General features: G+C 39.9%; 5 protein-coding genes across 11 annotated transcripts in view; 4 read left to right on the plus strand and 1 right to left on the minus strand.

The window, feature by feature from the left end:
* Positions 1 to 37237: 37237 nt before the first annotated feature.
* On the plus strand, positions 37238 to 70235 carry lama4 (laminin, alpha 4). The gene is made up of 40 exons (XM_005457921.4): positions 37238 to 37828; positions 43830 to 43931; positions 44009 to 44136; positions 44217 to 44297; positions 44667 to 44881; positions 45490 to 45590; positions 46519 to 46699; positions 47687 to 47770; positions 47875 to 48026; positions 48636 to 48746; positions 48998 to 49109; positions 49247 to 49411; positions 49999 to 50192; positions 54251 to 54367; positions 54983 to 55131; positions 55568 to 55709; positions 55802 to 55895; positions 55999 to 56115; positions 56720 to 56905; positions 57069 to 57208; positions 58814 to 58978; positions 59556 to 59701; positions 60540 to 60702; positions 60793 to 60926; positions 61199 to 61370; positions 61576 to 61707; positions 61803 to 61945; positions 62360 to 62489; positions 62651 to 62788; positions 62931 to 63064; positions 63970 to 64134; positions 65932 to 66079; positions 66186 to 66379; positions 66481 to 66670; positions 66755 to 66910; positions 68066 to 68225; positions 68688 to 68815; positions 68923 to 69016; positions 69505 to 69624; positions 69704 to 70235. The coding sequence occupies exons 1-40, from the start codon at positions 37736 to 37738 to the stop codon at positions 69847 to 69849; spliced, it is 5622 nt and encodes a 1873-aa protein (XP_005457978.1). The 5' UTR covers positions 37238 to 37735; the 3' UTR covers positions 69850 to 70235.
* A 961-nt stretch (positions 70236 to 71196) lies between these two features.
* Positions 71197 to 85045, plus strand: tube1 (tubulin, epsilon 1). Of its 3 annotated transcripts, XM_003453013.5 has the most exons (12): positions 71197 to 71384; positions 71557 to 71630; positions 74061 to 74113; positions 74212 to 74269; positions 75600 to 75715; positions 77306 to 77427; positions 78723 to 78910; positions 79036 to 79208; positions 79691 to 79831; positions 81521 to 81661; positions 82344 to 82518; positions 82945 to 85045. In XM_003453013.5, the coding sequence occupies exons 1-12, from the start codon at positions 71360 to 71362 to the stop codon at positions 83101 to 83103; spliced, it is 1425 nt and encodes a 474-aa protein (XP_003453061.1). In that variant the 5' UTR covers positions 71197 to 71359; the 3' UTR covers positions 83104 to 85045. The 3 variants fall into 3 exon arrangements, with proteins under 3 accessions (XP_003453061.1, XP_025754894.1, XP_005457979.1); XM_025899109.1 differs by lacking the exon at positions 71557 to 71630 and having other exon boundaries at positions 71199 to 71384; XM_005457922.3 differs by lacking the exons at positions 71197 to 71384; positions 71557 to 71630 and adding an exon at positions 71651 to 72822.
* Positions 83342 to 90478, minus strand: ccn6 (cellular communication network factor 6). The gene is made up of 5 exons (XM_003453014.5): positions 90329 to 90478; positions 87613 to 87892; positions 85838 to 86074; positions 83927 to 84120; positions 83342 to 83822 (listed from the first exon to the last, which is right to left on the minus strand). The coding sequence occupies exons 1-5, from the start codon at positions 90374 to 90376 to the stop codon at positions 83541 to 83543; spliced, it is 1041 nt and encodes a 346-aa protein (XP_003453062.1). The 5' UTR covers positions 90377 to 90478; the 3' UTR covers positions 83342 to 83540.
* Positions 90479 to 96157: 5679 nt separating this feature from the next.
* On the plus strand, positions 96158 to 114421 carry si:dkey-119m7.4 (solute carrier family 22 member 6). Of its 2 annotated transcripts, none has more exons than XM_013276211.2 (10): positions 96158 to 96787; positions 98742 to 98845; positions 98987 to 99141; positions 99817 to 99985; positions 100382 to 100505; positions 104337 to 104446; positions 107859 to 108070; positions 108188 to 108296; positions 110733 to 110945; positions 112211 to 114421. In XM_013276211.2, exons 1-10 carry the CDS (start codon positions 96437 to 96439, stop codon positions 112290 to 112292), a joined length of 1629 nt encoding a protein of 542 aa, XP_013131665.1. In that variant the 5' UTR covers positions 96158 to 96436; the 3' UTR covers positions 112293 to 114421. The 2 variants fall into 2 exon arrangements, with proteins under 2 accessions (XP_013131665.1, XP_013131666.1); XM_013276212.2 differs by having other exon boundaries at positions 104340 to 104446.
* Positions 114422 to 119971: 5550 nt separating this feature from the next.
* Positions 119972 to 144179, plus strand: part of fynb (FYN proto-oncogene, Src family tyrosine kinase b) — a 79007-nt gene continuing 54799 nt past the window's right edge. For 2 of the 4 annotated variants that reach the window (XM_005457926.4, XM_003452986.5), the window contains exons 1-2: positions 119972 to 120128; positions 137336 to 137404. The gene's annotated coding sequence lies outside the window, so the exon portion shown is untranslated. Of the gene's footprint in view, positions 120129 to 137335; positions 137435 to 141358; positions 141496 to 144179 lie in introns of those variants that run through there. The other 2 variants (XM_025898807.1, XM_025898808.1) reach the window with 2 other exon arrangements.

Genomic DNA, 144179 nt, shown 5'->3' on the forward strand with positions numbered 1-144179 from the left:
ATTCCTGCACTTATATCACCTGTCAAACACAAGCAAAGTAGGGCATCAACCTTTCTCTGCACATTTGTTGACTAGTAATAAGCCAAAGTACATGGGCAAGAGCTGGAGCTAACATGTGTCCAGATGAGGAGGTGAGTCATGTGAACCATGCCTGGCATTTAAGTTGCATGCTGCTGAAAATTCACCAGTGTATAAGGCCTTGGGTTTGCCTTGAATGTTTTATTTTTTTTTAAAACAAACCAGCCATAGGGGGCCGCAAGCCAGTGTCAATCCCAGGCACTGAAAAATTGTAAAGGTTGTGTGAAAAAGGGCATCCAGCATATGTAGAAAACCAAGTGGAAGGGAATCATGACCAATAGCGCAGGGGGTAGATTCAAGCTATTATACCATGGTTTAGATAAGAAGAGAAATAGAGTAGGGGTAATGTAGAAGGAAGAGCATGTGAACAGTGTTGTGGAGGTGAAGACACTGTCAGGCAGGCTCATGAGTTTGAAGTTGGAAAGTGAAGCTATGTTCCCCTATCATCCTGCCAGAATCCCATCCCCAAAGACTGTCTGCTCCCAGACCACTAAAAGAAAAACCGAAAACCAGCAAAAACAAAAAAAATTTAAGGATTTTCAGGATATTTTGGCTGAAGGTTAACATTATCCTTTTCGTAACATCCAACAGGTCACTGGTGAATCAGTTAGTGGAAGGGTTGGGATTCACTTTAAGTACATGCTAAACATGCACAATTTTATGAACTACAAGATGTTAACTTTTAAAGCTAGATTTCTAGATCTAGTTTTTTGTTCTTGTGATGTAAAGAATAGTTGCAAATTCTGTGTAAAGGTAAAGAAAATAATTATCCCAAGAGGTTAAGAGGCTGTTACGAGGTTTAAATCTAGTAGAAACTGTGCAAATATATAACCTTTATTCATTGGAAACATATGTATCTATTTGGTTCTTGCAAAAGGGATACAAAAAATTCTATGGCAACACAATGCGTGTACATTCCCCAAGTGCATGCAATGTGACAAGCCCAGGCGGTACCTAAAGAGGGATCTATTTTAACTACCTCAACCTACAGGTTTTTGCAAAACATGCCATTCCTACTAAAGGGGGAAACAAAAATTTGTTTTGCCACTTACAAAAAAGACACCATTAGGTGCAATCAGGTTAGGAAGGAGGAGACATTAGCAGCCGGTAAAGGATTCCACCGAGTGTCGCTGGAGCACTTGCCACTTCCATTCAGCAGGTACACTCGCTACTTGCATTTAATATGACAGAAAGATAGTGCTAATGTTTGATTTGTGCTGTGTCACTGGATAAAATGCTGTGTCACTACTGTTATACTGTAGTTCACCTGGCACCTTGTTTCAGTAGCTTCAGCATTCAGCGAATGGGGTGTACTTCAGATATTTCAATTCCAAATATTTTGAGTTCTCTACTTTAAATGACTCCACTGACATCAGGGCCACACACAGAAACACTTCTGTACAGATAAATGACGCATCAGTACAAAGCGCCTCTTCCTCACCACTCTTTCACTTTCCCGTCAGACCCAGCTCGTGGTTCAACTACAGGGGGTGAACGGGCGACCCTTCCTCTTTCTCAGGTCACAATAGCCTTTGATAGCCAATGGTGGGAAAGAGAGCAAAAGGGTCCACATTGCACATTCAGCTGAATCTGGGCAGTTGTGGCCAGAGCAGCCGTAGCACTTAAATAGATGCAGCCATTGATGATTAAATCAATTTGGGATGGTGACGGCGTAGCAAGGCTCCACACTTTAACAATTGCAGATTACAAGAGTACTACACCCCTCCCCCAACATACCCCACTCCGCCAATCCAACCTCACACTTGCTTCTTGGATAAAGTGTGGGGACTTCAGAAGGGTTTAGAAGGGGTGGGGTTTGAGGGTGAAGGGGGACTTAAGAGAGGCGGGGAGGGTTTAGGGTGACAAAAGAGAAAGATCTCTGATGAAAGAGAAAAGGGCGAGAAGAGAAGACACATTCAGTACAGCTAAACACACAATGCTGTTTCACTTGCTTCTGAAAGAGAAAATAAAAAGACAGAGCTAAACATTACTCAGTGATGAGAGAGCTGCTCCACTCAGCTGCTCCTCCGTCAGTCTGTCATTCTCCTTCTTGCTGCTCAATATGCGTGCATATGAACACACACACACACACACACACATATCTATATATATACATATATATATATATATATATATATATACATATATATATATATACATATATATATATACATATATATATATGACATAAAGGGCTGGCAGGTTTTTTCAGTCCCAACCAGGTGCTTTTACTGCTGAGCTGCTGAGCAGGTGGTCCTCCTACTCTCATAGTTTGGTTTGTGACACAGCAAGTTTGCATGGATTTTTATAACATTTTTTGAATTTTGTTATTTTGTTTTGGGGGTTCTTTTGTTTGTGTGTGTGTGTGTGTGTGTGTGTGTGTGTGTGTGTGTGTGTGTGTGTGTGTGTGGTAAGAAAACAGGGCTGTCTGAGAAAAGGATCAAGGGTGCCCTCTTCAGATAAAAACTGTAAAAAAAAACAAAGGGCAGTTCTGCATTGCCATCTCAGCATTCTTGCCTCCACTCTGCTACATGTGCAGAGAATGGCGTCAGAATGGTGGAGTAAAACTCAAAATGCAAGATATGACAAGTTGATTGGCGTGTAATTTTGTGTTCTTATTAAACATCTCGCATTTCGGTTCATGTTATGAAGGAGCAAGACAGTAGCATGTTTGTGTGTTGGTGGAGGGGAGTGGGGTACTAGCTGACAGATGCACTAGAAGCCAGAGGTGGTCCATGGTCACCATGGCAACGGTGTGGGCTGAAAGAGCTGTGAGCATATTGAGTTTGCAAAAAACTGACCCCAGAGATCTCTGAGTGGATTTAAGATGGCTGTCAAAGGAAGATCTGACTGGGATTTCATTTGCTTTAATGGCAAGAAGAAGGCACGTAAGAAGGCACACTACAGAAGGATAATCAATCACTTCATTTAGGCTTCTGGTGCGTTCTTTAAACAATGGGCAATAGATGAAGCGCAGTTTCCTTTTTAGAAAAAGATCTATTGATGACTTCAGTCTGAACACGACTTCCTTTAGTCTAGATCCAACTGTTATTCCAGTGCCTCTCAGCTTATACAGAGCTGAACTCCTGTTGAACGCTGCCTTTGCGCAGACCCCTGTTGCCATGGTCACAGCAACTACATGACAAAGCAAAGGAAATGGCTGATGCCTGTTCCAGATGTTGTCTTTCCAGATGTAGTCTTTTTTTTAACAGGCAGGAAAGATAAAGAAAATATTTCAAATGTGCCAACTTCAAAATATAGCAAAGATATATTTAATTATATTTAATTATATTTATCTATATTTGTAATTCAGAACATACAGTTACAGAAACGACCTGTAGTTGCTTCATTAGCATCCAACAGCAAAAATAGCAAGAACTGACTATTTTTTATTGCATATAATTTAAAAAGAAGCATTTAGAATGTGAATGTGAATTTAATCTGTTGCATAATACAAAGTTCTCCAGTTCCACCACTTTAAAACCTGCTAAGGTAACTCCAAAGATTAGTCAAAATGGACATAATCCAAAGGTAACTGCATAAACAAAATCATTGCTAACACCTGCTAATACTAAGTCAAGCGCTATCAGAATGCTGATGCTTGTTTTAACACATAGCTTGTGCTTGCAAGCTAGTATTGACCAGAGCAGTGAGACATATACTGTCATGCTTTTTCATCACACATGCATCAGATAGGTTTTAAGTGATCCACACTTGATATTATTCTCTGTATGTATTATCATAAGGTTTACCTTACAGTTGTTGTGATTAGGCACTGTATAAATAAAATTAAATTGAAATGCACAATGACAGCAAATTGTGAGAGTTTGAAACCTTAAGCCTGTATTTTCTAAACTAACGTTTAATTAAACGTAAGTCAATTTCATGAGGTATTTTGGTTCCATAGTGGAAAAAAGGGATAAATAATACACTACAAAATTAATGAGACCCATCTGGCCCAGTCTGGCTCTATGGATAAGAATCTTAGCATCTAAAGTACTTGAAAGTATTTGTGTGGTTCTGTATATAATTAAATTAATAAGCAAAATTAGAAACATCACTGTTTTTATTGGGGGATTTTATGTGTCTCTGATGATTGAGCGGATAAGTATATCTGTTTAGAGGACACTGTGAGTTTTTAGAAATTACTGACAATAGATGTAAAAGAAAAATAATAAGCAGAAAAAAGTTAAATGAGTTGCAAACATAAAAAGGAAGATGTCTGTAGTCAACCTATAACATAAAGCCTATATGTGAGCATGTTTCTCTAACAGCAGCAGCAGCACCTGCCACAGAAACACCTCCAGCATTCCACCAACCTCTGTGTGGGCAAAGGCCACCTATTACAGTGGCACATCAAACAGCGTGGCCTCCCATTCATCCCGTTCCATACTGTTATGCTTATAGATTCATTAAACCTCCTTTTAGACCTCCACATGACTTCACATGCTATCCAGAACTGTTTCCATCAGATGCGACCAATAAATGCATGTGTTTGTGTGGGGGTGTGTTCTTTCAGACTGTGAACAGATGTAGTTTAGATGGATACGTGTGCCAAGTAATACACTGTAGTAGCAGTGATGAATCAACACTGGAGTCCTGCTTTTTTTTGTTTCTTTGAAAATCTCAGCGGTTGAAATCAAGCCTGTTAGGCTTTAGCATGTCATAAACAAGGTCCCTTGTGGCAGTGAGATAAGTCTGGAGCAAGGTTGGAGTCTAGCGCAGTGCTGCAGTCTGACAACAATGTGCAACCTTCCTGGTGCCGTCCCTTCTTTTATTTTACTTCAAACACTTGAAACCACATGTGAGAAAATATTCCTAATTGAGAAGTGAACATCAAATTCTGCAAGCTCTGCTTGGAGCTTGCTTTCACTCGGGCAGAACTTCTGAGACTTTTAAGCAACTGCAGTTAATTTATGAATTTCTGTTTTAACATTTGAACGTTTCCACTCTCTGTAGCACAAGTCCAGAACAGCTAGTTATTTCCTTGCATTGTATGCCAACAGAAGCCACCTGGACGTACCTCCCCTGAGTTCCAGTCTACTGCAAGTGGCTATTTTATTGCTCACAAGGCTCATGAAAAGAGCCTTTGATCTGTAGGACCTGTCTTGAACATGAAAAAGTTGCATTCACACTTCTGTACATTGCTGAAACAGCTGTGAAGTTATGCCTTTGTGAGGAGCCTCTTTTTATCGTCTCAAAGCTCCTGGACACAAAACCACATTTCCCTTTTATGGCAGAAAGGAACTTGTTGAGCTGAGCACCCTGAATCCCTTTCTTCCTCCTGTTTGTTCATCCTGTGTTCCTGCTCATAGAATACGCTTTAGAAAATAGCTTAAAAGCTTTATGGAAACAGAATATTATCATTCCAGTGTAGGTTCTTGCATTCTTCATCTTTCAATGGACCTTTTGGTGGTTAAATGAGAGATTGCTCCCACTCATGTGTTTTTTCCTCGAGAACAAAGACCCTCCTTCCACTCTTTATCCTAAATGAACTTCACCCTTGGTTTCCATTCAACTCACCATAGGTTGGAGCCACAGGGCATAGCTAACATCACCTAAGTTTTTTAAAAAGATGTAGACATTACATTTATGAAGGCAGTGTTCATGGATTGTATGTCACAGTAAGTGCCATGGGCAATGTCTGACTCCTGTTCAAGTATTGCACTTCAATCTGCCAGATAACGGACACACATCAGCCACACAAACACTAAATCTTTTGTACATCAAGTGACAAAAATAAAAATAAAAATATATTGAACACCGTGTGTTTGAGTTCCAAAGTCTAGGATTGCAAAAGGTACAGTATAAGGTGAAAATGAACATAAATGGACTGGAATGACTTTCTGCTCTGAGTGCACAAAGCACTACATTTACCCATTTACACAAAAATTAATTCTGTGCCTTTAAGTACTTTTCTAACTGTCACACATGCTGTACTTCACAAAACTGACCAGAAGGAAAAAGCTGAGATATTAGCATTACTTTGTGTGTTCAAGTGAGCGCAAAAAAGTTATCTGCTATTGACTCAACTCAACATTCTCTAGGGTGGCAGTCTTTTCAACCTCTCATTAATGGCCACTCAAGGCGGGCCCCAAAAGCAGCAAAGTTAATCCTCATAATTAAAATGAGCCATGGAAATGACATGTTTGTAATCTTTACAAAAACACTTATTGTCCCTCTTGGTTATTTAAAAAAAAATTTAATAAACGATACATTTGGATAGTGTTAGGGGTTGAAGTTTGGAGGTGTGGCCAAAACAGGCCTTTCAAAATTAGTTTCATTTCCACTGATTTGAATGAATAAACTGGATCTCTCAGTCATGGTTGTGCCGTTAGTGTCTTTGGATTATTTTAATGCCATTATGTGACAAAAACACAGACCATCCACACATTCAGTAAGAGAAAGTCTCATATTTGGTCAGTTTGTTTTCCATCTGAAAATATCTCCATAATGAAGAGTACAGAAGGTTTCATGGTCAATCTTCTACACACATTTGCTGATATAAAGAAGCAAACAGCAGTGATAGAAACTACTGTAGTTCAATTTCTTGACTTTTTTTGTCCTATCTTTACTTCTGTCATGTGGAAACATTGCTTTGTGCACTGAATGCTGCCCAAATGGTCCCAAATGGTCTTTGGTATATTAGGCTGAAGAAGACACTGTGATAGATGGAAATTATTATACCTATATTATATATAGGTATAATAATTTTCATTGTTCATTACGTCTAAGTAATGTGAAAATGTGTATACTTACAGAAGAAACCATCTAATTCTGTTGTCAGCCTGACAAAGAAGCATTTCAATTTAATTTTTCACAAAAGTTAGTGGATCTAAGTCCCACTAACAGTTACATGAGGCATTCCCAAATATTCAAGCTGTAAGGTTGGCCAGTATTTAATTAAGCAAAGAAACAGCTCTCTCCTCTGCATTTGGCAGTACTTGATAGTTCACCGATTCAGCTCATTAGCAAAGAAATCTCCATGACAGCGGAGAAAAATGTGCTTTCAAAGGCCAAAGGGCAACGTTCCTTTTGACTGCTCTCACACAGGCAGTTCCTCTGTCAACCCTTTTCAGTTCCTTGCTGCAGACAGCACAAATGGTCATGACAAATATCGCATCTGCATATCCATGGTTCCTGGTTGCCGCTTTCATTGTGTGTAAATGAAAATGGTTGCTGGACCATGACATTTGCAAAATGCACTTTTCCTCAGTAATCAAACTCAAAGCCAAGTCTTGATCTTATATTTAGCATTAAAATAAAAAGATACCTCAAACAAGTTTATTAAATCAGCCAACACACAGAAGAGAAGAGAAATTAATATATATATATATATATATATTTATTTATTTATTTATTTATTTTATTTTTATTTTTTTCTTTCAAAAACAGGAATCTGAGGAAGAACTCCAAACTGGCAGGAAGGGTCCAGTCCAGTCAAAGGAGAATCCAGAGACCCACTACAGTGACATTTGTAGTAGCTACGATGATCTAAAGTGTGGAAAACTGAACTAGTCCTTAAATACACAGGAGCTTGATGAGGGAATGATAAGCAAATGTGTCCAGGTGGAGTGGCCAACAGCTAACTGGAAAGCCCTTAATTGTCAAAAGACAGATTGAGATAGAGCAAGAAAAAAAGGAGGTGGAAAGTGGGCTGTGCCAGGCCATATCAGTGACATAATACTGATATACACATGTGTCTGTCTATGACTCTCACCAAGCATTAGACATTTGGAGCAGATTGGATGACTGAATAGTGTACATTTGTTTCACAGAGCAACATCAAACATGTGCTTTGCCTTCTTCAGATATTACATGTATTTACCAAATATTCAAATATGTTGGTCACACCAGAGCCACGCTAGGGAAGATACACCCCTTCCTATGAATCCCATTGCATAGAAAAGTGCTGCAATTCAAGCAGGCACACTCAAGGAATACAGATAAATGACTTAAGTAATTATTTTGTTCTCTACCTGGTGGATGTTAATTTAAATAATGTTGAATATCTGACACTTTCTAGATTAATGAACTATAATAAAAGATGATCCTGTTATACAATTAAAGTAACATTAGGATTTAGCGGGAGGAAGTTCTATTTGTCAAGAAACTCTACAACAAAGATTTCACAGATGTCTTTTTGTTCCTCAGACAGAAAGGAAATGAGTGTTTACAATCTGCTTAAAGACTTCTCCAAACATGGTAGAGACACAAATGGTGACCAAGGAACACAGGTCATTGCCTTCCTCCTCCCCCACAGCTGTAGCTGAGCTTCTGTAGCCTAGTCAGTCTTGGGGCCTCCCTAGTTCCTGACCCTGGAAGCCAGGGAACTCTGGGCTTCCTGGTCTAAAAGAAAGTAGTCATGAAGTGTGAAATATCTGCAAGGTATTAGTATTGCCCAGCCACAATGGCAGAGCCCAGCACACAATGCATGGAAGTTCTGCACAGTAGTGCAAGATGACATATCCGGCGTGGGCCAAAAGAACACATCATCCTATTGTATACTATCATTGTGTGGATGGGTGGGCGCTCTCATTGCAAGAGAGGCTGGAAGAGAGGCAATGTGTGCTCTTTGGCTTTATCTCCAACTGTCTTAATCCCTATGTTTTCATAGGGGCACTCTGGTTCAGACTTGGCCCATAGAACAGTTACAAAAAAAGCAAAAAACAACTGACAAAAGCTGGCAAGAAATTTCCTCCCACTCGAGTCAGGCCATCATGGCAGCAACTTTTATTTATTTGTGTTTTGACAGTGAGCTAACCTGAATTTCATCGTATCTGCTCTTCTTCAAATATACCATAAAGCAGATTCTTCCTATCTCTAGAGGAATGCTCAAATAAAATTTCATTTCCTTGGCACTGTGACAGGGCCTTGGGTCAGGTTAAGATTCTCCTTCAGCAAATGCAAAAGTAAATGTTATTATACCACTAATTATTGTACTGTAAAGCTATCATAGCACATGTTCGTCTGCAAGTCAAGGCCAATAGACAGGAAGCACAAAATTAAGTTATTAATGCTCTCTTTTCACCATAAAGCGGTACTCAGGACAAAGGTCTATAAACAGCTTGGATCTGGTTCAACAGGTACACTGATGCCTCAAATGAAAAGTGTGGGAAAGTCACACAAATGGTTTTCATAAAATGTTAGACATGCAATAACTTGCATGTTTAAACATGCACACTGGTGTCATTTTGAGCTTCCTGGATTGTTTTGTTTATGTTGTAATCTCCTTAGTGGAACTGGAAGTACATTATAAACTTCTCTTTCTAACAACACAGTAGCTGTCGCCCACAGAAATCAACAACCTTGAGCAAACAACTAAGATGTTAAACAAGCTCAGGCTTGACTGTGGGCTCACTGGAGTTTGTTTTAAGCCAAATCCTGGCAAGAAGAAAAATACACAGTATTGCTTAGTGTGGCCTTTGCAGAGTGCCTTCTACCATAATAAATCAGGAAATGCTTGTATTTGAAAGGCACAATGCTACTATTACAGTACTAATGTATGTAGCAGCATTAAAATTTGTTAGAATGAAACTGCAATATAGATATATAGATATCATATAGATGTAGATATTATTGGCCAAAGTTCTGACCTTTGTTTTCTGACCTGAGGGATGGCAGGCTTGTGTTCACAGGGTCAGAACACTGTGCTGCTCCTCTAGTCAGTGTGGACAGACTGAGTGGGAGCCAAGCCAGAAGAGCAGCCGTGGTAGCCGGGACCTTTGCCAAACAATGTGGGCGTGCATTTCAGCTGGATGCAGCAGGAAGCTCATTCACACCTTTTGACTCAAATCTAAAATGGGCAAAGTTCCCTTGTTACCTGACAAGTATTCTGTTCAAAGTCATTGTAATGACACAGATGAATGGTTTTGTTGTCCATGGACAAGCAGTAATACTGTAACCAAAGACTGGACAGAGAGCTTTGATGAGCTGATGACTTTTTACATTTAATTTACTTTTATTTTTGAAAAACAATATTTTATCACTGCTTTAATGAGGATACAGGTTAAATCTAATAAAGCTTAAGGGGTGCAGTAAGTTTTTTGAAAATAACCTTATTAGTCTTTCTAAGAAGATTAAAATTTATGCAGTTTTAGAGGTTTCATCCATACTTACTGTTCATTCTTGACTTTGGAAAAAAGCAAAACCTTTGTCAGCATATTCAATTACTTCTTAGTCTTTGAGTTTCTGCCTTTATATTCTTCCAACATGTGTAATGAATCTTGGCAATTTATCAATAACCAGTATATTGATTTTTTGGCTCATTTTGATCTCACCTGAAGTTCTCTTTCAGGTGGCCTGTGACTGACAGGGACCTGCTGGCCCTGGCTGGGCTACACCAGCAGTACTAACAGGAGGGATATTGATCCTCTCCCATCCCATGTTTTCCTTCCACTAAGACAATCTTCAAACAATGACCTCACTACTGTGGCAACACAAAAAAAATCATGAAGAGAGTCCAGGCTGAGGTAGGGACAGTGTGAGCTGAAGTCAAGGGCAACACAGAGCAAAGGGAGACTGTCATCACACAGGAAGCAATCATCAGACATTTTTTCAAATATTTCAAGTGTTCTATCAAAACAATCTCTGGTTTGTTCTTTGCAAAGAGAGAAGAATTGTGAAGCAGCCTCTGGTGACTGCACAATATTAAAGAACTGTTTGTCTGTCTTGCAATGTGGCAGCTCATAAAGTGAATTTGAGTTGTGCCACTTCTCACTTTTTAATGCCAGATTGACCCCCTGAAAAACCAAGAAGTGAAAATGCCCTGCTTCTTGTCTTTAACGCTTTGGGCACTGTTAGCAGTTCTGTTTGTTGTTCCGTTTTTTGGGGTTGTTTTTTAGGTTCTGCTGTTTGCATTTGTGGTCAGTCTTTGGCTTCGCATTGTACTATACTTACTACATATTTAGTCTTTTACTCTTTTGTTTTGTTTTTTGTGTTTTTAATGCATAACCAAGCAGTTTGCTGTAATGCACTTTGGTAGGTTCACAGGTACAGTTATTATCATCCACAACATCATCATTATCACTCACTTCTCTTTCGAATAGTGTGTTGCTGATGGATAACAGCTTTTGTTGAGATGTATTAATCATTAAAAGCTCACATTCTTTTGGCTGAATGATTTATGGAGTTGTTATCACCAACACAAGGACACAAAACCATGGAATTTGGGGAAGGTTGTGGAAGGGTAGACAGCGACTGAACATCCATATTTAGCCACTAGGACATACTATCAAAAAACCCAAAATCAGTTTCCCTCAGTTTCTGCCACCTCCAGCATGATATATTGTAAAACATATTTTCCCTCCCTTCCCTCTCCAGCTGTGAAAATAATTTCCCTGTCAAACATCTGTTGGAGGAATGTGAGGACAGAAAGGGGGCCCACTTCCTGTCAGTAAAGCTACAGAGTGGTAGACTCTCCTAGCCCCCCAGTGCATACACAGTTGCTGCCAACAGCTTCTCACAGTAGTTTCACGACCATCCAACCCCACAGGTGTCCTATCATCCTTATACTCATTGACAAACATATTTTTCTGTGTGTAATAATACTGTATTGAACAGCAGTTTAAACCAGCTGGACCACAGTATAACCAATGAAAATGAAGAACTCTTTGACCTGTAGGAGAAGAAGAAACGTTTCCTAGTCCAGTGAGTTCGTTTTTAAATTAACTTGTCAAACTTGAACCGATGAACTGTTTTGTGAAAAGGGGTTCCCATAAAAAGTGAGGCAACCCAAATCTTCCCTTTAGTTCTATGGAGCTTGATAGACTTTTTTATTGTTTTGATTTCCACAAACTCCAAGATCAATCTTGTTTCAAGCTGCAGCTGTTTCATGGAAGAAAAACGACTCAGTGCCAAACTCTGCTTTTTCAGATAGGTTCATGATATTTATGATACTTAATGTAAATTCCTGAGTTAAAAATAGTCTAAAACTTTCCACAATTAACAAATGCTTTCAACAGTGTGGAGTATTCATTTGTCTTCCTGTGCCTGCATTGCATTTCCTCGGTGTGTCTGTGGCTCAGGAGGTACAGCAAGTCATCCACTAATCAGAAGGTTGGTGGTTTGATGTGTTCACTGGAGTCTGAATGGTAGATAGCGATAGATGTTAGGTGAGGTGAAGTGCTTCCTTTCTTCTATATCTGTTCTGTATATTGTTGTTGTTATCTGTGATATGACCTTGTTTTGTAGCCTTTACGCATTTAGTTTGCTCCATGCACGTTTTGCATTTATGTTGCCTTTATCTGAGTGCAGGTCAGATAAGGTTTAGCAGAAGTCCATCATTCACTCAGAAGGCTTGCACTAAATGCTTTTTGACCTTCCATCAGTTGTCTGGGTAACCTCCAAGGTCAGACAGGCCAGGAAGCAGATGGGCAGCAGACTGAGATATCACCACGGGCTGTGGTTAGTTGTGATTGGCCACGTTCCTGTGTGTCTGGGATGATGAGATTGTGTTAGGAGGACAGAGAGTGAGGGGCCTGCTGTTTGGCTTTGGCTACACCGGGGCCTGACTGGAGCAGCTGGGCTGCTGCACAGCGTTCCCATTATTCATGTGAGGACCTAACTCGCAATGCTACACGGGACTGCCCTGTGTGTGCTGCACCAACTGCTTCTTACTGTACTAAGAAGCAGTTGTCTGTCAAGGACACAGCAATGAAGAGGGTGTGTGGAGTGGATAGGCGGGTTTCATGCTGGGAATCCTGAAAGACAACAGCAACACTGTGTATCTCTGAGTGTAGATCTGACACAACAGATACTTTTCTTGTCATGGAATTCAGTATGGAAACTGGCTGTAAAATTTTGTAACTACATGCAGGAGCTTCATCAATTACGACATCAGCATCTTAACAATTTCATCCAACGCAAGAAATGTCATTGACTAAGTGTCCAGAGCAACCCTGGCTCTAGCTGTGGATGTTGTTTGAAAATCTTGTAACATCTATATTTTTCATCTTTTGTGAATTTGAAGGTCTTTTGTCTTTATCAGAGGATCAGCTCATTTATATTGTCAGACTTTTAAAGTTTACTATTGTCGTGAGCTATATTAACGACAAGCATTAAATTAGATCCATGTCCCAAGTATAAATACCAGCGCAGCTATTCACTGCATTTCAGATAATGTAAGTCCTTGCCCTAACCCAGGACATAAAGCAACTACCACGGATTTTAGTTTCTCCTTGGCAGTCACTTCAGTGCATACACGCTCTCGCAGTTATTTTCTACTTAATTTTGTCAATGAACAATCAAAAGAGCAATGATCTCCTTGACTGACGGCATCAGGTAGCTGTTTTACTGATTTACACTTTGGCAGGGACATAACCAACACTCTATAACCTATTTGTTTCTAGGTATAATTCCATTGATTTGTAAAGTAAGGCATATTTCTGTATTGTCCCTGATACACAACAGTGCAGATTACAAAGCACAGACCCAGCTGCATCATTATATATTCCACAGACACTCTGATTACAGTTGTTGCCTCCTACACTTCCTTTCTGTGGAGCACCAGGACACTTAAGCCTCATTTGGTTGAAAAGCTTGTCCTGCCTTTGCCTTTCTTTTAATGAGAAAGTACCATTCAAATGTGGACAGTGAGCATAAGGCATTAGATCTGGGCTAGTCATCACTGTCTGTTTCCTCTGCCCTCCTCTCAGGGTAATAACCTCCTTCCTTGCACGAGTTATGTGGGGGTGCAGTTTACCAGAGTACAGTTCTAAAATATTGTTATTACAAGGCCACTAACTACAAGAAACGCTGGACCAAAAGTCTCGCATCTAATCTTAAGTGCAGTGTGATGATGATCTTCTGCGTTTCATCCATAGACTGCTATCATATTTGGAGGAGAGGGTGGAGTTCTAAATGATCAACTATAGCTCACAACTTTGAATGGCAACCTGCATCCGTAAACGTGTAGACACAAAGTTAAATTCGATTCACAACAACAGTCACCTCAAGGCACTTTATATTGTAAGGTAGACCCTACAATAATACATACAGAGAAAAACCCAACAATTATATCACCCTCTATGAGCACTTTGGTGACAGTGGGAAAGAAAAACTCCCTTTTAACAGGAAGAAACCTCCAGCATGACCAGGTTGGGGTGCTACAAACTTTGGTCTAATCCAAAGTTTGTAGCACAAACTTCTTTGACAGTATGTAAAATGAAGCAAGTCATGTTATTTGTCAAAGAATTCTATTAAATGCTTGAAAAGTCCCTACAATCACAAAATTGTCTGAGAGGTTGATTTAACAACTCAAATTAGCAGAAGTAAGTACTGCTGGACAACTACCAGCAATAGTCCCATTGTCAACATGCCTGACTTGGCATCCTTAACAAACTCCAAATGGGTGAGTTATAAAAAGAAATAAGTTTTATAATGAAACAAGAGCAGGCAGCATAAAGTGGTCAAAAGAGGAGCCTCATTTTTTCACCCCAACGTTTGAACCTGATGTCCAGTACCTCAAAAGATACAGCAGTGTGAATACATGTTGCCCTCTTCCTGATTTCCTTTTTTTTTTTTTGTCTGCTTGTCACACTTAAATGTTTTAGATCATGAAACGAATTTAAATGTTAGACAAAGATAACACAAGTAAAGACAAAATGCAGTTTCAGATCTCTCAGTTTGAGGAAAGGTTATAAAGCCATTTCTAAAGGGACTTCAATGGACCACAGTGACAGCCATGATCGACAAATGGCAAAAACACAGAACAGTGGTGAACCTTCCCAGGAGTGGCTGGCCAACCAAAATTACCCCAAGGGCGCAGCGACAACTCATTCAAGAGGTCACAAAAACAAAACCCAGAAAAACATCCAAAGAACTGCAGGTCTCACTTGTCTCACTAAGGTCATTTTTATAAGTCCACCATAAGAAAGAAATTGGACAAAAATGTCTTGCATGACCGAGTTTCTAGACGGAAACTACTGCTGAGCAAATGGAACATAAAGGCTCATCTCAGTTTCCTAGAAAACATCTTGATGATCCCCAAAGACTTTTGGCAAAATACTCTATGAACTGAAGAGATAAAAGTTAAAGTTTTTGGAAGCATTTCAGAAAAGGAACATCTTACCAACATTAAAATATGGTGTTGGCAGTGTGATGGTCCGGGGTTGCTTTGCTGCCTCAGCACCTGGAAGACTTACTGTGGTAAATGGAACCATGAAATATGCTGTCTACCAAGATAACCTGAAGGAGAATGTCTGGCCGTCTGTTCATGACCTCAAGCTGAAGCCCACTTGGGTTCTGCAGCAAGACAATGAGCCAGTCCACTTCTGATTGGCTTAGGAAAAACAAAATGAAGACTTTGGAGTGGTCCAGTCAAAGTCCTGACCTGAATCCCATTTAGATGCTGTGGCATGTCCTTAAAAAGATGGTTCATGTTCAAAAACCCTCCAATGTGGCTAAATTGCTACAATTCTGCAAAGATGAGTGGACCAGAATTCTTCCACAGAGCTGTAAAAGATGCATTGCCAGTTATTGCAAACATTCGATTGCAGTTGTTGCTGCTAAGGGTGGTCCAACCAGTTACTAGGTTTAAAGGGCAATCGCGTTTTCACAAAGCACCATGTAGGTTTGGATTTGTTACTTCTTCTTTTTTTACCTTGAAGATGTTTGATAAACACTTTCATTTAGAAACTGCATTTTGTGTTTACTTGTGTTATCTTTGTCTAATATTTTATTTGTTTGATGATCTGAAACTTTTAAGTGTGACAAACATACTAAAAAAATAGGAAGTCAGGAAGGGGGCAAACACTTTTTCACACCACTGTAGGTTAATATTCTTGTGCTTCAAAATAACAGAATAGCCTGAGATGGAGTTCATTTCTAGGCCAGAATTAATCTTTCAGTCCATCCAGGGCGAACTTTTCTTTTAACATTAAGTAATGATGCAATGTGCTATCAATAGATGTGGTCACCTAAGGATTTAGTTCACAAGCCACCTCAGCTGAACTAAAAACATAACTTGTTAGTGTGTGAATGCAGGTGGTAGTGTTTTCAAAGGGTGCCTTACTTTGGAATGAAACTCTTTGCTTCCTTAGTATGAGTCACATTATAATGCAGATTTAATATTTGTTCAGAGACTGAGGGGATATAACCAGAAACACCTGTGTACATGCTGATCATGTCCCAGTGGATAGAAAACAGCCTGTACATCAGCTACTTTTACAGCACATTGTTTTCCAAAGCCTACAAAGAAAAACATTGGGAAAGAACCAAAAATGTCTTGGATGAATCACATCATTAATAATAACAAATAAACCCCTTTTTTTGTGCCTTAAAGATCTGCTTCATGATCAAACCTTTTACCTTTGAGTTTGTTGGACTGTTTCATTGTTGAAGTTCTTTCTTAACTCCATCTTTTAAAATTGAAAAAAAAATGCAGGAATACAAAATGTGCCTGGTTCACTTAATCATTAAAATGTTAACCCATATTGGAATTTATCACACATTTTCCTTTTCTTTTTTCAAATGGCTTCTTACATGAATATGAATTAAATATGTGATGGAGGGATTGATGTGTATGGATTTTCCATATGGACCAGCAGAAAATGGAAAAATATGTCCAGTTTCTGTTGAGTTATACTGTTATTGTAGTACTATTGTTGTACTCCGGTTCAAGACCAGCATTACATAGTTGGTCTAATCCAGCAAGCTTGTTTTTAATACTTCATCGATAATAATTCCATAAATCCCTTTTCTGTGGGAAATTCTGAAAAGCATGTTACAGCATGTTTGCTCTTGATATCAGCACACTGGGACTAAGTAAACAGTTTTTTTCAGTTAGTATGAGTAGTGAAATTTTCTCCTAATACAATATATGGCAGATATGTAATTTTGTTGCAGGTACTGTAGGCACCAACTGCAATTACAGCAATTGCAGTGGGTGCAAATACATTGGATTGGTTACCAGTTTCACACTTTTTCATTGTTAAGCACCATGATTTAAGCACAGACGAGTGAAGTGGTTGTTATCTAACAAAAATAGTACATTTCAGCAGTTTCTAAGTTGACGTGTTGAAAGCAGGCAGCATACCAACCTAAGCCCCTTTGCGAAAGGATATGTTTTGATGTATCATAAGCAGATGCCTTCATTGCTTACACCCTGCCCTAACCAAACATCTGAATTACCTCACAACAACTGTACATATGCCACACTGAGTTCCACTTAGTTGTAAAAGCACAGTTAGAACATATTGCTAAACACCAAAGCAAAGTTTGTTATGTCACAGTTTAATCTAATGGTGTGTTCAAACTGAATAAGATGTAATTGTTCCATTTGCTAGTATTATTACTAGCACTGATTCAAATACTCAAAGAAGCTCAACACAGTATAGTAATACCTAGCTTTCAGGGAGAGCCAAGCACTGAAAAACATTGTAGATAAAGTGGAATATACAACAATTTTTTTTTCAGCTGGATTTTATTTGTACAAAAACGAAAAATCAGTGAGGCAATATGGAATCTTTTATTTGGAGATTTGTTTAGTAGACCCGAAACACTACATGTATTAAGGATAACTTACACCATAGAGCCCTGCTTTGAAAAAAACTGTCACAGATTTAACTCTGACAACTGTGAAGCTGGATTTAAAAGATGACAGTTTGTAGTGCATATTTTTAGAGCATGTTCAGCGCCATCTTGCACAAGTGCAGAATGTGATTGGTTTGTGACTGGACTGGTTAGTTGGTTAGTGCTACTAGACTTACATTAGTTGGTGCTAGCTAACTATTGAGAGAAGCGATAACTCATTGGAAAACAAGAAAACTAAAACTGAAAAGCAATCTAGGGAGTCACTTTTCTACTGCCCCTGACTGTAGAAATGGGTTTTATGTAAAAAAAAAACAAAAAAAAAAACTGAGGCTATACTGTCCATTTTCACTCTCTTTGTCTTTAGCAGTAAGTGTTTCTTAAATGTTATCTAACTGTGTGCAAGAAAATTCATGTGTTAGCTGAAATGTTAGGGTCTGTAGCACTTTATAAATAAGAACTGTGTGGAGGAGAGCTTTTTGAGTCAGGTGGTTCACCGGACCAACATGCTGAAATCTGGTACTGTCACCTCTGCATTTGATTTTTCCTCATCAAGTCAGGTGAACAGAGCAACCAGCACTATCAGCTGAAAGACCAGACGTCCACAAGATGTGATCAGCACTATTTTATGCAACATTAGGGTGCAATTTAACCCCTAGTTATCTCAGGATTGAGCCTCTTTTACCAAGCACAACCAAGCTGTTTAACATAAGAGGTGTTTACATGTGCATCACACACAAAAATAGGTTTCTTACCACGATCAGGAAACTTGTATGTACATATGTATGCAGTAAATTACAGTTTTTGAAATAAATGATCCAAAATATGAATAAGCAAATTAATCCAAGAAAAATATCATTATTGCTGCATCATCTCCAGTGTTTCTTCTACCTTTCTAGGAACTGAGTGGAACATATATATATATATTGTCACATTAAGACGCACTAACAGCTGAGTGGCATAGTGGCAGTATGACAGTTATTATTTTACCTCCAGAGACTAAAACAGTTTTTTCTGGTAATTATTATAGCAAATATTGAAATATGGTGCTGTTTCAAGCATGATTTCAGGGCTTTTGTTTTGCAGTTTTTAGACCAATTTGTAATATGTTTCTCAAACTCTGAATATGTAGAATGAGAGCTGGATAGCTAGTATTCTGTTTGTATTCTGATCTAGGAATTTGGAGTATGTTGACAGCAGCTATGCATGTAACGATCAGCCCTCCTCTCATATGTGAAATGCAGGAAACATAAACATTGGCAGTTTATCAGTTTACCGGTGATTTTGCTGATGTTTGTTGCTATTTGCGCCCATGGTCTTCATTTTGCATGACTTATGCTGTATTCACGTGTGTGGAGTTATTGTGGCACATCTTCAGTTGCAAACCTGGGGCACATCATCATGACTTTTTGGGGTCTTTCGAACATCATACACGCTCTGTGATGACCCCTAGGCACAAGGTGTCTCTGTTTTGGATTTGGTGTGGCGGTTTGTACTGTGCTTGGTTCTCTTCAGGAGCTGATTGTGGTGGGCTGCATGAGCTACACCTTGGCCCAGTGAGTCTGACTATAAAATGTCCCTTCTTTCTGCAGCAGGCCTCTGACTTCTGTCTGGTTATCTAATTTGCTCTCCGTCCTGATTTGGACACCAGTTTCCCAGACTATACCAACTCAGCTATAATATGTGCTTTTGAGCCTTTCTGCTTGACTTTGCCTCACACCCATGCATTCTTTGCACTGCTGATTTGCTGACAAACATTCACTTTAATTATATCCTGCAAAATAAATCATTCTTTACTCGTTACTACCTCATCCAGTCTCCTTCTGTTTTGTTGCAGCTTATGAGCTGTGTTGTAACACCTTTTTCAGACGGCCCAGATTAGGTTGACCAAAGCTGAGCTTGTGCCCTGGTAGCACACTCCCACAGATCTGTTCTCTTTATACAGAGGCACCTGCTGCTTTATGCTGGCCCTTCTTTTCATTTCACCTGTGGTGCCAAGTGCAGTAACAGCCTCTGCAGCGGCACCTTGCCTTCCAGCCTTGTCTGTAGCAGTCACTAGTTCTTGGTACCTCTCCCTATTCTGCTCAAAGGTCTTCAAAGCTCTTCCCACAGCACAGTGAACATTACAGTGTTTTTTGTTGCCTCTAACACCGTCATCATGTCAAGTGTGAGGGTGGTCTTGATGGCATGCTAGGGAGACTTGGGAATTGTCTGCCAAGATTCACTGGCAGCTGGCAGCCCTGTGCAGTGTTGAGAAGCCCCAAAGGTGCCTGAGATGTTATTCTTCTCCTTCTCTGATGAAGCTGGTGGCTTTCTTTTTGTGTTTTGACCTTTGGCAGTTGGTGATCATATTACAGATGCTGTCGGCGATGGTCTTAAACCACTGGTAGTAGCCTTCTACCAGGGCAACAGCTCAGAATATGCTTGAGGGTCCCTGTCTTCTGGCAAAGGGACAATGAAAGCCAAGCCCCAGCAGAGCTGGTAAGATGGCCCAGAAAGAACATCATAGAGAATCTGAACCAAGAACCTGATGCAGTGTGGGTCTGTCTGCCGTCAGGACTCCATGGCACAGCCATGCTGTCTCTGCTCTCTGCTTCCTGCTGGTCATGACTGGCACTCCTGCCCCAGAAACTTTAGGGTTCATCTGCTTTTACCAGCATATACATTGCCAGAGAAAACAGGCTCACTAATATAGTGGTACCTGACATGATTCCGACCTCCAGTTTGTGCTGCTCTGATGTTATTGACCCTGCTGAAAATCTCAGTCTGAACTGACTGTAAAAAAATGATGCCTCTTACCGTGGCTGGAACATGGTGCCTCTAATATCAGCTTGTGAGATATGAATGACTTTGCTAAGGTCCTGACTTATTTTCATTCTACAAGCAGTGCATTTGAATACAGATTAGGCAGGAGTGACATTGAGGGATGTATTTGTCATTAATCTAAGACAAGAGCTTGACGGGAGCTGAACATTGCAAATGGATATGTCCATCATTCTGAGTGAGCACTCCGTTTAAGGCAAGCAGGTTAAATCATTCGCTCAGATATTTGAAATGGACACTTTCTCCTGTGTGGGTTCAGTTTAAGTGGGTGGATATTAATTTACAACACAAGGAATGTTGGAATGCACTGTGATGAATCACATACAGAATTGTACTTGAAGATAGTCCATCTGGTTTTAACAGTCTAAATTTGTGTTAAATGCAACCATGATTCCTTTTATACTCTGTCAATATCCAAGCAAGTACGGATGAAGCAAGCTACTGCCAGAGTTGCAGTTCCCACTTGAGGCTGGATCCAAAAGCAGCTCTTCCGTATATTAAATGCCAAAGTTTATAGCAAAAATGGTACGAAAACTGTCATTATGGACAATTTCATCCTTCTTGACAGCTGGAATAAAAAAGACACATGATATGTTTGCCAGCACAGTTGGCTACACCTCCTCCATTGTGATTGTGGTGTTGTTGCCATTTTAATTACTTTTAATACAATTATCTGAAACAGAATATGGCCTGCTGTCAGATGCAGACTGTCCAAGAGTCTTGGACACAAATTTTTTTTGTTTGAATAGACTTTTATTTAGCACTCTAATTACTCTAATATACAGTCCTGATGAAAAGTTTAAGGCCACTTGAGAAATGGCAAAAAAAATCATATTTTGCATGGTTGGATCTTAACAAGTTACCAAGTAGAGCTTCAACATGCAATAAGAAGAAATGGGAGTGAGACAAAATATTTTTTTGAGCATGAAATTTATTGAAAACAACACTTAAACTGAAACTGAAAACTGATCAGAAGTTTAGCATCACATGCCTTTAAAAGGCCAAATCTATGCAAAAATGTGGATTCATTGTCATTTTCTGTCAGGTAGTCACACTAACATTGACGTTCTGATGGCAAAGGCAAAAAAACGTTCCCCTTTTTCCATAAGCAGGGTCTCTCGCAATGCGCCATCGCTACTGACGTGGGACGCAGTAAGACGGTCATTCTGAATTTCTTGAATGATCCTGAGGATTATGAAACAAAAAAGTCAAGTGGAAGTACAAAAAAAATGTCACCATCCAATTGGCTGTCTGTCAAGACACTGGATGATCCTCGAATCAAATTAAGGCCGTTACTGGTGCCGACTGCATCTCCAAAACCATCAGACGACATCAGAGACTGAAAGGCTTCAAAAACAAAAAATGTCTGCAAAGCTCTTGTCTCCTTGAACGGCACAGAACTGACCGTTTGGACTTTGCAAGAGAGCACCAAACATGGGACATTGAAAGGTTTAAGAAAGTTTTGTTCTCTGATGAGAAAAAACTGAACCTTGATGGTCCTGATGGTTTCCAACGTTACTGGCATGACAAGCAGATCCCAGAGTACAGAAACCAGTTGCTGACATCACAGTGAATACATTGATTGCTAAGCTGCATGAAAAATACAGTTATCATACCTTATTTTTCTTTTTACTCTAGGAAGTACTGTGGTTACTTTTTCCTTCCTCTATACACTAAGAATTAGTAGAGGGAGAATACAGAAGAAAACTCCAAAATCTAAGAAATAAAAATTCAAATCTAAAGCAACAAATCCCAACAGTCACCTTAAGCTAACTGTTGTTGTATTACTATATTATGATGAGCAGGTACAGTCCTCAAGTATCCTAATAATACTGACAGAGACAACTAATAGAATAAAACTAACCCCACATGCAGCTCTTCAGCATACAAACTGATAAATTTTTACTGTGCCTGTGGAAACAATAATGACACATAAATTCCATATTAATCAGCTTAGAAAACACAGTCCTTCAACATCTTGGTCCAAAGTTGACAGCAGCAACAGTCTGACAAAAATGACAGTTAAACACTTGCGAAGGCTGCACAAAAAATGCACACATCAACACTTTCAGCAGGTTGTTACGATGTGTTGTTTCAGTACATGCTGATAACTGTCATTTTACTGCATATTTTACCATTTTTTAACCGTTGTTGAGGTGGCGTTTCTTGACACCAGCTACATGTATTATTGTCAGTGTTACGAAGGTTTAGTCTGCTAATGATGGAAGAGTTGAGGTTCAAAGTAATAGCTTCCTTGGTCTTATCTGAGTGCAGGATCATGGCAGTATCCCTGTTGTGTAGTGGGCCACACAGTAGGTTACCAAGGACCACCTTTGAGTTAGAGTTCTCCCTCAGTCTCGTCATGAAGTTGTAAATAAATAGCATGCTACTACTGGCACATTTTGCAAGTCACGATCCTGCATTCTCTACTTTTTACATGTCATTTTAAGGTTTTATCTGACACGTGACACATGATCGAGGGCATAATTAACTGCAACGCATGAAAACACATGTTGAAAATAGCTTAACATTAAATGTCACAAAGTTCTAATGTCATAGAAATTGAATGGTTTCATGATACTAGACTGAGCACCCAGATATATTAAGATACATTATCACAGATGGAAAAATCTTTAAGGGAGATTAATATTTGGATCAATCTGCTTACATATTTTCAAGGATTAAGAAAAATTCACTTGGGATTTGATCACATGCAGCATGCAGGATTTTTGTATTGCTGAATCATCCAAAATCTCATCTAAACACTGATAGTTTCTCTTTCTCTGTTGCACACCATCTTTCCAACCTTTCCCCCTTTCTTGAATTGTGAAGAACCCTCCTCCACATATCCAGAGTCGAAGGCCCAGATGAAAGTGTGGAGGAATACATTTGTTGTGAACTGACATAGATAAGGTTATCCATCTTTGTGCTTTAACAAAATCAGGTGTCTTGTAGGGATCAGACATCTGAAAGCAAACACAATTAGGGCTGCCACAAACGATTATTTTGATAGTCGACTAGTCACCGATTATTTTTGCGATTAGTCGACTAATCAGATCATGCATCCATTGGACGTAAAATGTACACCTGAAAATATGTTAAACGTTTATTTTGTGACCCAGAAAGAATAATAATTGTAATATTAAAACTAACTAGCTGCCGCCATTGTTGACAACTGCGCTGGGCCGCGCTATGAATTCTGGAACACAGTTTCTTCTTCTTCGGGGTTTAACGGCAGCTGGCATCCTTGTACATGCAGTGCTGCCATCTTCTGTTTCAGTCCGTTATTACACTCTCAAATACTACTACTTATTCCTGCGTCTTTTGGGATCTTACAAAGCTTCAAACGACGCGTCGACTATTAAATTAGTCGTCGACGATTTTAATAGTCGACGTAATCGTGACTAGTCGACTAATCGTGGCAGCCCTAAACACAATACATAATTCATCATTTTCAGCTGACACTTAAAGTTTTCCTTCCTTTGGGGAAGGTTTTCGTTTTCATCTAAGCATCTATTTACCCTGTTCGATACCCTGGGGGAAAATACAGTGCTTCTCTATTGACTGACCAGGGCCATAATTGCTGTATAGCTACAGCTATAACACTCAATAAGGGAGTTGGGCCAGTGCTACTGATTTGTGATCTGCCAGCTCTGCCACACAGGTCTTTCTTCTGTCTTAATTTTTCAAGGGGAGGTTGGCAGGAGTCCTATCCGAGAGCAACTGGGAAACAAAAGAGGAAGAAAGCCTCCTTCCTCCATTCCAGGAGGGCCCTGAGGACACGCAGCAGCTGGTTCCTGTGCTTAAATCTGAGAGCAACACTGCCCTCTAGAGTGTCTGTTGCTGAACCTGCAGCTTAACAGAGATGTTCAGGAGACACAGTGGTAAACAAGGGGCTCGCTCTGTGTTGTGAGTTTGGTGATATTGTTGGGGGATGAGAGCGGTGGGCCTGATGACAAAATAGACTGTTTTTCTCCACCAGGGTCTGAGTCAGTGCTTTGTTTTCTCATCCCATCATCCCATTTCCCATGCTGTCAACCAAGCAACCGCATCTTTGTGTCTCTCTGTGGGCGTGGAGGGCATGTGTACGTGTTCGCGTGTCTGTCCAAAATCATTAGCATAGATCTTAATGCTCTGAGGTTAATGATGACACCCGGGGAAATCATTTCAAACACAGTTCAGGGTTTCAAGCTCAGCTCTTTAGCTGATTATCTCAGACTGGGTGACAGTCATTGACTCATTAAACTGATTGAAACCCAGTCTTCTTCCTCCTCTGCATGTGTATTGTTGCTTCATCTTGCTTATCCCAGCTGTCATAGGGTAGGAGGCAGGGTATACCCTGGACACGTTCTCAGCCTTTTACAGGGCTAACACAGAGAGAGACACATAACCTTTCATAACCTTTTGACAATATAGAATCACCAATTAACCTAAACCCACTACCTGCAAGAGTACCACCGCACCACAGTGCTGCCCATGTTCTTGAGCCATATGACATTTAAGGTTTTATGTCTGGTTCTTGAGTGATGAGTTGCTATTTTCAGACCAGAAAGATGACTCTCAGAGCACTCTGTTTTCTGGTTTTGCTATGGACCTAGAGCACCGAGGTATTTTTCCATAGATATACAATAAAGCTAATAAGAAAGCCATGCTGACCAGTCAGAACCAACATTCTGAATAAGCCAAAAGTTTTGTTTTCAGTGACCTAAAGCTGCGTTTGCATGTGGACAAAGACCAAAGTCCAACAATCCAAAATATATATATACTACGCCCTACCCGATTATCCATTTTCACACATATACTGCAGCCCACAGTGTTGTCCTGTGTGAGCTGTGAATGTGAAAATGCAAATACCCAGTCCAGATGGATCAGATATTCAGTTCTCTTCAACACAAGTGCTCTTAAGTCTGCATGATGTCCAGCTCTGCTAGGTAACTGTACGGTCAGTACACAACAAGTATGTGGGCTTCATGTGTCCTAAAACCTGCATGCTGTATCTAGGCAGAATTCTTCACCAAAGTAAACAGTCTTTCCAGTAATGATAAGGTACTTTGGATTGTCTCTCCTTTTGTGCTACGTGTGACAAAGAATAACTCTGAAAGATTTCCTGAGTTAATGTATGAATATGAATATAATATAAACAGGTTTAGCGAATAATGTGGCAGCAGGCTATGCAGAGTATTCCAGGGAGTATTCTCTTTTTCCCAGCAACGTTTTCTCTGTCCTCTTGAGGGATTCTCAGAACAAATATGAAATCTCTCAAACTGGTTCTGAGCCTCCTTCCAGTTTTGCTTGCCCTAAACTCTCCAAGAAAAAGCATGCAGGACACATCCAGACAGTGATTCTACTCCAAGCTCACTCTAAAGCAGTCTTGAAAATGATGGAGGTCCAGTTATTTCCATAAATCTAATATTCTTTAAGTGTGTTACTGGTTGTGGTACATTTGGCTAGGATATGAGTATTTCATCTATTTCCAACAAAACTTGATATATTTCATTTCTGTCCAGTATTTTTACTTTCATGATTCAAGTAGTTTTTACATAGTTCCACACTCTTGTGTGTCTGTGTGTATATGGGGGGTTAATTATTTATAGTAAAATCAGCTGTTCTGTACAATAACAAAAAAAAGCTTAGTCAGTGTAAAGGTTCAATTTACTACCCACAAAACAGAATTATGTGACCCATAAAACAGACAATGTTCAATACAACTTATTCATTTCCTGAATATTCTCAAACAGCTGTTATGTCAGTTGCCTATAAATCAAGCTTCCCTGGACCTGGTGAAGCCATCTTATACTTCAAAGATGGTATCCTTGCCAAGAAAACTGCCATACAATCAAGCCAATATTTAGCCATTTAATTAGCACCTCTCATTGTTTAGAGCCATGATTCATGTCCATGTCGCTGTTTCATTTTTCTTCTCTTTTGCCTAATGATAACACTTATTTCTCTTCTTGCCTTTCTGATATTTGTCCATTATTAAAATTACTTTACTAGTTTTAAATTTAATAATTTTCTCATGTCTTTTTTGTATGTGTTCCTTTCTCCAAAGGAATAAGGGTTAACTCCAGGCAGTATTCTCATTCAAAAAAAAAGTCTAATCATATTGTAGCACCGTATCCATGCTGATAGCAGCAGATTCAACTCAGAAGTAGCTGTATATGATGCAAAAGGGAAAACAACATCTGAGAAATCATTCTGACTTATGTAGGCATATGTTTGATCAGGGCATCAGTCATCTTCCATTAGGAAAACAGACTTAACTATTTGAGTTTAAACAGATGTTTTTGAAACAGAGTATAGGTTCATTGTGAACACACAATGCTTTAAAAAAGTTACTGTGGTGAACCTGCTAGCAAACAGTTGGGAGGTTACACAACAAGCTAGTAAGCTAGTACAGAGTTCAGTTGGAGTTTATCTTCGGCTCTCCTGATGAGTAAAGCTTTTTCAGCATTCCTAACTTACTGCAAATGCTTTACTTTTTTGAAGTCTGGTGTGACCAGGAATACTTGGTGAATCTGAATATGAAACAAAGTCGCACTTCGGACTAACATGTTAGCATTTTCTCAAAAACAGAGTTGGCCTACCGTACATGTTTTAGTGTTCCTTTATACGGTGGCCCCTAGAGACAAAGCACATGCAAACTCCAAAACACGTACAAACTTCAAAAACACTTACAAACTCTGACGCACATACAAACTGCAAAGCACGTACAAGCTCCGAAGCACGTGCAAACTCCAAAACACAACGGAAGTGCTCCAGGACGCTAGGGGCAGAAAAGAAAAGAAAACTTCAGTAACACCACAAATGGAGGTCAATAGACAAAAAGTAAAGCATAAAACAAACAAAAGCTAAAGAGGCAACAGGATATATGTGGAAATAGACACAATAATAGAAAATATCAAACTAAGACAAACCATAATGACCTGGGTAAAAAGATGAGGAAACACGAACTAGACAATGGGAAAACAAAAAAAAGTGACTGCTTCAGTCTCAGCTGGCTCCAGGTTTCCCCAATCTTAGAAATAGTACATTTGCATAATGACTGAAACTAGCTATTAGTACTATTAGCTGGTACTATTAGTATCATTCACAGCGAATTGGGGAATGGTTGCTATCACAGCATTGTAAGATGGCGAAAGATGTACCCTTAGGCTCCCTTCTCAATTCAGAGAGTGTCTTTCCCTTTTCACGTAAATGGCCTCCTTGACTCCCCACTCAAACCAGCGTTCCTCCCTGTCCAGGATGTGTACGTCCTCATTATTGAAAGAGTGTCCACTGGCCTGTAGGTGTAAATAGACTCTAGAGTCCTGGCCTGACAAGTTAGATCTTTGGTGTTGTGCCATCTGCTTAGAGGTTTTTTGGTTTCCCTGATGTATACATCATGGAAATCCTCCTGGCACGTAACAGCGTACACTATATTACTCTGTTTGTGCTGGGGACCCGATCCTTGTTCACGAAGTGACGACCAGCCCATTGTTCATTCAGTGGGTAGTTTCAGTCACTGTGCAAATGTACTGTTTCTAAGGTTGGGGAAACCTGCAGTCAGCTGAAACTGAAGTCACTTGGATGAGTGACGTAACGTTTCTCCCACTGATGAACAGAATCAACTTTTTGGGATTTACTTAACTGGATAATTGAGCATGCATCAAGACATGTAAAATCCTTTGAAAATTTATAATTAACCTTTTTCATTTAAAAAAGTTTGAAATATTTAAAGCACTGTCAGATTTTTAAGTTGTGTTAAGAAAAGCACAATAAACATACAAAGTGTACAAATGTGTTTGCAATTGATGAAAAGCAGCAGCTGACTCACCTGAGTTTCTTTCAGAAGCTCCAGGATGAAGGATATTTATCGTCTCATACACCAGGTTCTTTGGAAACTTGTTGAGTCCAGCAGTTTGAGAAAAACTCCATAGCAAACATTCAGAAGCTGTCTCAGTGTCACAGATGAGTGTGTAACTGAAGTGTTTGATGATTCTGCTGCATTCTGCAAACGTGGAAGAGGTTCAACAAACCAAAGCAGCTGAAATCTGAACAGAGTCTGAGAGTGAATGGAATGGGAAAGTTTAAAAAGTTTCACGTGATGGACTCACTTTAAACCCAGTGGGAGTATCCCCCCAAGGAGGGACAAAGGGATTTGTGTTATGTTTATTTTGTGTTACATTAAGGGTTAAATCGTCAGCTAAATCCACAAACACCAATAAATACTGGAATTATGTGCCTTTTTTCCAAGCGTTTTCTCCATGCTATACTCCTACATCTGATCACAGGGTTTCCCCACCTGACAATTCTCACAATAACTCGTGAGTATACTGTATATATTATGGAAATCAAGGAAAAACATAGGTTCCAAGGTAAAGGTAAGACTGTTGCTGACATAAGTTCACGAAGGTTGAAATTCAGGAGGTTTGTATCAAAATAAGAGCCCCTCATATTACTCAGTACCCTTGAAGTTGCTCTGAGTTTGTAAAAGGTTGGTGACCCCAGCACTAAATGCTTAGTTATTGTAATTAATGTATTGATTTGGTGACGTTCATGTGACTTGACTGAAGTTGAGAGATGTTAGTCAGGTGAGAATCAGCTGAGAGTCAGCATCTCTGTGCTATGTTAAGGAAAGTCAAAGCAGGCTGTGCAAACATGCATAACACTTGAATGCATGACTGATCAAATAAGTCTTCTTCACAACACCAGCCACTTTCTTTTTTACTTGACCATATCCAGAGCAGAGGTACAAAGGGAACAACCAACAAGTCTTGGGTCTGTTATTTATGAATGTTAAAACGTACACTGTATTATTTAGTATTGTTATTGGGCTTACAGTGTTCTTGGTTATAGCTCTTACATGCATTTCAGACGAATAAAATCAGCTTAAGTGAAGTCAGACTGTGTCAAACAGTAATGAAGATGTCAGAGAGACTCAGCTCAGACTGCAGGTGTTTTCACTTGGCAGATCGAGTGGCCCACTGGACTCACTGTGAGGCTCCCTTCTAAAGATAAATGAAGAGCAATTTGTTACTCCTGCCAGACTAGACACTGACAGCATCTGGTCAGTGTGTGAAACCATTTAGATAAAAATGAATTTGGTGACCCAGAATTTCTGCAGGTCAGGCTTTTCATGACGGGAGAGATGGATAAAGTTTGTGGTGCAGATACAAAGCAGGAAGATGGAAATAAAATGAAGTAAATTTGAGTTTGTGCAGTGGCAGACAGGTTGATGGAGAGCTTGGGCTGTCTTAGGTGGAGATTGGTTTGTCTTTTAGGGCAATGTGTGATGCTGGACCCACTCAGAGTCTGTGTTGTGTTCACAGCAACAGAGTGGACAGTACGTAGATAGACTGAGGTGGAGTCTGCAGTTCTTTGATGTGTGGGGTCAGTGAGTCTAAAGTGGCTATGCAATCTAACCTTGACCATATGTATATGTGACTCGCTTAAGGCTAGGTGGAGAGGTTAAGGTAAAGAGGTTAGTGGAACCAGCTGTGAATGGGTTTTTTGGCCAGTCTTGCCTGAATGCATATAGAGTGAGCAAAACGCATTCCACTCAGTGATGGAAAAATCAGCATGCACAGGTCATTAGAAAAATATTAAAGAACAAATAAATGGTCAATTTGATGAGCAGTACAGTTTTTTTCTGTGCAAATTTCAAAGTGACTTTATTGTTAGCTGGACACATGGTTTTTAAAGAAAATAGTGAAATGTGGCCCTGTGCAGTTCAAACTTTTATTTCCCTGCTGCTTTTTATACATTTTATTCATCTGAGTTTATTTGACCAGGTGGCTGTTTTTAGAGTAAGTAGACCTGAGCATCTTTGGGCTTGAAACTAAGGGGTTTGGAGTTGGTGATACTCTTCTTTAAAAGTCCTGGGTTTAAAAAAAGATCAGATAGTGGGAACAGCAGAGAAGATCATCGGAGTCTCTCTCCCCTTTATTAAGGACATCTACACCACACGCTGCATCCGCAAAGCCACCAGCATTGTGGCTGATCGGACACACCCCTCTCACACACTCTTCACACCCCTGCCATCTGGAAAAAGGTACCAAAGCATTAGGGCACACACATCCAGACTGTGCAACAGCTTCTTCCCACAAGCCATCCGTCTCCTCAACAAAAAGGAACTGGACTGATACACACACACACACACACACACTCTATCACTCAGCTCAACTCAACTACCTCAAAGCATTGAGACTGGACTTACACATCAATCTGAAAATGCTCTTTTTTGCACAATAATTTTTATGTTTACTGTTCCTGCACTACCTACATACCAAGTATGTTTACGGTTTCTAAAAACATCTTTGCACTACTTACCTAGTTAGAATAGTTAGTTTTAGTTAGATAGTTAGTTTTTGTTAATTTATGTTGTAATTTATGCTAGGTCAGTCTGCCCTGTCTCGAGCTAGCTAGTTTAGTAATTTTCTGTTAATTTATGTTGTATGTAGCACCTTGGCCCTGGAGGAACGCTGTTTCGCCTCACTGTGTACAACTGTATATAGCTGAAGTGACAATAAAAGCCAACTTGAACTTGAACTTGAACTTGATTTGTGGTTAAAACAAACAACTATAGTCTTCGTAGCTTTAATAATAAATATGTCAGTTAAAATGATTAAAATGTAATGGTTTAAAGAAACAGTACATATGGTAGTCTGATGATAATGTCCTTTGCCATCTCATCAGGTTGTGTTTTTGGTAGTGTTTGGATGTGTGCATACATGCATGTCATCATTCTGACTGTAAACATGATCCAGTTGTTAAGTGATGATGTATGAATCCTGCTTCCGGGTCCAAACTACTCTGAGTTTATTAAGGCTGTTGTGTGTGATCACTGTCGGCCTGTCTCGGTTTTTATTACCACTATTCATTTTGAAGCTCAGTTTTTAAAACCTTACGATGCCCAGCCCATGCAGCAGTATATGAATGACTAACCTCGTATTGTGGATGGATTATCTTAGTTGTTCTCTTGACTGAAGTTTGGTCCATTTACAGCATCCAGCCATGCGATTGCATTTGTTCCTAACTTTTGGGAACCCTCATGTTAACTTTTATCGAGTGGAAAAAAGTTAGCATTCATTCTCTACACTGTTAAAAAAAAAAATCCTAGAAAAACAGTAATATTCCGGCAGCTGGGGCGCCAGAATAATACCAGAAAATAACAGAAAATAACTTTCTCATAAAAATACGGCTATTTTCAGTAATGACAATACAGTTTGTTGCCCTAATTTTACATGGGATTTTGCCTTTTTCAAGTGCTTTTAAACATTAAATTAGGAACATGTTAATGTGATTAAACAATGAAATTACCTATAAACCAGGTCAGTGAATGTGGCAATATGAATAATAATACTTAAATGTACAGAAATATACAGTTAACAGTTGGTTTAAATAATAAAGGATTGCATGCCCTGGGACAGACTGACAGAGGCGAGGCTGCCATATCGCACCATCGGTCCCTCTGGCCATCACCAGTAGGCGGTAGGTGAAGTGTCTTGACCAAGGGCAGAACGACCGAGAGTGTCCGAGCCGGGGCTCGAACCGGCAACCTTCTGATTACAAGATGAACTGCCAACTCTTGAGCCACGATCGCCCTAAATAGCAATAATTATTATTATTATTATTTGATGTAAAAAATGTTTATGAGAATCATTTTATATATTTTTCCATAGCATTACATTTGAATTTAACAGTTCAATCTTTCAAATAACGGACACATATTTGTGAAATCATGATACATTTGTGAATGCATTTTAACAATCTAAATATGCATATGTACAAATACATTTAAAAAACAAGAAAATTATGTTTTATTACATTACAGTGATTTTACGTTAATTTACATTTGAAATGTGAAATCACAGTCTATTTATGTAAATTTAATGATATTCTAGAAGAACAGAACAAAACTGTAAAATACACAGTAAAATACTTTTATATTAGGATTTTTTTTTTACAGTGTAGCTCCACTGTGTAACTCCGTTAAACTTCATAAATTGTGTTTTCATGGATGCCTGCATGTTAAACTCAATTGTTACACCTGTAGAGCAGCTACACTGATCATTTTATTAAAGATGAAGGAATTTAGACAGTTTTTAACTCTCAGTGATGCTGCAGTGTTCGTTTGACTTTGGGACCAGAAGCAGAGTTTGGACCCGGAAACAGCAGACTTAAAGACCGGATTACTTGAAAAGTTTTGAATGAATTCTAATAAAACTTTGTAGGGGTGGAGAGAGGGGACATGTTAAAAATCTACTAAAATTTGGCTTACATCCACTAAGGTCTCCAATGTTAACTTAATGATTTATCAGTTGAAAATTGACAGAAAGCCATATTCAGTAAAATACAATTCAATTGTATTTTTATATAGCACCAAATCACAACAACAGTTGCCTCAAGGCACTTTATTATTTATTATTATAAGGTAAAGACTCTACTGTATAGATATTAAAAATATGACAAGTTTGATTTTTAACATATATCCTAATTTCATGTAGAGCTTTTTAATACTATGTGTCCTACTGCCATTGTTAGTACTGACAGCATATAAGCATATAGGAAGTGGTAAATAGGGATTCTAAATAGCATGTTGTGTTATTGTAACTTTATGACTGTTATGTACATTAGAGCAACAGATTATAATGTTTTAAATATATAACTATTTTAATACATGTACAATTTTTTGGATTTTTTTTTTTTTTTTTTTTGGTAAACAAAAAAAAACCTTCTGATCAAAAGCTAACATTTAAACAAATTTACTAAACAGTAAAATGAATGCTTCAAGTTAGTTGCCCAAGTGTATACATATATATAAAATAAAGACTTTTGTTCATTCATGGATAAAAGATTTTAAAGCATAACAAGCGCTTATATTACATTCATGATTTCCAAAACGAATTTCTAATTTGGATTGGTGAGTCCACAGTTTTCCACCTCACAAGAGCATCTTCAGGATAATTTAGGCACCTGTGGTTCTGGTTTAGGTATCTTTTAACTTGCAGTGGCATTTTACATGCTACGAGTTAAGATTTAACTGAGAGTTAAGATATTATATTATACTGGCCTGAGCTTCACTCAGCAAATCACTATGGCACTGCCAGCATTTTCACATGTGGTTTGCAGCAATCTTATCTGTCGGGTAGTTTCAGTTTTACACGAGTGAAGATTAAATCATTCAGTTTTCCCATCAAGTCAGACCTCTGCTCTACATTTTTGAAATCACTCTCTCACACCCCCTCCTCCTTCCATCTGTTTCTAATCAACACTCTCTGCCAAAACCAAGATACACTTCCCTGAAGAGGCAACTCACACACAGGAAAGTCATAAAGCAGTCTGCAAGCTGGACCTTGAGTGTAGGATCCCACAGGAGTATTCTTTATCATAGTATATCAACACCTAGGTCCAGCATTTCAGAGAAATTAACATCTGTGGTTGTGTTCCAACTGGGTGCTTGAGGGAACCATGTCAGGCTGTTTGGCACTGACATATACATAACTAAAGATTTCAGTCATTGGTTGTAGTTGTGCTTCCATTGAAATGTGTCCAGTTTGATCAAGGACAGTAACATTAAATACAAGTAGGTCCAAAATTCATTGGGGAAAGACACATCTATAGGTTTCCCTCTGTACACCGCCACGTTGCTTTTTGTACAAACTTGCAGCTTTGATTCAGATTTCACACATGCATAGAAGCTCATTTTCAGATACTCAAAATTAACTGGGAAAAACATAACATAACATAATTTTAAATACAAGGATTGTTTTTAATACTTGGATGAAAACCCCAATGACTGCCTGAAATCTTGAACTCTTGAGATTCACTGCCAGGCCTTTACTACAGCCAAATGCAGTTAGTCCTAGCTGGTTGGTCTGTTTGCATGCATTTTGTATTTAATAAAGATAAGCCCTATTGGGTTGAACGCAGGTGATCAACTTGGCCATTAAAGAAGATCTTCTTTGAGAAACTCTTGATCTGCTTCTGGAGTATTTTTTGGGTCATTTGCACTGTAATGATCAATCCAGTCAGTTTTGAATCTGTGCAGAGAGTTAGCCATGTGCACTTCAGACTTCATCCTGTTCCTGCTATCAGCAGTTATATCATTCAAGCATATTTCCAGTTTAGTTGAATCAATTCAGCAAAATGCTTACAACACAGAGTCTTTCTCACACCGTTTGAATTCCTGGTGTGTAAAATAATGCACTTTTGTCAAAGCCACTAGTGCTTCTCAGTTACACTCGAGGGGTCAGCTGGCAGAGGTGTGTGACATGCCTGGTCATGACCTTAGTGAAATGGGCCTGTCCCTCCCAGCACATGATTTTTGAATGTCTAGAGTTGCTGTTACACAGTCTTGCCTAAACATAGTCCATTAGTTTTTAGTGCCTAAACCTAATCAGTGGGTAGAAGTCAAAGCACTTACCCAGTGAAAATCAGCTACAGGTTTTTCACTCCAGTGTAACTGTAGCGCTTTTGTACCCTCCCACCACTTTATTCACAGGATCATACTGAGTCTTCAACAGTCTGTCAAGCATGGTGTGTTTTTTTATTACAACTGAGATCTGAGATCTTTGCTGTGATAGAGGTTACAGTTTTCTCTGTGTTTAGAGAGTAAGGAAACACCACAGGCAGGAGGCGCAGATCTGACCCCTTGGACTTTTTGGCCTCTTAGGTGTCTGAAACTAAAAAACAGTGTGGAGAAGAATGTAGCTGGCTGCTTTCAGAATCACTGCGAATATAATAATTCATTCTTTGTCTTTCTTTTTTGGGGGAAAGAAGTTACTCAAATGTAACTTTACAGGAAGTCAGTTAGAGAAATTGTGATGAATGGTTTAATGTACAGCACAAGATCTAATTTGTAATTATTAGAATTTGCTGTACTGCAGGACAGACATCAGAAATACATGTGTTTGCTGTCAGTAACTCCCTGTGGTTGTGGCAAAGCTTTACCGATTATATTAAGTCGAAGCAGTGCAGATGGATTTCTCCCTGTTGGTTTTGGCTCAGAGGGCGGTGTTGCTCTGTGTTATACACTGTGCCACGCACACTGTATCCCTTGGCTGCCAGACCCAGCAGTGGCCTTTGATTACATGAATAGCCTTAGCTGAATAGGTTGGCAGAGAAGACCACCCAAAGGGACAACCTCGTTCCTTTGTAGAGAAGTTAAGAATGCAGTGCTGCTGCTGTGAAAACCTCCCCTATCACTGCCTATGACCCTGGCCCATGAGTGATCGTTGGTGTTTATACTGTGGCTGTGCTGAGAATACCAATGTGCAGCAGACCAAACATGGAGAGAGAGCCTCCACCCTCTGAGTGAGCTGGTGAAATAAACAGAATGTGGATGAAGTAACATTAACTTCAGCCTCCTGGTTGTTAGTGCAGTTTAAGGCTATTTACTTTTCATAGAAGTTTTATGAAGGCTGAAATTGCACTCAGAAAGTCTTCACTTAAGGACACAGTTATTCTTAAGGTAGCAATTAACTCTGATATGGCATCACTGCCTTTTCAGGCAGGTAACACAATGCTAGGCAAAAAAAAGTGATTCAGAACAGAGTCAGGACTGATACTTTATATTTTATTTTTTACTCACATTTGCCCATTTTAGTGCTATTGAACAAAAAAAGAAAGATGGAGCTTAAATAGTGTGAAAGTTTTTTTCCTCAGAAATAAAGGAACTCAGCTTTTTAATGTCCCAATTTCACAGTTTTGAGAAAAAGAAGAATTCAAACAAAAAAAATCTATGCCTAGCTTATTTGAGAATACTTATGCAGAAACACAGAAATTAGTTTAGATTAGTACCTTCTGTGTTTAAATTTGGTCAGATTCAAAAACAACACTTTAAATGAAGGACCCAAGTGCAGGACTCTAAAGACACACATGAATTCAAGAAACAGTAGAGGACACACCCAGGGAATATGGCTGAACATAATCTAACGGAACATGACGCATAGGAGACAAGGGAATGTCAAAATAAAACAGGAAGTAACATACACTGAGACCTAAGACACGTGAACTTGACACTGGGACTGGGGAGATAAAGGGAAAAAACACAGGGACCACGACTACAAAAATATCATCTAGACAAGACAGGGAAAGCACAAAGACACTAACAGGAGATGCTGAAGACAGAACACAGAGACAAGACAAAGACAGACTGGATATGGATCATGTGAAATAGCTGTAATACTTAAAATACTGTAGGAGTGAGAAGAATTCAGATTTTATGTCAATGTTCTGTTCAGAGGGGTAAACCTGGCCTGGCCTAACAGGCCTCTTAATGCTGTTGTTTTAATGCATCACTGCCAAACATAACCAGTGTTTATTGGTTACTTGAGACATGGTGCATAATGGGACATATTTGGAACTGCCTACAACACAATCTTTGTGGTGTTAAAAAAAAAAAAAGTCTATCTTGGGACCAGTGTGACTTCCAGAGTCATGAGTTATACCTACCCATCGGTTTGAATCTGAATCTAAAAATACCTTCCTCAGACTCTGACAATGCCTTCTTTGTGCTGGAAGTGTCATGCTCAGTCTCTTCCTGTTAACAGACTCACACTGTGTCTGCAAACTTTGCAGCTTTTGATGATCTAACCTTGCAAAACAAAGAGAAGGCTCATGTCTAGGACTGTGAAGAGAAGATGGGCCAGAAAATCAGAGCAGCTTTTTCTTTTCGGCCTGCTGAGCGCAGAGTGAGTGCTGAAGCTTTAGACCCTCTGCCCACCCTGGCTGACCAGAGGGGAAGGGGAAGGGGAGGGGGAAACAACAGAAGGAGGGATCCCGTGTTGAGCTCAAGGTGAAAAGGGTGCCAAAGTCCTACAAATGGAGACGAGGGTTTAACACTCAGTCTGAGTCTGACAGTTGAGTTGGGGGTGTTGAACAGTTTGGATGGCTACACTGTCCTAGCGTGCTCAGCAGACACAAACCCTCTGTGGCTCATTTCCCACTCTGTCTGCTGTTCTGTCTCTCTCACTGTTTGTCTCGGTTTCCAGTCTTCCCATCTGTATGTGATTTAGGCACAGGCTCAGGGGAGATGCAGGTCCACTAGGGGAGAGGAATCGGGGCAGGGAGGGAGAGAGAGAGAGAGAGAGAGAGAGAGAGAGAGAGAGAGAGAGAGAGGAAGGGAAGCAGTCAACACAAGTTTGTTTTACAGGACTCAGCTAGGGCCGCGATAAGAGGCAGTGGTGGATCTGGACGTCGCAAGCTGTGGAAAAGCGAAGCCAGAGGGTGCAGCCGATCAAAAGGAGCTGCCCAGGGACTTCCCTACAGCCAGAGGACACTGATTGAGACTTAAACGGAGGATCAGTGGGCAAATACAAATATGGCTGCAAAATCTCTGCCCTTCTGCTTTCTCTGCATCTTCTTATCGACTGCAAGAATAACTTCTGGGGAACAACAGCAGTCAGTTCTCAAAGTAAGTCACATTTGGTTTTCCTTCTTTTTAGCTTGTATACTGTGAATGTTATCACTTTCTGACTTTCTTTGAGTTATGATTGAGTATACAGGCTTTTGGAAAGCTCGAAATGATGTCTTGGGAGTTTGGGTTCTTTGCAAAGCTCTCTGAGGACACAGAAACTTCACAGTGGTCTTGCTCTGGGTTCGCATGTGTGTTTATACCATCAGAGGTACCCCAAGGCAACAACTCTGATAGGCTTTGAGTTACTGTATGTGATTCAGGCACAGGCTGCTCCTCCTGCCCCTCCCTGACAGTTCTCTAATGGAAAGCAGCTACAAAATGTTGAGCAACAGCACGGGGAGGGGGCACGATACGCAGTAAGGGCATGGAAGCCATTAATGACTACTGGCACACACTCTACAGTTCCATTGGCAATAGCTTTAATACTTATAAGCTCACACGCTTAACTTAAAAGTGTTGAATTTATGATCATAATAAACTTAGACTGTGGGAAAAGATGCATGGAGATAGATAATGTGAAAGTCTGAGGTTGTTGCATGTGCATTTTCACATAATATAAAAACCCTGGCATGATCATACGGCACAACACTGGTCTTCTTTCTTCTTCTTTATGTTATAATACAACTCAGGCCGGTGTTTGTTTGTGAGTGCAGACAACAGCTGGTCTTCTGGAAAAGCAGTCAGAGATGTGTTTCTTTCCTTCAGTGTTCAAAGAATAACTTGCTATTAGATCCCGAAATCAAAGTTTGCTCCAAACCCACAAGTACTTAAATCTTTGACTTCTAAAAGTCCATTTATGCATCTTCATTATAGGCTGTTCTGTTTATGACAACCCAGTGCCTGATGTAAATACAATGACTGCATTGTCTAGTGCAGCTACTAGACCTCAAGAGTGGTTATGGTTAAGGGCAGTGTTTACGGACCTTGTCTGAGCTTTGCTTTTAAATTCTAAACAACAGAAAAAAATATAGCAAACATCTGACACAGAACAGTAGAGAAGAAACTGGACTTTCATTTTCTACTCTACTGAAGGGCCTACTCTTCTATTCATTTACTCTTTGCTGGAGCCTCATCAGAGATGGTCTCAGTGAAAGAGTACTTGTCGTGAAGTCATTCTTAAGGAATAGAAACAGGGAGAAAAAGGCTGAAAGATGCCAGTGAAAGGCAGTGACAGGTTTTATCTAGTGGTGAATCCAAATGTAAAATTTTATGCTCATATCGTCATCAGTATGTACAGAAGATGTGTCTTCAGCCATCTTTAAAACACGTTCAAGGCCCTATCATAGTTTGGGGCTGCATTTCAGCCAGTGGTGTTGGAAGACTTGTCAAAATTGATGGAATTATGAAATCAGAAAAGTATCTTCTGATTGTAATAACCCTCGCACTACTATCTGAAAAACATCCAATTGGCATACCCGGATTGAGAAACACACAATGCAGCACTATCAGCCATGGACTGGACTCCCCACTGGCTCGTTGGAATTGGACAAATGCTGTTTTTGCATTCTATACTGTATTGCCAAAAAATATATGCATGTTTTAAAAAAATCACAAGTATAAAGAAATGATCAGTGGGTGGTTCAAGACTATTGTATAATACTGCAAATCACTGCAAAAATTAAGTTTTTATGGTGTCTTGGTAACCCTTGCAACACATTCTTAATATAATATAAATTTATAGTTAGAGATAATTCTAGCACTTTAAGCAAACCGGGATATTTATTAACTATAACTTTACATTGTGACAATAAATATGAGCTCTGTATGAGCAAAGTCACTTATAGTCGGGATGTGATTCTCATGACCGAGGGTATATCCGGATGTTCAGAAGAGTTATGACTAAATGACTACATCCCTTCAAGGTCAGTCTAAGTACAGCAAATAACTCCATTTGGGAGGCAAAGCGGAAATGACATTCAACCCTCAAGCATTAACATTTAATCCACTTATAGTGCCCTTGTCCTAGGAAAATCTCAAAAAGCAGGCAGAAGTGCATATATTATAAGCAACAGCACTCTACACATCCACGATAAAAGCTCCATGTACACATTACATTGATGTGGCATGGCTGTACAAATTTGAACCCATATTATGGGACAGGGTGTTGATTTTAGGCAAGCTAATCTGTGGAGCCATATAATGTTTTTTGCGTGTGATACCTGCCTTATGGTCCATCCTCAGAGCATAGGTCATCACACAGATAACACATACTGATAAATACCTAAATGTCAGAGTGAGTGAATCATTGGAAAAGTTATCTTCAGTTAAAAAACAAATCGAGGTTATATAATATACTGAATGTAAGCTTTGTCCTGCCCTCCCAGTGTAGGAGGGACACAGAGATTGTTCACATTACTAAGCGTGCTCACAGCTGGCAGAGAGCTTCAGATGTTTGTGAACGTTATTAATGCTTTCAGGTTTAAGGGCTTTTTTTCAGGTTTAAGTTTCTATCAAGGCTATCAAGTCTATTTCTATTTGGCATAATCAAAGGGAAATCTAATAACACAAACACTGTGAGGCCGCAGACTTCATTTGAAAGATGTAGTTTCTGAAACTATGCTTGTTTTAAATGTGGCTATAACCTCACTTAAACCCTAAACCCTTTCTTCTGCTCTTTCTGCACTCTCTTTTATTTATTTATTTATTTTTTTTAAAGAAGTGGCTGAAAGGCTTTAGATTTTTTTTTTTAGTTTGTTTGAGCAACATAAGCATTCTTACACATCAAAAGTATGTTGAAACCGTAGTCAAAAGCAATATTCACCTAAATACATTAATTTTGCTGAGAGTAAAATTGTAAGATTGATCCAAACTGTTTGTCACCAATTCTGTTCATAATTGTTATGGTCCAGATTTCTAGACTTAGCCAAGTGGCAGAAATCCCAAAGAGTTTATTCTGTTCATCTGGACGTAGCGTTTTCAAAGGGAGAAACATTTCATCACTTGGATGAAAGCCACTAAAAACGCTACATCCAGATGAACGGAACAAACTTTTTGGGATTTCTTTATCTGGATGATTGAGCATCCATCAAGACAAGTGGCAGAAGGCTCCTGCCTTGGTGGCTTCATCTTGGCTTTTTGCAGATGATGCTGTCCTATTAGCTTCATCAGGTGGTGCTGAGTGTGAAGCAGCAGGAACGAGCATTAGTGCCTCAAAGTCTGAGGCCGTAGTCCTCAGCCGCAAAATGGTGGAGGGCCCACCCTGGTCAGGGAGAAGTGGCTATTCAAAGAGTGCCTTGCAGTCTTATTCATGAACAAGGGGAGATTTGGCCATGTCAGCAGTGATGCAGATGCTGCACAAGTCAGTCACAGTGAAAAGAGAGCTGAGCTGTATAAGCAAAGCTGTCAATTTACCGGTCGATTTACTTCCCCACCATAACCTATGGTCACAAGCTTTGGGTAGTGACTGGAAGAATGAGGTTGCAGACACATACAATAGAAATTAGCTTTCTGTGAAGCTTGGCTGGTCTCCCCCTTAGAAATTGGCTGAGTTTGGTGATTCTCAAGATAGACTGACAAGAGTCAGATGAGGTGGTTCAGGCATCTGATTAGGATGCCTCCTGAGTGAGGTATTCTGGGCATGTCCTACCAAAAGGAAGAGCAGACCCATGGCACACTGGAGAGATCACATCTCTCAGCTGCCCTGGGAATGCCTCAGCATTTCCCCAGACAAGCTGCATGAGGTTGTGCGGAGATGGAGGTTTGGTTATCAGTTTAATTTGCTTCAGTCTTTATGCTGACCTAAGCTATCTGGTTACCACTGTTTTGTACTTCTTGGGGAAATGTCAGATTATCATGGTGAAGAACTTGAACTGACAAAAATCACTTGACAAATACGGTCATATGATATTGATGATTTGTATTTATATCAACTGTAAGAAATCTGTTTTAAGTATGAATGTGATTTGCATTTCTCTTCTGTCTTTCTGTTTATGGCCAAATAAACATAATGTATAATGTAATTGTTTGTTCTTCTGTTTAGGCCATCTTGTAAAAAGAGATACGCCCTAACATTCAAGTCTAAAGATCTCCAAGTCCTAACAGTACACCATCTGATCCATTTCCCAGACCTCAGCCCTCAGCCCCCCTTCCTCTATTGCCCTGTGTATATGAACTGCAGCTGTTTGACCCATCACAGACTGTCACACAGTTAATAGGTCTGAACTATTTCAGAAGACTTTAATGTGCTTTTACAAATGATAGATAATTGGGATCTTTGTGGTTTTCCCATAAACTTTAGGCTCATTAGTTCTAATAGCTTGAACTAACATTTGGGGCTATTTTATATTATATTTTTTTTCCTTTGAGCACTGATCCCAATGCCACAATTAATAGGAGTATGTGTATACATGGAAGGTTTACACATGAGTGTTTACGTGATGATAATAATAGATGTCTCTGTGGATGCTTTTCCTGTAGACTCAGGGAAGCCTGCAGGAAATGGATCAGCAAGAATAATAAGAGCTCCTGTTTGCAGGATGTTTCACATCAGCTTGCAACATAATAACGTCTTTGTGTCGCAGCCCATCTGTGAATAAATCAAAGGAGAGTATGAATCACATGTGGGTATACACTACTGAATGTCTTTGGAATGTTCCATCATCTGGTTATTCTGAATGCAAAGCATCAATGTCCAGCAGAGTGAGTGGAACAAGGAGATCAAACTATGGTGGTCTTGCAGACTACTGCAAACAAAGTGCTACTGTACACCTCACTGAATGGTGCTGCTTCAGACAATCAAAGATATTCAGAGGGCCGAGTGTGTGCGTGACGCCTCTGAACTCTTGCATCACATCGTCGTCAGAACAAACATCAGACAGGATGTAGTGTTTGGACTGATGTTCTGTAAAATGTCGGGATGCTGCAATTTTGTATTTATCGAGTTGTGTGTTGAAACTGCTAAATCATCCACCATCGATTAAAATGCCCAGAAGGTGAGAGCCATGACTGAGAACCCTAGGTCAATAGCATTCTTATATGTTGACAGAGGGCACAGGATATGTTAGTGGTATTTATCTGTATTTGGTTCTATAATATTTTAATGTTACTGAACATCAAGCAGCTTCTTGGTGTTTAAAGTTAAGCTGCATTTTAGCCACATGCTAAAACAGCATACTTTAAGAATCTGCGAGATGTTACATTTCAAATCAAGTCTCTTATTGTGCTCTATTTTGTGAACTTAATCTCTTAACAGCTGATTAGGGTTAGAGTTAACTCTGTGCAGTCATCATTAGCGATGACATCAGTCCTAGCCCCAACGCTAAATGCTAAGGTCAGTAGCTCAGTCCCTGAAGAAAATGCACCTGAACATTCTCCCTCTATCACCACCATCAGTCAACATTTTGCATTTAATGAAGGAATATTGCACGTGGCACCTGACATATACATCAGTTTACCATATAACTGAGTCCCGGTATAAAACGTTAGTAATGTGGCAGATTCACTCGTATTAAATTTGCTTTACCCTGACAATAGACTGTATATAACAGATGGACTTAGCCACTGATGTTTCACACACTGTTTTACACTTGGCTTCAATGTTAGTATTTTATTTTCTGTCATGTTATATTTATCTATCTATCTATCTATAGATAGATAGATAGATAGATAGATAGATATTCAAATTTTACTTATCAAAACTGAATCACAAACGTCCTGTAGCTGCTGTACCACAAACTATTTGTCAGATAATTCCATTATAAATGCTCCAAGTTCAGTGACTCAAGGAGAAGCTTAAAGGGCAGCTGCCAGCTACATTTGCCTTTGCCGAGATCCACCTGTCAAAGTCTTATGCTTCCAGTAAAGAACCCACAGTTTTAGCACTGTTATTCCACTTTTCACGCGCTGAGGATGTTGTTTAAACAGAAGTTGAAACAACCAATCAACTTAACTTCGAGTGTTCCTCGACTCTTACCTGCAGTTAGTGTGTCTACTTAACCCAACTAGAGTTTTCTACAAATTTTTACTTTACAGAAAACTGACATTTCTGTTCCCACTGCAGGTGTGTGGCAGGGGATTTTTCCTCAGTGAGCAAAGCGAATGCCTGCCATGTAACTGCAAGGGGCATGCTGACTACTGTGAAGACATCACTGGCATCTGTATAGTAAGTTGACTGCCTTTCACTCAGTAAGGTGCCCGGGTACACAAATGTTGTCGTAAACATAATATTTCCTCTCGCAGAACTGCAAAGACCACAGCATGGGTGATTTCTGTGAAATGTGTGAAGATGGCTACATTCTGACTCCTGGCCTGGGTGGACGCCACACCTGCCAACCGTGTGCCTGCCCCCTCCCCATCCCATCCAATAAGTAAGCTGCTCTGCTGTTGCTTGTGTTGCCACAAGACTGAAAGACATCTCAAAACTGTTTTCTTCTGTGTGTCCGCCTAGCTTTGCAGTGCACTGTGACAAAGGAGGTGCCACTCTACGGTGCAAGTGCCAAGAGGGCTACGCTGGAAATTACTGTGAGAGGTCTGTGCTGAGAAGGCCTTGAACAAGCAATCAGTAAATTATGTAAATCAATTATAACATAACTGCATTATCTGTGCATTCAATAAAAAGGTACATGTTACTGACTGAGCAGAGTTTCATGTCAATGCAACACATAAAATATATTTAGGTTCACAACATTCACACTTATTTTATCTTACTTACTCAACATTGGCTATTAGTGATGTGTTAACATTTAAAACTGAATAATGTCCAATTTAGGAATAGCTACAACAATCATTAACTTTGCTTGTCTTGTACCAAAGTTCAAAAAGACTATCCAAAAGTAGATTTTACTTTACTGTGTTAGACAGTGAGGCTCTCAGTCATCTGCAGTTTTCTTCCATCCAGGTGTGCTCCAGGTTACTATGGCAGCCCGATGACGACTGGTAGTTCCTGTAAGAGGTGTGACTGCAATGGTAACACTGACCCCAACCTGATTTTCAACGAGTGCCACAATGTGACGGGCCACTGCCAGCACTGCTGGGGAAACACTGCCGGTGCCAACTGTGAGAGGTGCGCCCCGGGGTTCTATGGCGATGCCATCAGTGCCAAGGACTGCAGAGGTGGGGATAATGGGTGAATACCCATACTTTGCGGGGTATTTCCTATGGGATGGCTAATGTTTGATGCATGAAAGCATTGTTGCTCAATATTTTATGGCAGCTCTCACATGATACCCCGACAATGTAATTTGTGTATTTTAAGCCAGTTACATAGATGGGCATGTAATGTAATGAAGGGAGATTAATGAAGTTTATTGATGCAGTTGTTCTGGCTGGCTGTTCGACATTCATGTCATAAACTCAGTGACAGTAGTCAGGCATTCCAACAGCTCATTGCAGACTGCACACATTGAGCTGCACTATTGTGTCACACTGTCCTGAAGTCGCCATAAAGCACTTCAAAGGAGGAATATTTTTTACAACTTATTTACTCAATTTAATCTCAGCTGCTTGAAAGAGATGACAAAAGGTGACAAAAGTGCAGTTTTTAGCCTCACACAACCTTGAAGTTGCTCTGTGTCAAAAACACATGGTCTCAATTCCATATCAAGGATTATCGTATGCCTTTAGAGGCCCTGCGAGTCCAAAAATAACCCTTTCCACCATACTCGTGACATAATTTGACCTCTGGTGTTCTCATCACTCCATACATCCCGTGTCTTTTCCAGAGTGCAAGTGTGACAAATGTGGCACCTCTTCATGCGATGACAGGACAGGAGTGTGTCACTGCAAGCCGGGAGTCACTGGACGGCTGTGCGACCAGTGTGAGGTGAGACACAGCACATGAGCTTCTTTATTGCAACTCTTATTTCTTCTTTATTAATAAAAATGTGTCCCTTAGTTTACAATTAGGCACTGACAACTAGGCTTAGGCAAGTTCCTGGGTTAGGTAAGAATAATAATAGAAGATTATGGTTTGGGTTAAAATGCACTTTGTTTTCTTGGCTACCATGGTAACACCTTCCAACTTTTTCTGACATCAAACAAACGTTCTGTCAAAATAGATAAGTTAGAAATTAATCCTCCCAAACAAACAGAAAGCCTTTTTCCGACTATTTCATATTCTGTTATGAGACTGGGATGGAGTGGCTACAGGGCAGGACCACCCTTACATCACTCAGCCAGTGCCCAGGATAAAACTTCATAGAACATATGAGGAGCAGACTCAAGAAGGCAGTTCAAAGCTCCTCCCTATGTAATAATAGAATAATAACTAGAACATATAATAAATAAGCCAATATTCTTTAGAAGAAAAGGCCAACGTAAAAGCTAAAATAGGTCTAGTTTCTTTTTTGTGAGTGTATGTTTGCGTGTGTCGATGAAAAGATGAAAGACGAAAGAAGTCGATACATGAGTTCAAGCAAAAGCACAAAAAGCTGCAGTTACAAAATGTCTGCAAGGGTCATTGTGAGGTTAAGAGAAAAGTACTGAAAACAGGGCAACTGTTACATGAAGTGTGAAAGCTGCAGATGAAAGCAGCTGAAATCTCAAGTGAGAATATAAAAAAGATGGAAGCAGTTACAGCTGAATGATTTGTCTACATTTTTATTTGTAAGATCTACAGTAGTTACTACGAACTGTATTTTGACATCTGAGCAAAGCATTTGTCTCTTATATTATCATGCTATACATCATGCTTCAGAACGAAAAGACCCAATAACTGGAGTCTAACACTGTTTTTCACTTTTGTAATCTAGGAAGGCTACTCGGGTTTCTCCAGCTGTCAGGGCTGTCGGAGGTGCGACTGTGGGCCAGCTTCCCTCCGGTCCACCTGCCATCCTCTCACCCACAGCTGTCCATGTCGCCCGGGGGCTGGAGGTCGTTACTGCGAGCGCTGTCTCCCAGGATACTGGAACTATAGCCCCTCTGGCTGCCAAAGTAAGTTATCTGCCTGTACACAGTAGGGTAGATAACTTGACATAATCAGCATTTGTTAAAAACATTCAGTGTAGATTCCCAGAGGAAAAGACTGCACTGAATGCTCACGTTCCCACACCCACTGCTGCTGTAGTCTTCATTGGACACGGTAAAAGTACAAATTTTTCACTTAAGTAGAAATACAAAAAATTGTTTTTAAAAACACTCTGGTAAAAAATTGGAATATAATAATTTTTTTTTTTAAAAATACCAATTCAACTGAATATAAATTTGCTGAGCTGTTAAGAGTGTTGCGTTTTTCAGTGTTACTTTTCAACAGCCACCTCAACACTCAAGGAAAAACTCCCTTTTAACAGGAAGAAACCTTCGATAGAACCAGGCCCATCTGCTGTGGCCGGTTTCAATTTTAAAAGTCTAATTAAAAGTAGAGAGGGTGTCTCCCACCCACATCCACACTGGGACCTGATCCCATCGGAGAAGGGACTGACATCATGAATTAGATGTGGGTTTTTTGCCTTTTTAATCTGTTGTGTAGGTGCTGGACATAATAATAGAATTGTCTTTTATGTATTCCCCTCAAATGTCTTAAACCTGATAGCAATTAGCCTTTTCAGAAAAAGTAAGGAATCCAAAGTAAAGTAAAGCACAGACACCCAAGATTCAATGTAAGGAAAGTAACAGTAAATGTTTTACTTTCTTACTTCCGACCTCGGGTGTTAATGGTGTCAGAGGAACATCTGCTGGAAGCTGTGATAGTCTCTGTGGCCAGTGACTATCACCAGAGAGTTGGATGACATCACCGCCCAATTCCAAAACTATATACATACACAGCTGCTTAAATAAGGAGTCACACACTAAAGAAACCACAAGACAGATGTGCAGGCCTCAAGCCAAGTGAACATCTGTAGATTTTACATGTCTTGTTTCCAGCTGGTGAAAATTTTAAACTGAATGAAGTGTCTGTTTTTTGTTGGGTTTTTTTAATAGAGTGTGACTGTGAGAGTGGCTTCTGTGATATGCATACAGGACGATGCCTGGCAGAGCCTTCAACGGTCAACCTGTGCAACATCAGTAAGTGCAACAAACAACAGCAGCAGCAATTCCACTAACTAAAGGAAAATTGTGTGAACAGCTGTAATCCAAGTTGAGTTTTTCCTTCTTTTTCCTGACTTTAGCTTGTGATCAGTGTATCTGGCATCTGATTAAAGACATGGAGAACTCCAATAAGACACTGGACCAGCTAAAAGTTGGAGTGTTGAACATTACCACAGGTGCTGCTGCTAACGATAGAGTGAAATACTACAACTACACTGCTCATCAACTGCAGGTACATGCACATTTACATGTATTACTGCTATAAAGATAAAATAAAACTGCACTAGTAAAACCTTTTTATACAAATAATGTGCAAAAGTGTATGTGTGCTGGGAAGTACATTGCTCATATTGATGAATCTAAGAATTGTCATGAAGCTTGACAGTTGCCGCACAAATGTATGAAGCATTTTAGCTTCTGTAGCATTACTGTTTAAGCTCATTGTTTTGGTTTTCGACCTCACAACTTTACTATTTTGATTTGATTTTTTTTTCAATTTCATTTATATATCGCCACATCACAACAATATTGTAAGGTAAAGACCCTACAATAATACAATTTGCATAGCACCAAATTAGCAAGAATTAGCAACTACACCCAAAACATTCAGTTTCTGTTCATCGTTTACCTTCAAATTAATTCTGATAGTTTGGCTTTATTTTTGCACAAATATATTACAATGTTAGCTCTATTGCAGCTTCCTTTACATTTTTAGCTTTAAATGTTTGGAATGTAAGATATTTCTACAGAGACAGACAGAAATGCTGCTATTTAAATTCTGATGCATGAATTCCTGCAGTGAGTTTTCACCATTTCTACTTCACTCCTGTCTTCCTTCCAGACTGGGTATCGAGTTTGGAGAAACAAGTCATCTGTAGTGCAGGCCCAGATTGAGGAGCTGAAAGAGGCCGCAGATGTTGTGGTACTGGACATCAGAGAGCTAGGGAAATCGGTGAGCACCATCAAACCTTTAGATGTTTAAAGCTAGTGTTTGTGTGTCTGCAGTCTAGCTATTTTTTCACTTAGAATAATGTAGAAATTATATTACTCAATATCAACTTGCAGGTCATACTTTCCCAATGCATATTCTTATGCTTTTATAAATAATAACCTGTCACAGCATTTAAGATGCTACATTTATTTACATTTATTAAAATGTTTGATTTTAGGCTTTGACTTATCTCTTTATTTGTGGCTTTTCAGGAAAGTGTGGTGAACATTCTGTGGAACATGTTGGATAATGACACACTGGAGACCTTCACACTCGCTGAACAGCTCAGCATAAATCTGACTGATCTAAACATACGCATTGAAGGTATCGAACAACTGAGCTCAAACGCAAAAGCCTGTTTTGCTGCTCTGTGTCCGGTGAATTAAACAGTGAAGTTGTGTGCCACGTCTAAATGTATTTTAGCTAGCTTAACTGGGTTTTGATGTTACACGTTCATACAGAGATGATCCACGATTGGGAGGTGTACAGTATCCAGCAGGAAGTGGATCCTGAGGTGGTGAGAAAGAACACAGAGGACGCTAAGGAAATAGTGGCTTTGATGAGGAAAATAGACCTTTCTCCAGGAGAACCAATCGCCACTGGCGAGTCCACAGAGGCCCATGACTGTAAGACACACAACAGCTACACGGCAAACACCTGCACATGATTACCTCACTATATCCCTATTACACCGTAGTGAGCAAGGGTTGGAGATGCAACATTATATGAACATTATTTTCATATTCAAAGCATGCACATTTTTTGTAAACATGCACATGTGGAAAACAGGCTGGTGGCCTTAACTATTTAGCATGGAGCTGAATGGTGGCAACCTTCTAAGGTATCGGGTTGGGTTCATACCTACCCCCTATATCCCAATGGAATCATACCACAGGAGAACTGTAAGGCCAAACATGCATGTAGGAGACTGGTTCAGTGGTTCAGTCATGACCTGGTAGATGTTAAAAGGTTAAAAGAATAGAGGAGAAACATTTGCTGCATCACATAATGCATACAAATGTATGTAGCAGGTCACTTTGAGTGCTCAGATAGAGTAAAAATTAGCTACATAAGAACCAGTCCATTTACCATTTACAATATAAATGCTGTGGATGAAAAGACTCACAAGTTCTACAGAAACAGACCCTAAGTCACTCCAATGTGTTAGCAGTGGTGATAAAATTTCAGCTAATGTTTCTGTTCGTGTTTGCAGTGCTGGGCCGCATTCGGCAGTTGGAAAAGAAGCTGATGATCACAAACAGCCGCCTCCCGTCTGTCCGAGAGATCTTGTCCCGCTTTTCCGGCAGACTGTCAGAAGCTCAAGGCTTTCTTGTGAAAGCAGACAGCAATGTGCATGAGACGGAGAATAAGAACCGAGCTAGTGTCCTCAAATTCCAGAGGCATGAGGTAATTTCCTGTGACCCCCCTCAGCTCTTACAGTGCCCTACTTCCCTCTCCCATCTACGCCCAGCACTCTGTGCTAAGTTTGATCCTCTGTTAGTTTTTAGTTCTATAGAATGGCTTCTTTCTTCTTTTTTCCAACTCAGAATACTTCAAACAGTGTTGAGGTGTGATTTTTCACACTAGTACCTGCCATTTAAAAACAGAAGTACAGCGTGTCCTTAGTCCAAAATGCACAGTTACAAAAGAGCAGTGAGAGAAGGAGATCTGGTTGTACTTTGCCGGTCATGTCAGAGAACTCTATTACTTGTGGTATTTAGGTGATGAGAACAGAAACTTAAAACCAACTGTGGGAGTTACATTAGAAGGGGGCCTGCACAGGGGAAAAAGCAACATTGCAATGCAAGTGTTTTTCCCACGATAATATCCACAGCCTACACACACAAACATGACTGACTTTCTCATGATGCACCCAGCCAACTCACAGAGTTATGACTGTGAGTCTTATCCCCAGAGGGAAAAAAAACAAAATACTGCTCTGCTAAAACACTAAGATGCACATAATGTACATGTTGAATAGACCGAGAGCGGGGGTGTTTTTTTAAACATCCGGGAAGCATTTACTCTATAACTTCCTCATTATAACCTTGAAGCATCTGCAATATCTCTCACTGCCATAAATTTCCCATCACACTATTGCATGATAGAGCAAATGTTTAAAATATTTTCAGTTGGAATGGATCTTGTTGTTTGTCATAGCAGCTTGGCCTTGCAAGACTACTTGTATAAATGAACCCTTTTCTCATCACATTGTAATGCCACTTAGTATATTTCACACTTTACTTGAATTATCAGAGACCTCAAGGGCAGTAGGTCTCAGAGTCGTAGAATAGGTTAAGTTCAAATCAGATGACACCCACTGTTGCACTTGGCGACAGCAGGACGTAAAAACTCCCTTTTAACAGGAAGAAACCTCCAGCAGGCTCAGGGAAGGCCAGCCATCTGCCCTGAGAGGTTGGATAGGAGGAGAGGAAAAGGTCATAAAAATAAAAAATATGTACATAATTAACAAAATTATGTTCTCAGTTATCGTTAAGATACCATTTGGAAATTCCAGAATTTTGTTCTATTGAGATTACACTATCTAGAGACACTATCTAGACTAACTTGTTGTGTTTGTTCAATCCAGCATGAAAGTTGATTTAAAACATACAGGGAGTGCAGAATTATTAGGCAAGTTGTATTTTTGAGGAATAATTTTATTATTGAACAACAACCATGTTCTCAATGAACCCAAAAAACTCATTAATATCAAAGCTGAATGTTTTTGGAAGTAGTTTTTAGTTTGTTTTTAGTTTTAGCTATTTTAGGGGGATATCTGTGTGTGCAGGTGACTATTACTGTGCATAATTATTAGGCAACTTAACAAAAAACAAATATATACCCATTTCAATTATTTATTTTTACCAGTGAAACCAATATAACATCTCCACATTCACAAATATACATTTCTGACATTCAAAAACAAAACAAAAAGAAATCAGCGACCAATATAGCCACCTTTCTTTGCAAGGACACTCAAAAGCCTGCCATCCATGGATTCTGTCAGTGTTTTGATCTGTTCACCATCAACATTGCGTGCAGCAGCAACCACAGCCTCCCAGACACTGTTCAGAGAGGTGTACTGTTTTCCCTCCTTGTAAATCTCACATTTGATGATGGACCACAGGTTCTCAATGGGGTTCAGATCAGGTGAACAAGGAGGCCATGTCATTAGTTTTTCTTCTTTTATACCCTTTCTTGCCAGCCACGCTGTGGAGTACTTGGACGCGTGTGATGGAGCATTGTCCTGCATGAAAATCATGTTTTTCTTGAAGGATGCAGACTTCTTCCTGTACCACTGCTTGAAGAAGGTGTCTTCCAGAAACTGGCAGTAGGACTGGGAGTTGAGCTTGACTCCATCCTCAACCCGAAAAGGCCCCACAAGCTCATCTTTGATGATACCAGCCCAAACCAGTACTCCACCTCCACCTTGCTGGCGTCTGAGTCGGACTGGAGCTCTCTGCCCTTTACCAATCCAGCCACGGGCCCATCCATCTGGCCCATCAAGACTCACTCTCATTTCATCAGTCCATAAAACCTTAGAAAAATCAGTCTTGAGATATTTCTTGGCCCAGTCTTGACGTTTCAGCTTGTGTGTCTTGTTCAGTGGTGGTCGTCTTTCAGCCTTTCTTACCTTGGCCATGTCTCTGAGTATTGCACACCTTGTGCTTTTGGGCACTCCAGTGATGTTGCAGCTCTGAAATATGGCCAAACTGGTGGCAAGTGGCATCTTGGCAGCTGCACGCTTGACTTTTCTCAGTTCATGGGCAGTTATTTTGCGCCTTGGTTTTTCCACACGCTTCTTGCGACCCTGTTGACTATTTTGAATGAAACGTTTGATTGTTCGATGATCACGCTTCAGAAGCTTTGCAATTTTAAGACTGCTGCATCCCTCTGCAAGATATCTCACTATTTTTGACTTTTCTGAGCCTGTCAAGTCCTTCTTTTGACCCATTTTGCCAAAGGAAAGGACGTTGCCTAATAATTATGCACACCTGATATAGGGTGTTGATGTCATTAGACCACACCCCTTCTCATTACAGAGATGCACATCACCTAATATGCTTAATTGGTAGTAGGCTTTCGAGCCTATACAGCTTGGAGTAAGACAACATGCATGAAGAGGATGATGTGGACAAAATACTTATTTGCCTAATAATTCTGCACTCCCTGTAATTTCCTTCCTTTTTGTGACTAACAATTTCATGTTAAAAAAATATTCAAAGTTTTCTTTTGCATTTTTATGAAATATAACCATATGTATGCCCATTCAGACATTGTCACTAGTTGCCTTTTGCAATGTGAAGTTGGTTAGCTAGTGTGTGCTCAAATATTTTTTTTAACTAGTGAATACTCCATAAAATTTCTAGGCAATTTAGAGACGGTTGAGCAGAAAATGTAAAAATTTGCTGACTTGACATGGAATGGCCCAATATCTCTCCTTTTCAGACCAGATACTGATGGATTTCTATGAGTCCTAAGATTAATTTTAAAGTTTAATTGGTCAGAACAAAGGACATAACATTTTATCTAGCTATAGCACAGTTTTTGTTTTTTATAATAGAGTCAAAATTTTAATTGTCGACATAAAAACATGTGGTCATAATTGAAATCCAGGGATGTAGCAGAGCAGCTCCTGTTGGACTCTGCATTTGGTTACTTGTGAGCATGCGTGTTATCAGGAGTGGGGATCTCCATGATCAGGGTGTCTGCCATGAATAGCTTCCTAGCCAAACACAGAGCCTCTCCTAATCCGGGGCTCTACCTAGCCTCAGCAGACTGGTCGACACCAGTATGCTGCTGTATGCTGCTGGCTGACCACAGCCAATCAGATGATCTCATCTCTGTGCAATACTCAGTCATGCGGTGAAATTAAAAGTGGGGTGTGGATGCTGAATCTATTATCTGTAACATACATGCCTAACATACTGCCTGAATGGAACAGCATAAATATTATGATTCCAATAAATAAGACTTTTTATTAAATAGCATAGCTATTAACTATGTGACATTTAAAATTACTTGCAACAAAAATATATGCAAACACGAATACTTCTACGCTGCATATGAAAGATTAACATTGCTTCCAAAGTAAAGCCAGTGATAAGGTGTCTTAGCCCTTTAGTCTTTTTAAAGAAGCAGTTATTTCAAAAATGCATCAGACTTAAAACTTGGCTTAAAGTCTGTGGGAATATATATATAACCACTTTAACATTTGTTTAGTCTTTAAACAGGACTAAACAGGCAAATCTTTAGAATCTTCTTGTGAAATTTATGTGTATGTTTGTAAACCTATTCAATGATAACCACATATTGGCACTTATTAGCAGTATTTTCATCAGAATCTGCAGGAAAGCCTAGAACATGTTAAGAATATCTAACAAACAAACCCCCAAAAAAGTATTGGACTCAAATCTCTGGTGAAAAAAAAATGGTGCTCTCTTTCTTTTCCTACGTCCTAGGCGAAGTTGCAGAGGCTAATGGAGGACCATGACACCGTCAACGACACTCTGGAAGCAGCCAGAGACTTTATCGCCCAAACAGAGAGAACTGTGGCTGAAGTGGATGCTTTGGGAAAGGTGAGGCGAATTAGGGTCTGATGAGACTAAAAATATCTCAGGCCCTATTTTTATAATGATGGTCAGGTTTCTTTATGGCCTACTGAACAAAGGCTATATATCATACAAAGGTAGCATAATCTAACACGGTGCCAACTGGGGTTGCAATATCCCAATATCCCAAGGATTAAATTGAATTCATTCCAGAAATGATTCCTATGGCTTGACCTGGTCTGTGTTACAGTGCACTGCTGGGCAATTTGATTTGGAAGCAATTTATGGATTGCTGGAAAGAAAATTGAATAAGCAGCATTCTCAAAGTGCTTTCCTGTTTTAGTCAAGTAGCTCTGTATTAAGTTACTCTGGAGGGAATTGCAATAATCTGAAAGTAACAATGTTAGCGTGTGTGTGTGTGTGTGTGTGTGCGTGTGTGTGTGTCTGTGCACATTGTAGCTTTTTGGACTTGAAATAATCTCAAGCTAAAAATCTTTTCTGATATTGTTACCTACAGTAGTTACCAGCATATTATGCTAAGCAGAGATTACTCAGTGTAATAGGCTGGAACATGAAACCACGTCTCGAGGTAATTGAGATATTTGTGTGTGTGTGTGTGTTGTTATGTGCATCTGTGTGCAGAACGTGACTGAGTACCATGCAGCAATCGATGGCGCCAGCCAAAAGCTGACAGAGAAGACGGAGCGCCTCTCACTGGTTGACAGAGATCTGGTTCAGAAGGCTGACAAACACGCTGAGGGGCTGGAGAGACAAGCCAATGAGCTGGAAGAGTGAGACACCCATCTGAAAAAAACCTATGTAGCACAGTCACACAGTTGGACATCGTAGCTTTTAGTACACTTTTGCCCAGATAGGAACCATTTATTAAACTTATTAAACATTTCATGCTTCATATAGTATTTAATTGAGACCTATGAAGTTTTTCCTAATTTCGATCATATATAATGTTAGAATAATACAGTTTCTTTGCTTGTTTTTGGTGACAATGATAAACATATGGAATACACACACTTTGAAACAATACATTAGTTGTTAAGTAATGTCATATATGCATTGTGAAGCAGGAATCAGCTGCCTCTCCAGAGAGTGGACAGATTCTGATGCTGCTGTCTTGCAGTGCGACTAGTGACAGCAGTCCGTGTTCTGCTCTGAGCTTGAGGTAGCAGACTATGAACACTTGAGTTGAATCACACTGTCTCCCCCCAGGGACCTGAGAAAGAGTGACGCCAATGGCTTTGTACAGAGGGCTATAACTGCTGCCAACGTCTACAACAACATAGTGAAATACGTTGATGATGCCAACATCACCTCACTCACCACCTTCAACTTATCCGAAAGAGCTGAAGATGTATGTCAGATCATGCAGTTTTGCGGCATTCATTTACTGCATTCAACTTTCTATCAGTCTTTGTTATTTTTCTTCATACATTTGTCTTTTAGGCCACTAGTGGGATCAATGCGCAGCTTGAATATCTCATAACACAGAGTGACAATGTTTTCAAAGAATCTGTTACACTGCGTTCAGAGCAAATTGGTACGGATCTCAACAGAATTATATATTACGGACATATTAGTGATATTTAAGCTGTATACTGTTCATCGTATTTTTGTTGTGTAATACATTTTTTCTGTCACAGAGCTAAAACATGAGGTGGCTGACAAACTAAAATACATTGAGGAGACCAAAGAGACCATGGAAAACAACATGAAAAAACTCTCAGAAATTGTGCAGGACATCAGTGAACTCCAAACAGGTAAGAATATACTTTTCTTATACGTTTCAGAAGGAGGCCTATGGCATGTTTGAACCATAGTTTATCACACAGACTGGAACAGTTGGAATAGCTAACAAGGCAGACCTTGCTAGGTTTTCCAATTGAATGTGTGATAAAAAATAAATAACATACACACAAAATGCATATTAGGAACAATATGTGTTCAGCCTTCTCAAATAAACTATGATGACATTGTGATCTGTTATCAGCTAGCATAAAAACCTAGCATATGGCCCACTTTGTCTTAAGAATAATCTTTTCTTCTTCCATACAAAAATTCTGCATTTAGGTTTGTGCAGTTTCCTAGTCTGTGTGCATGGTTTAGTAACTCATTTAGCTACATGCGCCCACAATTTCTGTTCCCCTATTTTAAAAATACGTACGGACAGCCTCACTTCACAGATATATATGTATGTAATTTTTTTCCCATAGTTTGGCAATACGGACCCAAATTAGTTCTTTACCCTAAAGTTTCCGCATTATCAGGACTAAGGAGGACATTGGCAGAAATCTCCATCAACTGAATGCTTTAGTTGCTAACATGCGAATTTGCAGTTTGTTATAAATGTGCACTAATTTTCAGACAGAACACCACAACGTCTGGAGTTTACCTCAGAAGTGGCTTCAGAGACTCTGAATCGCTCAGCGGAAGTTCTTCAATCTATCACCCCCATTAGCAGCAAAGTAGAGGAGTGGAACAACAACATGAAAAATAACGAATACTCCACAGCTGCCTATGAACAGGCTGTTGCCTCTGCAGGGGAAGCAGGTATATATCAAAATTACTACATTTTATGAGATTTGTATTTAATGAGTAGAACACACTATACTGGTTTTCATGTTAGCTATTGTTATTCCTATCGGCTTTTTTGACTTACAGTTCCTTTCCACACCACATTTAAAGTTGATTTTTCTTCATTATTTTTTGGCAGTGGAGAACCTGAATTTGCTTGTTCCTACCCTGCTGGACAAGCTGAAGCTTGTTGAGGATAAGAAGCCTGTCAACAATGTGACCACCAACATCATGAGGATCAGAGAGCTCATAGCCCAGGCCCGGAGTGTGGCCAAGAAAGTTCGTTCATTCCTTTTGACACACTTAGTAATGATATCCCAATTTAGTCATTACCACTATAGCAAAGGATGACTGACTTCCATGTGCAATCATTTTATATTTGATGACATGGCTCTGTTGTTGCACCCCTCCTACCCTTTTATGTTGAGCCATAGAAGAAAAGACAAAAGAGGGAGAACAGCAACATCACATTGATTCAGTTAGGCAAATTATATAAGGATCAGCTGGACTGGAAGTGGATTTCAAAGTGGCTTGCAGCAGCTGTGGCTAGTATAAAGCTGCTTAAAATCATGCCATGTGGTGCAGTCAATTGTAAAAAGTTATCTGACAAAATTTTAAACACTTTCAATGTCAGATGTAGGGAAAGGGGGACCCAGGCGCAGAGCTCTGAATATCAACAGTGCGTTTATTTACAGTGTGGTAAATGAAGGCGCCTGTAAACAAGTGTTCAGACACACCTGCACCCATACACACACCCACACACACACTCATATCTACAAGCATGGAGAAGAGGGGCAGCAACACTAAAAATACATATAATATAACAAGTCCATAACTGCTCAGGGATCCTGGGTCGCTCAGACCCTGACATTCAATTTAAAAAATTGTTTTGCTGGACTAAAAGAAGGGGAAAAAGTGAAGTTATTAAATAAAAATAGTAAAATAGTAAAATAGTAAATATAGCAATACAACACAAAAACAGAAAGCAGAACCACCAACTGTAGCAGCAGACTAAATAAAGCTAACAAAATATTAATAAGAGAATATAAAAGATGATGATATATGATCATGATAATTAAGGAGCATTGAGGTTAGCTTTAGCTAGCCTGTAACTAAGGCCCAATCAAACAAAATGTTGTTATACCACAATATTTAGAGGAATTGATATTAGTTAATAAGAACAACCCAAGGTCCTTGCACCTTAAACATTTGTGTGTGCATAAATTAAAACATTGACAAAACTGGCAAATATTTGACTCTGTAGACTTCCCATGAGAAATTATTTGGGCTTGTTGTACAGCCAGAGGAGCAGGGCACCTTAGTCATCAAGCTGACCATGAGTTGACCACGAGCTGACATCCAGTTGACCATGAACTTTTTTGTATGCCACCGTGTTCTGGAGTCAGATGTGAGGCTGCCTGTCCAATAGCTAAAACTTGGCAGAGACTGGGTCATGAAACAGGACAATAATCGCATCACACAACAAATCTACAACAGCTGAAAAATAAAAGAATCAGTGTTGCAATGACTCAAAGTCCAGACCTCAACCCAATTGAAATGTTGTGGTCAGACCTTAAGTGAACTGTGTATATTGTAAAAAGAAAAAAAAGAGTGGGCCTAAATTCTATACGATAATAATCTATTGAATCATTGGGTATACATAGTTTTCACACATGGTTTCTGTATTTCTGCTTATTTTTTGTTTTTCTTTAAAATTTTAGAAATGAAATTTCTTCTTACCATGTCTACACAGGTGACCACTACAAAAAGAAAAGAAAAGTAAAAACTGTCCAAACACCTGACGTGTTAGCTTTGTTCTCATTTTAAATTCTGAAGTAGTATTTCAGCATCCCCTCTTGACTCTTCCTTTATTTTCTGCCCCAGGTCCAGGTCTCCATGAAATTTAATGGACAGTCCTCAGTGGAGGTTCATCCTCACAGCAATTTGGAAGAACTGAAGACAATGACATCCATCAGTTTATTCATGAGGGTGGACCCTGACAAGGATCCCATAGAGGACCGAATCATCCTATACTTGGGAGACAGAAATGTGAGGAATCCAGGCAGAATAAATTTTGTTCCTTTCTCTTTCTGGGTCATCAGTTATGATAAAATAAATGCCAACTTTCAAAGATGAAAAGGAGCTTGTGTGCATGAATAGCATGTTGTGATCATGAGAACAGAAATGATATTGAATGGCTTTGAAAGCACCCATTTGCCCCCTTCAAAAGACGTCCAAGAGACGCCTGAGACAATGGGGCATCTGTGTGCCTTCAAAGTTCATTTACATAAATACTGTTTTCCCCTGCCTGCCAGGGTATAGAAACAGTACAGCATACCCAATGTGAGGCCTCTTTGTTCTCTTTAACAGCGCTTCACCTTGGTGATTTTACCATCACTGTAATCTATGCAGTGATGTTTTTCACTGTGGAATAATAGGCCCAGCAGTAGTTGGTCACAAATGATGCATAGTTATGCTTTTGAAACCACTGTACACTGAAATAAAGTAACACCACACAGTTAGAAACTCGTACCACCATTATAACATGCTGAAGTGTTTTAAAATGACACAGTGAAAGCCTTGGTAGTAAAATGAACACCCTGTTTTCTGCTGCTCCTGCTTTCAGGGTGTAAGAGACTACATGGGCTTGGCCACCAAGAATGACATCCTGGTGTTTTTCTATAAACTTGGAGCTGAAGACATTGAGATCCCATTGAGTTCAAAGCCTGTCAGCCAATGGCCGGCAGTCTTCAACTACGTCAAAATAGAGAGGTAAATGAGCTTTAACCTCTTAACATCCACATGATCAGTGGCAGCATATCTATAGTTAAGGTTGGGGTAGGCTGGGTTTTGGGTTATCATTTGCCCCCTTTTTTTTTTTTAGAATTTTTATGTCTTTGAAACACTCAAATTTATGTGGCTAAAAGAAAAAAAACAACCCTAATCTTTAACCAAAAGTGGTTGCCATTTTAATTGTGCTAGGCATTATTTGAAAATCATACATACAGATTTGTTGTAGCACACAAAAGTGACTGAAACCTCTAAAGCCTAAATCGTCATCAGAGGTGACCCTAACCCCAGTACTAACCCTGATTATAATCCTAGGCAACTGAAGTATGTAATAAAATATAGGGTTAGGATCCAGTTTGGGCTAGATTCAACACCTGAAAGGCCTAACTAAAATTTATATACATATATCACATGTTTCTGAACAGTAGCAGCACTATGGGGCCATTTATGTCAAAATATATAAAGTCCAGGAAAAATGTCCCATATACTAGAGCACCTTCTAGCTTTACACTCACTCAAGAAGGTGAGCGTGATAGAGTCATAGAATGATACATATTGTTGGGCTATATTTAAAATCTTTGCTATATAAGTTACTAATACACTGATCTTGACAAGGAACTGGAAATGTGTTCTTGGTCCCAGTGGTTTCCTTTCTCCTCAAAACACAAGGGAAATCCTGCTAACACACATCACAGTTAGTGTGGCTAACTTTTGTTGTGATATGTGCATTAGCAAATTTTGAGAAAGCTGAGCAGGTAGCATTCATGAAGTTCAAGCTAGGAGGAGGTCACAGTGGTAACTTGCAGATCTTTGCTTGCAGACTGGGCAGGCATGGAAAAGTCTTCCTAACAGTCCCAAGTCAGAGCTCCACTGATGAACAGAAGTTTATCCAGAAAGGTGAAGCTCCAGGCACTGAATCCCTGTTTGACATTGACCCCCAAGATCTAGTGTTTTTTGTTGGGGGTGTCCCACCAGATGTCAAGGTAATGTAAATTACAACATTTCTTCAATATAAAGAAATCTTTCTTTCTTTTAGAAACATGACATGTGACTGTTTCTTTGTTGCAAACCAGCTTCCACCTCCTTTGGATCTTGCACCTTTCGTGGGCTGTATTGAATTGTCATCGTTGAACAACGACGTCATCAGTCTTTACAATTTCAAACAGACTCACAAAATAAATCTAACCACATCTCCACCGTGTCCCAGGTAAACTTTTGCATGTCTAAATGTATGTGTCAAAGGGTCTCAAGGGCAAAAAATATACAAGTTCAACAAGCATTGACCACCCACTGTAAAATTTAAACACAACTTACCTGAACATTGCTACAGAACTCTGACATTTTTTGACATCTCAAACACCAGTTCATATTTAGTACCTGCCTGTCTGATTTTCAAGGGGTGTATCTTAACTTAATTTGTCACATAGATGGTTTGAAATTGTCTAAAGTATCAAATCATGTTTCCAACTCTGCTCTCAGGTACAAGTTGGCATTTTCACAGAGTCGCATTGCAAGCTATCTATTTGATGGAAAAGGCTACGCACTCATCAGTAATATTGAGAGGAGGGGGAAGTTTACTGTTGTCACAAGATTTGATATTTCAGTACGAACTATCGCAAGTGATGGTGTACTTTTCCTCATGGCCAATGAGGTAAGTCATCTGGAAAACTAGCAAGAGTCTCACATCTCAAAAGCTTTTTTGTTTGTTTTTTTACCCATGTGCTACCCGTCTGTAAAGCAGGTCAACTGCTAACATTTCTATTCTCATAATAAGCCCTATAATAATGATCAGCAGTAACTGGTTTATGAGAATTGTATAAGGCCAATATAAATATGTTTCATTTCTGTTTTTTCAGGATAAATTCTTTCTTTTGGAATTAAAGAACGGCATCCTGCGTCTAATGTATGACTTTGGCTTCAGTAACGGGCCAAAGCTTTTAGAGAACAACTTAGCAAAGCTGCAAATAAATGATGCAAAATACCACGAGGTAGCTTTTTGTGTCTTTATTAAAACTCTTAAATGATCCCAAGTTAAAAATGCGAATGTCTTACAATAGCTGTCTGTGATGGGACATTTCCTCAGGTGTCAGTGATCTACCATCAGTCAAAGAAGGTTATACTGTTGGTGGATAAGAGTCATGTTAAGTCCATGGAGAACCCAAAAACTACCCTGCCCTTTGCAGATATTTACATTGGTGGAGCTCCCTCCAGCATCCTGAAATCCAGGTGAGCTAAACATACATGCAAACAAAGAATAATATAATAGTATTTATCATTTAAGTCCCAAGATATAGCCATCCAGCTAACTATAAATTACTCCAAATGGAAATAACTCTATTCTTTATCATCTCTATTCTTATTGTTAACAGCTTTTTGTAGAATATATGGAGACTACATTAGAGCTAATACATCATTTAAAATTTGGGTTATTTCATCACATGCCCAGAAAGTTGTTTTCCGTCTCCAACAATAACTGCATAATATGTCATTTTAAATAAGTGGTTAGTTTTTCTCGGTTGCTTCCTGAGACTGCACCTTCCTCTCTAACAGCAGAACTTTTGGAGTAGATAGAGTTTTCTTTTTTAACTTCCTGACTTTGTTTCTTGCAGCTTTAAATTTGAAATATATGTGTTCCCACAGGCCAGAGCTGTCCTCTGTGGTTGGCCTGAAGGGCTGCGTGAAAGGATTCCAGTTCCAGAAAAAAGACTTCAACCTGCTGGAAGAGCCTGGCACCATTGGTATTAGCAGCGGCTGCCCAGAGGAGTCCTTTGTAAGTTGTGCATCTACCAGGTCACATCGTAAGTGATAACACAATGTGACTGTCCCTTTGGAACCAATACCAAATATAGTACACATCTGCACAGACAAGACACAGTGTAGTCCAGCAGCTTTAGCCCATATTGCCACTGAAATGTGTTTTCGTCTTGACAGATGTCGCGCAAAGCTTATTTCTCTGGAAAGAGTTACCTCGGTTCCACAGCAAAGATTTCACCTTTTGACAACTTTGAGGGCGGACTCAACTTCAGAACACTGCAGCCCAGTGGACTGCTGTTCTACCACAATGAAGGGGTAAATACACCTACGTGTACATACATGTTTACTGTGTGTTAGGACGCACATTTTCAAATGCAAAACGAATGCTTTTGCAATGTTAAAGCAACGTTGTCTTTTTTAAGCACTGCCTGATGAAAAAAAATTTATTTTGCTTCAGTCTGACGAGTTCAGTATCTCCCTGGAGAATGGTGCAGTGGTCCTAAACAACAGAGGCGTAAAGGTCAAATCACACAAGAAACAATACAATGATGGAAGGTCGCACTTCTTACTAGCTTCAGTGAACAATCAGAAGTAAGTATTTAACTTAACTGTTGGCAGCTGCTGTTGGTGCACATCTGTGTTAGTCTTTGAGGCTCCACATTCTGTTTCCTCTCGATTATATACATTTAAATAAAGTCTCAAAAGAAGAATGAATGCATTGGTTGAACCTTCATACAGGAACTTCCATTATGTATGCTTTACAGCAACACTGAGAAAGATCTTAGTCACAGCTTGTTGCAGTTTAATCCAAACCACATTTTTTTCCAAACAGCTAGAAAATGTGAATGCAAAAACACAACTAACCAGTAAAAGAATTAGACCACAGCCACTACATCCACCAGCTAACATGTGCTTTAAAATAAGTATTCTAAACATGATCAGTGGACATCATCTGGATTACTGTAAAGTTGCAAATGCATTTGTCATTTAGTAAGATAAGATAAGATAACCTTTATTAGTCCCACATGTGGGAAATTTGTTAAACATTAAACATTATTAATTATCACATTTTATCAATTTACTTGTTTATTGATAGTAGTTAGTCAAAGATGTTAAATATGAGGATATTAGAGTTAAAAAGACAGATGGCATACATTTGTAACATTTCAGCAGACCTTATATATCTTCAACAATTACAGCATGTGGTACACTGCATGTGGCATAGAAATGCAATGCAACAACAAATAAGAACAGCAGCACGAGAATAAGACAAACAGGCAATAAAAAACAGACAACAGCAACATGTGATGTTATGATGTATCATGAGGCGTTAGTGCAGTGCATGTTAGTGCAGTGCATGCCTGCATCTCTGATAAGATCTGGTGATCCTTTTATAAACATGGGTGACAAGTTAATGTCACATACGCCCCTGCACCCAAAGGGGCGCATCAACAACTAAAGAAAAGCTTCTGAAGGGCTTCAACTCCTTACTTCAGGTACTCGTTGCTGGTGGATGACGAAGACAAGCAGTTAAAGAAGCGGCCGGCATCGGCCGTGGGATCGTCATACGATTCTGATGTGAAGACTTTCTACTATGGAGGATCTCCAAGCAGCACTTCCAAGAACTTCACGGGCTGCATCAGCTATGCCTACATCAACAGGTAAGTCACCCCCTCTCTCCAGTAAAATAGGGGGTATTATGTTATTTCAAGTTAAACTGTGAGGAGATGGAGCTTGCTGCTAAAGGGATGAAAAATTTAGCAAATATAAAAATGCCCCAAAAAAATGCATGTTACCATATTTAGCAGCATTAAAAAACATGTTTACAGTTTGGTTAAGTAAACCGTATAGCGGGCCCTGTAGGTAATTCTACCATCTATGGTGAAAGCCGTATTATTGCAGAGTGTTCATTTTGCTCACTCGGTTGAGTAAGTGACAAATGTATTGTGAGGTTAATGCAGACACCTAGTTTGAATCTGCCCTGAGACCATTCACTGTGTGTCTTCCACTGTCCTAGTGAAGTAAATGTTAAAAAGCCATTCACAGCTAGATAGATAGATCAGTGTTTCCCAACCTTTTGGAGCCACGGCACGTATTTCACATTAGAAAAATCACACGACACACCACCAAACAAAAATGTCACATAAAGCATAATGATAGTTTTTTCCCACGCACCAGGCATAGCAGAATTGTCTCAGTTTGATACCAGTATACCTTGTTTGCTTTCTTCTGACCAATACTCATGCTAGGGCCTTCATCTGGGTCGGACTTTTCTCCAGGACCCAGGTCAGATTGACTACTTTTTCTTTTCAGATATTTATCTATTGCTATTACACACGGCGTCGTCTCACAGCATGACTATTATGTAAGTTCTTCTTCGTCTTCTTCTGTTTTACTGGCAGTTGGCAACCCATTTAATTAAAGCAGGTAGTTGTACTGCACTCTAGTGGAAGAGAACGTAATTGTTCTGCCCGTTACTCACACCGGTCACGTAAATTACTAATGAGGTGAAACCCGATAATCTTCCAAGGCACACTTGATCACTTCTCACAGCACACCTACGTGCCGCGGCACAGTGGCTGGGAAACACTGAGATAGATACATAGCTTTGCCCTAACTCCACCATCTAGAGTGGGTTATTTTTTTTCATAACTCATCCATTTGGATTTTGACAAGTACCACAGGCGGGGTCACTTTGGCTGATAAGTGTACTGACAGTGGCAACTGTAGTTGATTGTAGTGTGCTACACCTCAACTCCACAATTTAGACTCGGAGAAATGGATCACTCACTGTGTTTGCGTGGTTTGGTTAGCATTTTTAATGGATTATCTGTGTGGGTGTGTGGTACACACCATTCAGAAAGTTTGTGCTTTAGTTTTAATTCAATTCAATTCAGTTTGATTTATAAAGCGCCAAATTACAACAACAGTCACCTCAAGGCACTTTATAATGTAAGGTAGACCCTACAATAAAACATACAGAGAAAAAAACCAACAATCATATGACCCTATATGAGCAAGCACTTTGGTGACAGTGGGAAGGAAAAACTCCCTTTTAACAGGGAGAAACCTCCAGCAGAACCAGGCTCAGGGAGGGGCGGCCATCTGCCACAACCAGTTGAGGTGAGAGAAGGAAGACAGGATAAAGACATGAGTGAAAACTGATGTTTAATTTGTTACTTGTCATTAATTGAAAGGTATCTGTATTGGAGAATTGCTAGCATTAGCTGGCAACTTAGTAATTCCTCCTTTCATCTATATAAATTATATTCACTTCTGGCTATTCAAAATAATAACAAAAACAAAACAAAACAAAAACCAACTCACAATATTTTGGGAGCCAAAACACTTGCTGAAACCAAAGGTGACATTATGGTTAGTGCTTTCATCTTTTATATACAGTCTATTCAATGAATAATGTGTTGAGAGTGTTTGACACTTCTGCCGTGTCACTGTAGACTAGACCTGGACATTGAGCCTGAGGACTTTAAGAGATACCCAGAGAAGGTCCAGATTTCCCTGGAGGGCTGTCCTGTACATCAACCTCCAGCTGCACTGCTGTCAAGGCACAGGGCTAACACTTCTGGAACCAAACAGTCACAAAAGGTGAAGTGAAAATAGCACATACAGCAGACCTTAGTTAAATATGAATGTGTTCTACAAACATTTTTGGGCTGGCTGATTACCTGATATTTAATAAATGTTCTCGTAGGTCACCAGAGATAAATCTAGCCTCCCCCCAGGGCTGACTGAGCTAGGAAGTGATGACCAGGAATCAGCAGAGCCAAACATCAAGTCCTGCTTTCTTTCCTCAAGTCCCAAATCGATTCACCACGCCTTCCGGTTCGGCAGCATTGCCAACAGCAGGCAGCACTACGCAGACTTCCCAGACTCCCTTTCTCAGAGGTAGATCAAGACAAGAACTTTAACCTCAGTGTCATGTCTGCTTAAAGCTGCACATATTCTTTTGTCTCCATGTGTGATTAAATGCATATTTGTTCTTCCAGGTCCCACTTCTCCTTGTCAATGAAGACCCACTCATCTTTTGGCCTCATCTTTTATGTATCTGATGCCCAAGAGGACAATTTCATGGCACTCTTTCTGGCCCATGGGAAACTTCTGTACACTTTTAATGTAGGAGACCAAAGAGTTAAAATCAAGAGTGAAGACAAATACAATGATGGTTCCTGGCACAGTGTAAGTTCATGAATTCATTCCATCACTGAATATGCCAGCATGGGTGTTTGTTAATGTAAGAGACAACCTCTTCTCATCCCAAAGGTTATTTTTATCCGTGATGGGAATGTGGGGCGATTAATAGTTGATGGGCTCACAATGCTGGAAGACAGCATTCAGGGAAACAACGTCTCCTGGCACATCAGCGGCCCCCTCTATGTTGGAGGAGTTCCTCCAGGGAGAGCCCAGAAGAATATTCAGGTACAAGTCAAAATTTGCCATGTGAAAAACATTAAACAACAGAAAAAAATGGGACAACTGGAATCTTTTAAAGGACTTTATTTATAGCCCTATGTTTGTCCGGAACATGTGTGGACATCCAGCCCTGTCTGTTCCCACAGACAAGAGGAAACCACTATTGTGACCCTAAGAAAGAAGGTTTCCTCTCAGTTTCGAGTATTGGAGCTAAAATAGTGGAGCCACTCTTCTTCCAATTAATCCCACTGTTCAAAAATTGGCTGCTTTTCAGACGTGGGTGGAGCACAAGGCACTCAGAGATCGTTCCTGATGAATAAGAATGACTTTAGCTAACAGTTTAAAATAATAATTGCTGCATTCTTCTGATGTACTAACTCCATTTCACTGTAAGCTGATAAAATGTAAAAGGGTCATGTGATAATTCTCTGTGGGGTGTGACCCTAAAAGCAATGTCTTCAAATGACTCAGTCTTAGTATGAAAATACTGATTAATGCAGCTTTAAAGACAGCTTATATGACAACTACTATGGTCAAATGTGTGGATTACTGTTAAATGCTGAAATTACATAAGATACGCTTATAAGAGAAGAGTCGCAAAGTTTGCAAACAGACCACTAAGATTGCACAGCTACATTCACTTAACTACAACTTTGCTTAGCATTAGCAATCATTAGCCATACAGAGCCACTAGTCATTCCAGACCAAATAGGGCTGCAGGGTCCTCAAATACACTGTAGCGAGCATGAGTTTGTTGTGTTGCTTGTAAGTAGAGCTCTACTCTACCATTATAGGTTGTCTACTGAAAGGTCAGTGGCTCAGTCCCCAGCTCCTCCACCCTACATGTTGAAGTATTCCTGGGCAAGACAGAAGAAACTGAACCCAATGCATTCATTGGAGTGTGAAAGTGTGCATGAATGTTAGACAGAGCACTTAGAGTAAAAGTACTGTGTTGATGTGTATGTGACTGAGGCTTGTAGTAGAAAGCACTTTCAGTACTTAGTACATTAGAGTAGAAAACCAGTATATGAGCACTACTGTGGATAAGTGGATGTGTTATTTAGTAGTTCTTTAAAATATTCTGTGATGCTTTTTTAGGTTTGTTTCTGTGTGGATTATCTTATTTAGTCATTCTTTTTGTTATCTTTCATCTCCCTTCAGAGAAACTCTGCATACAGCTTTACTGGCTGTATAAAGAACCTTCAGCTTGATGGAAAGCAGCTCTCCTCTGTGGCAGACACATTTGGGGTCACTCCATGCTTTGATGGAGTCTCTGAGGGAGGAACATACTTCTCAGAAGAAGGAGGATACATTGTCCTGGGTGTGTTTCTAGCAATTTCACATCTGTGTCATTTTTCTGTAACCTAGAAATATGTTGTATGCAGAGTTTTGTGCAATCTTTCTCACAGTGAGTAACACCACACATATTTTTCCACTATCTGCAACTGTTTGCAAACAGTTGCAGATAGTGGAAAAATATGAGCATCTGTTAAATTACACAGCTCATTAGCCTCACAAGACCCACAGTTTCTCTCGTGTTCACAAGGAGAGTGTGGCTGGCTGAGGGAACTCGATAGCTTCAGTGCAGCTGTGGTAAAAGTGTGTGACTGTTAAAGAAGCACAAAAGAGGAAAAGGCAAAGCTGAGAGCCCCAAGAAACTCAGGACTCAAATGATTTCATACTCGCACCCATCTCAGAATAACTGATGAACATAGCTAAAGGGTTATGGGGCCATAATAAATAAGAATAACTCAGACCTCACGTCATCTTCCTCCTAATTCAGACGATTCTTTCAACCTGGGACTGAGGTTTGAGCTGGTGATGGAGGTGCGCCCTCGTGTGGCATCAGGGGTGCTACTACATGTGCACTCAGCAGATGACTATTTCACTGTGTACATTCATCAAGGAGCGGTACGTTTTTACGCAAAATACACACATTTGTGTTGGTTCAAATTAAGTTTTTTTGTTCAAAAGAACTGTCGTCTTCTAGACAGATTATAGCATTAGTGTTTTTGCAGGTGGTGGTTCTTGTAAATGATGGGACTCGTGAGTTCTTCACAAAGATGTCACCAAAACAGGGAGTGTGTTCGGGCAGTTGGCACAAAATTACCGGTAAGAATTCCTCTGTGATCACACTGTAGGTTTATTATTCAGAACTGATGTGTTCTGTGGCAGCACTGGTAATGTTACACTAACATCACTCTCTGAAAAATAATCTGACATTGTATATTGTATGTGCAATGTTACATCTTCCACGTCTGAAAAAGGAATAAACACACAAATGCCTTAATCCAGCATTCTATTTAAATACCACCAGGGGGCGAGGTCTGTGGTTTCAAAAAGACTGACTGAAAATAGCTTTCTGTGTCAAGGAGTTAATGGGCTCGGTTACTCTTTTTGTGTCCGTCCATCCATTCGCTTCCGCTTATCCTTTTCAGGGTTGCAGGGGGCGCTGGAGCCTATCCCAGCTGTCTTAGGGCGAGAGGCACCACCGCTTTTTTGTGTCATAATGAAAAAAATAATAAGTTTTAAAAATTTTTTTTACAGCAACCAGTCAAGTTTAATGTTTAATGAAAGCGTTCTGTCATGTTTGGTTTCAGTGATACGGGATGCCAACGTTGTCCAGCTGGATGTGGATTCTGAGATCAACCATGTGGTGGGACCTCTGAGCCCCAGCTCCACAGATAGCAGAAAGCCCGTATTTATTGGTGGCACTCCAGGTGAGCTGGTGACAGTCGCTCCTCCTGATTTTGTCCTGTTGGTATAAAGCTGTTAATAATGCCTTCTACCTCCTCTCAGATGGTTTTCTTCCAGAAAGTGCTGCTACCAGGAAGGCCTATGTGGGCTGCATGAGAAACCTGACAATCAACAACAGCCAAGTAAACTTCAGCAAAGCGGTCCTGGTCAGCGGAGCTGTCAGTGTTGGAACCTGTCCAGCATCATAAGATTTCTGTGATATCTAGCTCAGCAAAGCAATGACCAAATACATGGTAGAAACCCCGTATCATCAGTCTTTTTACTTTCTGACACATTTGTGTGCTTTTTGTGTAGAAGTTGTCAGTTTTTGTTTTTCACTTCCACCAAGAGTATGACCAAAACGTCAATTCAATTAAAGCAAACACTCCTTATAAATAAACAAATCAGACTGATTCCTCCAGTCCACAGTGTGAAGTACACACACACACACGTACACTAACGTTACTGTGTTACTGTATGTTCCTTTACTTCATAATCTTGATGGCACATGTGTTTTTTGTATAAGTTCATTTTCAAAGCTTTCCTTTTGTACTGTTTTATTTCTGATAATAAATAACATTTTACCTCCACTGAAGCTTTTTTACGTGTCTTCTCCTATAGTGCACTTGTTCATTTCATTAACACCAAAATCAGCTGAGACTGATTAACAACCTCATATATGCATGCAACAATGCACAGATATACTCAGTAAATTAAAAATAGTCAGAACACAGGAGTGTTTTCTTTTGGTTTGTCCCACAGTCCAGTGACATGTACATCCAAACTGTCCACCCAATGATGAAAATTAAACCACTGTCACAATCTTGTTGAAGGTAGTTAACTTGTTTGCAGTCAGTTTAATCAGCCACTAGATGGCGACACACACACATACACAACAATCCAAGCAGATCAGCAGTTTAAGAGCTGTTAGCGGTTGAATAGTGTACCTATCAAAGTGGCCAATGACTGTATGCCTTATGTGGGCGTGGAAATTTGAGCATGCTCGTGATGCAAGGTGAAAAGTCATAATAAGTGTTCAGTAATTGTTTTGTTTTTTCTTTTCTTTCAAAAATGTTTGTTTTTTATTTTGTTTTTACTCAGAAGAACATCATTTTCAGGGGGGAAATATTTCACGACAGTTAAGACATAAGGTGAAATAACTGGGAAGCCTAATCACAGACAAGCAATAAATACCAAGGCAAAACACTGGAAAACTGGTTGAAAACTCTTCGTCTTATAATTGTTTTAATTTTGGAAAAAGATCCTACCTACCTTAATTTGGCACTCACGCTGAGACACAACATTCAACCATAATGTAACATCACTGACAAAATATAGGTTACGGTCATAAATGTTTTTATTCTGCTTTTAAAAACAAGTATCTCATACCATCCTTTGTTTTAACTTCATTAATGGAAATTAAACTACAGAAGTGATTTCAATCATTAAATGTCAATTTTCTGTGTGGTTTCTACAAAATTGCTATATTATATCACTTTGCTTTGTTAGCCTTTTTTGGGGGGGGGGCTGTCATTGACTGAAACGTACGTTCCGTTTCCATGGAAATGACGTCATCAGTGCTCGACCAAACATAGCTAAGACGCGAGGAAGAAGAGGTATTCAAAAGTCTTGTGAAGAACTTATTGATGGATGACATAAACGGAACAGTCCTTATGGATTAGTTCGGCACTCTGACAGCGTGTATGGGGTGTTGTTGTCATGACACAGTCCGTTGTGGTCCAAGGTGAGTGAAACAGCGCGGTAAATGACAGGTAGGAGGCTAGCTCAGGCCCCAGGTCGGTGTTTATGTCAAGTAGTTCCGTTTTTTGTGACATAGCTGCACACCTTTAACAAATGGAATCTTTATTACCACTAACTGGGGTTTTTTTTAAGTTAAACTGAACTTGGTTTTGCAGTTGGACAGTGCGGCAACCAGGTTGGCTGCAGGTTTTGGGATCTTGCTTTGAGAGAGCATGCCCATGTCAATAAAGTAAGTGCAATTACACACACAGCACAGCACAACGAAGGTATCCGACGAACAATAATGAAGTCTGACTTGTTACGGCAGGAAAAGCACATGTTTGTCTTTCTAATGTTTTGGTGACCCAGACTATACAACCAAAAATCCCTGGACACAGCATCTCTGGGTGAAACACAGCCGCTTTTAACGTTTTCATAATTACACCTGTGCTTTTGAGCTGGATAAAACAATATGTTACAGAGCTCAGATCAACTCAAGCTGGTTTCTTGAGCATGGAAAGGGGGTTACTGTACTCAAATGTACTCTACCAGAGCCACCAGATCTCAATCCAGTAGAGCACCATTGGGATCATGTCAAGACAGTGTAGTAAAGGTACAAAATAGTAAAATGTAATTAAAGTTCAAGTAACTTTAGTTAGTGTAGGAAAACCTTTAATGCTGAGCATATTTAATCAACTCAGAGGAGAAACTCCTACAACCAGCTGGGAGCAACAAACACACCTTCAACTGTTAGCATTTCTTAGACTACAGCAAAAGTGTCATTAACCTCTGGCACATGCACCTACAACAACCAAGGCAGGAAAACTGTCTGCTTTGCTCACTCTGTGATGTTTGTCCATGTGTTAAGGGGGGGCTTGGAGGCTTTCCTTAATTTAATAAGGATTTGAGAGAGTTTGAAAAAGGGCCAGATTGTGATGGCTAGATGACTGGGTGAGGTGTGGGTGCATGTGCATCACCTAGTGGGGGAACACAACACCAGGATGCACTATGAGAAGAAGATGAGCTGGTGGAGGCGGTGGGATGCTCTGTGCAATGTTCTGCTTGGAAACCTTGAGTCCTGCCATACATATGGATGTTACTTTAACACGTAGCACCTACCCAAGCATTGTTGCAGACCATGTACACCCTTTCATGGAAACAGTACTCTGTGATGGTTGTGGCCTCTGTCCGCAGGATAATGCACCCTGTCACAAAGCAAAGGTTCAGGAATGGTTTGAGGAGCACGAAAATGACTTTGAGGCATTTTTTACCCCTCCAAATTCTCCAGATATCAATCTAGTCGATCATCTGTGGGATGTGCTGGACAAATGAGTCCAATCCACTGGAGGCCTCTTACAGGACTTAAAGGATCTGTTGCTAACATCTTGGTGCCAATACCACAGGACACCTTCAGGGGTCTAGTGGAGTCAATGCCTCGATGGGTAAGGTTTGTTTTGGCAGCAAAAATGGGACAGACAATATTAGGCAGGTGGTCATAATGTTATGTCTGACTAGCATCAGCAAATGTGCATTTCTATTATCATTATTATAATTATTTTACACTGTGTAAATTGGGACTCACCAGCTGTTAGTAGTGAACAGACCCAAACCAACTGTCTCCTCCCCCCGGATCCCCTCATCTCGCCAGCATTTTCTGTTATACTTGTCATTGCAGAGTGAAAGATTTTGCTATGGTAACTTAGTCCACAGTAAGTGTTGATTATGTGCTTGAATGTATCTATGTTGAGGAATTATAATGTGTAGTGGGGTATTTTGCTTTAATAATTGGTGTGGGTGGGGTTTTTTTCTCATCTTGGTGTAACTTTATAATTACCAGACTTTCCAGCCACATTGTCATGTCATTTTTAAATTGCATTCCAAACTGACTGTGACAGAAAAACAGCAGTTAAGTGTCAAACACTCTTGTATAATACACATTGTAATTTTCTTCTCTGACTTGTGTGGTTGGGTTAAATCAATCCCAGCTCTGTTTGTCTGCTTTGTGCAATCTGTTTGAGATGATGTGAGAGCTGTCAGTTGACGCCTCAGCAGATACGCCCTACGTGATTCAGAGAATGCTTCTCATTTTTTTCATGATTAGGAAACCTCATTTTTAAGCACTGTATTTCAGCTGGGTAGTTAATAACACATTTCTTTAGTGTGACAGTGTTGGTATTAAGTACTAGAAACAATTTAATTCAATTTCCAAAAATGAAATCCTGATTTCGCATGAATTTTATCGTGGTAAAACTGAAAGTGTTCCAGTGATATGTGCAGTAATTCTCATGGTTTAGGTAAAATGTGTCACCTATGTAGAAACTACTGATTCACAGGATGAAACCATTTCACCAGATACCCAGGCCTAGTCTATTATAATCTTATGTTTAAATGTATGAAAAATTTAGATGCAGCTGGTATAAACAAAAACAAAACAAAACAAAAAATCAGGAAGAGGGCAAATACTTGTTCACAGCACTGTAGATTTAAGTGGCCAAGAAAAACTTTTAGTAAATTCTTTAACATCTTATCTATGATAATCAGGGAAGTCATTATGTTTTTCTCACTAAGCTTTTGTTCCAAAGGATGTCTGTTTTCTGTGTGCCCTGTTTTGTCCTGTAAGAAACAGACATGACTCCCACAGCTCCTAAACTCTAACATCTTTTATTTCCTTCATCCTCAGAGGGGATTGTACGATGAGGCCCTCAGTAGCTTTTTCCGAAATGTGGATTCCAGGTATGTTAAACCTGCTTTCCTCCAGTAGCTCATTCACATAAAAGTGTTCCAAATGTATTCCTTTTTTTTTTTTTAAATCACTGACCATCCTTTTCCAGGAACAGTGACGGGGCTGCATTTGCTGTCGGTGGGAGAATCCAACACCTGAAGGCCAGGGTAAGTTCTAGAAGGACTCTCGAATCCCCGATTTTCAGTTATTGTGTCAAAACTGGATAGAAATTAAGGAAATAAGAAGTTAGAACTTAAGGAATTTCAGAGTTGGTACTAATAAAAGTAGAATTTGTCATGAATAGGCTGTGTGGCAGGCAGGAGTAGCACCCAAAATGCAGGACACTCAGACGGAGGAGTAAACTCAAAAGGCTGTTTTATTGCAGTTGCAGAAAAAACTCCATAAACAAAGAACTTGCAAAAACAAAACTGGAAACTAATACCAAACACTAAGAAACCTGGAGACGAGGAACACAGAGGAAAAAACCACACAGCATGAGGGGACGACGCGACAGAGAACAAAGAAAAACACAGGGCTTATATACACAGGGGAGTAATCAGGGAATGGAAAACAGGAGGGAGACACAGCTGGGAGAAATTGGGGCTAATGAGACAGGGGGAGCAAAACTGAATACACTCACATGAGACAAGACCTTCAAAGTAAAACAGGAAACAAGAAACAATTCACAAGGACGCTGACTTGACACTGAACTCAACAGACAGACTAACGAGCAGACACTATGACATCATGGGCAGACAGAGAACACAGGGACGTGGGACCAGGTCAGGCACAGAACAGAAACTAAACAAATGGCAAATCTAAACAAAAGACATAACTAGCATAAACAAGAACATAGAATATAGTAAGGAAACACAAAACACTGAGTCGTTAGACTCAGGACCATGACAGTATTACATTATTTTCTACCACACATAAAAGTTTGTTATGTTAGCCTATGCATGCAGACATTTTAACCTATGGAACATTCACAATAGCAGTGAAGGCATAGTCAAGTCTCTTTCACATGCAAAGCATAAGGCTTTGAATGTTGCTAGTATGAACTGATACTGAAAGTAAATTCTTTGTGAACACCTCTTGGTCAACTGTATCAAATGCAAATTAATTCCATATCTGATTCTCTCAGTCATTGAGTTTGGGTGTAGCTTTTGCTGTGCCAGAGGTGCCGCGTCTTTCTGTTTCCATTAAATAACCCTTCTACTAGAAATGAGCAAAGGGCTGCCACATCTCAAATTTCACCCTTTGGGGTTAACCTTGGCCCAAAGAAAAATGATAAACGGCTTTAACGTGGATAATAATCAGCTTAAGACTGATTGATGTGCGTATTCTTTTCGCATTTTATTTTGGAGTCGAGCTTACTGAAAGGTTCAGCATTCATTAGGTGAATTATGAAATGACTGAGGTAAAAGGAATGTGCTCAGTATATGATAGCATTGAAATGTATGAGCGGGCCTCATTTTCACATATTTGAATCCACAGGCGGTCCTGGTGGACATGGAAGAGGGTGTGGTCAACCAGATCCTGCAGGGCCCGTTAAGAGAAGTGTTTGATAGCACGCAACTACTCACAGACGTGTCAGGTTCAGGCAACAACTGGTAAGAGACAGACAAGCCCCAGGATGCCACGAGCTCACGTGGACTTTACCAACTGTTGCACACCATAATTTAAATCCTGCTGGAGTTGTGTTACAATTGCTCACGTGCTGTTACACTATATGCAGTTCTAGTGGTATTCAGGGGTTGATTTGAAGAGATTGCAAAGAAAGTATTTTTTGGTAATTGTCTGAAAGAATTAAAACATGTTTTCTTAATAATCCACTATATGTTGAATTTTGTATCATCTGAAAGAGAAACACGGGTGGCTTAACTGTTGTTTTTTCAGTTTGCACTTTCTCAAGTCTGCAGAGTATAATTTAGGGAAAAGGTCAGCAGTGCTTCTTGATCAGCCTGATGTGAGTAGTTTCTCTGTATGGTTTCCCTGGTCTACCTACCATTTCAGGTAGGTAGACCAGGTCTCCAGAATGAAATTTATATTTAACAAAGTTATATTCTCAGTTATAAATAGAGTACCATCTTTCGTTTTAAGAATTTCATGTTTAAAGGTATTCTACATGCATTATTGTGAAATACAACTATGTACTATCTTTTGCAATGAAGTTTTTTTTTTTATTAGTGTGTGCTCCAATGTGGGACTTTACAGGACCTCTTGAATTTTTTTTTTTCCATATGTTAATGAGCCAATACTCTATATTTTTCAAAAAGTATATATCTCTTGTAAAGTATTTTAATATATGGCTGTAAGATTTCACAGATTCACAGATTGGAAATGGTCAAGCCGAAGGTCCACAGTGATATCAGATAGTATGGAATGTTATGGGATGTTAACAGGAAGTCTACTTGACACAGAGTTATATTAGCACACGCTTTTAATTTCTTCAAATAATCTTTATCTTCTGTAAATTTTTTGTCAGCTGCCGGTGGCTTATTTTCTGTCTGCACAAAAAAGTGCAACTTGTTTACAGTGTAGCATTGCCTGTGAATGAACCACCAATGGATTATGTAGTCAATCCATGACGCCTGTGGTAAAGCCTGTACTTGGCATGCCACAACAATTTGAGACTGTCAGTCTGATTCCCACAGTTTGTTGCTTAGAGGCGAGAAAGCCTTTACACTGCACGGCAATCTTTTTATTAGCCCACATAATTATACCCCATGTTTAAAATTCCTTATATTGAATTTAATATTGTTTTTACCATGAATGACATTTTTGCACTAAACTCTTTTATATGCCCTACAACACATAACATAGGGGGAGTTGAACTTTGACTCTTTTATTTTGCATAGTTTGTTGTAATGAAAAAAAACACAAGAGCAACATGGGATACTTCAGGACATCCCGACAGCCCCTTCAATTACTTTTGTCTGTTACTTTTCCTTTCCATGAACACACTAGCTACTGACAACTTCCTAACACATCATGCATGCTGTGGGAGCAACGGGCAGTCTGTCATGTTGATCACTCAATATAATTGCTTAAGCTGACATAGTGATCATCATAAAAGATGAAAGTAATATGAAATCTGTCCTGAGTATTACAAATGATACTTATCATTAATGTTTAATTTTTGGCATTATCTTATGATTAGGGGGAAAAAACCAAGGTATTGTTTTGTGCTTGTCATTCAGGGCAGTTGGAAACATGACGTACGGCTCAGCCTACAGGGAGAAGATAGTGGATAAGCTCAGGAAGGCAGCAGAGCAATGTGACTGTCTGCAGTGCTTCTTTCTCATTCACTCTATGGGAGGAGGTAAGGCTCTGATCCAAGGGCATCCTTGCATTAATGCTTCACAGTCCAGTACTCCAAGCTTTACTTCAATTAATTCATGTTAGATTTGTAGTAACAAAAAAAAATGAATAAAGCCAATAAGAATATATTTGTAGATGATTTCATTTCACTTACTTAATTTTTGTATCTTTGTTGTCACACGCGTCACTTCTTTACTTTTAGATCTGTATGAAGGCTGTAAGAGTAGTTAGCTGAAATAAAATAGAAACTAGAATTTAGAGAAAAAACTTATTGAAATAATATATTCAAAAATTCATCCATCCATTTTCTTCCTCTTATCTGTGGCTGGGTTATGGGGGCAGCAGTCTCAGCAGACAAACCCAGACCTCCCTCTCCACAGCCACGTACTCCAGCTTATTCAAACCAGCCAACAGATATAATCTCTCCAGTGTCTCCTGGGTCTACCCCAGGGGCCTCGTCCACCCTTCCAAGCTGGAGGCCATTCCCTGATGAAGCAACAGGACCATTCTGCAAAATGCAGAGATCAAATTCTGAGGCAGTTTGCTCAAAACCTAGACCCTCCTGAGGAGGCTGAGGAGTGTAATCCCCCTATAGTTGGAGCACACCTTCTGCTCCCCATTCTTGAATATGGGAAACACCACTGCAGACTGCCAGTCCAGTGGCACTACCCCGATCTCCATGCAGAGGTGTGTTAAGCAGGCAGCCCTGCAACATGATGATGATGACATTCCTGAGCTTTCAGGAATTTTATCAACATCATCTACCCCAAGGACTCTGCCACCGATAGTTGTTTAACTACCTCAGTGACCTTGTCCTCAGACCGGCCTCCTCTACAGAAGGCATGTCAGTGGGATTAAGTTGGACTCAGTTGAAGTCCGCAGCGCTACACCCAAAGAGTAGAGCACTGCTTTCCTGATGATTTTCCAGAAACACTTCGAGGCAGACCGAAAGTCTTTGTCCAAGGCTTCACTGGACTCCTCCCATAACCTAAGCTTTGCTTCACCCACCGCCCAAGCTATATTCTGCTTGGCCTGCCAGTATCAATCAGCTGCCTCCAAGGTCCCACAGGCTAACCAAACCCGATAGGTCTCCTTCAGCTTGATCGCTCCCTTCATCTTCAGTGTCCACGATCTGACTCAGGGATTACCAGGGATTGCAGCTCTACTTTTATACTGAAAAGTGTTCCCTTAATTTTTCAAGCAGTGTAGAAACAAGATTTAAATTGTCATGTCAGTAAATTAAGGATTTTACTGTAGACAGCTGATAATTAATTAGTTATTGACTATGGATTTAAGGTACTGGCTCTGGCCTGGGAACCAGAGTGCTCAGCTTGCTGGAGGAGGAGTTCCCTGAGGTGTGTCGCATTATCACCTCCATCTATCCATCTGCGGAAGATGACGTAATCACCTCACCATACAACAGTGTCCTCGCCATGAACAAGCTCACAGAGCACGCTGATTGTGTCCTGCTAGTGGAAAACCAGGTTTGTGCATTCAGAAATGTTCCACCCTCCCGCCCCCCTCCCTGCAAATGTCTATGCAACACACATAAATCAAAACTGTCAAATTGAACGCGATTTCTTCTTTTCCCTCATTTCTCCCCTTCCAGTCATTGGTTGACATTGTGAACAAGATTAAAATTATGTCTCATGGTACAAAGCCTGGTTTAATAATCAAGAGAAACAGCACAGTCACCTCTGGACAGGGAGGCCTCAGCGGGGCAGAAAAACCCTTTGATGCTATGAATAACATTGTGGCTAACCTGTTGCTCAATATTACCAGGTATAGTATTACTGTTTGCTCATATACAGTATGTGCTAAGGAAAAACATTAACACCCTTTTGACCATTTTTTCTAGTCCATAAGATTGCCATAATAAATGTATTAGTATCCATTCTCTTCATAATAACAGTCAGTAAAGCCAGATTGGGCTTTCATCTGCAATATCCAGTCTGTTTTAAATAAAAGTAGTGAGTCAGCCAAAGTTAGAGCATAAGACACTAACCAGAGATGTCAAAGCATTCTACGTGTTTATCGCGTGATGCTATCCTATCATGAAAAGCTTCTGTGACAGAGTACTGCATGAGCTTGAGAGTCAATCTTAGGAAGTTATCTATGAATAAAGGTATTTTGATCTTTTGCACGGTGTTATGTATCAAGAAGATATTCTAGATTTGCTTCTTTTAGTTATGCGTAATTAGCGGAACTTAACATTATTATGCAGTCAAATTGAGCATGTTATTATAACTTTTTTTCATTTGCAGCTCAGCCCGTTTTGAGGGCTCCCTCAACATGGATCTGAATGAGATTGCTATGAACCTGGTGCCCTTTCCTCGTTTACACTACCTGGTGCCCAGTCTCACACCCCTCTATACATTGGCAGATATTAATGTGCCCACAAGGAGGTAAGCCTTGTGCCCATCAGTACAGTTATTTTTACCTGACAGTTGTTGTGTGTCCTGCAGAGCTCCTTCTCACATGAACCCCTCCATTGATGACTTGAGCATTTAGAAGTGGTTTCAGTTGGTTTACACCATAACTTAAACTGTCATTTGAAACATGATGATGAAACAGCACCAGTCAAGCAGGACTGACTCACGATGTCGTACAGATGGGGTGGCTGGTATGGTTAGTGGCATAATTTAGATTCAAATATTTTCCTGATACGAGTCATGGAAAAGAGTATAGGCTGAAGCTTGCAGCTTACACAACTCCTGTCCCTGACACCATTCAAGATATAAGGAACACTCACACAACCATATGCTTAAACACAAAATGTTTAAACTATGAAAACAGAAAGAAATGATTGTCCATTTGTGCCAAATTCAGCTACAGATGAACACTAAACATCGATCAAAATACTGAGTAATTGTGATTTCTAAGACGTTTTTAAATAGTTTCAGTGTGCTGCACATTTCAATTTTGTCAGGAAAATAGTTCCAAACTCCTGTAACAAATACACAATGACATTTTGTATCATTTGTGTTTATCCTTCATTCATATCCACACATATTCGGTGGTAATTGTCTATTATATTCTTTGTACTTAATTAAAATTATGTTGTGGTTTACTAAATTTTTGAATTCAGGGTATTTAATTGAACAAATAATGGATGTTTTTACTCAGTTTGCAATATTATGCAAAGTCAAAAATACAATGTATTTCAACATTTTGGTTTTCACAATTTCTCTGCAATTTCCATTGACAAACATACAAGAAATAGGAAATCAGGAAGGGGGCAAAAACACCTTTTCACACTACTGTAAATATAAGCAGTGATGCAGAAGTGGGGAAAATGGCTGGAAAATAGAGGCGTAGCTAAGAGTTGTGAATGGTTTAAATAATAATCCAGTACTTAATGATTAATAGTTGAGAAATTTTGCTGATCATTACTGAAAAATAGTGTTAAAGTAACTAAAGATCCAGTTCAAATAGGTTCAACACTTTACATTCGACCTTGAGTTTGTATTAAATATGAAACTTTTTTTTTTTTCATGAACTTGCCTGATCTGAATAACCAAGGTGCTACAAACTCAGAACAGCACTTTTCTTCCCAGTTAAACAGAAGCGTAAGAGTTTAAAACACCACAAAGACAGCGTTCTTTTTATTATGTGAAAAAAGCAGCAAGTTCAATTTTAGCCTTCCAGACGTAGGATTTAAAAAAAAACACCAATCTGCCTACCTCCTCCCAGCAACAGCTGCCACAAAAGTGGCCTTGTGTGGGCCATAGAGACCTTCTCTCCTCCTATGAAGCTGCTTATTGGTCAAAAAAAGTGGTGGTTTTACTGGATAACTCCCAGCAGTAAATATATGTGACTGTATGAATGCAGGGCATGGTGTTGCTTAAAAATATCGCGCCTGCTCTTTGGGACTTCCCTACATAAATAAAGGTGCAAACATTCTTCTATGCCAAACACTGCTGTCTCGGTCCCCAGTCTTTCTGAACTTCTGATAAAAATCTTCAAGGCATGTTCAGTTAAAATCAGGTTCATTGAGGCTGGAAAAAAAAGCTATAAAAGGAATATTTAACATGATTTGATCAACTGATACAAGCATGTCTTTTCTTCTCCTGTCTTCCAACTGTGCACTCTAGACTGGATCAGATGTTCAGCGATGCCTTCAGTAAAGACCACCAACTAATACAAGCCGACCCGAAGCACAGTCTGTACCTGGCTTGTGCCCTCATGGTCAGGGGTAACGTGCAGGTTTCTGATGTCCGCAGGAATATCGAGAGGTCAGAGGAAAATCCTTTATTTCTGTATATAATTCTACACCAAAACATGTAATGATTTCATGCACCCATCCCAACGTACCCAGTGATCCACACGTTCACCTTCTATATAGTATACCCATTGAGCACTAGCAGTAAGTCATGATTACTCTATTCAGCCACAAGCTCTTACTATATTCTCCTCTAACCACTGCCCTCACAGAACTCATTTTCAGTTGGCAAACACATTTTTTACTGTGACTGTTGTGTTAAAATTGTTGGCAAAAGAGCTAGGAGGAGGAAGGAAGTACTAATATATATATATATATATATATATATATATATATATATATATATATATATATATATATATATATATATACTTAATGTACAAACAGGACTAAGTATCTTAACTATAAGGATACTTGTAGATGTTGGTAGTCCTATAATCTGCAGACAAGTCTTTTTTTTTTTTTTTTTTTTTACTGTGTGATTCCCAATTGTTTCATTGTTGTTAAAGCTAGTGAGGTAAATATGCTTGGTTTCTGGATTTAAAGTCATAGCTCCTAGCTAGGGAACTGTTCATATATTGATTTCAGGATAAAGTACAGTAAACTGAGACTAAACAAAGTCTTTTGGTTGTCATGTGAAGCTCACATGTTAAACATTACATATACAGTTATTTTCCCCTCTCTCCTGGCTTTAGACTGAGACCATCACTGCCCTTTGTCTCATGGAACCAGGAAGGCTGGAAGACGAGTCTGTGTTCAGTGCCTCCTGTGGGACACTCCCACTCCCTGTTAGCTCTGGCCAACAACACCTGCGTGAAGCCCACATTCATGGAGCTCAGGGAACGCTTTACCAAGCTCTACAGAAAGAAGGTGCGTCTCAAGCTGTCTTTGTGAGGACATTCTTTGATAGTAATGCATTCCCAGATCTAATAACTTAAATTTTACTATTACAAACCTACAGTCTCCTCTTAGCCTAAACTTAATTCTAGCTTAAACCCTAAACCTTTTAACCCATCCGTAAAATGTAGCTACAAAAGATAACTTGGGATATAGTCTTCTTTCACTGGTTTAAGTTTAGAGGCATACGTGGATTTCAAAATGTGTATTTTCTTTTATTTAATTGAATATGTGGTGCAGGTATAGCCACAGAAAACGAAGCAGTTTGTCTTCAGGTGAAATGATATCTCAGGTTTATTCTTTAAGCTTATTGGCAAATGCATATCAGCCTCTAAATCTGACAAACACATAATCAGCCTGAGTCAGACTCAGTTTAATGTTTTGTCTTTTTTGTTTTAGGCTCACTTACACCACTACCTGCATGTAGAGGGGATGGAGCAGAGCTTCTTCTCAGAGGCCATTGCCTCTCTCAACTCACTGATTGAAGAATATCATCATCTGGATGCCACCAAGGCCAGACTCATGCCTGATGCACCCAGACTCTCCATCGCCAGATGAAGGTCTGCTGTGCTGTGAATCTGGGAATCAAACTCACAGAACTGAAGCTTTTACATATCAACATTATCTAATTTATGACATGGTCAAAGTGTTCCAAACAGCACTTAAAGAGAACATCAGCTTAATCTACTCTAAAGCTTCTATTTGCTTTTCCAAGCTCCCTGATTGTTCTGTTATGAGGTAATGTTAAAGCTAGTACACTGGCCATATTCCTTGTTGTTAGTGCACATACCTGTCCTGTAGAGTGCATCATAAAACCTAGTTTTGTTTTGTTTTTTTAATGATCTGTCGTTCTTCTTTCTCAAAATTAGTTTTGCTTTTGTCCTTTTGGAGGTGCAAAACTGTTACTAAGGGAGAATTAAAGTGTATGTATGTTTCAGTCCTTAGTTTCTCACAGCAGGGCTCGCAGCACTCTGCGTCTCTGATGTTTGGGGTCCTTAGAGTAACCGCAGGTCAGAAAACATGTCGCCCGGATCATTGCACTTCCTCTGACACACACAGGACGTTATCCACTGCATCTTCCACTGTGTTTTGGAGCCTCCTTTGCAGGTGAAGTTGACCTTGATCATGCGTGACTTGTTGGGGACACAGCAGCGCTTGTCTGTACACACACCACAGTATGTGGGCTTAAACTTTTTGTTGCTGGTACAGCCAGAGAGAGTCAACTTTTCTGCTTTCTTTGCCTGGAATTTGGGTCGGCACGTCTTTCCCTTTGGCACCTAGAAGTGGGAATAGCAATTGGTGTCTTTCTTTTTAAGAGTTGGAGAAAAAAAATTAAATGAAAATATTAAAGATTTAGACAGATTAAAGCTGAAGATGCCACCTTAACACTCCTGAGCACGCTTTTCTCACACGGTCGCAGCAGGCACAGGCGGCGGTCTTTCCTCATCTCACACTTGCTGTTATCGTTGTTGACGCGTACAGAGATGCCCAGGCCGCAGGTCTTGGAACAGGGACTCCAGTGGGTGGTCTGGATTAGGCAGTTCTTCTTCCAGGCTAAAGGAGGATCCCTGTAACCTTTCAGTGTTACAGTTAAAGGGTACTGTGTCAAGCAAAGCACAGATCAGAATCATTCTAACAAGCTGCTGTGTCTCCATCAGAGATGGGGAGTAACGCATTAAAAGTAATGCATTACTGTAATCTGATTACTTTTCAAGTAACAAGTAAAGTAAGGGATTACTATTCCAAAAAAGTTATTTGATTACTGTTACTTTACCATAAGCATGCTGCGTTACTAAACCGTGAGTTTGTTTGTTTGTTTGATTCTGTAAAAAGTGACATAAACATTAGCGTCCGCTGTACACTACGTGGGAAGAAAACTTCTTTTTACAGTGAAAAACTAAACTTCAAATTATTTATTTTTTGCGCTGTTTTTCTTGCATCTATTTGAAAGAGTGAGAGTAAACACAAAAATTATTTTATTTTAAATGCTGGAATATGCAGAACATAGGTTTAAATGTTAAACAAATTTCTTCAACTCAGAGAATGTTGCATATAATTAAATTTTTGCTTAATGCAATGTGCATAAAGTTAAAAGATTAAAACTAATAAAACAAGTTTTAAAAAGAGACTTTTTGAGTTGATTCAATTTCATATGATGGGTTATGCAGAAAAAAATAGAAGTGGGCTGAAAGGTCTATTGCGTTATTACGTATGTATCATGTTTTTAAAAAGTAAATAATAAAGTAATAAAGTAGCTAATTACTTTTGAAAATAAGTAATCTGTAAAGTAACAGAATTACTTGGTTGGAGAAGTAATCAGTAATTAGTAACAAATTACTATTTTCAAGTAACTTGACCAGTACTAGTTGTGATTAGGTGCTATAGAGACTTATGGGAGCGGTATGGGATTTTGATAGAATTCATTATGATATGAAATTGCTGCTACATAGAAAAGGACAAAAAAAAAAATAAAAGATCTGTGTAGAAATGTAACACAAAAGAATCTGAAACACTGTAAACTTACCAGCTCACTATACAAACTCAGCTACATGTAAAAGAAGACCTATCTTTGCATATCATTATTATTGAGGAGCAGAAATATGTGGAGTCACTCTAAACATGTCGGGTGAGGACTCTGTGGAGAGCTACAGGGCAGAGCCCAGAATTTTGGCACTGCGCTCCTAGCCTGGAGCCATCCGCTAGCACCAACACTTCTCGAACCACAACCAGATCAGACCCACAAACACCAAAATAAAAGCTTCTTTTGTTATTAGATCACCCTCAGAACTTTCCCCTCTCGTTAGTACATTTTTGTGACTATAGCGTCATGCTCGTTTGCACCACTTAGTAAGCTTGTCGTGTCCTTTCTTGACATTTTTAATCAAAATGAAAACGTTTCAGCCAAATCGCAACGTTGGGACAGGGACGATGAGTTTTTACTGGGTGGGAAAGTGCATTGTTTTTTTCACAGTGGCAAATCACTATATGTGACTCAGATAGATCATGTGATAGATCTGGTTCAGCTACATGCCACGTCAATTAAATAAGCTTTGCAGTACATCAAAGTGGCATTTTTATGGCTTTTAATAAAAACCAACTTGTCTCTCTTTCTTCTCCTCTAACTGGAATCATATGTGTCAGACAGTTTAACCACAGGCAGTCACACCTCACACTGACAGTACTGAGTAATGAGGCTCCCCCTTCCCTTCCAGCTACCTAACTTGGACAGCAATTAGCATTCCAGGCCAGACAGCCTGGCCCTTCTCCATGAATTCAGTCTCTAAACACACACCTGACATGTAGGTAGTGTCCTGCTGGTGCTTGTTTGGGCTCTGGCCACTGCGAAGGCCAGCTGGCGTGTTGCTGATCAGTGGTGCAGAGCCTAAGAGACCAGCAGGCTTCTGGATGAAAGCAGGGGTACAGCCGATAGCTCCAGCGATGCATGTACACTTGTAGAGGGGGCTGGACTGGAAGGCTTCTCCATTCTCATAGTGGACCCCATTCAGGTCACAGCCTACCGCCATCATGTCTGAAGGAATGAGAAGAAACATGCTGGTGCAAATCTCAAACTATGGTGGATCTTAAGACTGTAATGCAAATTAATATATTTTTTGTTTGTTTGGGGGGGTTTTGTAAACCAAGAATTTTACTGTGCCTTTTTCCCCACAAGCATACAAAATATGAGATTTGAGTGCAAATTATCTTTTTAAAAATGGCATACTCCTTTATGCTGGCATTGATTCCCAGCCTAGCACCCAATTTGCACATTTGGAATGATGACATGGAATGTAAAAACATGTTTTTGCAGGACACAAAAACCAGCAGTTTTTGACTCACGTAGGCGGAATTGTTGATTGGCGTTTAAGTTTCCCACTGAGGTTTGTAAAAGCCCCTTCAGGCTTCTTCACACTTGCACATTTTTTTAAATTGCTTTCCCGTTGAACTGGTTTAGAGCAGCCTCATATGAAGCCACTAAGTGGCTTTATGCAAACACTAATAAAACTCATTTAAACATACAACTTTTATGGTCTTTACAAATGTTGTTCGGCTCATGGTAATTGTGATTTACACTGCTTTAAAATATGCCATTTACAATATATCCATAATTCTGTTACTGTTGCAACACACGTAACCCTGCGACACGGCAGCCCCTGGGGCTGAATCCTCAAATATCCTCTTGAGGCTGAATCCAAAAGTGAGGCGAGCCCCATAGACTGCCGTTTAGAAAAAAAAAACAAAAAACGTGTTTATAAGTTGGTACAGAAAGGTGTTTTGGTCTCAGTAGCTAATATTTCCCTTCACAAATTTCCAATAACTAAACTTTTGAACTGTACTAAAGCTTTAAGTGAGAGATGAGGTCAGTTTGATCATGATTATTATAGGCTGTTGTGTGCTATAGACCATTTAGGAAGTCTCTGCTTTAGTTTTTGGAGAGTAAAATTAAAATATAAGTCAAGACTTCAAAATACTAAAACACTATAGCCATGTCCAGCTTTTACAATCCAGCCAGCATCACACTGTCATAGTTGTAGGAAGTAAAGCAGCATGTACCCCTGTAATCAGAGCTGGACTGGTAATCTGGCACACTGGGCCTATTCCCGGTGGGCCGAAGGGCTGATCTGAAAGGCCGCTGCACACTGGTCGTACAAGCACTGACAGCAGCCCATTCATTCATATTCATTACAAATCTTTTCACAAGCTTGTAAAGGTTTAGTGGTAAAAAGGTGAAGCTGAAAAGCCAAAAGAAAATCTGTGTCAAATTAATCGACACATTAGCTGTTGGCACCGTGAACAGTAGTACCAGCAACAGGTTGTAACAGGCCTCACAGTCACAGAAGGCTGCTGCTGCGGGCACCAGCTGTGGAGAAGTGAGGAAGATGAAACAAACGTGGTAAGATAATAGATGGAGGGACAGAATAAGTAAGGATTCGAGTAAAATAAGTGGCTGCTTTGACCACGAGTCATTGCTGCAGTGCAACTAAGGAAGCCTGATTAAAACCTGTGTTGGGCCCGTGACTCTTCATTGCAGCCCTGCCTGCAATAAAGTAAAAGACCAGGTCCACTCACATGCACACACTCCAACCTCGTATCTTGGCTTGTCTGCTGAGAAGTCACAGTACATGCCCTTGTGTGGGTCGCACACATCCCTCTCGTTGCACGGCTCTCCAATTTGTCGGGCGCAGCTCTTACAGCAGCCACACCCATCCAGGACAGAGCTGACACCAGGGGCACAGTAAGGTCTCTCCCGACACTTGCAGGGCCACTGGCAGAACTGGCGCCTCTCTGTCGTAGCCCGTCCACCCTGAGGAGCTTGCAGCTGCCCATTGTTCTGCGCCCTGCTGAAGCACTGAGGGGAAAACAGCCAGAAGGAGTCAAATTTTTGAATTGGCAGTATTATTTTTATTTTATTATTATGATGGAGATGATACGGGAAATGCACAGTAAAAAAAAAAAAAAACGCTCCTCGAATTAATAGTTTGTTTTTTTTAAAATAAATTGACAGTTCAAATAATGAAATGTTTACATGTACCAGTAATGTATATCTGCTTCCTGTCTACATTCACACCCATCTTTCTGGACCCTCCTTGTCCAACCAGGTTTAGTTACTCTGGAAAATGTTAAAGTAGAACTCTTTAGCGTTCAGTGCAGACACCCTAATGGGAGATTAAAGGAACAAAATGCCTTTGCACTTTACTATAGTGCTTTTTACCAGCCAAGGTCAATATTTTGTGTCAGATATTTTTTAGCCCAGCTTGAGGGAGATGAAAGTGAGGAGACAGATGATGCCTCAAAGGTGCTTTTAGTTTTTCCCCTGGACTGGAAAAATGATCTCATTGCCACAGGAGTAGCAACTCCATGATGGGCCCTGGCCCTAGGTCCCTTACTGCCACGTTGTACTAGAGCAAACAAAAAATCTCACTCTGTCTTTCATTCTCTCTCTTACACACACACACACACACACACACACACACACACATATAGCTTATGTACTTTTGGCTGCTTCAAGAGGCATTGCCACAGCAGGTAAGTCCACATGTTTGAATTGGCAGTTTTACGCTGGATGCTCTTCCTTATGCAACAAATAACAACGACAACTGTAACAAAGACAACTGTAATGTCTGTGGAGACACAGATGAGAGAAACAGTCGTCCTGAACAAGCACACTCATTTCTACAACCCCTCGTTCATTTTCAGTGAACCTGCTTCTGGATACATCACAATTGTATATATGAGAGTATATATGCATATTTTCAACATATAAAATAATCTTTCAGTCATTCACAAAAATACAAACTACTCACTCATCTTTCAGGCCATATCCAAAGTCCTGGCAGTACACTTAGTTTATATTTACAGTATATTTAACACATTTTGCTGTAGGATGAAATGTTTTCAACAGAAAGGTAAATTTACCTCATAGAGGAAAAGTCAGGGAAACTCCAAGTGTCGTAAGGAAGTTTGATGGGAATACAGCTTACATCTGAGTTATTTGAATAAAGTTGTTCTAAAAAGTACAAGTACATGCTTCCTAAATTTCTCTAAAGCTGCTAACAGGATATGACTTTATGGTGCAGTGAGCGCATGCACCCCTTATTTAGAGTGATGCACTTGTAAAAAAAAACATGTCTTTTTGTAAGTGCCACCATCTCCAAACCATATATCATAGCAGGTCTCCCTGCTGTCTTGTGTCCCTTGCCTTTTCTCTCGCTGCTATCTTTGTGTCACAAATTACACTTAACACTCGTCTCCACCCACCCCACTCCACCCTGCTGCTTTTCTCTTCTTCATCTCTCTTGTGTCCATTGCTTTGGATGGTTGACTTCAGGTATTTAAACTCATCTACCTTCACTGTCTGTGTCTAAAAACCACGAGTAAAACCCTAACTGCAGTGGCTGTACTCAGATCCACGTGTTAGCTTTAGCTGAAACTCATTTAGCTACTTAATTTCTGATAATTTTTAATAATTATCAGAAAAGATTGAAATTTGTTCTTTCTCTCTCACTTTCAGGTTTGAGGTTTAGACATGTTTAATCCCCATCATACTTCTACTTTAGCATTGTCATTGTAACTGTGCAGGGACAGTCTGGTTCAGGGGAACTCAGCTCTACCCAGTCTTTCTTGCTTTGTATTTTTCACTGCTAAGTGCAAAACAAAACAAAACAAAAAATCCAAATAGAAACAAAAATATATAAGAAACCTTTCAACAAAGCGTGACAGCCAAAAAATTCAACATCTAACATAGTGACACACTGCACAGAGCTCAGAGCAGTGAGAGGCCAAAATATCTTAGATATTTCAATATATTCCAGTCCTTGAATGTCCATGTTTACCTGATGGTATTTGCTGTGATGAAATCCAGCCATGGCACCACTTGTGCTCCAAATACCCCGGTCTCTTAGAGCTTCCAAGGGTTACTGAGGGTTATGGCAAAAATCTGAAGCCTATCTGCCAGGTTTGCTGAATGAGCTCATTTCATGGTGTGAAAATGAGTCCACAGGAGCTTGAACTGCAAAGGCTTCCCAATTTTGTCATCTTTTCTCACTTCACGCTTCTAAAATAAACCCTACACTAAAGCCAGTAAACTACTAAAGTCTACATTCAAATAATACTATCAAACAGTCAAGTCTGAACTGGGGTGTTTTGGTATTCACTTGCAGTCAGGCATCCCATACAGCTACGTGCTTTCCTCTGGATTTATATATAGCAGTTTCTGAGTGGCATCGAGTGTTGTCTTATCTGCAGTTTGAGGGAAAAAAAGGTGAAAGGGTAGTGCTCTTCTTACCTGTTGAGCAAAGATGAGCAGGAGGGAATGGCAGAGAAGCAGTAGCATCTCTCAAGTGGTCAAGGTTTGTGTGAGCTCCAGGAGAGAGATGGGGTGACGAGGGAGCAGGAAGGTGGGATTGAGGGAGGGAGACTGGGTGCTGGAAGAGGGAGAGGAATGGAATGGGGTGGGGAGAGATTGCGAGAGCTGACCTGACTGGGGAAGGCCACAAAGCACCCTTCTGTCCCTCCTCAAACACACCTTTCCCCCCATCTCACTGATCCAGAGGGGAAGTATTTGATGCTGGGTCGCTCCACGGCCTTTACAACCTGCCCACTTCCATAGTCTTACTCACACCTGAATGAAAATATGGGTTAAATCTTTAAACCGTGTGTGATAAGCTACTATTGTACATAACATGTTAACAAACCTAATTTCATGTTTAAAAGTCTTCTCACTTGACACATTCACTCTGTGCTGTTTATTTAATGTGGTGCTGAAGCTGCGTGCTTCACCTAATGTGGACTGACATCTATTTGAGTTCACATTCCATTACTATTTACACTGAGTATAAAGGCGCCACTCATAGCTAACTCTCCACCTACATTCTCGTAAAACCAGCACTCCTTTGAGATTTCATATGGAAACACCAATAATACTTGTATTGCTGCTACTGCGTGCTGTACTACCATGAGTACTGCCAACAATGAGAGGCCAGAATGTCATCAGATGCTTATCAACTTTAAAAACTAGTCGCAATGTAACTATATATATTCTATAACTACAAGTAATCAACATGTTGCTATAAAATCTTGTAGAGATATTAATGGTCTCTTTTAGTGGGGGAAATGATTCCTGAATCCTGTGTTGAATTTTTAGTCTGAAAACAATTTATAACTTTTATGTCATTTTTTTCTTGGTTATTGGCAGATAAGTTTCTGTCTCTCTTAATTTAAATGAAACTGCCATGACAATTGGAGACTGTTCATTTCTTTGTAGGTAAACAAACTTCAGTTTGGAGGAGGTCTGGACCCAGCAGTAATCCCATTCAGTAGTCCAATGGCGGCGTTTCATGGCCCAGGCAAGCCTCTTTGTCTTATTCTGACATCTTAGCAATGGCTTTCTTGCTGCAACTCGTCCTGTCAAACCTGCAGCTTGAAGTCTTCTCTTTACAGTTGAAACTGAGACTTGCTTGCCACGACCACTATTAAACTGTGCTTGAAGCTGTTGTCTCAGCTGTCCTGTTGTCTCACAAACCTGTCCTCTGATTCAGTTGTGGCTTTCAATCCAGACCTCTTCCTGTCAGAGTTTGCCCCAGTTTCTGAGTGCCTTTTGATGGTTAAGGAAACTGTACTCACTGACACCTTGACTTTCTTTGCAATTCCCCTGTAGGAAAGATCTACATTTATAAGTGTTATGATGGTCTGTCTCACTTTTGTTGTAAATTGCCTTTTTCATGCCATTTTTGTAGCAACACACTACTTTCTGCAGTACAATACTGTTCAACTGATGCTCACAAGGTTATGGTACCACAATGTGTTCCAACACTGCTTTTATGCAGACAGAGGGGGTTGTAACCAATCCAATAAAGTTGAAACACCTGTAGGAATTTGGTAGAACCAGCTTTTGAGGCTTCATCAACCTCCATTGCTGCAGAACAGCTTTAAATTGGATTTTTTAGTAGTCTGAAGTGGATGAATCTTAATAGTACTGGTGATTCACTAGTGTTTATGTGGTGCCCCATGGTGGGACTGGCATTACTAGGGTTATTATCCAAAACCATGCCTAGAGCCTTTCTTCAACTGCATACTTCCATATGCTAATGTTTAGTTCATAAGCCTCTTTACAATATCATGTATGGCTATGTGACATGCTCTGTGAGTATCTGGATATTGCACTTGCAACCATGGGAGGATTATCACGACTAGTACACACTTTGGATACAAACTTTCTACACACCTACGCATTCAAAGTTTCGTAGCACATTACTTTGAGATTATACTCCTTCTGCTATTCTTTTACATTCTGTTCATGCTTTAAAATCACCTACCTAAAGCAGAGTTCATTCTGGTATTCTTTAAAGCAAAGTCATTAACATGAGGCCTTAAATTGTCTTAATAGTCCTCAACCCTGGACCACAGGTGATATCAGAGGGTGCAGCCAGTGTCCCTCTCTGCCGGCTAAGCCACCATCCTGCCTTGAACTTGGAGCCACTAACACAATTCAACTTGCCAACCGGCCAAATGTAATCTATGCTGTCTGTGCTTTCACCATGTTGTAATTCACCCATGTTCATAACACTCAAAAGGAGTAGAGGAATATGTACAAAACAACAGAAAGGCACACACTGGAGAACAAAGTGCTAGGAAGCAGTGAAAAAGGACTTAGTCTAAGTATAGAGTCCGTGTGTGAGTGGCATGAGTGGCAATGGTTTCCAGGGTTGGCAAAGGTCAGCCAATGAGTTTTTGAGCTAATTACACTCTGAGCACCCTTCCTGTTCACAGTTGCGGCCTTTGCAAACACCCAGGCAGTATTAAAAGGCCAGCAGCAGCTTCTGGTCCAGGTTTATTCTTCCTCAGGGCACAGAAGAAGTGAAGCTGTTGCTGGGCCTTCTTTACCAGTGCGATGGTGTTGTGGGTCCAGGTGAGATCACCTGAGATGTGGGTGCCCAGAAAACTGAAGGTGGAGACAGATTCCACCAGACTGATTGAGGTTGGTTGGTGAGGAAATCTTTGATCCAGGAGCAGGTGGCAGGGGGGATCTGAAGTTGGTCCAGTATGGTGGCCAGGATATCTGGTATTATGATGTTGAACACTGAGTGTAGTCTTCAGATACTTTAAAATAAAGTTTTAGAGGATCTTAAATTTAGTTGGTGTATTTGGGTCTGGTGGATTTATTTTTGTTGTTGCTGTTGTGGTGTTAATGTGTTGGATCAGCATTGCTGTTCATTCACATTTCTTTAGTTTAGACATGTTCAAGTTGTCATGATCTACCACAGTAATGTAGTTACATTCTTATCAACACCTTCTCACAGTGGAAAAGTGTGAAAAGCTTTTTGATCCGGCAACGTTTTTTATACACCATAAGAGCACTAAAACATGTTAGTTTCCATCATGATTCAGTGATGAATGGTTAACCCTACAATAATTAGAACACACGTACTGTACATATGCATAGATAAAAAAATATTTAGTCCTAACATTTGCTGTTTTTGTTTTTCTTTTAGGGCTTCTTTGGTTGTCTTTTTTCCCTCCTGGTCACAAATGATCTGTCTTCGGTTAGTGTTGAGTTTTATTTAAGCCACATGGTAAACAGGCGGATTTTCAAAACCTAAGCATTTCAATTCTGTCACAGTTTGGCATTACAGTTTTTCCTTTCAGGAGCTTTCCAACTTGGCTTCAAATAAACAGAAATTCTGTGAAAAAGCTGTAAATGAATTTTAAGTGGGTTGCTACTTGCCTGTTGACCTGTAAAAGGTGAAATGATATTTTCATTGGCAATCAACATACTTCAACAACACATCATCCAGACACACAAAAACCTGCTTTATACAAAATATCCAAATATGCCTTGGCTGCTTTGTGGGGTGCATGGTAGGAGTTACAGATGGGTTTAAGCTGGGGGTGGGATTACATTGGGGACCAGCTCTGAACTGCTTCTTGTTTAGATACATAATAATAATAATAATAATGATGTATATTTTATTGATCCCCATGGGGAAATTACTCTCTCTGGATTTGACCCTTTCTCTCAGTGAAGCAGTGGGCAGCCTGATGAGCTATCCCTGCGCTGTACATAGATACAGTAAACACTTACAGTGTGTTTTTATAAATGTACAATCAAATTTCTGTTTCAACATTTGATATATTCTCTTTGTACCATTCTTAATTACCTATAGATGTTAAATAATTAGCATCAATGCTTTCTGATTTTACATACATTTTACATAGAAAACAATGAGAAAATGAGAGAAAGAGCAATGCGGATGGATGAAAGATAGAGAATCAAGACATCCAGAGGATTAGTAAAGAGGACGTGAGGGCGGCTATGAAGAGGGTGATGAATGAAAAGGCAGTTAGTCCAGAAATACCTGTTGAGATATGGAGACTGCCAAACACAACATTGGAAAGTGAGAGGATACCTCAGGAATAGAGAAGACATGTACTGATACGTCCCTTCAAGAACAAGTGTGATGTGCAGAACTGTAGAAACTATGGAGTGCTAAAGTTTAAGAGCCCTACCATGAAGCTGTGGGAAAGAGCTGCTGAAGCTAGGTTATAAAGACAGGTGATGATCAGTGAGTATCAGTATGGTTTCCTGCTGAGAAAGAACACTACTGTTATGTCTGCTTTGAGAGCATTGATAAGTACTGAGAAGGTCAGAAAGAGCTTCACCGTATCTTTGTAGATCAAGAAAAAAGCATACGATAGGGTGCATGAGGAAATCAGAAGTGGCAGAAAATTATGTAAGGGGGGTGGAGAATATTTATGAGGACATCAGGGATCAGCTCTGAGCCCCTTCTTGTTCTTCTTGCAGTGGTGATGGACAGGTTAATAGATAAGGTCAGGCAGGCAGGGATAGGCAGCAGCTGAAAGAGACACTTGAGAGCTGGAGGTATGCTCTGGCGAGAAGAGTAATGAAACAGTAGAGGGTATGATAGATGTTTAGGAATGACAGCGAGACAGATGAAAAGGTGAATACTGAAGTTGGTAGAGTTTAAATATTTGGGGTCGACCATTCAAAGCAGACACAATTAATTAGACACACTGTCCAGACTAACTACAGAAAAGCTCCAGTATTGAAAATATATTGATTCTTTGCACCTTTGTACAGTTACATTTGTTTCCATGTAACCACAAGATGGTGCTGCAATGTGGAATGAGTGGCAGTGCACGTGGCACAGAAATGAACACTGTTAGAAGCTCTTGAAAAATTTAAGTTGTTTACACCAATTTTTCCTTCTATGAAAATGACAAGTAGCATTTATGTAATAGTACCGGGGTTGTATTTCCTGCTTAGAATTCAATAGGAGGTCTTGTACTGAGTGTCCTCTGGTCTTTTTTGATCGTTTTATGAAACTACTCCTCTATTCTTCCTGAAGTAATCCCTTTGAAAAAGATTTCTTGTACTTCCCACTGACAGTGTAGGGAGCCCCACGCCTAATCAAAGAATGCCAGTCTTCTCAGATTACCCCTGGGAGCTCTGTTCCAGTTTGCTGAATGGTTTTTATGGTGTGCATGTAAGTTACTATGCATGAGGATTCCCCGGAGAAATAATCAAGGTTCTTTAAACTATACTATCAGCAGCACAAGCCAAGAGATGACTGGATATGTTTGGGAAGTGGTGAGCTACTAGTGATGGAACAGCATAAAGAAAGCAGCTCTAATTCCTCCTCGATATCTATCTGCTTCTTTGCTTCACCGCCAAAGACACGCATTCCCCCCCACATGCCATTCAGCGGCAGAATGTCTATCCGTTTCAGTCACACTTACAACAAGTTGAACTAGTCTGACAACTAACATACAGGAAACTGCAGAGCCATGTCATGCCTTTGGGTTTTCTCATAAACAAACAGAACTTTTTTTGATACACATTTGTTGCTGCAAGAAATACTGGGCAAATAATTCAGCTGAATCAAGTTGTTTGTCAACTGGGAGAGACAGCCACAAATTCCTGGTAAAAAGTCAAAACGGGTTACCTAATTTATTCTTATGAAACTTTTTGAGAAGGGGCGGAGAGACAAAAGGCAAGCAGCCCAGTCTTCACTACACAGCAGCTCCTCCCACAGTGAGGAGCCACCTCCCTCCTGTTTTGGTTCACTCCCATCACTCGGAGGTTAGATCACCCTCAGAGAGCTGCACACTTTCCTACAGATAGCCACAGGTTGCTCTTGGAGTGCAGCGCAGCACAGGTGTGACTGCATATGAATGAGAGTGACTCTGCCTGTTAATCATCAGCCTGGCACAGGCATAAATTCCAGCCTTTTTTTCTTAGACATTTGACTGAAGCTTTGTCTGCTTGTGCATGTATACCAGCTTCATTTTAGGAGCTCTTTTGGACTTTCTGAATTAGATCCGATTAGTTATAATAAGGCAGATTTTAACTGTGCATTCACCAACAGTCAGCACAATGAATTTTGATGAAATCCTCTCTGTTATCGGAGGCTTTGGGAAGTTCCAGAAGATCTTATATGTTTGGATCTGTCTACCTCAGATCTTTCTGGCATTCCACATGCTGGTCTCAGTCTTCACCGGGGCAGTCCCTCCTCATTTATGCCGCTTTCCCAGGCTCTCAGTGGGGACTCCAGCCTCTTCAAACTTCAGCCTTCTAACCACTCCTGATGGACAACCTGACCTGTCCTGCACCGTCCCTTTAAACCACAGCAGTGCTGAATCTCTTGGCAATGGACATCCTACTGTGAGCTGCCAGGAGGGCTGGGAGTACAGCACGGAGACATTTCAAAACACTATAGTAACTGAGGTGAGTGAAAATCCAGCAGCCTCTTGGATAAACCCAGATGTGTTCAACATGCAGATACGGAATGCGGAGAGACTTAACACTTTTATTACAATGGCCTCTGGTGACATTTGAGACAGGGCTGAATGGGGTTACAGTTGAGAGCTGGACTCATGCAGTGCAGGGCCCTCTAGGCATCCCCACATACTTTGATAATGTTTTTGAAACATACACGTGAGGGGCGGGGAGCAGCAGCAGTTACATGACCAAAATGATGTAACTGGACAGGGCACTGTCACATGTGAGTAAGACACAATTCATCTCCAGTAAATACAGTAACTAAGCAGAAAATTAAGAGATTTGCAGTTGATTTAGGACAAGCGAGTCATCACTCGATTAGAAGATGTATGGCGGCCTGGAGCATTTTAGCTTTTTATGCTATAAAGGACCCCATTGGTCTGTAATGTTAGTTCTAAAACCGAAGAGAGCTCTCTTCTCACAAACAAACTCTAGCACTTTTTGTTGAGAGAAAGTTAAAACTACAAAGTTAGGGCAGATCCTGAAAGGCTGCAGAGTTCTCTATACCACAGATATCCAGTCGGAGACACTGAGCAAGAGGCACATGGAACTTAAAGAATCCACCCATTAATTTTTTTCTGTTACCCAACTCAGAATCATGGTCGGCCTGGAGCCTATCCTACCTGCCATAGAGGGAGGGGAGGGGTACACCCTTGATGCTTCAACCTGATGTCAGATTTGAACCTAGGGCTTCTTGCTGTGACCTTTCTGCATCACTGTGCTGCCCAACTTAAAAAATCAAGAATTCAAAGTTATGGGAGAGTGCCGCAAGACCAAAGATAGTGATAAAATATAAATTCCGGGGGGTATTTTAAAACTTTCAAATTCTCTACATGCTCTTTTTATTTCTTGGTAACCACTGAAATTATAGTAATTTCGAAAATGTTTGAAAATGACTGCCTGAATCCTACCTATAGGCATTTCAAGATGTCTGCCAGGTGACACGAGGCTTTAACAAAGTGCAGTTTTCCTTACATATCCCTATGTGATCAAGCTGTCTCAAGATCCAAGAGTAAAACATAATGTTTTAAATGACTCCCGAGTTCTTAGAAAAATGTGAAAAATTCATGTTAGTGCCACCGCTATCATTAGGCCTTATTCTGTGAGGGACATGAACGTCTCCTGCTATCTCGCCGAATTTCATGATGATCACATCCAATCTTTCTGAGATAGCATGTCCTTGAGTAAAGGGTTTGTCTAGGGTGACTATGGGTATCAAGCTGTATTCCAGCTATTTAAAATCATAGAATTGTCTCTAATCGCTTTCAACGTAAAACATTCGCATCAATGTGCCACTCACTTCGCCTTCCTGTTTTCCACTGTTTAATAATAATAATAATAATAATAATACATTTTATTTATAGGCGCCTTTCAGACCCTCAAGGTCACCTTACAGTAGCACGTAAACAATACCATAAAAAAACATTTAAAAAAAATGTATGTATAGCAAACATGGTAGATAAAATTTGGACATAAACAGTCATGAAAGTATAAAAGCAAATATAAAAACTGAGCAAGGTAAAAATGGCCTAAGACAGATCAGGTGTATGCAATTCTAAACAGATGGGTTTTGAGTAGTGATTTAAAAGAGGTGAGACAGTGTGTGGTCCGTAGAGCAAGTGGAAGTGCATTCCAAAGTCTCGGGGCAGAACAACTAAAGGCTCTGAGTCCCACGGTAGTCAGGCGAGCAGGTGGAACTGACAGAAGGGAAGCTGAAGAAGAGCGGAGTGTACGAAGGGGTGAGTATGTATGGAGAAGATCGGATAGATATGGAGGAGTGAGGTTATGAAGCGCTTTGAAAGTGAGAAGCAGGATCTTGAAATTGACACGGAGGTGAATTGGGAGCCAATGGAGCTGTTTAAGAGTTTTCACCAAACATCTTGCCCTTCTTCCTCCCTAGTGGGACCTGGTGTGCGATAATGCCAGCCTGAACAATGTGGGCTCGTCTATCTACATGTTTGGCCTTCTTGTTGGAGCGGTTGTGTTTGGACACTTGGCTGATAAGTAAGTTAAACATAGCATACCCATTTTCAGAGCACTATTGATGTGAATACAAGGTACTTTACTTTTTTAGGATTTTATAGTGGTAGAATATTTTGAGTGCGATTTAGTGGAATGACTAACTTCTGAAATCTTTTGTTGCAGATACGGTCGCAGGATAATTATCCTTGTCAACCTGGCTAGCCAGGCTATCTTTGGTGTCGCTGCTGCTTTCGCACCTAATTTCTACATCTACACTGCCCTTCGCTTTATGGTTGGAACATCCATCTCTGGTGTTATCATGAATGCCTTTGTCCTTGGTCAGTGTCCTGCAGTGGTTACATGAAAACAGAAGTTAAACAAGATGCTAAATTTCTTCAGTGTTGAAGTGTTAATAGTGCAGATAAAAATTCTGATCAGCACAGTATGTGTGTTATCCTTTGACCAAGATCATCAACTTATATGATTTGTTGTTATTCAAAGGAATTACAAGGAAGGAATTCAAAGAAAAGTTCTCTCACATTACAAAAACATGTTACGTTACCTATACTGGGTAGACTGGTGTGGTTTACGTACAATTTTTGCTTCTCCTTCTTTACTTTGAAGATAAATGAATGTGGTCCACAGTGCTTACAAGATTACAAAGCATGGCATTATAAACCTAAACTAAAACCCGCATTTTTAATTACCATTACATGTTATGAAGGGAGAAAATAGTTTCTTCTCTTTTAATTTAACAAGAATGAACACTTGGGCTCAACCACGGTTTTAAAGTAGCACTCCACCATTTTGGCACATGCAGGTTAAATTTGTAAAAAAGTACTAGAGTATATGTACAGTGACATTTCTAAAATAGAAAGTAGTTTTAATCAGAGACTTGACTGATGTTGGCTTTTTGGGGCCAGTGCTCTATTTATTTATTTTTGGTATATCTTTCATACAGTATTTTGTACTGTGTGTTAAGCTTTGTGTATTAATATGTTCTTACTGCACAGGCACAGAATGGACCGGCTCAAAACAGAGGATGTTGGCGGGTATAATCACGGACTACTTCTTTGGCTTTGGCTACATTTTTCTGGCCGGTGTGGCATATCTCATAAGAGACTGGCGTAAACTGCAGTTGGCTATATCCGCACCTGGCTTCCTCTTTATTTTCTACATCTGGTGAGTGTGGAGCAGCCCAGCCTAGAATTTTGACTAGTTTCCAAAAATGATTTGGTAAAAGTATCACAAAGCAAAGAAAGAAGGGAAATAATCAACAACAGACTGAGTTTTTGAACATTGTGGTTCAGAAAATAAAACCTGCAGCCAATGCTCACTGTTGTGATTTATATCAAATTCCTCACAAGCCAGTGTGGTCTTACAGAAAAAGCACGCTGACCTACTTTTGAATTCTTCTTGTTTGTCCCTTACTTTAATACTTTAATACTACAGTCAATAATAGCTGAATTCTACAAAGATGTTTGAGAGTTAGGTGATGTGGCAAGTCATAGCTTCCAATTAAGGCACAGAGAGTCAAGTATGTGTGTAAAGAACAACTATCTGTAATATATGTTTTAGGGTTTTGCCAAAGTCTGCTCGCTGGTTAATGGCCAATGACAGGACAGAAGAAGCATGGAAACTGATCCAGAAGGCAGCACAGATAAACGGAAAGCCCCTCATTAAAGACCTGGAGATGTGTCAGGTACAGGTTAATTCTGTCTCTTACACATGAGCTTTTTTTTCTACAGCTGTCATTGTAGAATAACAAACAGCAAACACTCAAAACTGACGTTGAGTGTTGTGCTGACAGATGTCTGATGGTGGGCCACTAAGCCTACTAATACTAGTCTACTACTACTACTCATGGTTTTACTGCACACTAAGGTCTCTATGTCATTAAAAACCAAAATAATTGACAAATTTAAGACACCATAAAAATTTAGTTTGTTCATCAAAGATCTAAAAAGCTTCTTTTTCCTACCACCAAATTCTAGGATTAGCCTATATGACATAGATCTCAGAAGATTAATGTTTGAAGATTAATTAAGATTAATTGAAGATTGAAAAAAAAACAAAAAAAAAAACAGTTTGTCACATTCTAAATATTTAGATACGTCTAAAGCTGAGATCATTCTGTTACTGGACTCTTCGTTCTTCATATTGGTTAGACACTGCGTTTGTCTTTTTGGTCTCCCTAACATGCACAGTACTGCAAATAAACTGATGATGTCTGGAATCTTATCAAGTGTAACAGTACCATCAGGGAGGCATCACTAAAACCTTGAAAGTTTGAAAATGCTGAAAAACTGAATACGTAGCAAATTTAGAAACCACCGAAAGGAAGTGGGTAAGCATGTTGTTTTTGTCATTTTGGTGATAGAGTCTTAAAAAAATAAGTTTCTCTTCCTGTCGTGAGCTGAAATTATGGAACTTGCCATTTCATGTTGCTGACTAAGCAGTTCTTAGTATCCTTAGTAACACATGTAGCACTTGCCTCATTAACAGTCCCATCAAATTAAGTAGCTTCATTAAGTAGCTGTCCTACATGAGTGCTTAGGTGATCATTATAGATTTCCAGATATTCATTTCAGCTTTAAGTAAACACCTAAAACAAAATTTGCCAAATTCAGTGAGCAACAGCCGCATAACTGTTCTGCCAAAGCGAACAGTCTTGGGCCTTATGGATGAAAGACACATGGGAAAATTTCCAAACGCAATTAAATCTGCCTCTCTCTCACTATTCTGGAGTGAGCTTTGACAAACTACAGCAAATGTTATTTTTTTATATGAGCTTTATGACAACAAAGAAAAATGGTATTATTAACTGTCACAATGTGCGGATGCAGACTGTGTGGAGTGAAGAGGAGGGTGAAATGCAGACACGCAAAAACAAAACTTGATTCTAACAGAAAACCTGCCGTTTATTATGGCATTATTGAGCAGTACAAAAAATAAAAGGGCGAAAATAATTTGAAGCTAAGCAATAACCTAAAACTGGGGAAAACTTGAAAGAAAATATGAAACATGCTAAACATGAAAAAACCTGGCGAGGACAAAATAAACAAGAAAAAAACCTTAAACGTGACAACTTGGCATGAATCCACAAAGACCTGGAAACATGGCATAACATGGCAGGACAGCAGACGATCGGACAACGAATGAATGAAGACTCAAAGGTCAAATGCACACAGGAGATGATCAAGGAAGTGGAAACACATGGGGAAACATCTGACTAGAATAAACATTATGATGCCACAGGGGAAGTGAAAGTAAACACTATGAACATGGGACACTAGACCTCTTCAAAATAAAACAGGACACATAACGGGACGCAGACATGAAACACATGAAGGGCGAGGGAGACTTAAACACAGGGTTGAAGACACAAGGGGAATGTAAGAAACAATGAACTATAACAGCAACCTAGGCATAGTAGAAATGACCTTAGATAACCTAATGAACTTAAACATAAACCATAAACAGCAAAATATATTAAAACTTAAAACGCTCGGTGAAATGACCCGGGCTCATGACATTACCTAGTTTTAAAAAACACTTCCCAAATTTGATCCAACAGAAATGAAGTACAACAATGCTACATTGTAGCTACATGGTAATACCTGGTGGAAGAGATAAAGTCTTTGTGGTTGGTCGCTAGCCGATGTTCAGTCGCTGTTTGCCCCTGTAATGTATTTACTACTCTGTCATTGGTAAATCACCAGTATCCTGCAAGGAGCCACTGCTGAAAAAGGTTATCTCGCCCACCTGCCCAATTCACGTCAATAAGTGATTATTTTCCCGTCTTCACTTGAAGTTGCTGAATCTCGTTGACTTTGTGTGATCTGGTCACTCCCAGTGTGAACAAGACTTAAATGTTGCTCCTCTGATGCTGATAAAAAAGGACGAAGGTGCCAAGTTGTCCCCACTTTGCAAGGTTGCCAACAACTTGGCACTGAACGTGGCTGTAGTCACTTTAACATCACCCACTGCTTTTTGCACTTTGTTTTTTGAAGCCTGAATAGTACTGTTTTGGAGGATTAAACTGACAAGGGGGTAAAGTGCTCAGCTATCAGTTTGGTTAAACTCTACAGCATTAATTAGTGCTAAGAAGCCTAATAATACTTCCAAGTCTAGAAAAAACACAGGTGTTTTGGTTCTGTATAGTACACTGCACAGACATGTTGCCCTTAAGGTTCTTTATTAAAGTTGGAGTAGGCTCTTGAAAGTGTACATTTTCCTGGAGTCAGATTAGAAAAAAAAGTAAAACTACAGATTTTGAAGGTGTTTTGTTACCATTAAGGAAAAAAGATGAAAACAAAACACCTTCAAAATCTGTAGTTTTACTAATGCAGTTTGGTTATTAAATGTGTTTTTTGGCCCTGGGATTAATGGGTTGTCTATAATGCAGGGCATTTCAAGAGCTTTTAAATTCCCCATTTTACATGTGTATGATCAAACATATATACACTGATATGGACTTTAGAAATATCTGGCTTGTAGAGAGAAGTCTGCGTCTAAAGTAACCCAGTTTAACATCTAAGCATCTTGTGGAGCTTTTATTCATTTTTTGTTAGAACTAAATTTGTCCTGTAGAATATGCAAAATATAGTCATTACTTATACCTCACAGGTTTTAAAAGAAAACTTGCAAACAGAATCTCTTTTTTGTTTGCTCACTGTTATCTGCAGTTTCAGCAAAAAACATATGGAAAACTACAAAAACCACAGGCGTCTGCTCCATGAAATATCTCTGACTTTATTGAATGTGCAGTAAATCCTTGTGTCCCGATGGCAGTCTAAGGTTTATGTGAACCAGCTGCTGGGATGGTCATATAACCGCACGTTTCCCATTTTTTTCATGTTACAATGCAAGAAATCACTGACTAAAATTTGAAGCCCTGCTCCTGGTTTCAGAGACTCACAGGTTTTGTCAAAAGTCTGTGTAAATCAATTTCAGACAAGCACACATACAGCATCATCTGTCAGCAGGAGCCAGCCGTCTTTCACTATTACTGGAAAAGTGCACGGGCTCAGTGAAAAAAACAAAACACAAACCAACTACTGGATTTGCACAGAAGCTCATCTCAATGTATTTTTACACCTTGTGCATTTCTTTTTTTATTCATTGCTACTAAAACACAACTGTTTACACATACACAGCTCTGCTAACATGCTGCTCATGCTACACTCTTTACACAGGCGTGGCTTTCCACTCAGCTGTAGTGTTGTAGGTAGGAAGGTAATTAAACACAGCTTAGAGCAGATATCATTAAAGCACTAGAAGCAAAGATAAATAATGTTTCATTACAAATGAATATCAAGCATAGTTTTTATTAGCAGTGAGAATATTCCCTCTAGGACACTGGTATTCGATTTTTATCCTCCTCTGTTATTCAGGAGCCACTACTTATTTGCATGTGCTTTTTGATAAGTGGGTATCATTTAAACATGCAAACTATTCAAACAGAACTACTGAACATATTTTGCACCCTCAACCAAAAACACTGATACCTACTGTCTTGCTCGTTTCACAGCAGGTCTGTAAAACTGAAGAGAAAACTGTGGTGAAGAACAAACACTCGTTCCTTGACCTTGTTCGAACACCAAGAATGAGGAAGCACTCTCTGATTGTCTTTTATCTGTGGTGAGTATACGCACTAGTTTTTTTCATTCAGAGTCACACTCAACACAAGATTGCTCCTGAGGGTTCATGCTTATCATCCACCTCCCCATCTCTGCATGTTGGCCTTCAGTCTAAGAGGACCTTTTAAACTCACGACAGGGGCTGAACAGTCCGTCTGAAACATGGATTTGGGAAAGCCATAAGGACACATTAGTGCTATAAGCGCAATCAAATTTAAAACAGCAACAGAAAAAATGACCGTGGGAAAAACAAATGAGTAAGCTTGTCTTGCTTCTAAATATTCAGCCTAAATACTCGAGCCTTATTTATCCAGGAAAAATATAACATCTGTACAAAATTTCCATGTAAGACATATTTGAATCTGACCTCAAAACAAACAAATAAAACAAACTTATTTGATATACTTGGGTGAATATTAGCACTTAGCTCATGCTAATGCCAGCTAGCTAATTTTGGTAAATCTGTATTTCTGGGACATAAAATGAAAGTTTGGCTAGCAAAAAAACACTGGGCTTAAAATAAAGTAGACTTACAGTAGAAAGAGAACAGCTGAAATAGCAGTCAGGCACCTAAATATATAAGGTCGAACTGTGAGCTTATCAGCTAATAGTAGTGTTGGCTTGCTAACCTATATGTAATGCACTTTGATAGCACCTCTGGCACCTCTTTGCTAACTGATGTCACACAGGTTGTGAAAAACAGCAAGCCATGACTGGCTCTGCAGTCCAGGAACCAAGTCACAGAAGGCTTATCTATAATCAGTGAAACACTCATTAGCTCACTGGGTTAAAACAACACTAAAGCTGGAAAAACCCCTCGAGTAATAAAGCCACACCACACTGTGTGTACAGTTTTACTTTTGGCCCTAAAAAGATAGAGGAAGCAGTTTGGAGTTTTGTGGCTCTTCAACATTCCCGACAGTCTGGAATTTTGCTTTTTGACAGTTTTTTTTCCTGCCTCTAATCTGATTATGAAAAGCTACAGTGGAAATATCATTATTAACCAGACAACAAAATATAATATCAACCAGCCTGAAGAATTAGTACTCAGAACTTAAACTTGATATATCATAGTAAAAACTCCACAAATAAAAAGTAATTGGCAGTTACCCTTCTCCCTCAGGAAAAAAAGGAAAAACTGGACCAGGATCCAAGCCTGTGGAACTAGTGTGATTCCACTTACTGTTGAGATGAAGCAATAAGACTTATATCGTTCCTAAGGGCTAAATGTCCTGTTAAAAATATAAAGGATGTCCTGTCATATCACATTTTTCATGGCTAAGGATGAGTACCTTTGGTTTTCACACCATGGAACTCTCAAATGTGAATCCATCAGTGCAATAAGGGGTTTATTCACTTCAGCCCTGCTAAAGTATCCATGTTTACAGATAGTTCTTACTGACAGTCAAGTGAGGAACAGTTGACCCTGTGTTTTTTATACATACTGCCCTATCGCACAAGCATCACAGTCATCAAATAGCTTTTATTGATGCATTTCCTATTAATTGAAATGCGGATGTTGCTTTAGTCGCTGTTCCTGTTGAAACACGAGATAGTCATCTGTGCCCAAGCAATAAACTCTTTGTTTTTGTCACTTCAAGCTTTTCCATTTGCTGTTTTGATGCTATAATCAGAATCAGCTGACCTTACTGGATGTGATTGCTTAATTGTACCAAACAGTGAATTGTACCAAAGTGGATTTGCAGTGTTACTCCAACCATCCTTAAATCTACTGTGAATCAGTGTGTTGTAAAAATAGTCCAGCAGGCTGATTTTTACAGCCAGTAAATGTAAAAACGATGCAGAAACTGCAATGTGCAGAAGATGGACTTGCGCAACTTAATTCACCACAACCTGTTCTACCCCCATTGTTTTATGTGGGGCATTTAAATGAGAACCACACGTGAAAGATAAGGTAGGAATTTTAGAGAAAAGGGAAATGTAGAGCCACTAACATCTGCAGCGGCACAAAGCCTCCTTTTGACTTTAAAAAGCAGTTGGATTTACAAAAGAAACACAGTCTCAGTTTGTGACTAAATGAGTCACGCAAACGTGGCACACAATTCCCTGCAAATTCCAAAAAATAAATTAAAAAAAACTTATGTCTTATGCTTGTTGTGTTTGTTACAGCTGCAACTAGGAGAGTTGAGTTTTTTAGGAGGGAGAGGTTATCGGAACAAGTATGTAATCTGCACTTTGGCTCAAAGTTATGTCAAAACTCGCTGTCTAAAAACTCTTCACTCAGTCCTTAGTGCTCCTCAGTAACACAGCAAAAATGAACTGAACCGTCACTTATCCCTTGTGATCGTCCTAAAGACTGCAATACAGCAAAGTGCATTACTAATTTAAACCAAATTATACGGAACCTTAAATAGACTTTGATCAGTTAACAGAGTTCATAATCTTTATAGAGCAATTCTACGTTCTTCATGCAGCAACAACCTAACAAGAAGTGGTTTTCCTTCCAGCATTGATGTCCAGAGATCAGCCTTGTTGTTAAAACTCTAAATATATCAGCAGGTTATGAAAAGGAAAATGCTGTTACAGTTTACATTTCCATGAGTTGCTCCACTTTGTTTATGCTTTAGATTCTTTTTCTCGAGTTTTCGAATGGTCAGTAAAGATAAAGCGGTCTAGTTCGCTGTGTTGGGATCGGAATTTTGCTGAAGAACTTACTCAAATGCTCACAAGAGAAAAAAAAAGGGGGGTTGAATCAGAATAATACAAAGCGACCCGTGACCTGTCGCCGGTTTCACAAATGACATTTCAGTTTGCTGCCTCTTTCTATTGTCAGATTGTGACAGGGGAAAAAAGAGAATTCTGGGACTGCATGGGACTTCTTTCCTTAGTATTTAGAGAGTTGGATCAGTCACTTCTTGGTCACTTATCTCAGTTAGGAATCTTCCTAAGCAAAACAGACTACTGGAACACACCCAAAGACTGTATGCACTCCAGGGAGATGAATCATATGGCATATGTGAACTTGATCAGAGAACAAGAGTGAGAAAAAAAGGCGCAAATTGAAAGGTCAAAAATCTCCATAAAGACATAACTGCAAAATAAAAACTAAAATAAGAAGTAACTGAAGGGGCAAACAACAGCAAAGGAAAAACAGGAACGCACACTATGGACAAAAACGCTAATGAACAGAGCAAGCTAGACTCTCTGTGAGGCTTTGCTGATCATTACTTAGAAAACCAAGTGAACCAGCTTTGATTTGGGTTTGTTTTACACTATGTAACTTATTTTGGCATCATCCTGTAGTAACTTCAAAGACTAACAGCAGTGGGAATTATCTCATTTTTCCATGAACAACAAGTAATACGTTCAAAGGTATCAAAGGAATGACATGTGCCATGACATTTCCCTCCAAGCTGAAGCATTTCTTTCTTTCTTTGATCCTACATTCTCAGGTTTGTCAATGTCCTTGTGTATTATGGCCTGTCCCTCAACATTTCTGACTTTGGAATGAATATATACCTGACTCAGATGATTTTTGGTCTGGTCGAGATGCCTGCGCGCACAATCACCCTGTTCACCCTGAACCGCTCCCGTAAGATCTCCCAGCTAGCTTTCTTAGCAGTTGGAGGCACTGCCTGTCTGCTCACCATCTTCATCCCCGATGGTAAGAACACACACACTCAGGACAGCTTAGCTGGATTGTGTATGATTAACTCTTTGCCTTACTTGTTCTAAAAATGTAGTCTACAGCTGTTCTCACCATCCTTTTATCTTCTTTTAGATTTGTCTGTCGTCAGAACAGTCTTGGCCATGATTGGAAAGTTTGGAATCACAGCCTCTCTGTCTATTATTTATGTGTATTCTGCTGAGGTGTTCCCCACTGTTATAAGGTGAGTGTTACCCTCCAAACACCCTGGAGTCTTACAACACAAAGAGTTGCTTCACTAACTAAAGCTAAACATGTTCTGGCTAGCAATGTCACTTAAACAGGTTGTGGTATTATCAGAACTGTGGAGTCTTTTAAAGGCAGCTGCTAATGGTGCCACAAAAGCAGTTTGACTGGAGGCAGTCAGTGATCGTTACCTAATGGTATTTTATGAAGCATTTTGGCAAGTTGTTTCTGGAATAATTTTCCAAGCTTTTGACTGTATTACCTGTATTACCATGGTACAGTAAGAAAAAACCATCAACATGTGTATCTGAAGATATATATAATATAATCCATATTAAAATAAATAAATTAAATCAAATATATATTATAAAATATAACATATATATATATATATATATATAGATATATATATATATATATGTTTAAAAAGTCTTCACTTGGAAACATTCAAAAAAGTCGGAACATGACTTTTGGTGTTTCTTTGTTAGCTCATCCAAAAATCCACTTATTCAGCCGATGAAGAGTTTTTTCATTAACTACATCACTATATCAAAGCCTGGGTAAAAGGCTTATCAGATCTATAAAAAGGCTTCGTTAGCCAAAATACTTACCAACAGGAAACCAGGTTTTAGATGTATGGCACACAGATTACTGGTCAAACTGTCTGCAGAGCAGTTTTGAGACTTGTCCCATTATGATTAATGCTGGAAATGTTTACATTTATTTTTCGGAAGTGCTAGATTAAATTTAGTACGGCAAGGTTTAGGAAAACTTTAAAAAAGTATCCCATGATACTTATAGTATCTCACTCATCTGACTAACTAGTGTTAGTGTTACGAGTTGGTTTTGCTAAAGAAGTTTAGAATGTGGTTAAAACGCTGCAACTTTCCTGTTAAAAGATTTCCTTTACATCAGGCGTTTCAAACACAAGCCCCGGACAGAGTTCTATTTGGCTGACAGGATACTGGAAGAGGAGGATGACAGGAAAATGTGAAGGAGGACATAGATTTTGGACTGCATTTGGGTTATGTTTGATAGCTTTTTTATTTGTGCTTAACATATTTCTTTCAGCTATCACATCAGCATTTCTTTATAATGTAGAAAAACTGAGACGTACTATTATTAAATAGGATTTAATGTATAGTTGAACATATTTACACTGGCAGGAAGAGACTTTAAGGTCAATAAAGACTTTAACATCCCTACTTTAGATAGATGAAAATCCCATAGGACTGAACATTATTATAACCCAAAACTGACCTCCCTGACCCTATATAGGTTTCTGGTGATCTGGTGAATTTAAGCACTTATAAATTTACCTTGTTGCCATAAATACCAACTGGAATTATTTAGATATCATTAAAATAATGTCTTTATGATTATTGCTGGCTGTATCTTAATCCTGAGAATGCTGTTGTCATGTATTACAAACATGTGTTCATTCTAACGCATAAGGAAATCACTATATCTATATTAAATTGCAAGAATCCAGCTTTGTTCCATTTATTAAGATGGATTCATGCATCATTTACATTACATGTTTGTCATTAAGAGTGTTCACAGACAAGAAAGTTGGAATAGTTTAAGTGAAAATATAAGGTATACATTACTATCTATAAATACAGAGTGAAAGTGAGAGCGAGAAAGCAATAGCTGTAATGGAAATTAAGTGCAGAAACGACCCCCCACAGAAAAGACAAATGCCATAAAGACATTGTCTGATAAGAAATCATTAACCAACAATGGCACTCAGAGAGTGCAAACCTCTGTCAAGGCAGCTCTCTCTTGGTACAGTTCTTACTTTTAAGGGAAATGATTTCTGGATGCAAACTATGATGTGATATTTAGAATCCCCACACACTATTATTCATTTCCTAAATTTTACCAATACAAAAAAGGCAGGAGAATTTACATTTTTAAAGATAAAAGATATTTTATCAAAGTTTGACCTAATTTGACCTTGAAGAAGAGGTCAGAGGTCCAAAGTAATGCAATATTTAGTATATATCATCCCTTTATGCTTAACTGTTGTCAGTGCAAACAATGGTGGTAAGAAGCATAGTTTTAAATAGCACTATTATCACTTTGAATTTCAGGTCACTCTATTGACCTTGAAGGACTGGTAAAAGGTCAAATGTGACATGATATTTTAAATCTCTATACAGTACTTTCTATATGCTGACAATAGATACATACATACATAGGCACGAGTCCTTTTTCTCCAATAAATCATCATGTTGACCTTGAAGACGTCAGTGGATGTAAACCACATCTTGAAGGATTATTCACATGACCCAACTTCACACACCTAAAAGATTTCATCAGAATTTATTCAAAACTTTACGGCAGAGGTTGCAAAGTGTAGACAGAGATCACGTTGATATCCATAATAAGCACCTGTAACCTGGCCCTTTGTGTTCATTGTGTTTTTCAGACAAAATGGGATTGGTATAGGCTCTATGTGTGCTCGCACTGGTGGTGTCCTGGCTCCCATGATGTACCTTCTGAGGGGGATCAGTCCTCAGGCTCCCATGGTTCTGTGTGGCCTCTGCCCCCTGTTGGGTTCAGCCCTCACAATGCTGCTTCCTGAAACAGCCAACAGGCCCCTACCTGATAGCATTGAAGACGTTGAGGGATCCAATCACAGGTTTGACTTAACTGTTGACTTAACCTGAGCAAGATCATCATAGGTGCTGATCCTAACCCTATATTTTGAAGAAAGGCAAAATGTTCATTTTTAAATAATGAAAATTATTGCTGATCTGTGTCACTTTGATTGCCAAAACTTAGGAGAACAGTTTAATCAAAAAATGTATATTCACATAGCCTAGGGGTGAGGTTAGGGTCATCTCTGAAGCCAGTAACACCAGCAAAATGAAAGAGAACTGAGAATTGGTTGGTCTCAGACAATTTCATCTTGCTTTTGGTTAGAGATGCAAAATAAGAGTGTAATGTAAGTAAATGTAATCAAATACTTGCTGCACCAAGGAGGCTACAGTGTTGCCTGGAGCCACATCAAGAAGCAGCACTTGCATCTTTTTTGTGAGCAATTCCATGTTTTATCAGAATTATCATCTGCAGCGTCAAGGAACGGGTATGAAATCATGGGGAAGAAAAAGAGAACTAAATATGACGGTATAGATCTTTCTTTGATCAATAAATGTGTGTAAATGTACGTACCAGTACGTACATTTGCTCGGCCACCAGAACTTTTCTTCCAAGAAGTTAGAAAAGAAAAGTGGCTTCATATATATATATATATATATTCCCTCTCGCCCCCGTGGACGGTCTCTTTATCCTATCCAAGCTCAGGTCTTCTACCAGAGCCCTGGGAGCTTGTGCCTTTAGATGTTGAAGGAAACTGTACTCAATGACACCTTGACTGTCTTTGCGATTTCTCTGTAGGAAAGACCTACATTTTTAGGTGTTATGATGGTCTGTTTCCCTTCCATTGTTAATTGCCTTTTTCCCGCCATTTTTGTAGCAACACACTACTTCTACAGTACAATACTGTTCATCTGATGCTCACGAAGTTATGGTACCACAGTGTGTTCCAACACTGCTTTTATGCAGACAGAGGGGGTTGTAAGTAATCCAGGAAAGTTGGAACACCTGTAGGAATTAGTAGAATCAACCTCCATTGCTTCAGAACAGTTTTAAATTATTAACCCATGTTGTTTTACCTGAAAACGCCCTTTTTGTTTAATTCTGAAAAATCAGGTAATTCTATTAAAATTGTTTTTTTTTTTAAAAAGCATCAATACCACCAGCACTATCAAGGAGTCCATTACTTTCTTCCTCTTGCAGGGTCTATATGTGCATGTAGATCTGAGGGCATCTTCTCCAAAATTCCATGTTAAGCAGCGATTTTTTTATGACCTTCTAAAAAGTGCCCTCTTTTTCCTTTATTAGTGAGGAGGACAGCTGTCTGAAGCCAGCCATCTTCAACACTTCTATGAAGAACATCAACATCTGCAACACCAGTATGGACTGAAACACAACCACAGACCACAGACAGTCTGTGTGTTTTCTATGACTGGTCTAGTCTATGCTTCCAGTGGAAGTCATGATGAGACTTAGGTCTTGTAAGTCACCCTAACTCTGAAGATTTATATCACAGTTTTTATTTCATTTGTTTTCAAATACATTTCTAGGTCAATGTGTTATATTAGATTTTTTTGTTGTTTTGATATGGTCTCACCAAGTGTTATACATTGTAAGGGTTTATTCTGAAATCCATTTGGAGTCCTTAACAAGACACTGGTGCCATGGCAGATGCACTCAATGAAAGATTTGAACAGTCACAGCACCTGTTTGCTACATTAAAGCATACCTGAATATTTCTGCTAAAGTTTTTTGAACAGACTTTCATATTACATGAGTGTGACTGTGAGCACATACTGCTTGGAACATGCTATTGAGAGATATATGGTTTTGGACTTACAGTCTAGAAACTATTTACACTGCTTCACTTGTTCCACATTTTGTCATGTCACATCCTTATTCCAAAATGGATTAAATTAATTTTTCACCTCAGAATTCAAAAGCAAAGGGACAAATTGAAGTTTGCTTGAATTTCTTGTAAATGTATTAAAAGTAAAACAAACATAAATAAAACATGTCAATAGGTATCCAGCTCAGTACTTTGTTGAAGCACCTTTGGCAACAGTTACATCCTCAAGTCTTTTTGAGTATGATGCTACAAGCTTGGCGCAGCTTTTTTGAGCAGTTTCTCCAATTCGTCTATGCAGAACCTCCATCAAGTCAACTGGGGAGTTTCTCTGCACAATTATTTTCAGATCTCTCCAGAGATGTCCAATCGGGCTCGAGTCTGGACTCTGGCTGTGCCACTCAAAGACATTCACAGAGTTGTCCCAAAGCCACTCCTTTGTTATCTCAGCTGTGTTCTGGATGTTCTCCTACCTGCTCAAAGCAAGTTGCTGCCACTACCATGCATCACTGTAGGGATGGCATTGGCTAGGTGATAAGCTAGTGTGGTTTCCTCTGGACATAATATTTGGCTTTTAGTTTAATCCTTGTTTCAGCAGACCAGAGAATTTTGTTTCTAGTGGTCTAATTTGGCAAACTCAAAGCAGGCTGTCATGTGCATTTTGCTGAGGAGTGACAGGTCTTTCAGGTCTCCATAGGTGTAACTTTTTCATTATAGGGTATTGTGTGTAAAATTCTGAGGTGAAAAATGAGTTTTGGAATAAAACTGTAAAATTACAAATGTGGAACAAGAGGAGCACAGGATGCACAGTAAAACTGCATTAATGCATTATGGTTTTTTGTTTGGTTATGTTGTGGCAGCTCAGCAAGGTGTGAATGCAACGCTAACATGGCATTACCTCCAAAACTGTTAGCAAACAGTTGCTTGTTTATACTGATATAAAGTAATATTGGCATTGTTAGCACATTAGCAATTAATTACATCTGCTTGGTGAATTCCCAATATCCAAAAAGAGACTAAAAGACACTGTAGAGCATGGATGGGCTATGAAATAGCATGAATTCATGGGTTTATCTCTATAAGTGGTCTGTTTTTGGTCTGGTCTTTGGTCTGCAGTTTTAATTATTGCTGCGTACATATCCAGGCACGTATGTTAACTTACTTTAACATTGTTTTGTCTTGGTGAAGTGAATGCTACAGTATGCAGTCAATTTTTTGAACAGTGTTCTAACAGTCTTTTATAAGCAGTTTGCACAAAGCCAGTTTCATTTAAAAACAAAAATCCTAGTTTGCTATGGAAGAAGTAGTGCTAGTCTATGGTCAGTGTCTTCACAGAATAATGGTGTGGGAAGTGTGGGAATGGGTGATATTAAACTGCACTCATGTTTACAGTAAGAAGCAACAGCAGCAGCAGCTGTGTTTGAGGAAACACTGACACTTACTGGTGAACAGTGAGTGTCACATCGGTTCTGACAACTCGGTGACAAATACTTGAAACACAATATTCAAACATTGAAATGTTTTGTAAGGCTCTTACATGCATTTATATACAGCTGCATTGTTTTTTGTTATTATTATTTTTGTATTATTTTGACTTTGCAGAAGAGAAGTCTGAATGAAACTGTTATGTTTTTTACTGACTTTCTTTGTACAATAAACGTTTGGGGAATTTATTCTGTGAAAGCTCATCAGTCATTAGTAATAAATGGAACAAATCATGTAGGAGAACTATCAGAAAAGGTTAGAAATTAACCTTTGGCTAATGGTTTGACACATAAGACTTTCAAAGTGTTACTGGAAGACATGCTGCCATCAAAGGATGATTAAGATTGAAAACAACAACAACAACAACACTTTTTGCCAAAAAATATGCTCACGTAGAAACCTATCAAACAGGTTCAGTGACTACTCTTGAATAAGAAACAATAAACCAGTTATCAATATTTACATAATATACATTTTCATTCATTGCCAAAGTCTACTTATCCTTCTTAGGGTTAAGTTTTGAGTGAGCATGGTGGTTTATAAAGGCAGGGACATAAGAAGAGCCACAGACACTTAAGATCCTAGTTAATTACTAGCACTAATGTACTAATGATTCTAGTTAATTGCATTGCACTGCATTTATTTTGAAGGTAAGGGATAATAAGGGAGACTAAGACTTTAAAATTTATCAATATTTTCTTCTGCTTCTTTCATGCTATTACTTGGAGGAACATTGGGTTCATTCATGCATCATGTGTATTTTATACAATTTCAAATATCTGCTGTGAAAACCCTCTATGAAGTAGACATAAATAGAGATCTATAAAGAACATCCAGAAAATAAGAGTGTTTTTAGGCCTTTTTTTATTATTTGGAGAAAGATTTGACTTCTTGTTTAAAGAGGCCACCTTTTCCATTGGAAATTAGAAAAAATGGAAAATGACTAAAATAAAAATAAAAACTAGATCAAACTAAAATAAAGGTGCAGCTGTGTGGCTGGTAGGATAGGCTAGAGTCATTAAGAGGCCAGATAACAGAAGTAACAAGAGCTAAGGACTAAACACACCTTTAATAACTTAACTAAGAGTTCCCAACAACAGAGAATGCTTACTACAACAAATAAAGACTCAGTCCAGAAACACAAAAAAAGTCTTTTCAACACAACCAGTATTGAGACTGTGAAACACGTTCCTTCTGAAATTGTTGTATTTGTATTGTAGCACACACTCTACCCCTGGCAACTAATTAAAAATATATCATTGTATTAATATTATATTAATTTTTAAAAAGGAATAAGTGAAAATCTAGAAATAAGAAAAATAATCAACTAAACCCAAATCAAAACCCAATAGCTGGGGTTTAGACCATGGCAACGAGCTGTGAAGTCAAATAAGTAATTAAGAAGTAAAATAAAACTATTTGACAGTAGAAGCCTTGTAGTTTACCTACCACCAGGGGGCGCAGTGATGCTGTCAATTAAGCTGATGTTTCTTTTACATTACATACATCAATATTAAAGAAGAATATTGGTTGAAACCAATAAATAATTTTTTAAATAATTACTTAAGGCTTTTTGTGTGTGAGAGAAGCCCAGACCCCCCTCTCCCCAGCCACCTCCTCCAGCTTGTCTGGGGGAACTCCTAGGCGTTCCCATTCCAGCCAAGAGATATAATCTCTCCAGCGTGTCCTGGACCAACCCTCTGATTAGCAGCTTACCTGCTCTACCTTCTAAGATACAGCTACAGGTTCAATTAACTGTATCTATCCTTGTAGGAGAAGAATTAAATGAGTCTGTTACATAAAGTGTTCCACTAATGGCCCAGTAAGTGATGTTATAGTTACATTATCCCTGGCCTAAAAACTCAGCGAACATGGGATGAGCCCTCCATCTTTCCAAATTTGCACACTTGTGCACACAAGTGTACAATAATAATAATACCATAGTCACTATTGCAGATTCTAACATAGTATACAGAAAAAGAAATCTATTTTTGTCTTTAGTACAGAAAACACTTTTATAATTAAAAAATATTCTGACCACTCTGATAAAGCAGCCTCATGTGTAACAAATTATTTAAGAGTAAAGCTCAAACTGTGTGATACCTCAGCTGTCTTTAGTCTGTGCAGAACTAACTGATAGTTATGAACAATTAAGTTTAGCGTGTGCACAACCCTCAGTATGTTAGCTATTTATTCTCCGCTCACCTTTTTTTTTACTATGTGTTCATACATCACTCTGCATTTAAACATTAGTTATTATTAATCTCCCTCTCTCACTCGTCCTCAAGATGTCTTTTTCCTGTCTTTCGCCCCTCACCCTCAGCCAGTTAGGCAGATGGCTGCCTCTCCCTGAGTCCGGTTCAGCAGGGTGATTTTCCTTCCCACTATCACCAAAAAACTTGCTCATAGGGGGTCATCTGATTGCTAGAGTTTTCTCTGTATTATTGTAGGGTCTTTACCTTTCAATATAAAACATCTTTAGGCAACTGTTGTATTGATTTGGCACTATATGCATAAAGTTGAATTGAAATTGAATTGATCTAAAATTATTAAATGTTCTTTTCATGGGAGAGTTGCAGTGTGTTTGGTGAGCTTCATATCCACAATGAGTGATGTTGCAGAAGTTGTAGGAAAAGTTGTTTTCTACTTTATTTTTAAAGGCTAGAAGACATCTATTCAGTAAGAGAGAAAACACAAAAGCATCCTCCGTGCTATAGCTCGTGAAGCACTCCATTGTCTATACCAGGATCCCGTGCCAGTGCTGAGATAGTGAGGCCTGCAGCTGTGCCAGTGTAGCAGAACTCCTCATCTTTTCCCCAGTAGTATTCCATAACTACTGAGTTTCTATTAGACACATAAATGCTCTATTCCATAAGTAAAGCATTAATGTTTCTGGGCCTTTGTAAAAGATAAGGACAGAGCAGATGAGGGTTCCAGGAGTGTTTGGGTCATGACAACACCCAATTAATGATATATCAACAAACAAGCAGGCCAAGCCTAACCAGCTAGCTGTAACTTATTTATGATGCATGAATCTAGCCATGGTTAATCTGCAATGATGCTGGGAAGGGGTGAACTAGGGGTGACTGGTATGTACTAATGTCTACAATACTACACTTGTGTATATTAGCATGAACTGATGCAGCTGGAGCATTATAATTTCATGAAAAAATGCTAAGGTATTGACAGATAAAGTTGTTGTAATATGACCCGACTATACTGGATTTTGGTGACTGTACATCATGTACAGTCAGTGTAGTGTCACAAATATGTTAGGTGTGGTTTATTATCTGAACTAGTGACATTGTTATGCAGTCATAAACAATTGTGAAATGACATGCTTTTATGATGTTACCAAGACCCCAAAAATGAGACCGCTGAACTCAACATGCCATTTACTCTAGTCCCCTTGCTAAGATAGGTGACGAGCAGACAGACAAAGGTTACTTGATGTATGGGATGTCAGGACTGCTTACATAGAAGCATGTAAGTAATGCTCAGTGTGTTACTCCATCCTGCCAAACATGAACAGCTGTAGGATATAAGTTGAAAGGAGCTGGCAGAGGGTAGAGTGGCTGTCATCACTGACACATCAGCCTTAAGACATCAGACATCAACTGGAAAGCAGAAACCTAAATTAGCAAAGAGTATAGAGGACGACTAGAACACTGTCCTGATTCCACAGTTAGCCTGTGTCACTGCATTCCCATTTTTATCCATCCTGTTTGTAGAAAGGTCTACAGAATGTATTTTAAGTGCAGTTTACATCCTGGTTGTGGAACACTTAACTATTTCTTGATCCTCTTGAGGACATCTAAAGGTATGTCACTAGTCTAGATATGCTATGTATCCCTTGGTGCAGTCTGGAAGAGGGGTGCTCTATGATTGTGCATTATCAGGGTTGTTGTTATAGGCAATTTGGTCCCTATATATTCATATCAAGAGCATAATCTAGATTTCTGGCAATAAACCACACACGTTCCTAGCTGCCACTGGACTATGCCAGGGCTTGCTCTTTGTCACCGTTCTTTTCATAACAGATTTCCCATGCAAAGCAAGTAGAAGGTTTCTGGTTTGGTGGCCTCATGGTCTCATCTTTGCTTTTTGCAGATGATGTGTCCCTGCTGGCTTTGTTTAGCGCTGACCTCCATCTGAAACTACGACTGGGGCTGTTTGTACCTAGGTGCAAAGCAGCAGGGACAAGCTGCATCTGTGAGGCCACGGTGCTCAGCAGGAAAAAAAATTGAAATGGCCTCTTTGAGGAGACTCCTTTCTCTTCTGATAAGCACTAGAGGAGGTTTGGCATAGAATAAGTAGTAAAACTTGGAAGGATTCTACCACCTGACAAAAAATTAGGCGTTTTTAAAAACTAGCTATGTATAACATCACTGACTCATGGCGATCTCTGGCACAGATTTATGTTTGTAAGTATGGAAGCCCAAAGGACTGCACCAGTATGAGATGAATAGGGATTTAAATAAGGACTTGCAAAGCAAGTGATTTTATTTTTGTCTGTTTTTTTTTTTTTAAGTTTGTTGGGAAGTTTTCCTTGAGTATCTGAGCTACCCTTTCAACATTTTTCAAAGAAGCATGGATGGCAGTGGGGCAATTTCATTTGTTGTTCCAGTAAGTCAGCCCAGTGAGCTACATTATAGCATACAGGTTAATGATAAATAAGGATAAGGATATTACGCAGAATAAAGAACTAATATAATTAGCTTTTCATACTAATATAGTAAAAATATAAGTAAATACAACTGAATAACTGTTTTTAATGTCACTATACCCATGGAAGATATTTCTACTGTTACATTTGAGAAAATATTTATATTATTTTGTTTTTAAAAGCAGAAGCAACTAAAGGAAAAATAGTAAAAACCGTAATAAAAAAGTGCTGCTCCGTGTGCAGACAAAAGATGGCGCCTCAACAATATAACAAAACAAACAAACCTCCACAGCATCTCAAACAGCTGTTTCTCTTCTTTTGTCAAGTCAAACACTTCATGGCAGGTCATTCACCTTGCACTTTATGATATAAAAATCGATTTTTATTTAAAATTTTAACAACAAAAGCCCCACATTATTTCACTGTCTCTAACTATTCCCAAATGTATTTTATTTATTTGCCTTATTTAGCTTTAACAGGCTAATAAAAGACTGTAATTCAATAACTTTGGTGTGAACAAAATTTTTCTCGAAATGTGTCACGATGAAATACTCGTCGAAGAAATCTATATACGGACAGTTCCCTGTTCCGCCTCCAAAACCTTTCCTTTTCTCGGATTGGAAGGACGTCCTATCAGTCAAACCGCCGGGTTCGTTATGTGCCCTTCGTAGCTTCTGAAAAAATACGGATTTTTAACTATCGATTATTCAAACGCCACAATAAGAACACCAAGGTATTAAACAAGAACTAAACAAACGTGACAAGCTTAAAAATTAGACCAGCGTTTAGTCAGTGTTTTTTTTTCTTTGAAAAATAACCATCGGTCATTTACCACTCCAGAAACAACATGAATGAATTTGCAAACACATTAAACATATTATCACCGTAACTTTTTATGTCTTACGTCTTCTGAGTGTAGCACTAAACAGAAGATAATTTAGAATGTCACGGAGTTTCTTTCTTTCTTTTTTTCCCCTTCTACCATACAAATGATCCATGTAGTCTTCTCCCCCTAAATGGTCTGTGCCGACAATATCCGACGGTTCGTGAAGGCATCACCCGTTTCATTGTGGCCCTGCAGAGCCAACGCCATCACACTGAACGGCTACGGCGAGCAGGACGGCGACAGCAGGGCCACCATAGCAGCGCAGTCTTTTATTACTGTCATATTATTTTATTATAACGACCATGGAATATAGCGCTGCGGACTATTAGACGTCTCTGAACTGGTAAGTGACACCGTTTTTTCGTTTCGCTTATCATTCTCGCTCCTGCCTCCCAAACCGATTGAATTACTTTGATTTTTTGCTTTTTGCTTTTTTTTTTGCTTTTCCCCAGGTGATATTATTATTGACGTTTTTGAACGTAAACGTGCTTAGCCCGATAGCTAGCTACGCCGCTCAGTTTGTATGGAAAGGCTAAGGCTGTTTGAATGTGATAACCGGTTTATATATGGTGGAATAAATATACACACATCCAGTATGTACAAGTGGGATGAAGAAACAGCACCCGAAGCTAATTAAACAAGTAGGTTATCCACCGTCACCGATGGAAACCGAGCCTCTGACATGCAGGGGGCTTCAAAGCATCTTGACGCATTCGTTTTTGATCCACTCCAGCTCGCTTGTTTACCATTCACCCCCCCCCTTCTCTCATCCTCAGCAGCAGCAGCAGCCTCTCCTCTCCATTGATGCTCAGTGAAGTCAGATGAAGGACATAACCTCACATGATTCAGTGGCTCTGTTTTCTGCCATGCTTTTCCTGTGTGTGCTTCAGGGAGAAGCCTGGTTGCTCTGTTTACTTTGAGGACCGGGCTGCATTCGTGCACGCAGTGCCATGCAGCTGTTCAAGTGTATTGGCTTCTTGTTAATGCCGATCCAAGCAATCTCTGTCTCTTTCAGCGATTGGTTGGAAAGTCTTTTTTTCCTACTTTCCATCGGTGACTACTTTCACGTGTACCTGTGGATTTTAATGCTCTGTGCCGATGATGTTGTTTGCATTAAGGCTGATTTCTCCTTCCTTTACTTCAGTAATTGGGGTTAAACACTCATCACCTCTGTTTCCGTTTAAAACAATGATGGGCATCCCTACAATCTATTGACTTCAGACCATAAAACTGCATAGTTTTGAACAGCGGCCATACGTTCCCTGTGTTTTGATTGCAAAATGGGTGCAGTATATATATGTGTCATTAACAATTCTTAATGAATGACCCTTTATTTACAGAGTTGTAATCAATGTGTTTTTGGTGGCACTTGAAGGGAAAGTGCAGAAACTAGAGGGCCTTGTAATGTGCGTTTTTATTTCGTTTTTTAGAAGTACTATTATGGCCTGTTTTCAGAAAGGAAGCTTCCTCGGGTTTTGAGCATGCCAGCAGCTGGTGTGCAGCTCCTCCGCCTGCACTGAGTGCAAGATTTTTGCAGTAGGAGGAAGAAGCTGGGATGTGGTCTGCTGAGTTTAGGTTCTGCAGGTGCACTGTGTAAAGGCACAGTATATGCATCTGAGGACAGACGTATCTCCAGGATGATATCAGATATCCGCTCACAGCTAATAGTCTTGGAAACAGAGCGTTGGAACCAGAGTGCTTTCAGGTTTTTTTGCTGATCTAAATCATTACTGTAAATCAGCATAAATATTAGATTTTTACCAATTTTAAATTAATAATTTCTTTAACATGCCTGTCTTTGTAATAAAGTTCTAGATTGCAGATGTTGCCATCTGACTCGTCGCTGAGTTCAGGGCTGCTTTTTTTAATACTCTGTCTTATCTGAATCAGATGAGACATACACAGCGTCCCTGATGGAAGTCACTCATGTTTAGTGAGGCAGCTTTAAAGAGCTTGTTTTGCCAGGAGATCTGATCAGGCAGGTTATCACACAGAGGTGATCAGGTCAGGAAAACAGGAGAAGATGAGTGTTTGCAGTGAATTTTGCCAATAATAAACTGTGGATGACTGCAGTCATAGACTAGTGCTTTCACCTCAAGCTTCCAAACATTGAAGATTAAATCCAAACTAGTGCAGAATTTCACACAGAAGTCGAATCTGTCTGCGGCGGACAGCGATGTGTGCAAAAGGAGACACACCCACATTTTGTTAAATGAAAAAAAGGGTAAAGCCCTGTTGTCGTCTTTGCACTGTATTTGGCTGCTTCTTCGGCAATTCAAGCAATTCATATTGTTTGTCCCATCAGTCTACATTAAATAATCCATAATATTAGTATGTTTTCATATCAAGTCAAGTCAAGTAGCTTTATTGTCATTTCACCTATGTGCAGTGGTACAGTACACAGTGAAACAAGACAGCATGTCTCCGAGACCATGGTTCTACATCTAACAGACAGTCAACACAGGACTACACAAAGTGCAAAGTGTGTAAAAATTGCAAAAAAAAAAAAAAAGTACAACAATGACAGTGGGTTGTGCAAAAAGACTGAGCAACTCTCCAAACTATGTCTGAAAAATGCAGTTTATTCAACACTTGCTTATGCATGCACCAAATTCCTGTCCAGCAAACCTCTCAGAGGCTGTTTGGGTGAAAACCCGGCTCAGTGAAGCGACACACACTTAGGGTTGCAACATGGCCCAATAGTGTTGATGTTTCTGTATTTATGCTGTGGTGATGCATGATTGTGATCAGATGACAGTGTCGTGAAAAGCTGGTGGAGTTTTTATCAGAAGCTTAATGTTTGATGAACGTGCTGCAAGTGACTATTTGTCTGTTTAATGGTGGTCACTAACCTACATTAATGCACAGAATGGTCACAGTGTGACATCTTCCAATCAAAAATTCATAGAAAATTTCATGATAATCTAGAAGTTTTTCAATTTTAGGAAATATTTTGGACACTGATTTTGTGTGCTTACAGAAACTGAGTGAAAGTACAGGCTTCAATTTTTGCAGCTCTTCATTGTAAAGTTTTGCACTGAACTACGGTTGAACTGAACAGCCTGCGAGAAGCAAGAAGCATTCACTGCTGTAGCAGCCTAACCCTAATGTGCACATTATACTTTCTCCATCTGCAAGTGTGCTGGGATCCGCGTGACATAAATTTCATCAACAGACAGTAAAGGTGACCGCTCGGAAGTGGAATTCCGTGGGGAACTTAGATTACAATGCAACAAGGATGCGTGCAGCCCAGGGTGGGGCTGAGTAAAGAAGTATAACAGGAATGACTACCCGGCCATGGGGTCTCCAGCTGTCCATATCCACAGCAGAGTATAATGCAGGCTTGGCCTTTTTGGCATAAAAATGACTGAGATTCATAATTAACTACATTATAGCATTTAAGAATATCTGTTCTGAAGGAATCAAAGTACTGTAGGACCCGCGTACTGTAGGTACTCCTATATACACAACTGATCCCAGTTGGTAATTTTAGGCTCTTGATTTAGCTTAATTGCTGGAGGGTTAATTAACTGTGAGACAGCTATAGAGCCTAATTGGACTGCTCCTGTGGTGGTCTGAATCAAACACACCTATGAATTTAAGATCTCATTTCACACTTGAAGCATATCCACAGACACACCAGGAGACAAAACACAAATATTTATTGATCAGTTTTGTTCATTTTCTTCAGGGTCTAAAAAGTGAAACCAAAGTAAAAGTTCTTAAACCCATATTTTTTACAACATGTGGGGGGAGACTCCTTTCTGTTTAACTTGTGTGGAGTTCGATATACTTAAGTAAACACTTTCCCAAAGATTTAATGGACTCAGTCACTGTTTTCATATCATACTGTATAAAAGATGACGTTTATTTTATGCATTATGATAGTTATCAGAGTTAGAAAGAGGATTATCCTAGGATTGGTCTTGGAATAAGGACTAGATTGGTATGAGGCTGGTCAGTCAGAACTGGCCTCTTCTCATTATATCTAAGGACAGCAGAATCGCTGAATCACTGAATCATGATACCATAGTAATTCTGATGAATGTATCATAAGAGTATTGTATGGTAAGTTGCTCTATCATTGCAGATGAACCTGATAGTATGAAATTAGCCTGGGATTTGACCCACATAGGACCAGATTGAATGTCCCCTGATCAGTCAGTGTGACTGTCATTCACTTATGTGACTTTATTTATGCTGCTTGTTTCATGTATGGTGCAGTAATGATGCACTCTCATTCTGCTTAGTGTTCCCGTTCGAGGAGGGTGTTCGAGTGTCATCATTCCCTCTTATCCTTTTGGTTCCTGTCTGTGCCCAGTGTATTTGGCTAGATCCATTTTGAACAGATTTGGGGAGCTGACAGCATCAAGGCTAATGCTAATCCTCATCTTTGTGCAATCTTATGTAATCTTTAATCTCTTACTGCACAATTATACACTTTTCTGACAGAAAATAGACATTCTGGAAGACTTTTACCCTTAGTAGCTAAATTCTGCAGGATGGACCTGCAGATAATATTTATTTAGTAAAAAAGAAAAAAGTTGCTTCTTCAATTCAGTTCAATTCAATTCAATTCAATTTTATTTATATAGCGCCAAATCAAAACAAAAGTCGCCTCAAGGCTCTTTATATTGTATAGTATACTCTATAATAACAGATACAGAGAAAAACAATCATATGACTCCCTATGAGCAAGCACTTTGGCGACAGTGGGAAGGAAAAACTCCTTTTTAACAGGAAGAAACCTCTGGCAGAACCAGGCTCAGGGAGGGGCGGCCATCTGCTGCGACCGGTTGGGGTGAGTGTCTTGCGTCCCACAGATGGACTTAAAGTTCAGCTGGCAGTGCTAATACTTGCTCTGGTTCAGTCAAGTGACACATTAACCAGTTTTCCACCTGCTGGAGATTCTGGTTATAGTGACCCTCCAGGCCCACTTCCACTGCTGCTGTTCAAGACAGTAGAGTTTTGAATTTGGGATGCAACAATCCAACTTATTTATGGATGAAACAAGATTAGGTTAAATAATTTTTTTAACATGTTGACAGAGGAGAAACTCGTGGTAGGACAGCTAAATGCTTCCATACTTAAGGAAATATTTTGCCCTCCATTAACAGATGTAGCAGCACAGCTGAGTGGCAAACCACTGCAGGACTTTGTGTCATCACATGGAGGTCAGATTGTTCAGGCTCACACAATTTTAGACAGCCGTTCATCTGTGCTCAACCTCACACCAATGAAATGTGTCTCTTTTCTCTTAGTTTCTTATTTATTTCTTTGCTCTGGTGGTTGGGTTGTGACGTGCTTGCAGGCTGAAATTATTGTCACGCATGAGTAAATGTTGATCCGTGTATGAATGCAGGCTCTGACTGAGCCAGTGGGGACACATGCTGACACATGGGAGCTGAGCTGTAGATCACACGATGGCCTCTGAATGCCTGCGCTCCCTCTAGGATGTCCCACATGATCCATCACTACAGCTACATTTCTTTCTCAGCTAATTAAAAACAGAGGCTATTCTGCTGCTTTTTTTGTCTCCCCAGTCCATCAGCTTCATTAAAGAATTAGGCATGTTTACGAGCCAAACATATTGCCACCAGGTCATCGTCGTAGCGATGTCAAGGGAGGAAACGATGTGTGAAAGCGATACACTGGCATGAAAAAGCTTGTCAAAGCAGGGCCCGTGGAGATGTCCATCTTTGGGGTGTTTCTTCAAAGGAATTCAATTAGTGGGAGTTATTTGTCTTGCTTCAAGGACCTGCGGAATACAGGGATCCTATCACGCCGATTTCATCATGACAGTCCACTTCAACCTGCCACACTCTTTGTGTTTGCTCACAGCGTACTTAAAATGCACAAAGTCAGTCAGTGGTGCTTGAATGTGGCTTCATTTCCTCTGAAAAAAAACCTCACACTCGCTCGTTTACATCTGGAGTGCAGGCAAAGCATGAGAATTTGAGCAAGCATGGCTGCCTCTCATATCCTGCTCAACATTTTCCATTTTTAATCCCCCCCACCCTTTTTTTTTTTTTTTAATCTCTCCAATTCCATTTAGCTCTCAAGTCCATTTAGCCTTTATTCATGAGTTCAGCAGTGCACTGGAGCTCCTCGGTCTATATTTAAAAACCTCACCGCTGAATAAATCGAGCAGAAATCTTTTAATTCTGCCAGCCATCTCCCCAGTCCAGAGTTTTTACAGTGGAGCTGGAGCAGAGGAAAGACAGAGATAGGTTCCTTTACCAGGCTTCAGCCATACACTAGCCTCTCAGCAGTTACGCAGAGATACAATTGACTGAGTTACCCTCAGACTTTGTAACTGTGTAACTATTTTCAAGTGTTTTGTTGGAAAAAGTCAGTCGATGCTGACTACGTATAAAATTATTATAGATGTCAGCAGCCAAGATTTATCTGTTTGTCATGCCAATTTTATGGTGGCTAATCTCATATCTGACATATAACTTATGTTTATAAAGAGTTCTTGGTTTCAAGAAATAACAAAAAAACATGGAAGAAATATTAGTGTCAGCATCAGCGTGTGCAGATCAGTCGTTACATAAAAGTCCGTTTTAAGCCAGTAAAAAGACGTGCAGAAACAGTTTGTGCACAAAAAGAAGGTAGAGAGAACTCAAGTAACCAATTCAAGCTATAATATTGGGTTTAACGTATTATTAGATGTGGCATGTTTATATTTTTGGATCTTAACATTTGTATTGGAATTTGTTTGCTTGCTTGCTCATTTTCTCAGAAATTATTTGTCAGAGAGCCAAAGTTGTATTTAAGACATGTCATCATTTCCTCTGACATCAGTGGAGAAACTTAATTATAAGCAGTGCGGGCTGTTTCTGTCATTAAACAGAATTTGTCTAATATTAGCTAATTAGCCAGCACCAACCCACATATCAACCAGCTTTCCAAGCCACAAAAATACAAAAACATACAGTCTATTAATTGTATGTTTTATAAAATATCACACCTATTAGTTTTTCTGTGTGTGTAGTTTTGCAGTAACCAAGGGACAGTTACATACATGGGAAAACTGCATATATTCAGCATATTTCTTATGTAATAAAATTCCAGATTTGCTCAAACGCTTAACAGGTTGTGCGGTGTTCATCATTTTACCACCACTAGTCTGCAGAGTTTTACAGGCCCCACACATATTTTAACTGGCATATCGAGAAACAAGCAAAGAGTCAGACAAAATAAAGCTCATTACTGCAGACCATATACTGCAGAGAAACTCTATCTGTAATAATGTATCAGCTGTAGTTATTAGGTTTAGTGGAGTAAATGCTATGCCACCCATCAGTTGGGATGGTTGCTGTCATCCTGCACAAAAGTTTGAACATTATTTTATTTATTTGTATAGCACCAAATTACAACAAAAGCCATCTCGAGGTGCTTGATATTGTAAGGTAAAGACCGTACAATAATACAGAGAAAACCCCAACAATCCAACGACCCCCTATGAGAAAGCACTTGGTGAAAGTGGGAAGGAAAAACTCCCTTTTGACAGAAAGAAACCTCCAGCAGCAGCACGCTCAGGGAGGGACAGCTATCTGCTGCACCACTTGGTGGTGATGGAAGAGAGCCAGATTAATAACAACTCATGATTAAATGCAGAGTTTTGTGTAAACGCATGTCAAACTAAGCTAGCAGGTGTCTGCATGCTGACAGCTTGTTCTTAAGTCAGCTGTGCTGATTGTGAGAGGATCGCTTTACTTCATGCTTAAGCTTGTTGAGTACGATGTTTCATATGACTCTTGTTGGCTTTTCACCTACGAAGGACTGGATTTGATTACAGCAGCTAGTGCTGCTGCTGTCAGCTCTACAATAAGACAGACAGAGAAGAAAGGGCTGCAGAGCTAGCATATAAACTACACACTGTTGCTGGGTGTGTGACTTGATTTGAATCTGTTTTTATTTGCATATGTGCTTCTCAATATTTTTTATAGTCTGCACGTATCTATTTTTAGTCATAAACATACGTGCTACACAACCGAGCGCTGCAACACCGCCGTCACTTTTGTACAGTATTTTCCACGTCACAGCCTCTTTTTTTCTCTCTTTCCTCTTATACTGGTTTTTACTGCTATAATACTGACTGCAAGAAAAAAGCTAGATGTTAGAGCCCTGTTCAGCCAGTGCGCCTGACAGGTGAGCTGTGATTGGTGGAAAAACCATCAGCTGCCCATCAACTTTCCCAGCATATGTTTTTACTGGTTCAGGGGCACATGGGCATCTTTCTTGCAGGAATTGTGTTAGACATTAAGCAAAGCAGAGAGTCTTGATGTAGTCAGCATCATGTATGCAGATATTTCGTCACAGCGGCTGCCTAAATGATCCAATGTGTCAGGCTGATTATGTGTAGTGAATGCATTCATTGGATTGGGTCAAGGAATGGCTTGCTGTAAATTCACAAGGACGGTGCTTCTCCACAGAGAGCGTTAGCATGAACATCTCCAAGCTCTTTCTCTGCCAGTCACAAGTAGCAATCATGTGGGCGTTGATCTTCCCCGCCGAAGCAACGATTGAGGCGCGTGATACATCTCGCTGTGCTTTATTATTTATTAATGATATGTTTATGGTGGTGGCGGGAGACTGATAACGAGTGTTTGTGTTTTGACTAAAACAAAAGTGCTTTCTGTACACACGCTAACGGCACTGAAAGTTTTCATGCATTATTAAGTTGCTGTGAATTTTCCCTGCTACGTCTAATGTCACGTGTAAGACAAAGGCTGGATTCTGTCTCAACAAAGCCTCACTGTGCCACATGTTGAAATCTGCATAGCAGAGAAGCAATTATGTTTTATGGTTTCTATGAATTTTAAATGCAAACTTTATGGTTTTGCTTTGTGCCCACAGATTTTCTGTCAGATTGCAGTGGACAAATGAATGTTTCTGTGTGGAAGCTTTTGTTTCTTAGCCTTTACCTTTGTCTTAGCAACTGTGACAAACTCCTCCATGGATGGAGGTTTTTATTGTAGCCAGTTTCCACCACTATATAGAGCCCCCTGATCCATGTGCTGTCTGTATTACGCTGTGGTCTACGTTTCACTGTGCAGCGTCATTTCTCTGCATTGCTGATGCAGCTGCAAGATGCTGACAAAGGAGATGATTGCTCACCCTGGCAGCAGCAGCAGTGCGCTGGCACACCAGCTCAAGGCCTACACCAGGCCCCCATTAAAGGGCTGTGATGTCGCCAAGGGATAGAGCTGCTGGCAGAGCAACAGAGCTTTATCTTCAGGACACCCTGACACATGTTAAATGAGTCCCACAGCTTTGAACCAGCATATGCCATACAGTTGTCCAGAATCTGATACGATTTTTATCATTTTTCAGATTCCCGTAGGAATAATGCCCTATATTGCAATCGAAAGGATGTGAATCGTTTGTAATAAGATTTGCATCATAATGAGTCACATAGCTTAAGAAATGAGTGATTTGTCTATAGAGGCTGTGGCCAGGGTTGAAAAGTTCAATCTAAAGCTGAATCTTCCCTAAGCTGCCGTACACTGATGCTCCTCTAAGACCCCGACTGAAAGAGATGTGAAACTGAGCAGCACTCCAGCTGAAGCATGAAATGTTCAATTCACATTCAATTTTGTCACCCAAACATAGGGTCCCATTTGTGTCCTCCAATCACACATCAGACAACCATGGATGTTTTGTATATCCACTCTCTCTCCTCTGCACATGTCCAAACCATCTCAGCTTTGCCTTTCTAATCAACCCGACTTGTTCCTCTCAGTCCATTCTGTCACCTCCAGCTTATCCTCCTGTCTTTTTTTCTGTGCCTCTTTCTCTAAACCACACATCATAGCAGGTCTCACTACCTTCTTGAAAACCTTCCCTTTCACTGCTGCTGTGTGTATGCGCAGCTTCATTCACATATTTAATAAAACCATTCAAAATCTCCTTTCTAACTATTTAAGATAAATAAATAATAATATGTTGATGCCTTTTTGCACTGCAGTTAGCAAGCAGCAGTCTGTGGGTCCTTGTTGAGCTCAGCATGGCAAGAGAATAAGTTCCGGTTAGAGCGATCCTCCAGGTCACAGGAGATCTCAAGGGCTAAATAAGGATTGCCATCAGCAGCAGCAGTGGAAGATGTTAGGAGTAGAAGTGCAGCATGACATCCATCTTTGAAAAGCAGCTGAGTGAAACTGAGAATTGACACAACAACAGCCAGGCCAGTGAGCCCACTATTAGGGAAAACATTAGCCCATGAGGTGATTATTCACAAGTAAATGAGTCACGGATGGTGGTGTTCTATCACAGTAAGAAAAAGCAATTCAAAAAATTGGTCAAGAGATATTCATAGTTAGGTGTAAGAGTCAGTTAGTCCTACAAATTATGCAAATTAAACCTAACCATACCCCTTAATGGTTCTTTGTGGCCTGTTAGTGACTTTACGGAGATCATTTTGGCTTGTTTCAGATACCGTATCAACTTTATCTATACTGTACTAGAGTAGCTTTTCAGTTGAATATAATCTTACACTGGCTCTTGTTTTGCCTTTTCAGGCCATTCTCTTACATAGTGGAAGTATAACTGCAGCATTGCAAACCCCCCCTGGCATTAACATCAACATGGAGCGTCATGGCACACAGCTGGCTGAGCAGCTCCTCTAGGTATACTGTTTAGGCACCTTAGTAGTTTTTTGCCATATAGCGTATGTCCTGATAACACAAAATACAACGTCCTCCATATCACCCACTCTCTGTCTACCAGTCATTCTGGAGTTTCCCTCACTCTGTTGTCAGTGCGGTCTGTGGGAGTAAGATCAGTTGTTAATTCTCTCTTCTTATGAACACCCTCAGTTTTTTTTCTCACTTTAATCACCTGGCAAATCCTTCTCTGATGTAAGGATGCAGAAACCCAGAGGAGGAGGCCTAATGGGCTGTTAGGATAATGGTTCATTTTAATCCACTCTTCAACAGCGTATGCCAGTCAGACTCTCACTGGTGGTGCTGGTCAGTCCATCAAATTAAATCTCTGAGGGAAACATTTGGGATGTTGTAACGTGGTACGTCTTTACCATGAGTTGTATCAGAATGTTGGAGGACAAAACACACGCAGCTGAATATAAAATCACTGGTGAACTACCACACTGTCTGCAAGGTTGCTCCACATCCATGTAAAGGCTACAGCCTGCAGCTGTAAGCTTTGCCAATGCAGCTATTATTGAAATGGCAAAGTTCCCTACTTACCCTTTAGAGACTAGCCCTAGAATGAAACACAAGTGGGTGGCTGACAGCGAGCTTTATGTTCAACTATACAAGGCAGAAAGACAAAGTCGCCCACCACCACAGAAACTTCTTGGGTTCACTTACCAGCAGGGGTGCCTCCAGCTTGGCTAGGGTCCCCAAAGAATTGTGGCTTCCTCTATGTTTCCTCTCCTCCTGCACTTGCACTTTTCTCCTACTATAATTTGCTGGAGGAATCAAGGAAATATGGGAGGAAATGAGTCTCCAAAAGGTGCTATATTCAAGTGCTAGATGGAAAACTTGGACATCTGGGCTGTAACTCTTAACTTCTTGATTGTAACGTATGCATTTACCAATTTCGGACTCTGTATAGTAGCATATAAAGGTTACTATATAATTGAAAGAAACTCCTGCTATGAATTTAGTTATAAATTCAGATGAAATGTTGGTAGTTAAGGAATAGTTGGCATGGTCTCAATAAGACTGAAACTTTTATTGCTTGGTAATATTTGACAAATAGAAGAACCAACTATATTAGTCATGAAGCTATTATTAATGTTATTGTGCTGTTATCAGAGAATAAGAAGATGCAGATCAAAGGGTCAGATATAGCTACACCTCTTATTATCTGTCTTGATATAGGGTTAGGTTAAAATATCAATACTACAGTCTAAATATCAGGAGAGCAAATCAATATGCTTTCAGATGTGTGGCTACATGTTGGTGACCTTTTCTGTCTTAAATCTGTCTAAAATAGAAGTACAGTGGAACCCCGGCTTACGAAGACCCCATTTAATGAAAAATTCAAGTTACAAATGCACTTAAAAGCAATATTTCTGCCCGTGGTACGACAAAATCCCCTCGTAACGAAATAGATAAAATAGAAAGTTTAAAAAAATTAAATTAAATTCTATAATGTTATGTACATGTACACGTACGTATGTATGCTGGCATACGTATGCTGTCTTCAACCTCCGCCACCTCCTCCTCCACCAAGAACTTCGTCTTCAGCCAGCATCACCTCACTCAAAAGGCGATGGAAAAAGGTGCTTTGACTTACGAAAATTTTGACTTACGAAAGACCCTCTGGAACGAATTAATTTCGTAAGTCGGGGTTCCACTGTATACTAAATTAAGTATAGTACAGTTTCTACACTGCTTATACCCTAGGTGCACTGCACAGTGCATAAACATGAGTTCATGTTTGTAATTAGGATATTAATTTATTTGTATCATTGCTAAACTTAGATGCAAAGGGCTAACAACAGAAAGCAACGACCATGGCACGTGTTGGGTCGGGTTAGGAGTTTGGTAAGGAAGTGAAACCAGCGTGTGTCAGAAGTGAAGGGGTGCACTGAGGTCCAGCTGAACTATGAATCACGTAACGCCACTCCACTCCAATAAAAACATGGAGCAGGAAATGAACAGATAAGAACACTTTCAGTATTCGGATGCTTTCTAAACAGGCAGCTGTTGTGTTTGGGTGCGTAGCTGTGTGTGGTTGCTGAGTTCGGGTGATGAGGACTGGAAGAATGTGAAAAGTTTTTAAAGGACAATAGTAGACTTGTGACCATTAATAGATGCGCATATGGAGCCGCTGTTGTCTGTGCTCACCCCGGATGAAGTACAAAAACAAAAACAGCACAAACCCTGATTTTTGTTCTCGTGCTCAGTACATGCAGCGCATGTATTTCTGCCCTCTGTCCCTGAGTGGCAGCTCAGCACACTGAATCCGGATCCTGCTGCGTGTCCGGCCACTTTAGCGGCCCACTCATCTGTCCCGCTAGCCAAGTGGCAGCGAAGGAGCAGAATGACTGCTGTTGTGCCCCGGCCAGTCATGTGACAGCTTTCGTGTGGCTGAATGACTCCCCCCTGAATGACGGCTGGGTGGGCTGCAGCTGAAGGGAGAGAATCAGCTCTCTTTCTCTGGGGCCTCACATGCTCATGGTGAAGCCCGTCGCCCGTGGGTACACTGCAATTTTGTGCTGGTAAAGAAGACTTAAATCACAGGTTTCACTTACACACTAAGGTCATCGTGTGTATTTTGAGACTCCCTTATGTACAGATCACCCAAATTGGAAACACATTATTGCAGACAGTTGTGTTTCTAGGACAAGTTGAATTTACTGTTAGGTTTGTGACCTGCTGGTTTGTAGTCCGTAGGCGTACCGTGCTGCTGTTGACTGTGAAAACCTGAGACTTCACAGGAAAGAAAGTGTCAAACCATCATCCTGTTGTCCTCATATCTTTGTTTTCTCTCATTTCCTGTCTCTTCAGCTACTTCTTTTTCTCTTTTGTTATCTGCTAAGAAACAGAAACAGAGTAGCCAAAGCACCCACCTCAGTAACTCCACCCACACCTACACCATGCAGATGTTACACCAGGCTGTCCTCGATAAATATATACCTTTATACATTTTTGCACTTTATCTAGACAAATTCAAAAACTGCGCATGAAGGAATGCATCTTTTTCAGGTCATTTCCCATCATACCTTGTTTCGTGCTTATTGATCTTGAGCAGCTGACTATCACCAGAGAAACCACTCAGACATTCCGTGAAGGCCTAATTCAACCGACGACAGGAAGTGTTCATGTAAGAGACCCCCCAAAAAACCAACAACAGCAGCAGCACCGTTCAGCGTGGGCGTCTGCTGTTGCAGAACAAACAGTTGCATCACATCAGCAAAGCCCGCCTGCACTTGTAGCGTCACCGTTGATCCGCTCCAGCAATCAGTAAAGCCACAGAGGCAGATTAAATTAGATTAGCAGGACTGAGCTTTAAAGTCAGATCAGCAGCTAATGGCTTCTAACATATTTTGGCAGCAGCGACAGTGCATCTTTTGTAAATAAAGGGCAGTTAGGAGGCGCGCCATACAGTTAACCCCGGCCCTGCCGCCACACAATCACTCCTCTGTGTAATTCCGCTGTCAGTCAGAGATCTGGCAACCACTGCAAAGTTTATTCACGCCCGTGTGGAGATTAACTTGTGAAAAAAAGAAGAAGAAAATTAGCGTGTCAGAAATGACAGAAGTGCACTTTTGCTCCCTGCACTTTTGAGTTAATAAATGAATGCAAGAAGAGCTTGGTGCTAGCATTGTAGATACAAAATAGGGCCTCTGTTTTCTTTTATAACCAGTGTGTGTGAGCAAAATACATGGGTTATTCTTTAAATACAGGTGGTAGGAAAGTACCCTGTGTTGAACTTAAATAAACGTCAGCAACCTCAAAACTATCTAATGTATCAAGACAAGTCAAAGATAGATCTGAGTATTGGATGTGGACCAGTCTGCGTGTGTGGGCATACATGGGCACGCTCCTCTCCTTATCATACCTGGGGACAATATGTGGCTAAGAGCAAAGAAAAAAGAAAATGCAAACAGAAAAACAAACAAACAAAAAGCTGCAAACAGACAGAAGAACAGAATAAAGTGAATTTGAATGATTGGAGGTGACAAGAAAGTCTAAAGCTGTTGTATTACATTTTTCACGTGTCTAACCTTTCCACTTATGGCTTCCATGGATGGTTGTTTTATTTAAATTTGACTTAAAAGATAAAAACTCATTTTAAATATTTTTAGGCTGAACGCCAGGAGTTTTCACAAAACTTACCAAAACCCATATTATAATACTTATTACCAGGTGGCACTGTCAGGTCACCCCACAAAGGTCTGGGTTTTGAATCCACCATCTGGCCAGGCCCTTTCTGTGTGGAGTTTGTGTCTGCATGTGCTCTCTCTGGCTGCTCTGGCTTCTTCCCACAGTCCAAAGACATGCCTGAGCTTAGGTTAACTGAAGATGCAAAGTTGGCTGTAGCTATGAATGTGAACGGTTGTCTGTCTCTGTGTTTTGGCCTGTCCAAGGTGTACCCTGGCTCTTGCTTTGTGCTGGCTGGGATTGACTTAGCCCCTCTGTGACGCTGGATTGGATAAATGGAAGAAAAGGGATAGACGGATAATCATCACTGAGTAAACTGTAGTCACTCACTTAGGAATAGTTCCGTGTCTTTGGAGTGCAGTTGAATGAGGTTCAGATCCACAAGCAGCACAGAAACTAAAAACATGAACTGCTGTAAAATGGATTTTGGACTGAACCTCCTTGGTCCTCCTTGAACAATGACATTGTACTAGAGTTGGAATGCGGTGGCCAACCCCAATGAATGAATCCGTTGTATTATTCTGTGTTAATTCTGTGGTAGATAAAACCTTTATATCCATCCATCTTCTTCCACTTATCCGGGCCTGGGTCGCGGGGGCAGCAGCCTAAGGAGAGAAGCCCAGACCTCCCTCTCCCCAGCCACCTCCTCTAGCTTGTCCAAAGGAACACCAAGGCATTCCTAGGCCAGCCGAGAGATTTAGTCTCTCCAGCGTGTCCCGGGTCTGCCCCGGGGCCTCCTCCCGATGGGACATGCCTGGAACACCTCACCCAGGAGGCATCCTTGTCAAATGCCCGAACCACCTCAACTGGCTCCTTTTGATGTGGAGGAGCAGCGGCTCTACTCTGAACCCCTCGCGTATGGCTGAAATCCTCACGCTATCTCTAAGGGAGAGGCCAGCCACCCATTTCCACCGCTTGTATCCGCGATCTCACTCTTTTTGTCACTACCCACAGCTTGTGACCATAGGTAAGGGTAGGGACGTAGATCGACCGGTAAATCAAGAGCCAAGAGCTTCGCTTTTACACTCAGCTCTCTCTTCACCATGACAGACCGATACGGTACGGTGCACTGATGTCCAATACACACATACATATATATATATATATATATATGTATATATGCCCCCTCCAGAGGCACAGTATATGTCCATACAGTAGTCAAACCATACTTTTGCGAGCATGTCTGCGGTCACAGCAGCCACTGCTGTTGTTATTTTACCTACCAGCAACCACCCTCATATTTTGCTCCCATGCACCAGATTTATGATTTATCCTATAATTTTTAGAAGTGGTCATGAATAATAGTTATCCAGGCTTCAGAACCTAACTCAATAAATGAACCAGCGTCTGGTCAACACATAACAGAAAATCTAGCAAGTTGAATCTATGAAAAATGCAAACAGTAACACAATTTGACACTAAAATAGTATTTTTTGCACTAACAAAGTGATTCCCTGATAGCTATTAAGAGCTGAAAATCATACATATGTGCTGTCTACAGCCATCTGTAAATGAGAAGAAGCAGAATTCCCTACTAGGGAAGGCAGGAGAACTATTCCGTTACAATACAGATTTTAAATATATCAAATATGGACTTTCAAGCTCTTTAGAACTGTACAACCTTTATTTTGCCCTATATTATACATGCTAAATTTAATGAACACATGGAATGCACCTATATAAAATAACTGCATAAAATATACCGAATTGAGAGGTGGCTGCACAGTACTGTAAGTGTGTTTTACTTTAGGTACTTTAATTTGGTTTTGTTGCAAAAGCTTCTGTTCAATAGAAAATAATTTCAGTAGCTTAAGCAGTGGCACTCTTTACATAATAACAGGGCACAGGAGCCTGAAAAATCATAGCCAATCCCTGGACGGCGATGCCTAAAAAGTCCAGATCCTCCTCCTGTCTTGCTGGATCCACATGAAGAGTGAAGGTTTATTAGTCTGTGGACATAAATAGGCATGTAGAAAACTATAAATGTTATGTTTTCTACATAGCATTTATTTTCTCATTTCCTGTGCTCCCCACCCTGTGCTACCCCATTAAAAATTTCCCTCCTCCTCTGGGGCAGCTTGAAGCGCAGAACAAAAGTGGAAATCAAGTTGTAACTTGAAAAATGCAGTGAGAGCTACAAACACTAGGAAAGTTGCATTAGACTATATTATTATAAGCAACATTTTCTAATTCCAGCATCGTTCATGCTTAGAATGCAGTCAAGCCTCGTTCAGTGGCAGATGGCAGTGAGGCATGATGTCCTACATTTAGCAGCATCGTCTCATTTGCACCTGGACGAGTGAATGAATAGATTTCCAGAATGCACCTGCTGGAGAGGCAGTCAGAAATGGGGCCACCACACAGGCCTGTGATTAAAGCCAGCAGTTCCTGCACGCTTCGCACTAACCTGTTGTTGACTAGTTGAATGTCACAAATACAGTGCCGCCATGCTGCTGTGTAAGGCGGGATTGCGGTTTCTGTTATGTTAATTGGATCGAGGTCATTCCAGCTGGACACATCTGCTGCTTTGTTTTGTTTTGTGTCTTTTTTTGTGTATGTGTGTGTGTGTATAAGACCCATTTTTCGCAGACTATCGTTATTGACGGGGTCTGGCACATACGCAGTTGATATTCATGTTTTATTGAATCGCAACAATGAATAATTGAGCATCTGTGTGTCTCCGCAGGGCCTCTGTTTTGGCGGCGCACAACGCAATGTGGAGGAAATAAAGATCCTGATACGCTGAAAACCAGAGGTATGAGTCTTCACACTCCACTGGACATTTGTAAGCTGACACAAACACACTTGTGGGTGAACTCGGCCGTGTTTACTCTCTTGCTTACACACACACACACTCACGTACACACACATACATACACAGTGCCATGTGAAAATAACCTCATAGCAGATGGCCCACAAAACCTGCTCATTCTGGAGGATTTTCCTTCAATGGATGTGGGTCATAAGGATAGTAGAGCAAGCGCACACACATGCATTAAAGCACATGCGTACACATGAAACGGAGATAGTTGCCACAGGCTAACCTGCTGTCCCAAGTAGGCGCTCATACCTGTGGTGCGTTAGCTTGGGGCGTGCAGCATAATAGTGGTGTGCCGCTGATGTTGTTACAAGTCTGACCTGAAGGTCAGCAGATGCCACCAGCTAAAAGCTAAAGTGTTGGATTCCTTCTTGACCTCCATTTCTGCTGCTGCCATCTTTAATCCGCAGTGCAGCACTAAGGTCGACCTGAAAAATTCCTGCGGGAGTTAAGGTAAGGTCAGCCGGTGCCCACTGCAACCTCTCCTCAGCTCTGACACATCAGTCCTGTGTGTATGTGTGTGTGTGTGTGTGTGTGTATGTCTGTTCTCCTAGTCTCATGCTGCATATGTCCGGGGGTAAAACTACGGCAGGAAAAAAAAATGTTCCCATTATTTCCTAATCCGAGTGTGCCTGCTAGGTTAGACTGGAACATGACGGCACTGATATTAGATTGGTTTTCGACAGCCAGCAGCAGCACTGTGTTCTTTGTCTCCTTGGAGTCCACAGTGCATAAGCACATGATACGTTTTGTTTTTTTGCTTTTTAAGTGAGCACAATGTTGCATAAAAAATGCACTTTGTTCCTTTGTGTGGGTTTTATGAAGGAGGGATCTGATAAATAACAATGTGGGAATGGTAGAAAGTGCTGATAAGAGAGCCCCCATCATGTATGACAGAGAGTTAGAAAAGAGCATAACTGACACTAGACTCTGCCTTTGATCATTGTTTGATGTTGTACTGTGGTTGCCTGAGGCTAACAACTACTTTAACTGAGCTGAGATGCATGGCACAATAAAAGTTACCGTTATTGTTATTCGTTCATACACTTGGACCGAACTGGCCGCACTGGATATACCAGACTGATACAGAATTCAACTTGTTTAGTTTATTTAATGCTTTTCATTTAACATAAACAGTAAACCTTTGTAAACAGTAAACGTGATATTGGTTCTTGAAATCTAGAAGAAACATTGCAAAGACCATTGTACTGCTTAGAAACATACGTCTATGTCTACCTTGATGTTCAGGAGTCCAGGATCTGCAGAGACAAAGGACAGGAGATGATTTTTAAAGCATGTACTTCATCGGGATTCCTACTGTGATCACAAAAGTTTAAGTCAAGGGTTGAATGTCACATGTTTATGTCTTGAACAGTTAAATAGCTCTCTGTAGTTCTGGAGGTCCAGAGGTTAAAAAACCCTTTTTATTAGTATTTATAAGAACTTTGTAGTAGATAGCACCACCAGGGAGGAGCATGAAAATAGGATAAAAACATACAGACGGAAGGACTGGCATACAACGAAGGTTTTCTGTAGCATTCAGATGGATGTGCCTTACATGATTATTCAGGTTGCTGATTTTCCAATTAATGGCTCTTATGAATGGTTTATCCTTTAACTTTTCACTGTCCACTTAAGATAGACTTGGCAACTTTTCATATATGTTTACATATTTAGCTGTTTCAACTTCATTGAGGATCTCCATACAGGAATTTTTTCACTGTTGACCTTAACATGTCCTATTCATATACTCATGTTCGTGACTGGCTTTGTAGAAATTTAAGATGTAAAAACAGTGGATGACCCTGTAGATCATTATGAAGACAACGGCAAGTCATTTTATCTTAATGGATACTTACCTGCAGCCTCGCAAAGCTAAATGAACCACCACGCAAGTCGAAAATTACAGCTAAATGAATGTAAACTTTAACTTTACATGACGAAATCACAGACTGAAATACTGGAATTATTCTTGAACTTCAGCATTTCCCCAGTAAGCCAGTTGCACTGCTTGATCTTCACTTTGTCAGAGTCGCTGTGTCTTAGTTTGATCTAAATGGAATCATTGGTGGATATTTGACCCTACAGAAGTTCTATTCATATATGCACATTACTTATTCTTCTTTATTCTTTTAGTTCTATTTGCTAATATAAAAGGTCTCAATATTTCACTGTGTCCCCTACTTACACAGCCAAGTGTTTCACACCCAGTTTTTCACGGGCTGAAAAAGAAGTCGAGGAGAGGAGATGTCATTGTCTTTTTGCAAACTCACAGTTACATTAAGATCTGGTGTCAAATCAGAACTATAGCAATAATTTATTATATAACTTTATTATTTTAAAAGCTGTTTTAAATGTGTAAAGATGAGTAATGAGAACAGTAGGCTGATAAAGTGAATGAATTTAGTTGATGTTTCTAGCTTTTGTGTAAAAGCTTGTACCAAAAGGGTGATGCTAGTTATGGCATGAGTGGAAAATCAGATTGCACTAGTATTTTTTCATCTTCTGTGGGGGTTCAGATAATGTGTCAAAGGCCTATCTGTGCTAAATGTTAAAAATGATATTCCAGGGCAGTTTCTGTGAAGTCGCAGGATGTTCTTGACCTACTTTTTGTACCGAAAGGATGTCAATGCCTGGACTGGTCCAGAACATTTGACTTTGTGATTTCTTCCTTGTTGGAGTTTCCAATCCGGAGCCAGCCTTTCACTAAGGAGACACATTGTAATAAAAAGGCATAAACAAAAAACAAAACAAAACAGAAGAGCAGCAGAAGAGTAACTATAAATGGAGAGCAGGGTTTTAGGGGTAAATTTCATCAATGGTTGAGTGGAAACAAGCTTAACAAGGGCATTCTTCCAGGAAACTGGAGTCAGCTGAGCAAGTGTATTCATTATGCAAGGTTCAGTCATATTTACTCTGATAGCTCCTTTAATATGTGTGCCCCAGTTTCCTGTGACGCTTCAGCATGTTTCGATGGAGCGTACAGCTTGGGCTTGTCGGAGAGCGGAGTCACAGTTTGGCATGTTTCTCAGTCTCTTTTTTTTCATTTTCTGTTTAGAATCTCTACTGTTGACGTGAGGTGGTGGTTGAAATGTAAGAAAGAGCGATGCAGCGAGCGTCAGAAGAAGCTCTGCAGAGCTGCAACTGTAGCACATCAAGAGCATCCTCGCGTTGGGAGCATGGAGCTCGCGAGTGTGTCTGTGCTTCAGCGTTCTTGCTGAGTGGGTGTGATTGTAGGCTGGTGAGAAACAGCAAATGAGTCACCAATTCCAATCATGTTTTCAAGCTTCTGCTCTGTCTCTCAGCGAGTTTCTGCACTGTACAGAGAAGTGAGCTACAACAGCATATTATCCTGACGTCGTCCCAGACATTGATATTCATTTCAGCAATCACTTGAAGCAATGAAACAAATGCACACTTGTGCCTTGAGCCTTTAAATCCCAAGAGCTAACTGTTGAACCGCTCCTCCTCCCAGCTTGTTACCTCCACGATAATGGCCATGCCAGTGTGGGCTGGGCAGCTATTCACTGAAATGTCAGTGTTGCCCTCAGTCTGCGGTTCCATTGTGGTTTCCAGTTTTTCTGATGGTAAGGAGATGCAGTTGGGGGTGGAAGTGGTGCCGCTAATGAACAGCATTAAGCTCCACTCTATTATATTGACACATCTGGTGGCATTTTTCATCCGCTTGCTTTCCGTCCTCAGCCTAATTAAGTGATCTGGGCTGCAAACTAAAGCATACCCACTGTAGAACACACAGGAAGCACTCTACGGTAGCTCTCTGAGCTCGTTAACCAGCCTTGAAGTGACTTTGTGAAACCTCAGTGTAATACGTCACTAGCAGATTCAGCCTCAGACTTCTTTTGCCCACTCGATGGCTGTCAATTATCCAGCTTTACAGAAAGAACTTTCCTCAGGTGCTATGTCTGAGGAGATATCAGTGAATTAGCAGCAGCAGCAGTAGTGTTCGACCACACTGAGGCGTCAGCTCAGTGCACCTGACCCTTGGATCATCAGTCAGTACCAGTCAGGTAGTGAGATCTGTCTTAGCTTCTGCTTTGTAAAAACCGTGCTAGCAGAATTCTGCTCATGTGTTTATCAGTTTATGTAATTATCATCATAGACTAGGTGAATGTGGCCGCCTTTTCAAACTTGTCATGGACTCTCCTGATATGTAGAACACTTTTTTGGTTTTAGAATAGGACTGTTTGCTGGTTTTCGAGTTTTGATCAAACTAAATGAGCAATCTGAGCAAGACCTTAGGGCTTTAATGGAAATGTACCTCTTATTTCTCACATTACATCAGCAGCTTGTATCAGTATCATTTCAGATCAATTCCAGATCTTTCAGATGTATTAAAAAGACAATGTGACTCTCCCTATATGTGTTCTTGTTGATTTATATACTTGGTTGGACTGGCAAAGTAAAGTCTGCGTTTCTTACTTACTGCATTTCTTACTTATGAAAATAATTTGTTCTGTTGTTCAAGACTCTTTGCTACGTTTCCCAGAGATCACAGGGTGCTTTTACTACGTGTCGGGGAAGGATGATGTGTTTTATTCTGGTCTGTGGAAAAACTGGTGCATTTTATTGCTACTGCAGCAGGTTATTGCCCAGTACAGTTACAGAACAATGTAACAGGAATATCAAGAGTTATAAATATATATATATATATATGAATATAGATGTACACCCAAACAGTCAAGCAGACCAAAAATACAGGTTTGCTTTCCGGTAACTGCCTGCACAGGGAGATTTTTATGCATTCTGGTCCATTCTTCATCTGCCTACCCTGAAATGTTTCTTTTTTTTTTTTTTTTTTTTTCAAACAAAGCAGGAGGAGGTGGAAAATCAAACAACCATAGAAGAGGTGGAATGATTGACCACCTGCTCTGAGTGTTTTTTATCTAGACCTCCTCAGAAAGTTCTTTTGATGCTTCACCCCCTCATTCACTTGAGTGGAACTCAGTGTCGGTTGGAAACACATTTCAGTGATATCACTTAACCCCTCATCTATCCATAGCCAAGCTTGTGATCAAGGTTAGGCATGTGGGCGGGGGCCACAAGCAGAAGGCTGAAATTTGTCTCGGATTAAGATGTTTATGAAGTGCGTCTTCTTAAACTGTCAGTGCGCCCCAGGGTGGCTGTGGCTACAATGTAGCTTGCCATCACCAGTGTGTGAATGTGTGTGTGAATGGGTGAATGACTGGATGTGTAAAGCGCTTTAGGGTCTTTACGGACTAGTAAAGCGCTATACAAATACAGGCCATTTACCATTTAAACTGATCAGTCGTGTTTATTCGACTGGGGAAGTTTAAAGCTTGTGTATGCAAGTTGGCAGCAGTGTGTTGCTGCGCCTACTGTGCAGATGGTATAGCAACATACCCTCATCCTGCTTTACTGACTGGCCAATTTGCTAAAGAGCCCACCAAAAGCACATCTACTGCAGCATGCTAATGACTTGCCCTGGATCTGTTAAATAATTTATGTCTCGCACCTATTTCCCGCATCTCCTTGTGAAATTAGACGGGTGAGTAGTTTTTGTGATGACGTAGTCAGCACACCCTCTTTTTCTTCTTGTTAATCTCGACTGCGTGTAGTGGCGGATAAGTACAGAAATAAGAGAACTGGGAGAGCTCCTTGTCTGTAGGCATGCAGATTAAGTGACTAGGCCACCATATGGCCAGAAGATGAACACTGATTTTTTTTTTTTTTTTTTTTTATGGGCTAGTTTAAAAATAAGCAGGGTGGGGCAATCACACATCATAAACAACAGCAGCTGTAGCTCTTTGCTGACAAGCTTTAGACTTATTGCCCAGCCCACTGAAAGCTGTGACAGGTATATTGTCGCTGAAACTGTGGGACGCTCTGGATTTAATAGGGCTTCCTTCCCTCACATTTCGATGGGCTTATTATGGACCCGTCTTCACGGAGGCCAACAATAGAGTCTTTCAGTCGGCCATAGCAGGGCTGGAAACCTTACACTAGGGCTGGAAAGATTTCTGGTTTGCAAATTAGCCTAATCTTAACCCACCCAGGCAAGACGACCATTGATCCAACAAAGGAAACTTCTGTGGCAGAAACCTCTCAGTCTCCAGGGGTGTGGAGATCACTTCGCGGAGGTTCAGTTATTGGCATGTAGCACATGAAATGGGCCATCATTCCTCACAACTTCCCGAGTTCCTCCTTAGCTTTCTCATTATGGGTTATTTAACAGTTTACTGACTTTGGGTTGTCAAGTGGTTAGTGGTTGTCAAACACTAAGAAAAGACCAATTTGATATGATGCTATCCAGTGTGGCCTGTCAGTAATCAGCCACAGTTTCCATCAGTGCGGTGATGTAGATTTAATTATAATGGGGGCGGGGATAAAGATGGCTGTTGGTCTCCAGCCATATGCTGGCCTCGGGCCCCCTGGGACTAAGCCCACAGCTTAATAATAAGCAGCCCTGCAGGAATTAGTGCTACTTTAACCACAGTGTTTTGACTGATGGGAGAGGTCAGCTGCTCAGCTGATTTGCAACCGCTCATGGGTGGAGGAGAATTAGGAGGAGCCTTGGATGTGTTCAGGATCTCATCTTCTCTGTTATATAGACATCTGGACTTCAGCTGGCCACACTAATGTTTGAGCTTACTGACAGTAATACAGTTATCTTCCATAGGACATTAAACATTCTACTTTAACATATTCCTGAGAGCTGTTCCAGTTCTGCTTC

Source organism: Oreochromis niloticus, linkage group LG15 (assembly GCF_001858045.2).
Source record: "Oreochromis niloticus isolate F11D_XX linkage group LG15, O_niloticus_UMD_NMBU, whole genome shotgun sequence".
In the NCBI taxonomy this organism is placed as follows: domain Eukaryota; kingdom Metazoa; phylum Chordata; class Actinopteri; order Cichliformes; family Cichlidae; genus Oreochromis; species Oreochromis niloticus.

What these genes read in the sequence shown, in the direction of transcription:
- tube1 (XM_005457922.3), top strand. Translation starts at nt 72,709, where the DNA reads ATGAGTCCAATCCACTGGAGGCCTCTTACAGGACTTAAAGGATCTGTT. An exon ending in TCAGGTTCAGGCAACAACTG is followed by an intron (nt 75,716 to 77,305) that starts GTAAGAGACAGA and finishes CTTGTCATTCAG; the next exon opens with GGCAGTTGGAAACATGACGT. An exon ending in GTCCGCAGGAATATCGAGAG is followed by an intron (nt 81,662 to 82,343) that starts GTCAGAGGAAAA and finishes TCCTGGCTTTAG; the next exon opens with ACTGAGACCATCACTGCCCT.
- si:dkey-119m7.4 (XM_013276211.2), top strand. Translation starts at nt 96,437, where the DNA reads ATGAATTTTGATGAAATCCTCTCTGTTATCGGAGGCTTTGGGAAGTTC. An exon ending in TTTGGACACTTGGCTGATAA is followed by an intron (nt 98,846 to 98,986) that starts GTAAGTTAAACA and finishes CTTTTGTTGCAG; the next exon opens with ATACGGTCGCAGGATAATTA. An exon ending in CACCATCTTCATCCCCGATG is followed by an intron (nt 108,071 to 108,187) that starts GTAAGAACACAC and finishes ATCTTCTTTTAG; the next exon opens with ATTTGTCTGTCGTCAGAACA.
- ccn6 (XM_003453014.5), bottom strand. Translation starts at nt 90,376, where the DNA reads ATGCTACTGCTTCTCTGCCATTCCCTCCTGCTCATCTTTGCTCAACAG. An exon ending in TGCTCATCTTTGCTCAACAG is followed by an intron (nt 87,893 to 90,328) that starts GTAAGAAGAGCA and finishes TTTTCCCCTCAG; the next exon opens with TGCTTCAGCAGGGCGCAGAA. An exon ending in GCGTGCTCAGGAGTGTTAAG is followed by an intron (nt 83,823 to 83,926) that starts GTGGCATCTTCA and finishes TCCCACTTCTAG; the next exon opens with GTGCCAAAGGGAAAGACGTG.
- lama4 (XM_005457921.4), top strand. Translation starts at nt 37,736, where the DNA reads ATGGCTGCAAAATCTCTGCCCTTCTGCTTTCTCTGCATCTTCTTATCG. An exon ending in GGTCAACCTGTGCAACATCA is followed by an intron (nt 47,771 to 47,874) that starts GTAAGTGCAACA and finishes TCCTGACTTTAG; the next exon opens with CTTGTGATCAGTGTATCTGG. An exon ending in AAGTGGATGCTTTGGGAAAG is followed by an intron (nt 54,368 to 54,982) that starts GTGAGGCGAATT and finishes ATCTGTGTGCAG; the next exon opens with AACGTGACTGAGTACCATGC.